General features: G+C 33.5%; 4 protein-coding genes and 2 pseudogenes across 16 annotated transcripts; 3 read left to right on the top strand and 3 right to left on the bottom strand.

Moving 5' to 3' along the window:
• LOC107433530 (pentatricopeptide repeat-containing protein At5g16420, mitochondrial-like) overlaps positions 1 to 5702 on the bottom strand; it is a 7640-nt pseudogene extending 1938 nt beyond the window's left edge.
• Positions 5703 to 40221: 34519 nt separating this feature from the next.
• LOC107433541 (disease resistance protein Roq1-like) lies at positions 40222 to 43579 on the top strand. Its single transcript, XM_060815498.1, has 2 exons — positions 40222 to 40947; positions 42781 to 43579. The coding sequence occupies exons 1-2, from the start codon at positions 40409 to 40411 to the stop codon at positions 43127 to 43129; spliced, it is 888 nt and encodes a 295-aa protein (XP_060671481.1). The 5' UTR covers positions 40222 to 40408; the 3' UTR covers positions 43130 to 43579.
• A 6044-nt stretch (positions 43580 to 49623) lies between these two features.
• LOC132799323 (disease resistance protein RPV1-like) lies at positions 49624 to 52374 on the top strand. The gene is made up of 2 exons (XM_060815500.1): positions 49624 to 50910; positions 51892 to 52374. Exons 1-2 carry the CDS (start codon positions 50509 to 50511, stop codon positions 52360 to 52362), a joined length of 873 nt encoding a protein of 290 aa, XP_060671483.1. The 5' UTR covers positions 49624 to 50508; the 3' UTR covers positions 52363 to 52374.
• Positions 52375 to 58697: 6323 nt separating this feature from the next.
• Positions 58698 to 65093, bottom strand: LOC107421911 (pentatricopeptide repeat-containing protein At5g16420, mitochondrial-like). 13 transcript variants are annotated; one of them, XM_060815765.1, is made up of 6 exons: positions 64834 to 65093; positions 64684 to 64720; positions 61031 to 62807; positions 60702 to 60766; positions 59545 to 59642; positions 58698 to 59013 (listed from the first exon to the last, which is right to left on the bottom strand). In XM_060815765.1, exon 3 carries the CDS (start codon positions 62708 to 62710, stop codon positions 61088 to 61090), a length of 1623 nt encoding a protein of 540 aa, XP_060671748.1. In that variant the 5' UTR covers positions 62711 to 62807; positions 64684 to 64720; positions 64834 to 65093; the 3' UTR covers positions 58698 to 59013; positions 59545 to 59642; positions 60702 to 60766; positions 61031 to 61087. The 13 variants fall into 13 exon arrangements, with proteins under 13 accessions (XP_060671748.1, XP_060671740.1, XP_060671745.1 ...); XM_060815757.1 differs by lacking the exon at positions 64684 to 64720 and adding an exon at positions 60463 to 60593 and having other exon boundaries at positions 64834 to 65092; XM_060815762.1 differs by lacking the exon at positions 64684 to 64720 and adding an exon at positions 60463 to 60593 and having other exon boundaries at positions 59550 to 59642; positions 64834 to 65092.
• A 9088-nt stretch (positions 65094 to 74181) lies between these two features.
• LOC107433539 (pentatricopeptide repeat-containing protein At1g20230-like) lies at positions 74182 to 79532 on the bottom strand (annotated as a pseudogene).
• Positions 79533 to 91882: 12350 nt separating this feature from the next.
• LOC107433532 (protein ACCELERATED CELL DEATH 6-like) lies at positions 91883 to 94197 on the top strand. The gene is made up of 3 exons (XM_060815861.1): positions 91883 to 92594; positions 93192 to 93616; positions 93715 to 94197. Exons 1-3 carry the CDS (start codon positions 91883 to 91885, stop codon positions 94195 to 94197), a joined length of 1620 nt encoding a protein of 539 aa, XP_060671844.1.
• Positions 94198 to 144179: the final 49982 nt, after the last annotated feature.

The raw sequence follows: 144179 nt of genomic DNA, 5'->3' as shown, positions 1-144179 counted from the left end.
ATGCGAAAATCAACAGAAGGAAAACAAATTAAATTTATGTCTTACTTCTTAACTAACAACAATTTGGCTTCAACTTTCAAATCCAGCATCACCAAAAAAAAAAAAAAAAAACAAAGTTTGTACAAACAAAACAGCTGCAAAGATGTCACTATTCAGGATCAAATTTTAAGACAACATTGCATATAATATTATTGAATATCAAATAATTTTCTCATGGTAGTGAAGCTAGTTTGGAACAAATTCACACTCAGATCCTATATAAACAATAATGATCAAAATAAATTCATAAAATAGATCCACAACCAATTTAGTTTTAAAATACTAAACATGATATCAGACACTGTGGTACGGTTTCTTCTGCCCTTCAATTGATAGATTTCATGAGTACAGCACTGTCACCAAATCTATCTGGTAACTCTGGTTTCCAATCCTGTATAAAAAATTGCAGCAAAAAGAAAGAAAAGGTGAAGTATATATTAATAGACTTGTGCAATCAAGCTTAAGACATAGGTACATATCCATATAAGAGAGCAAATATATCAACCATACACAACCCCAAAACCAAAAATCAAATCAAAAGCACAAGAAACGACTTGATGCTTTATATATTTAGTATATTCTTTTGCGAACTTGGTGCTAACTGCTTATAAATCAATAACAACACAACAAAATCACAATTCCTATGGTGCAGGAAGACCCATTAATACAAGGAGAACAAAGAGGAATGGAATGGTTGCCTCTTACTAGGAAGATATAGTGTTAGGCTAAGGTCAAAAATAATTCAGCTACTTGATCCCAAAGAATTAGGATAACAATTATATTTCAATTAATTGTTGTCTAGGCTTGTGCAATACTAAGTCACTAACCAACTCTCAACACCTTCCATCTGAATTCTCAGAATTATGAAACAAATCCTCTGCTCAAATTTCCTAAGAAAAAACTAGATATGTATTTTGTACGGAAAAAATAGCAACAAAGGCTGATGGGCAAGCAATGAATAGATGTCCGCACAAATCAAGAAGTTTCTGTATTGAAGCATGTTACCATTAACGTGTGGCATTGGGAGATGTAGTTATATTTCTAAGATTAAACCATACTGGGAGCTTAATGCATTCACTTCACCTAAGCCACAAGGCCTTGTGATACAGCAAACCGCCAAAACTCACCCAAGATTGCCATTTTACCACATAACCACTGAGGATAAGAAAAGTGGGAGAAGTCAAGCCTGTAGCAGGAATGTCAACAAGCTGACTAACCAGAACAGGGTCTGACTGGCTCAGATAAAAGTATCACCAAAAACATGGCCTCATCTTTATAAAGTGTTGAACAATGAACTGTAGCAGCTTTAGAAAAGAGAAACAAGTATCAACTTGGAGGGCTGTTGACCATCTACAGACAGCATTAAGCATCTTAAAACACTTTTGGCTCAGCATTACAAAAATACGATACAATAAATTCTTGCATTAAGATCTCTAACTCTTACATATGTCACAGAGAAGTTCCAACTTCCAACATTGACTGTAAAGATTCTTTTTAATAGTCCTGGTTGCAATCAAATCTTTTGAACAATATATTCATTTCCAGCTATAAAGGATACATAGATGCCAAAAGTGGGTAAAAGAACATAAAAGGAAAAGGAAAAGGCTAATGTCATCTAAACATATTAATCATAACAAAGCAATTGGCAAAAAGATTTTCCAACTGATAAATGATACCGAACAAAGAGTAAACACAAAAATGGATGAATGAAATAATTTGACATGAACCATTTAAAAAGAAAAAATTGTAAACAGATAAGGTCACCTTATTCCTAGGCCACCAAGGTATTGGCTCCATAGATATGTCATATATTCAAGAATTCTAGTCTGACAGTATTTGGTCAAGAACACTTGTCCCCATACCCAATTCACCAATTATTTTATTAAAGAAGAGAACCCAGGATCATTGTCAAAGACTCCACTCGACATTGCCATTGGAAGAACTTGTGAAGCTTCTCCTCCCTTTCCCAAGTCATATAGGCCCTCAATCAACATATTGTAAGCAGTCTCGTTAGGAAAACATCCTTTATCCAACATCTCCTCTAAAATTCTAAAACCCTCCTCTGCTTTACCAAAATTACAGAAGCCCTTTATTAGCATATTATAGGTGAACACATTAGGAGCACACCCTTTTTCCACCATGTCATCCCATAACCTACCCACCTCACACAACTCCCCTTTGTCACACATTCCTGAACAGGTATGTTGTAAGTAAGACCAGCCGGAATTGAACCCTTCTCAAACTGATCAAATAATTTCCTTGCCTCCCATATTTTACCCTGCTTACAAAGCCAATGTATAATTGTACTTGTAATCGCACTATCAGGGGTACAATTCTTCTTCAAAAGCCTTTTCCACAACAAACAAGCATCTTCCACCTTCCCCTGATTGCATAGTACATCAATCACCTTGCAACAAAGTGCTGAGCTTGGTATATACTTCTTCTCATATCATCCAGCAAGTTAAGTGCTTTACCAGACTTGTTTTCTTTACAATAAGCTTCAATCATAACCCCATAAGTAACATCATTTGGGTCAATCCCATTTTCATCCATTTCATCCATCACCTTAATAGCATCAGCCAATTTCCCCCGCTTAATGTACCCAATCATCAAAATGGTATAGGCAAAGGCATCAGGTAGCAACCCTCTAACCAAAATTTCAGTAAAAACCCTTTTGGCACCAACCATATCACCCCGTGAAACATATCCACCCATAATGATTGTGTAAGTGACCATATTAGGGACCATTCCCATGGCAGGCATTTCATCCAACAACTTAAGAGCACCACCTATGTTATTGCTGTTGCATAATGCTTTAATCAAAATGTTACAAGTAAACAAATTGGGCACCACGCCAAATCTCTTCTTACAATTTACAAACACCAAGGGTACCAAAACATAGCACTTGTTTTGAACCAAAGCATTCAACAAAGTATTCAAAGATCTCACAGAACGCTGGACCCTGAAATATTCAATGCATAGAAAGGTTTTCAACGAAAATTTTGGTTGACCTGCAAGGTCATAACTACAAATGATGGTGATAAAAAGTTCTTTACCGCATTTTCATTGAGATTTGTGTAGGCAGGAGAGCAGGGACTCGACTTCTTCAAAAGCCCGGGCTCGTGAGAGACGTTGGATGATGGCATGGTAAGTTTCGTAATTATGGGAAAAACCTGGGTGGAAGTTTCCAGCATAATGGAAGATTTGGAGGGCAAGGTCAAGATTCTGCTGGCTAGTGATCATTGAGACAAGGCGCTTTGGGTAGAGGCGTTGGGGCCAGGGCTTGATTGGGGGAGCGACAGTATATGATTCAATGGATAAGGAACAGATGTTGATGGTGACACCAGTAACCTACTGCAAAAATGAAGTGGCCAAGATCTTGGGCAAGAGGACATGATGGCAGTGGACGTGATAACGGTGACACAACATACTGTGTCCCTAGTTCATTAACTTCTGTTTCTTGACAATCTATGAAAATCAAACTTCGAGATCTAAGAAACCCAAAAGTGATGATTTATTCAAATCTGCAACTAAGAAAGTAAAATGATTAACTGAACTTTTGATGCATTATATCCACACACGTTAAGGTAAATCTAAAGGGGTAAATCATAAAAACCAAGCATTCTTGTTAGAGAAATGGCACTTAAAAAAAATAAACTCAGAACGAGAATTTTCCAGCAAAAGCTAGACCAACTAATGGCCACAATGTATTGACAGATTATTTTTCCTTTATTAAGTCAATGCAGGAATCGAAAGAAAATTAACATGTCAGAACTCCAGGTGTTTTGAAATCTACGGATGTCAAGTCAAAACACCAATAAAATTAGCAGCAGCAATAACCAAAATGAAGCAATTACCACCTATTGCTCCATCACCACCATAGTGCACACTAATAGAAGCTAACAAGCGTTGGCCCTTTCCCTCACACAGCCAACACACAAAGAAAGCAAAAAAATAGAAACGACTAAAAAATCCATGCAGTAAATAAATTTAACTAAGAACAAGGCATAAGAACATAAATCATTTAGTTGGTGAGACATCAATTGATGAAGGATGAAAGAAAGAAGATAGATACTAATAGAAAACATATAAATTTAGGATGGGTCAAGAATTAATAGAATGTAAAGCAAGGTCTACAAACATGATTTACAAGGCACTTTTCGTACATTTTTTAATTATACTATTAAAGCAATGCACCACCATTGAATTATTTCATATTAGTTTCTTTAAAGAATTCCTCCGAAAACCATTTCTGGATATCTGTTAGAGAAAATGGACACTTCGTAGGGAAGCAGGAGGAAAAAGAGAATCCTTAAAACAAAACAAAAAAAGCCTTGGGCACAACTAAACTAAAATAGTTCACATGTCTGAATTTCTGTTTACATCCACAACAAATCCTATCAACTGTCATCCATCCCTATTAATAAAAGTTTCAAACTCTCAATCTTTTCCACATACCCATGGAGAAAATTAAGCCACAGTCCTATATATGCACTGGTAGCCTATAAAAATACTTTTTACAAAACTAATAAGGCTTACGAAGCCTATAAGTTACCATGTAAATATAAATATATTTACCAAAACCAAAAAAACATAAACATATTCACCTAATTCAAACCAAAACAATATTACAATACTATCTAATACAAACCAATATAACCACAATATCTGAAGCAACATACAATCATAAATAGCAAAAAATAAAATCTCTAAGTTGAACACGACAATGTGGATGGACTACTTTACTCTTGCAATCTATTCACTTTTTTTTTTTTTTTTTTTTTTTTTTTTTGGTTCTTCTGTTAGTTGGTTGTTCAAAATGATAAATTCCATGGAAAGTTCACGTTGTTTACCCACTTCGGCATAGAAAAATTGGAGAAAATTATAAAAAATAAAAAATAAAAAAATAAAAAAAATAAAAAAGTAAAAATTATCTTGATGTGGGAGAGGATGGAATACTCGAGGAATCTAGTGAGAGGGGAAAGTGTTTTCTGTTCCAAACGGTGATGAGGAATCTATAACTGCCTGGCCTATATTATCGAAAATCCCCATTCAATTTCAGGACTATCCTCCTCAACGAAAATTTCTTAATAAGCAAACAAACTATAAATATATATATATATATATAACAAATAATAAACGATGGTTCCTTTGATTTTCACCGTTTCTGGGGAACCCAAAAGAACAAAGATTGAAATTTGTTTTCTTCAAGAACGATACACTTCAGAAGAACAAGATAAAAGATACCCAAATGAGAAAACTGAAAGAGGTGGAAAACTCAACCGAAAAAAAAAAGCATCAAGAACCACTATTGGAGTCATTGCAATATAAACATACACCAGTTGGAAAAATGTGTATTAAAGAGTGAAACAAATCACCGATTAATAATTAAAACCCCAAACTTAATCTCATTTTAAAATATTATATATATATATATATATTAAGCGAAAAACAAGAAGAGACGACATAAGAATGAATGGTAGTTCCTTTAGCTTGTTGTCTAACAACTGCTACAGCCTAATAAAATCCTCCTGATAAATCAAACGGAGGCCTGAAGGAGACAAAGTAAGAAGCGGCTGCAGAAGAGTTTCCAGCGCTCTGTTTTTCCAGTCTTCATCAGAGGATGAATTCAATTTAGAATTTGATTTGAGGTATTGGATTTAGATTTTAAGAGAGTCCATACAAATCTAATGATATTCAATTTAAATTTTGATGGATTTTATAAAAGTTCATTAAAATTTAGATGTATTCAATTAGGATTTTATAGAATTCTTTTAAAATCTGATGGTATTTAAAAGTCATTGATTTTAAAAGATTTTAAAAAATAATGTATTTTAATGGATTTGAAAGAATTTTAATAGGGAAATTATGAAGAAAATTGTTAATATGAAATCCAGCTTTAAATTTAAAGATTTTATTGGATTCTTATAAAAACTTTATGACTCATGTAGAATTCTATAACAATCCATCAAATTCTTTAAAGTCTATAATTCATTTTAAATCCATCAAATTCTAAATTAAATACATCCCTATAAAACAATTTGAGAAAAATGCCAAACTCCTTGTATTTAATTTTTTAAGGAATAGAAAATTCTTATATACCACTTTTCTTTTTTTTCTTTTTTATATGGCGCAAATTGTAATAACATTCTGGACAATTTTGGTTTTTGTTAACTAGCTTTTTTTATTATTATTCACCAAAAAAATAAATAAATAACACACCCTCCAAACTGAAAGATGAAGGGTTATCTTTTAAGTTAAATAATAAAATTTATTTTTATTTTTATTTTTTCATTATAACAATCTTTAATCTAAAGATGACTTTTTGAATATGGATGTAAAGACTATAAATTAATTTATGCAAAAAAAAGAAAATTAGTCAGGTGAAGTTGGTAAATTGATATAATAGCATGAAAATCTAATGCTACATTGAATTAAATTAATATATTGAAAAAAATATTCAATTTGGTTTTCCATATTTAAAAAAAAAAATGTCAACATAAAAATTCATTGTAATTGTTTTTTATAGAAATTAGCAAAAAATTCCCCAATCACAATTTCTTATGCAAACGGCTATAAATTTTTAGTTTTTGGTTGAAGCAATTTTTATGTGTCAATCCTTCAACACAACATTATTATTATTATTATTATTATTATTATTATTATTCTTATTATTATTGTTGTTGTTGTTGTTGTTGTTATACTTTTCGTTATGCTATAAGGCATTTGTTGTTGTTGTTGTACTTTTCTTTATGCTATAAGACATTCATATTTCAGAATTTTTTTTTTTTTTTTTTTAAGTATTCTGTAAGAGTGTGCCCATGTATCTTAACTACAGGGGCTGTAATACTCTTAACTATGGTAGTTGTAATACTCTTTGGCCTCATCTCACATGCAAAATGGGATTAAACATAAGAAGGTAAATTGGACTGGATGGATGTATTGGATCATTTCTTCATTATTATTTAACACTCTCTACAAGATGACATCCTGGTTGATAAAGGAAAAGGAACACCGTGTATTTGGATGCAAAAACGTTGGGCCAACACATTACTAAATTCATTTATCCAGTAATACATATTATTACATATTATTGTTTGAAAGATTAAAATAACATAAAAACACAAATACAAATATTTGAATCTTTAAATGAATAATTGAGTTATAAGTAAGAATCAATATAATATTATTTTATAAATAATTTAGTACCATTATTGACTTGTATAATGGTAATATAAAAGTGTGAACATGTGCCATGACACATCCATAAACACCATCAATTGGTTTGTAATTTGTAGCTCCTTGCTATAAATTATAATTAATGGAATCAGCAACTTAATACTAAATGATGTTAAATAGACTTAGTTAACTATACTAAAAGTGCCAATAAAAGGTTAGATTGCACTTATGTAATTTTTTTTTAATTTTTATTGATTTTTTAAGCATATGATGTTATTATTTTTTTTAACATTATTAATTTTGGAATTAAAATTCTAAATTTTTAATGGAGCAGCACCAAATGAAATCAAAGTTCCAGGCTTACTACAGTGAGTGGGAGATTGTTGGATTTTTACTGTTGGAGTAAGCAAATCCATTGATAAAGCTCGATTAATAATGAAATGAAATATCTTTAGAATAACTCATTAAATAACAGAGTCTATTTAACTAGTTATTAAAAAATAAGAAAGAGCTCATTAATTGGGTCCAAGGTATTATCAAATTCCAGAAGTATTTAGTATTATATTCATATATTTCTTACTAACCTCCAATCATATAAGATTGTAGTACTATTTTCTAATAATTAATAATTTTAGTAGGAAAATCAAACACCTTAAGAGAAAAACAGAAACTGTAAAGTTTCAATATGTTTTTTAGATTAATCTTTTTATTTTTTTGTGATTGGGTGTATCCATACCCAGATATGTTACATAGAGAATAGTTTGAAAGGTTTTGTGGATTCAAAAAAATATTTTCTATACTAGTACGATTAGTAATGGATAATGAAATTATATTTATCATATACTTTATTCAACTGTATGATTATTGACTTCTGTCATATGATTCAAACACTATATCCACCTTATGTTGGCCACCATTTGCCATTTAACCCAAAAATAACAAAGTTTCTGTTTCGTTTTTAATCTCAGATTTCTTATTTTGGTTTTAGTATTGGTCTCTAATTCAAGACCCATGTTGATCATCATTTGACATGTTACATAAAAGATGACCAAGAATATATTAAAAACCAAAATAGAAAAATATCTCTCATTTACAATGCATATTAAACATTGTTTTTCATGTTGAATGAGAGATGAGCAAGAATGTAGAAAACCAATATATAAAATGGAGGGAGAATGTATAAAACCAATATAGAAAAATGGAGAAGGAAAACAAAAGAAAATTTAGGTTTTTTTGTTGGGTTAAATCACATGTGGTCTTCAACATAAACTGGGCATTAGATAAAAACTATATATATAGTTAGTCTCTCATCAAACCTTGATGGATTTTTCATCATGACCTCCTTTTCAACTTTTGAATTTCTTTAAGGGCTGAAATTTAAAGATGTATTTGAAGTTTATAAGAATTCTGACAGAGTTCACTTTATTTTTCTGAGATTTTAGTACTTCACTAGACTTATATAAAACTACAAATATATCTTTAAATCTTAGTATATAAATATATCCAAAGATTGAAAATTGAAGACATGATAGAAAATCCATCAAGATGTCTTAATGAGAGATTGAATTATTTTACTAGTCTCCAATCACATAAGATTTTACAAATTATCTTTTAGTAATTAAGAATCTCAATAGAAAAATCAAATACTTTGAGAAAAAAACAAAAATTGTGAGGTTTAGCGTGTTTTTCAAATTCACTTTCTTTTTCTTTTTTCTTTTTTTTTTTTTTTTTTTTTTTTTTTTTTTTTTTTGTGATTGGGTGCACCCATATGTAAATATGTCATGTAAAGAATAGTTTAAAAGGTCTTGTTGATTAAGAAGATATTTTCTACATTGCTATAGGTTAGTAATGAATAATGAAAATATATTTATTACATATTTCATTCGACTGTGCAATTTCTAACCTCTACTACCATTTAACCCAAAAATAACAAAATTTCTCTTTCGTTTTTCATGTTGACTTCTTATTTTAGTTTTAGTATCATCTCTCATTCAAGATGCATGTTAATCATTGTTTGACATGTTGAATGAGAGATGACCAAGGATATATTAAAAACAAACATAGAAAAATATCTTTCATTCACCATGCATATTAAATATTGTTTTTCATGTTGAATGAGAGATGAGCAAGAATATATAAAACCAATAGAGAAATATGGAGAAGGAAAACAAAAGAAAAATCATGTTTTTCTGTTGGGTCAAATCACAAGTGGTCTCCAACATAAAGTGGCATTAGATAAAAACTATATACACAATCACCCTTTCATCAGATCCTGATAGATTTTCCATCAAGACTATCTTTTCAACTTTTAAATTTCTTCAACGATTGAAATTTAAAAATATATTTGAGGTCTATAAAAATTCTGATGTGGTTTACTTTGCCCTCCTACAGTTTTAGTATTTCACTAGACTTATATAAACCACAAATATATTTTTAAATCCCAGCCTATAAAGATATCCAATGATTGATAAATAAAGTTCTAATAAAAAATTTATCAAGATGTCCCAATGAGAGGTTAACAATACATATATTTATATATATATATATAAATAATTTTGCTAAGTGGCTTGTACCTTTATGGTAGATGTAACACCTCGCTTCTACTGGAAAATTTGTCAATTTCTGTGAATATTATCCCCAATTTAATCATCGAATTTAGACAATATAGGATTTTTGTTTATGCTTCTTCAAAGGAAGGGTTTTAATATTCTCACTAGACTTACATGAAACTATAAAAACATTTTTGAATTTCAACCCATAAAGATATCTAAAAACTGATAGATGAGATTCTGATGAAAAATCCATCAGGATAGGATATCCTAATAAGAGACTAACAGTATTTATGTAAATATAATTTTATTATAGTAGATTTGCACCTTTATTGTAGATGTAACATCCTGCCTCCAGTAGCGAACTTATTTTTTCAAATGATGATGTGTGTACTCTTAAGAGTTCATATGAAACAAATAAAAAATTTATTGGGAACAAGATCGGCTCTGGGATTTTGGGGGCCTTTGGCCAATTTAAAGGTTAGTTTTTTGTATAAATATTTAAACTAAATAATGAATACAATAAATAAAAACAATATTTTTTATTAAATTAAAAGATTCAAAATTATAATAGTAATAATTCTAAAAATTCACTTTAAAAAAATAAATTAAAAAAAAAAAAACTGACATGTTCAAATGGAGGCTGCCTAAATGAAGATCTTTTATGCGTGAACAATTGGCTTGGAATGGGGGGGCACACGTTGAAAAACAACACCATTTTTATAATTAATACTAAATATTATATTTGGTAAAAAGCAGAATATGATGGAAAGATTTAAAAGATAAAGAAACTAAAAAGGTTAAAATTTTGATAGAGATTGATATATTGTGTATATCTAACAAACAAACTTTAATCACACCAAAATTATATTTTTATTGGAAAAATAATTATAATTATAATTTATTTTTGTAAATTATAATATCATTTATAACTATTAATTACTATTAATAAGAAAACATAAAAACATAAAATAATGAAAGGGACCATCGTTTATTATTATTTTTATCAAATATTTAGTATTTCTATTTTCAAAACTATTTTAAATATTTAAAAAAAATTAAAATATATAATCTGAATAATGGGCTGACCAAAAAAGCAACCTGTATCATTGCACACCAAACTCATCAGGGCCGGCACTGATTGGGAACACTTTTACGGGATGGACAACTCGGTGGCGTGAATGTCCACAATTCTCACGCGTACGAAAAATAATAAAAAATCAAAATCAAAAGAAAAGTTGAATGATAGGATTTGATATAATTAGATCACAAAACCGCGTGAAGGGGGAAGAAATTACTGCTGAAATGCAAAAACAATTAATGAATATTAATCCATTATATTTTTACTTATTTATTAAGCTCTTTCATTTCATGTATCTCGGTCACCAAGTGCGATCCATAGATCTCTAGTAATTTGACCACTCAGGATCTTTGCCAAAAAAATAGCAAAAGAAAATGGAAAGACCTTAATCGTCTCCCTCTTTAATTTAATTTATGCCCAATAAACCAATTAGGCATTTTTTTTTTATTTAAAACCCACCTATTTAATGGGTTTATTTTAAATAACCAAAAATTTGTTTATTTGCTCATGCTTTATCCGGATGCAAGCATAGTTTTAACTTTTACTGTACATTTATCTTAAATGGGACCCACTTTAGACCAAATATAAATGGGACCCACTTTAAACACTGTTGTTTTGACTTAATCTTGAAGTTAAAGAATAATATTAAAATAGTCACCTTCTTGATTATATTGGTTTTATTTCGTTTTTTGTGAGTAAAATTTAAATAGAGACATCTGGATAAATTTACTTTACCTCATGTTTTGTATGCAGCTGGCTTTCACTTGAAATAATGAAAAAAAATATATTATTATGTGATCTGGTTGTAAAATGGTGATAAATTTGTATATGTCTCTTTAGTATTTTTCAAATGGCTCATAGTCTTTAAAAAAAAAAATAAATAAATAACTCATCGTTGCCATGTGACTATACATATTAATTAAAACCAAAACCTATTAAGTGCTGAAATGAAAACCTATAGGACTTGCTATATTATTTAGGATCTGGGAGTTCTAAATTTGGGATCTTTAGGGTGCCTATTGTAACATTTTCTTTTTTCTTAACTACTTCTCAGTATACAAATTAAGAATGGCTAAAATAATGTCAGATCCAATATTTGAGATACAAATTTTGAAAGAAAAAAAAAATCAGATAAAACCTTAAAAATATAGATAACTCTTGAAATTGTTTCAATCATTTTATGCATATAAAAATCAGTTGTTAATTATTTAAAGGGCAAAGATTAAAAATGCAATAGCAGCCTATATGAGTGTAGTGAACTAACATGTATATTCTCTAATCCAGGATCATATGCTAAAATTCTATTGTTCGTCTTTTTAGCGCATGTATGCGCTTAGTAGTGCCTATAGGTTGTTACTAGACTTTTAACTTAAGATTGAACGCTCCCCTTCTTGTTTAGAAATCTAGCATTCATCAAGATAAAGACTGAACTTAGGCACTTATTGAAGGAGAACAGGAGGAAGAGTGGGCAGCACGGTAAAAAACCTTTGAGTATGGAATTTATTTACTTTATTGATTGAGTGAAGTTATGGTAGTTCAATCTATAAAGGAAGGACAATCGATCGCACTTGGAGCAGAACCACCTAACGGTGACTCTTTACTCCTTCAAGACTTGCTTCTTATTTTTCTTTCACCCTTCACCCCCTTTTATGTCGATAGGGAGCTACAAGCTCGGTCGAAAAAAGAATTGAATTGGGTTGAGAGAAGTTTATGAATCGAGTAAACAAAAAAAAGAAAAAAAAGAAAATCATAAATATAAATGAGCAAGGCAAATTACTATATTATTAGTCAAGGATCATGCAAGTCTTACTATATATATATACATATATAAAGAGTGTCTAGGATAAGGACCGACCACATGACTTTCATCAGGACCAAAAATGTGATGAAAATGGGACCCATTGGATTTTCACATCTGGCAGGAATGGTCCAGATTAAAGCTTCCTCACATGTGAGAATTTTGGCCAAATCTGGCATTCCCGCTCCCAACAGCTCACATTCCCGCTCTAACCAGCTCGAAACACCTTTGCCAAAATTCCCAATCACACCAGCTTGCACCACCCTTGCGAACCCACCAGCTCGCTCCTCTTATACTCTGCTTCCTCTTCTCCTCTTCTAGTTCCAATCCAACCGTTCCAACCACCATTCGAGGCTAGAGAAACGAATGAAAATTTGAGATAAGCTTCAAATTTGCATTCAGAGAAATGAATGAAAATTTAGTTATCAAAATTCCATAAGCTTCATGCTGTAATCCTTACCCACCAAATAAGGATGGAACTTCAGAAGATTATAAAAATAAAAAATGGCAATGCTAAAACAAATAATCGAATTTGGCCAAGTTCCCACAAAGGGTTTTCCATTTAAACCCAACACCTACAAATCGAGACCACAAAGATTCAAAATTTCAAATCCCAATTTCCACGTTAACCCATTAACCAAACAGAGCAAAAAATGAAAACCCATCAAAATTCTAATAAAAGTATATAAAATTTTCCATAAAAACAAAGAAACATAAAAGAAAAAAGATTTGGGAGGTGGGTGTTAGTAAGAGTTTGTTTGTTACCTGGGTGGCCGAATGATAAAGTTAACGAGCTGCTCCATATAGATTCAGGATGATGAAAATGGTTTCTTTCTCTTTCTCTCTCTCTCTCTCTCTCTCTCTTTGAGCTGTTATAAATTAATAATAGTTCCAGCCAGTGCAGAATGGCTGGAACGGGGGGGCTGAACGGCTTTCCCACGAACTGGAGATCGGTGCCTTGCAATGTCATTGGAATGGTGGAAGTGTGGAAGCAGAGGAGAAGAGAAGAGGAAACTGCGAATGGGAAACGGGAGATTTTGCCAAAGTTCTCACGTGAGAGTTGCAATTCCATCTGGACCATTGATGCCAGGTATGACAATCCAATGGTCCTTATTCTATCACGTTTTTGGTCCTGATGAAAGTCATGCGGTCGGTCCTTATCCTAGACACTCTCTATATATATAACATGCGGTCGTTCAATTAATTAGTATTGATTTTAGGTAATTATCCTTTATATTTGTGGCTCTCAATTGATGCAATATGGTTTTTAGGTCTTTTTACTATTTTTATCGGCTTTTCAATTAATTTGTGTTAATTTTATAAATTTACTTTCTATATGTGTAGTTCTAAATGGATATGATATGATTTTTAGGTAATTTTATTTTGCTTACTCTCTAGTTAATTAATATTGGTTTTACATATTTATCTTTTATATTTATGACCCTCAAATGGATGCAATATGGTTTTTAAAAAGTCATCTTTCTAATATTTCTCCTTTTTTTTGGGCTTTATTTTCATTTTCCAGTTAGAATACTTTTTAGATTGTATTTAATTTCATATGTTTAAGTAGTGTATAGATTTTGTATTTCTCTACTCCATTTTCATAATTTAGTTTGAAATATTTTTTATATTGTATTTCATTTTATATGTTTAAGTAGTGTATAGATTAAGAGGTAGGATTAGACAGATTTATTAATAAAATCTAAAGAATGTTTAGGATATGCATGCCTTTTGTATGAATTCTTCTTGAAAATATGAATATTAAAATCTTTTACATCATTTAATTAATATTTTTAATAATAATTTAACATGATTATTGATTTAAAGCACATTGCACACACCTAGTGTGAGAGTCACTTTTGCTTATTCCGAAGTAGATCTGTGACCCCTAGCATATGTTAATGTCTTACCCTTTTGCAAAAGAGATATTAAATCACCAAAATTTTTGTGAATATCTATTTTGCATGTCAACATCGATCTTTGGCTACCAAGTCTCGGGGTGCAACTTACATATAAAAAAAAATTAAAAAAAAAAAAAAAAGAAAAGAAGAAAAACTCAATTTTTTCAACATTTATCATATTTTTTAAGGAAACGTTCCCAAAAATAGATAACCGTTGTCGTATATATTGCTTTGGACCCTCCAGCTTTAACAATAATCTTATACAATTCAGGAACAGTTGTTTAATATTTAATTTACAAAAAATATAAATAAATAAAAAGAAAAAAAAGAGAGACACCAACAAGAATACGTTCATTGCAAAAACAAACATAGAAATTCCACCCTAAACCAAAAGAGATCACGAAATATTAGAATAAAATCTCATGAAACCCAAATCCCAAATACACTTAAAAAACAAAGAAGAAAACCAAAAACATAAATAAATTCATATATATATATATATTATAAATTCTAAATGAAGCAAAGAAACCAACCATATCTACAATGCAAAATGAGAAGCTTTTATACAAATCCATTGTCGAGCACATTTGGACCTTCCACATATGTAAAATTTTAAGTCGCATCATCAACTTACACACTTCATTGTCATAATTCACACTCCTCTATTTATAAAATAAAGCAGAAAAAAGAAATTTAGAATCCTAATTGACTATAATGATATTTAAAAGATTTATCCAGCAAAAACTATGAAAATTAAAAGAAAATACCAAACCTATAAGACACGGGCACTTTGTAATCTCATAGAATACATCACCTAGTTATCCACCGACCTACAAAAGCAAGTTGATAGTGAAAATGTCGCTAGACATTCAAGCAACAGAGAAATGGCAATGGCTAAGAATTATTAAACTTACTAGAACAAGAATCTCTTGCAAAAATTAGACCCACTAATGGCCAAAATGTAAAACTTCCATTCCACTATCAAGTTGGTGCAGGAATAAGAAAGAAAATCAACAGGATAGTGCTCCAAGTGTTTGGAAATATATGTATATGTCATGTCAAACACCAACATAATAAGCAACAACAACAATAACGAAGCAATGACCGCCTGCTACACCATGACTGTAAAGAATTAAGAGAAATAAAAGGCTTTGTTCTACCCTATTCTTTCATTGATGTACAGAGAATTTAAATACAATTGGTACAAATAGACAAATCATGCATGAGAATATATTATGATGCTGAGATTGTAACAACCCGTATTAAAATACCCCTGTTATACAAGTTTGACCAGATTTGACTAAGTGGACAGTATGTGGGTCCAAGGTTGATTTTTTTTTATAGTTAAGATTTTTGGTTTGACTGATGTATCATTGTGTAGAGCTCATCGATACGAGTTCGTAAACTAGTGGCACGACAAATTCTTAGTTACGGATAAAAAGTTGTGGTTCTATAAAATTTCAAATATCAGTTTTATATCAATGTACAAACCAATCCCAGATTTTTTATCTATTAGTAAACCAAGGCTCTATATAAATGTTGGGAAGCATGCCCCATAAGAAACAAGTCCTAAAATACCCATTTTGTCCGTCAAACACCAGAAATTTTTCTCTAGATCCATGGATTAGGACCGGGTCATTTCGAACCCATTTTACGCCCAACCGGATCATTGCCTTTTTGTCCAAATCCGACCACCATCATGATGCACCCGCGAGCCACCCTTGTTACTCACCTCCAGACAACCACGCGGTCCAAATTTCAGGCCAAACTGCCTACGGATGTGCTGAGATCAACCGTTTGAATTAGGCTGTAGCCGTTTGGCATTTTCCAACTGTTTGGCCATTTTTCGACCATTCGAGGCCAACCCATACACCTCTCCCCCATTTTTTGGACCCTCTAAACTCATTTCCATGCTCCGTTTGCCAAGATTCCTCACCATTTGAGAGACACATCAACGTGGAGTTTGGCCAAGTTTTGCGATAAGTTTTTCGACCACCGATAACACTTTTGGACTGAGGTGAGTACACCATTGCATTCCTTATCTCTTGGGCTTTCCATGGATATAAAGTTTGTGAATTTTAGAGGTCATATGATAATTGTTTCCATTTTTGGATCAATTAGTTAAATACGGGATAAATTCGGACTATATTTGGACAACATTGGTCAAATTGGACAAAACTGAAGTTAGATTAGTGAAATTAGATATTATTAGAACCTATTAGAACGTTCAATTTTAAAATATTAGCCTTTGGGTGAAAAGCCCCAATTTTGGATACTGGGTCCTAAGGGTACGTAATATAATTGGACCAGTTAGTGTCCAATTTGCGTAATTTTATTGTTGAACAAATTATTTTAAGATATTTGGTGTTCATAAATGTCTTTGGTTTAGTTATTTGAGCTTGAGAGATATTTTATTATATTACAAGCATTCAAGTTGAACTTGGAGGGGATCCTGCAAGAAAGCAAGAGTAAGCATCTGCAATACAGTGAGTGGTTATATCATTTTAAAATGTTTAGGGTATATAATAGAATATATATATATATATATATATATCTGGTTTTACAATTTTACATATATACCATTTGCTTGAAATTATGCATATATAAATATATGTGTTATCATTTTATGTGACTTTTGACAATATTTTAAATGGTTTCCAATTCTAATGAGTTCATAAATGGGCTTGTGATATTTAAATATCTTGGTATTTGAATTGAGGTTTTGAATCATTTTGGAAAATAATTGATTTGAGAAAACATAATGAAAATAATATGATTTTAAGCATGTTTCAGTATTTTACAATTTTATGTGCTTAAAATTGATTTATGGTGATATATATTTCACTGTAATGTTTCTAATTTTAGCATGAAATGATGATTTGAAAATTTTAAAATATTTAAATAAGCGGTTGAGTTTGATTATTAAATTATAATTTATGATATAGTATTGTTTGGAAAAGTATGATCTCATAAGATTATTTTACGGACACTGTATTGTTTATTTTTAATTGATCTACCATATAGTTCAGTGTTTCGGATCAGTATTATATTATAACATGTAGGTTTGCCACGGTAACGCAAGGTTGGGTTCATCCCGATGGTTTATTATTAGCACGGGCCATGAGGTTGGGTTCATCTCAATGGTTTATTATTGCCACGGGCCATGAAGTTAGGCATATCCCCACGGTTTATTATTTCCACAATACCTTTCGTACATTAAGGGTCATGAGGTGGATGTATCCCACAGTTTACGGTTTGATATATCATATGGTACATTGTATATGTTCTAAGTATATTATTGTCTTTCCAATATTGTGGTTATTATCGCACTTTTGATAATTATTTTGTGAAATTGTGTTTATAATATTTTATGCTAAATATTTATATCATGATTAAAACAATTTATAATATTGTAATGATCATTCAGTTTATACTATTTGAGCATCAGTTTTATGATATTTACTCAGGGTATAAGTTTGGGTTTTATGAAATGATTTTTAAGCGGAGAACTTTTCAAAAGAGTGGAACAAGAGGTCTTGAGACCAAGTTTTACAGAAATAAAGTATTATTTTCCTATTACACCATGTTACTCACTGAGAAATTTTATCTCACGTTTTATTTGTTTTAAATTTGTTCCCCTAGGTTCAGACAGCTGGCAATCTATCTCGTGCACCGCTTGTTATTTCGTGCTTTCCACCACAGCAGCAGTACTTATCTTTCTCTATTTATCTTTATCTTTTAAGACATATTTGTATCAGTTGTTCTTCTAAATTTTATAAATATTTTTAGAATGCTCTGATCTAAATATTGGACACAGTAGAGACCATATTATATATATGTATAGATATGGCATGTAGTACAATAGGCTAGTTATGGACCATAGTTGTGGACTTTTATATTATTGTGGTTTTCTCAATATATTGAAGTATTATTTGATATTGTTTATGTTCGCTTTTCCACTTTTAAGTGGGATTCCATTGGATATCCTTTAGAGATTATCTAATGGGATTTCACTAGGTGGGACCACCTAGGAGATCTTGGAATCCCAGGGTGGGTCCTGTTAGAGATTGTTTCCTTAGTATGCCCCCGCAAGATGGTGGATCCAGAGGAAACACCACTCTTAGATCATAAATGGAGGAAGGAAGATTTTGATAGAGGTTTGATCAACATATCAGCAAGCTAACTCCAAGAGGAAACATGGGAGACCTGTAATGACCCATTTTGGACGTGAGCATGAACAAAATGAAAGTTAATGGACATACATTTCATCCAAGAATGAAAAACTAGATTGGCACATAAATATGTATCTCCAACATTATCACAGTAAATTACATGTGCACGGGGAAGTGTAATAGATAGCTCATGAAAGAAAGATTTGATCCAGCAAATTTCAGCCATTGTGGAAGCCACAGTCCTATATTAAGCTTCCATAGGGAAGTGGGCCACCGAATGTTGCTTCTTAGAGCTCCAAGAAATAGGATTGCAACCAAGAAACAAAATGAAGGCACTTGTTGATATTCGATCATCTTTGTTGCCTACCCAATCGGCATCCAAAAAGACATGTTGAGTGAGTGGGGAGTTGCTATGAATCCTGATGCCATGAGATATGGTGCGATTCAAATAATGTAGAACTCGTTTTAGAGCATCCCAATGTGTGACCATCGGCTTGTGCATGAATTGTGAAAGTTTATTCACAGCATATGCAATGTCCGATCTCGTTAAAGAGAGATATTGAAGGCTTTCAACTATTTTTCGCTATGAGGTAGGATTATCAAGGTTGGTGTCATCTGTTAAAGATAAGTTGCTACCTGGAGATATAGGTGTATGGGTGGCCTTGGCACCATGCATATTAGCCAAGCATAATAAATCCCTTGTATATTTTTATTGAGACAGAAATATACCAGATGGTGTAGAAGTAACCTCCAGTCCTAAGAAATATGTGAAAGGACCCAAATCTGATGCGAATCCACCCGAACCCGCACAACCGACAACCCACCGGGGTGCCGACACGATACGGATGAAGATCGGGTCAATCACTAGAGCTCAAGCTAAGAGGTTTAGGGACAACCTTACTGCCTCTATCCAGAGAGTAATTCATTCTCAAGAGGGCTTGTCCATACCCAAAAAAGCTAAGACCAGTTTTGAGCATACAAGTGGTGGAAGCCGGTACGGGACCGGGTAGCGATTTTGGTATTTTTAAGGAGTCTAAGCAGCAAGAAATGGTTCCAACTCTTTATGGATTCAATAAATATCACTAAGAGATCATGGAAACAAGTCAAAACAAAAGTAAAAACAACCAGGTTGGTTAGGGGTCAAGGTAACTATTAGAACTTGAACATAATTAGATCCGGACTAATATAATACGGGTTTAGGAGCAGGTCGTCCTAGGTTCGTATCAAAATCCTTAAGTGAAAAATGATCTCCAAGACATGCGATGAATTCATCAATTTGAACACAAGAATTGACAGTGAGGATAATATCATCAACAGAAATGAGCATGAAAATAACAAATGAACCATTGTTGTAGATGAAGAGAGAACTGTCAGAATACAGAGTTATGGAAACCATAGGAGAGTAAAAATTGACAAAGTTCTTGATACCATGCTCGCGGAGCTTGTTTCAAACCATAAATAGCTTTGTGAAGATTGCAAACATAGTGAGGATGAGTTTTGTCAACAAAACTAGGTGGTTGCTGCATATACACATCCTCATGAATATGCCCCTGAAGAAAAGCAATATTGACATCCAATTGATGCAACAGCCAATTAGAAGTGACACCAATCAGGTTTGGTCATGGCTTTTGAAACCGAAGTGGGTTCATGTTTGGTGAGATCAATGGTTGTGTGGGCCGAGAAAAAGTTGGGATTTGGTTTGTGTATATTGTTCCTGGAATGGGTAATGATAGTGGACTAAGGGAATGTAGAAAGGAAAGAAGCATGAGCTGCTGGACGTGGTGGGGCAGGATCATTTGTAGGAAGAGACATGTAGGAACACCAGATCAAATGGTGCAGTTTCAATTCAGGTGACCGATGGAATCAAAGTCTGTCCATTGAAGGGGAAGAAAATGATGAAGTAGAGGATGCAGGAGATTGAACGGGTAATCAAAAGAGAGGGACATGACGAAGGGAGATTGGTGGAGGGTTAACTACGAGAAGAGGTCAAAGGAATGTGGGAGTTGAACAAAGTACGTGAAGAATAAAGATTGGGTGTTGAAGAGACAGTAGTAGGGTGTGAAAAGGAGATGGGAGAATGAGATAAGGAAGTAGTGGGTAGGATGTTGGGCCATGGAATTTGAGCAGAAGATGGGCCCCATGCAATGCGAGATGGTAGAGAATGATATGGGAACTGGTGTTCAATAAAATTAACATGTCGTGAAGTATAAAGTTTGTGAGTGACAGGATTGTAGCATAAATAAGCACTTTAGGAGTTTAAGTAGCGAAGAAAAATACAAAGGGAAGAATGGGATTCAAGTTTATTTGAGTTATAAGGTTTCAACCAAGCAAAGGCAACCAAAAGCTCTTAATTTTTCATAATTTGGAGGAGTTTGGACAAGTAAAGAGAAGGGTGAGGCGATGTTAAGAGTTGGAGTTGATAATCTATCAACTAGATATACAGCCGCAAAGAATGCAAAGGACCAAAAAGAGAGGGGTAAGGAGGCTTGATGGAAAAGAGTGAGATCGGTTTCAACTATATGACGGTGACGACGTTCAGAAATACCATTATGTTGAGGGGCATGAGGTGGGGTCCGATAGTGAGAGATGCCATGTTGAGAGAGATATTCTTTTAATTTCATATATTCACCACCATTATCAGTATAAAAAGATAATTGATTTTTTAAAATAATTTTCCACCAAATTTTTAAATTTAGGAAAGATTAAGGAGATATAAAGGAAAGAACCAAATATATTTGGATAATTATTAATAACGATCACATAATATTTAAACCTGTCAATAGAAAGAATCGATGCAGGACCCCACATATCAAAATAAATAAGCTCAAGTGGAGAATTGCTTTTCATTTTAGAAATAGAGAAAGGTAATTTATGCATCTTATTAGCTTGATAGGAATTACATGATTGGAGACTCATAGAGGACACAATTAATTGAAAAGTAAGTAAAATATGATGTAAAATGTAAAAGGAAGGATGACCAAGTCTATTATGCCATTTTTGACATGGGGATTTTATTGCACTAAAACTAAGAGAATTTGAAACAGAATGTGATCCACAAGATGGCCATTCGTAAACACCATCTTTATTCTAGCCTTCCATTAGTTTTGCCCCCATGTTGAGATCCTTCACCACAAAAGACAATGGATAAAATTCAATGGAAACATTGTTGGTGGAGCAAAGTTTAGAAATAGATAATAAGTTTTACTTCATGCTAGGAACATAAAGAACATTAAATAAATGAATATTATGAAAAGATGAAGGAAGAGATGTAGAACCAGTATGGAAAATTGGTAAATTGTTGCCATCACCAATCATGATCTTTTCAGGCCATCATATTCAGTATGTAAGGAGAGATTGTTGAGATCATTGGTGATATGGTGAGAGGTACCACAATCAACCAACTAGGCAGAAGAAGATGGCTTGGAATGGGATGCAAAATGAGCTCTAGTAGATAGAACTTGGGGTGAAGGACCCAGCAGTCGTGGTGATGAAGAGATGGATTGTTCAGTTTTCCATTTTGAAGTAGATAACCATGGAGAAGCAGCAAAAAGTTTGCGGCAATTACGAGCAGTGTGATCAGGCACAGAATTGACAAATAACCCAAGGAGTGAAAGGGGTTGTACCCTTACCAAATGTAATTAATGGTAACCGAAGAGACATAGCCAGTGGTTGATCGATTTTAATTAGTAAAAGCTTCATAGTCTACAAGTTTATCATGCAATTCAGCAAAGGTAATAGAAGAGTCTCGTGCCCAGATGGTAGCAGAGATTTCTTTATAATCTGGCCTAAGAATATGAAATGTGATTTCATCTTGACCTAGGGGTTCACGGGCCAATGTGAGAGAATCAGTAAGACTTTGACCTATTTTCATATAATTAGAGATAGATTTGTCATCCTTAGTACATTTACTTAAGATTTCTCGGATACTCATGATTCTTCCACATGAAGGTTTTGTATACATGGTGGCATTATCTACCATGCTTCATGAGAAGACCTAGTGGAGCCAACAAAAGTCAGGATTGTAGGATAAAAAGAGGCAAGATGTAACACCCCGTCCCGAATCGCACCGGAATCCGTGCACGTTGACCGAGGTTGACCGTTGACCGTTGACCGAAGGGGTCAAAGTTGACTTTTTGACTCGGTGGGAATTTCGAGTTGACCAGGGTACCGTGGCGAAGTGCATGACGCCCTGAGTTCGTAGACTAGTAGCACGTCGAAAACGGAGCTACGGTTTGAAAGTTATGGGCAAAACAAGTTGAAGTGTAAACTGTCTAAAAGGTGCCGGGAGTTGACTTTTTCTTGTGATGTAATTGTGAGTTGACTCTTGTATGGTTGTAAAGTACTCGTCGATACGAGTTCACAGACTAGCGGCACGCTCAAAACGGACATCCGGTTAAAAAGTTATGGACGTTTGAAGTTTACCAGATACCGTATTATTTTAATATTTTTTTGGGTCGGTGAACAGTGAAACGCCACGTGTCAGTTTCTGATTGGTCCACGTGGCATGAACAGTGTCATGCAGGGGTTTTATTTGTTAAAACACTCGGGGAAGAGAGAGAAAGAGAGAGAAGAGAGAGAAAGAGAGAGAGGAGAGAGAAAGAGCCACCGCCGGCCACCGTGAATCGGCACTATTCCGGCCTATAAACAGTACACGCGCCTGACAGCCTTGATCCTCTCCTCAAGTCCGGCCTACCCACCAAAAATCACGACCATCGGACCACCGACGCGCCGGGATCGGAGCGTTTTCCGGCGAGGGGTCGAAAATCTTCAAACGGTGATTTCTCCGCCGTCCGACGCGCCGGACAGAAAGCTTGCCCACCTCATTTCCGGCAAAACCTCCAAATTTCACGGCGAACGGCCGCCGGACGCGCCCGGATCGGACGTCCGAAGTTTGGCGGCGATTTTTCCCCTCCACCGCCGGCCACCGCGAATCGGCACTATTCCGGCCTATAAACAGTACACGCGCCTGACAGCCTTGATCCTCTCCTCAAGTCCGGCCTACCCACCAAAAATCACGACCATCGGACCACCGACGCGCCGGGATCGGAGCGTTTTCCGGCGAGGGGTCGAAAATCTTCAAACGGTGATTTCTCCGCCGTCCGACCTCCGTTTTGCTCACCGTCGGTCCCGTTGGATTGCTCTCCTCACGATCTACAAATCTGCAAAATTTCACAGCAAACGGCCACCGTCGGAAATTACTGTTCCGGCGACGGTTGCCGGTGACGTGGCGGCCGCCGGAAAGTACTGTTCCGGCGAGTACCCTGAAAATTCCGGCCAGCTCCAGTCCGCAGTGTTCGACCTCCTGAACCCAAATCCGACTTCCGTTTCCACCAATTCGCGACGGTTTGGGAGAATTGCGGAGCCGAAACCCGAAAAGCTTCCCGATAAAATTCCGACCCCGTCGGGTACGATCATCAGAAATTAAGACCGGATCTGTGATTAGCATCACTCGAGCTTCGATTCGGTATATCATTCGTAAATTTTAGTTATCGTTTGGTGTTCGCTCCTCGGGTACCCATTTGGGGATTATCCGAATAAAATATTAATATTTGTGGTTTTGGTACTGTGGATGTTTTAGGTGCACGTGCAAGTAGCGGAGTCGATCCTGCGGAGGATCTTGATTGAGATACGTGCACAAGGTGAGTGACCCACCTTCAAATTAATTTGGGGAATTCAATTGATGAATATATTATGTGTGAATTAAATATTTGGAATTTAATTTCTATGTGCCAAATATTTATTGGATTTATTGTAGAATTATTTATGAATTTATTGGATTTAAGAAAATGTGCATTTTATAAAAGTATGCCATGTGAAATTATTTTATGGATTTGAGGATTTTGAAATTGGTGTGGTTTTAATGGTAAATTGGGTACGATTTGATTTTCAAATATTTCAAGGAAAATATTTGGTTATGTTGGTGATTTCAATTTTTATGAAATATGCCCATAAAATATTATGGGATTTGATTATGATATTTCGAGAAATTATTTATGCTTGGAAAAAATGTGGATATTTGAATTGATGGATTTGGGAGTTGGTGGATTTGAAAATCATGGGATTTATGGTATTAATTATAAGGAAATTGTGGAGAATTTCCCGGTTCAAGCGGATGGATTATGCCCGCTATGTTTATGAAAAATGTGAAATTTGTTTTATAATTTAAATTGTGGATTTTATGATTTTTAGATGCACCGTGCACGTACTGGTGTTCTGATTATGTGATATGGTATATGTGATATGGATATTGTGCACACGGATATGATTAGCGCGCAGGTGGGTGTGAGTAGCGCGCGGTTGATATTATGAGGGTGTCCTGTGGATGCCATTGGAGAGGGCGGCCACCCCCCTTTGGCCGGGACACCAGGTTAGCAGCGGCGCAGTGGGACGCCACGCGACCGTATGCCGGTTTCTTTCTATAACCTCCTGTCTGGCGGTACCTTGGGACGCTGGGTACTGTTGGCGCCACTGGTATATAGTGGGTGCATCAAATGATTTTCAGAACTGTGTTTTAAAAATAAAATGTTTGGAAACTGTATTGGAATTAAAAATATAATATTACTGTTCTGGTATTTAATTGATGTCTTGGTTTTCGGGAAATATGAATAAAGGGTTTTGTGAAAATGTTTTAAAAGGGGAACCTTTCCAACTGAGAGAATTGTAAGGGTTTTGAGAGACATTATTATTTCCAAATAATTATTATTTATATACCTATTACCGTGGTATGATAGTGTAGAGTAGTAGGGTCGCTCACTGAGATGATTAGCATCTCACACTCTTAAATTCCGTTCCTCTAGGTACCAGGTTGTCGGTGTTCACTCGGAGCGGACTCGATCTTCCTCGCTGTATTTGTTCGTGCAGTACCTTGTTCTTCTTTTACTGCAGTTGTAATATTTCGTTCACTTTTGCTGTATTCTGTATTTTGTAGTACTTCATAAAGCTCTGTATACTGTATGGGACACTTATGTATTTGTATTGCACTGGATTACTGTATTTTTATTTTGGAGTGCTGAAATTTGTGGAACCAGTTCGTCGTACTGTGGGAGGAATAAGGGAACAATTATAGAAGTGTGTTTTCAGTGCAGGAAATTTTGTGGTAAGTCCATCCCTTAGGGGAGGTTCTGCCGGATCTTCCACAGAAGGGTCCGGTAGGGTTTCCCTGGGATCAGGGCTTGTCTAGGGTTTCGGTGGGGAACTTTGGACGGGTCCTGACACAAGAAGTGCATTGCGAAGAAGATGATCTTGTTGGATCCAAAGTATTTTGTCAGGATCAGAAGGTGGACAAACAGACGCTCCAGTCACAAACCCCATTAGGTCATAACCAATCAATAAAGAGTACCATTGTGCCTGCCAAGCAATATATTTATTGGCAGTGAGTTTGAGAAGAGACTGGGCAGAGACATTTATGGAGACAAGAGTGCCAGAATTGTTGTTATTGTTGGGTGAATGATGGGTGTATGGGGAGTTTGATTCAGACATGATGATGATAAAGAAAGACAGAAGAAAGAATGAAACAGGCAACAAGAAAGACAGAGAAAAGAAAAAAAAAATTGTTTTTATTAAAGACGTGGAGGCTCTGATACCATGTAAAGAATTGAGAGAAATAAAGAACTCCATTCTACCCTGTTCTTTCATTGATGTACAGAGGAGTTTAAATACAATTACATAAAATTCATACAAGGTAATACAGCTGCACTATATCATCAAACAATGATACATGCAGATATGGAAAATGATACAACTGGTACAACTAGACAAATCGTGCATGAGAATATATTATGATGCTGAGATTGTTTCCTTCAAAATGACCACCAAAATGCACACTAATATAAGCTAACAACCCTTAGTGTGTTCCCTTCTTTGCCCCAACATACAAAGAAAGAAAAAATAAACTAAAAAAAAGGAATAAAATATCTGCGCAATGAATATGTTTTAACTAATAATAAGGTTTGAGTATAGGAACCCTCTAGTCGGAGACATCAATTTGTGGAGGATGAAAAGAAAACACAAAGATAATAGCATAAGACCAAATATTAATTTAAACTATAGAAATAGATAGATGTAAAATAAGGTGTATAGACCCGATAACTATTGGGCACATTTTATCCATTTATTTTATAATAGTTGCTTATTAATGTATATATATATATATATATATATAAAATAAAATAAAAAGGCCCTCAAAAATCCATTTCTTTGTCTGCTACACAAATCGACACTCCATAGGCAATCAACAAGAAAAAGAATCCTCAAAACAAAACAATAAAGCCTCGTGCTCAATTAAAATAGTTCAAATGCTTGAATTTTTGTTATCTTGTAAGAGTTCATTTTATAAACAAATCCTATCACCTGTCTTCCATCCCGATTCATCGAAGTTTCAAATCTCTATCTTTTTCAATTACTCATTCAGGAAATTGAGCCAATTGTACCATTGTATCGTAAACCTATGAAAATATTTACATAAAATTATTAAGGTTTGCCAAGCCAATAAGTAACCATCTACAAACACACATATTCACACATATTTACATAATTCAAACCAAAATAACTCTACACTATTGCCCACAAGATAGAACAATATGACCACAATATCTAAAGCAACACATAAGCATAAATAACAAAAACAAAAAAACAAAACAAAAAAAATTCAGAAAAAAAAATCTAAATTCAATATTGATCATATGGATGGACTTCATTGCATTTGCAATATGCCCCTTTTTTTTTTTTGGGGGGGGGGGGGTGTTCAAAATGATAAATATGTTGGAAACTTTGTACCGTTGTAAGTTATCTTCCAATTGCATTATGAATTCTTCATGCATTTGAAGTTCTTTTCGGAGATTTTTGGCTTGTAATTGATCACCTGCTTTTGCCTAGAAAAATTGGATAAAAACAAAAATAAAAAAACTCTTATGAGGAATATTATGAGAGTTGTGTTTCCTGTTCCTACTTACCATTGAATAACAAGTAAAAAAGATTAAGATCCACCTCGTTTGCGAATTCTAAGGAGACCAACAACAAAGTCACAAAGTCTTGAAGGAGACAACTGAGTAGCAAATTCAGCAAAAGTAGCTACAAGAAACCAAAAGGAATTCCAGAGTAAAAAAATATAGGAGAACAACAATAAAGTAAAAGAAGCAAAAGAAAAGATATAAAAAGATACAAGATGAAAAAAGAAAACTTGAGTTAAAAATAAATAACAACTAGAGTAAAAAGAATAATTGCTCACATGAGTTCATAAAGCAAAAAAAAAAAAAAAAAAAAAAAACATTTGAGTTTAAATAATAATGAGTTAAAAAGAAAAAAATGAAAGTCAGAACTTGTAAATGATTTGAGTAAAAACAACAAACTAAAAAATGAATCAAAATTTTTTTTTTTAACCAATCACATCTTCTAGTTGCTACTATTTCTCTATTCTCCTCATATAGGTCAAATTAAATTAACAAAAAAAAAAAAATTGAATGTCATCCCCTAAGGTACTACTAAATGGGAGGATCTTATCAACGTCCATGAATGCTAAATCATAGCATAAATAAAACTGTCAGATCAGAAAAATTGGGTGCTATCATATAGCTTTGTACGGCTACTTCTCCATAAGATTGTATCCAACACTATCCATTTTACAGCACTTTATTGATCTTCAATCTAATTGATAGTCGAACCATATATATATAAAAAACCATAGTCAAAAACAATAATCTTTAGCTTCCACAAAAGGCTAAGAGTGCTAAGAACCATATAAACCTTAAAGAGAAGTCCTTGACAGTCTCATCAGTGCCTTGAAATGTAGTGCAATATAATGGAAACTTGTTGCATACTAAGTCCAAACTTTCCCCAATCTTTTGGAGGGAAAACCAACACTTAAACCAACCTCAAATGGTCTAGTTATATAACAAATGAGTTATGCAAATTCTAGTAACTCACCTTCTAATTTAGGAGTATTTAGTGTTTTCTCATCATCTCTTAGCAAACTATTCTTTAGTATGCATAAGACAAGATCTCTGACAATCTTGCTGTATTTCCAATATGTAACCCACTACATATAGCATTCTTCATTCTAAATCAGGAAGTAATTCCTATGGATGTAACAATGATAAGCATCCAGGATAAACGAAAATTACACTAGAACATAAACCTTTTGATGTAGGATGGAAACAAAGATGAAAAGTCAAAGATAGGTTACTAGCATCACACTAGTAGGAATCATTCCTAGGAACCATAAGTGATGTACGACAGAAACAAAGATGAAAAATTAAATATAGGATTTTAGCATAACGCTAGTAAACTCCAAGAATCACTCCTGAAAATCGTGGGCATCACACCTATATTAACCATAGGCATCATATTTATGTTTGTTTTGCATCTCTATTGGATAAAATCTGCATCTCTATTATCATCAATATTCTCCTTATGTAGAGATCTAAGTACATGAACTTGAAAACACATAATTAATGAGGTACATGCCTCAAGAGATATTAATGAACCTAGATATTACTAACTAATTAAATACGGTTCATGTACAAGAATTTAGATTAATTCATGAATCTTCATTCATATTGTGGACATTCTTAAGACTCTTGCAAACAAATTATTGCTACTGCTTATTCAATTCCTATTCTCCATCACCGTTGTTGGCAAAGTTTCTTGGCTATAGGATCTAGTGGTTGTTCAACAGCTACTTCAATGGCTTTTTATTTCTTATCAGCTACCTTTGCTGCAGCTTTACTGATGAGCTTATCAGCAATTAGTTGCATTGGAGATTCTTGATCCCATCACTTACAGGGGGAGAAAAGATCAGAAAAAGCACATTTTATGTTAGTATATATGCTTAGAAACCAGTCACACATATAATGGACATAGTATGGTGATCGGATGTCACTGCTGTAACAACATGTCTGTGAAACAGTAAACTATAATTCATTATGTAAAGAAATTAAAGAACCCAAGGTAAATTATCATAACAGGAAATCTTGCAAAAAGAAGGTCGAGCATTTATAAGATCAAACAACATTTACTTTTCAAAACAACTCCTGGAAAAGAAAAAATATTGCTCCATTGATGATGATGAAATATAATTATGGAAGCTAAAAACTAAATGAACATATGAAATAATATCCATAGGTCAACAAATCAATTTAAATTTTCTAAAGTTGAAAACTAAACACCATGACTGGTTAATCAATCAAGAAAAAAAATATAATAAATGTTTTCCACTTGAATAATGAGCAAAAAATTTATTTTTGAAAAAAATATCACATGAGCATGATAAAGCTACAAATAATACCAAAGCAGGTTCATCTTCATCCTCCCATGACTCCTTCACATGATTTTCATCCACATCGTCATCAGCCTTTATGTTTTTGGGTTGCTCCTTAAAAAGAAAAGGTCGAATTTGCCTCTAAAATAAATATATGCCTTAGTAACAGATTTAAATACAAGAACAGAAAGAAAAACTCCATGCCAGCTATATATATATATATAAAAGGCTAATTGCATCTTCTTGAAAGATATCAGAAATAGCTATGGATATAGACTATGTGTAATGAATAAAGGATCTCATATAGAGAGAATTATTGGCCCGTTTAGACACAAACTAACACTTTGGAAACTGAGTAAAACACTAAAGAAGACATCATATTAATGTAAATCATTAACCAAACTTATGGACCAAAATTGATGTTTTATCATATAAAACTATATGATAATTAAATACACAAATTATACAAGTCAAAATTCTCTGGCCTAAACAATGGGATGCAAATAGCATATATAAGAACAAGAACTATCACCCTACGTCTTCATCTGAATCTATTACTCCAACTGAACTAGCTGTTGTACAACGTAAATAACTATTCTGCCACTAAAAGAAGTTAACATTAGCAAACATCAAATTTTTAAGTATTCAAACTTGTAGTAAACCCCCTTATGCAATCTATCATCTTAGGGGTGACTTAATTATAACATAAAAAACACAGTGTTAAAAGTTATTTAAGCAAGTTCGGTTCCCACACTTTAGAATGCTGCTTTCTAGATTGCTTTGCATTCAATTCATATCACCCTTGTGCTCTTACAAAAGGACTTGGTAGCATGAACATGTTTCATTCATTTAAAGAATAATCTCCCACTGGAACAAGCTAGTAACTCACCAGAAATCCTCACAGGAACAAACTTCATCTTTAAAATGATGGAAATGATTTGTGTCTCTCACAAAAATTTCTCTTCCTTCAAACTTGGAGATGAATTTTATAACCACATGGCAACCACCACAAATTCTTAGGTTCTTATTGATGGCTTTCCTTTTATGTTCCTAACGTTTGGTTTTTAGAAAAATCGAGTTTTTGACAAAATGACATTTTGAAAGAAACATGAAAACAATCCTCTCATGAGTATTCTTTGCAAACAGAGAAAAATTGTGAGAAAAAGGTTTTACATTGTGTGTGTGGTAAGATGAAGTACTGAAAGTTTGCAAAGAAAGACTTTGGTGGTGCCATGTCCAAGGTCAAAGCATCCGTTGTATCTTGAAAGATGAGCATCACAGAATCATTTGCACCGATGGGGTGAAAATCGTCTTAAAGACACTATAGTATCACACAGGCCTTAGACAGATCAACCAATTACACACATATAGCTTCTAAAAATTGTTATTTTTATTTTTTTTCTCAATTTTGATCATCAGTCTTAAGATGATTCTTTATATATATTTATATATATGTGGTTATGTGGTTTTGTGGTTATATTTAACTTCTTCTTTTTTGTGGAAATTAAAAGAAAAAAATTCCTTACCCGTGCTTGTTAATCGGTTTGGGCATATTTCTTTCCTTTGTTTTATCAAAAAATTGGTCTGGGCATATTTCTTTCCTTTGTTTTATCAAAAAATTTACTCTTATATTTGATTACCCATGTGGTTATAAATTTTCTAGTGATTTTCTAGTGAATTTCCATTGCCAGAATGATGAAAAAGGTGGAAAAAATGTTGAATCGGATCGGTTGATCGGTTTATCAGAGAAACGGGTCAAAAAGATCCGACTGAAGGTTGAAGACGGGTTAAAAATGGGTAAACAGGCTAGATTTTATACATATGGGCTGGAACTTGGATTTTTGTTGGGTTTCGCCTAAGTGAAAGCCCAACCCACATGTTAGCAGGCTACTGTTTAGCCCAGAAGAGAGGCCCAATACCAAACCTGGCCCATGAGAAATTTGGCCCAAAAGAAAAAGGGCACCATGTGTATTTCAAAGAGAGGCTGCACGTGTCATACAGCAGCAAGGCCACATGTCACACAATGGTGAGGCCACGTGTTGTCCAACAAGAAAGGCTAGTGTCACACAGAGACATGGGTCACATGTCAACCAACGACATGGCCATGTGTCATAGTTGACAATGGACATGTGTTAGGTCACGGCAGTGCCACGTGTTGGCCAGCAACGGTAGACATATGCCAAGCTGCGGTTGGGCCATGTGGCCACTTGGTGGTGACATTAGCACGACAAGTCGCATGACACATTAGCTATATTGTCACATCATCATCACACATCAGCACCATGTCATCGTGCCACATCAGCATGACATTGATGATGATGTCATCATGATATCAGTGATGATGTCAGCCCTGCTGGATGGATAAAGTAATTTTATGAGTGTGTACAGCAATTTTATGGTATAGTGTATACAGAAATTTTATGGATATATACAGACATTTTGCGAGTGTATATAGAGTTTTGTGGGTGTATAAATAAAAATCCAGAAAAAAATCATATTGTTGTAATTTTTTATTGGAAATTGGTTTTAATTTGCTGGGGTTTAAAGCAACAACTAATTGATTTGTGTTTTTTTTATTTTACAAAAATGGCAAGTGGATAAAATAATGTGACTTCTAATATGAGGTCAACTGTGCTTGTGCCAACTCTAACTTCTGTGGTCTTAATGCCTTCTCATGCACCGGTTGCTATGCTTAAGCGACCAAAGAAGTTTAATGGAGCACATTTTAAGAGATGCTAACAAAAGATGTTGTTTTACTTGACAATCTTGAACCTTGTGAGGTTCTTGATTAAAGATGCACCTCTGAGTAATAATGAGAGTGATATAGAAATACTCATGGCAGTGGATGCAAGGAAGCATTCCGATTATTTGTGTCTGAATTTGTTCTTAAATGGCCTATCAAATACTTTGTACAGAGTGTACTATAGCACAAAAACAGCAAAAAAGCTGTGGGAAACTTTGGACCACAAATACAGAGCTGAGAATGCTGGTTCCAGAAATTTTATAGTAGGTCAATTCTTGGAATTATTGATGGTGGATTCAAAGCCTTTGATGAGTCAAGTACATGAATTACAAGTGCTCATTCAAGAACTTCTTGCTGAAGGGATGATAATTAGTGAAGCCTTTCAAGCAACATCAATGATTAAAAAGCTACCATCTAGTTGGAAACACTTCAAGTATTATCTTAAACACAAAAGGAAAGAAATTGATATGGAGACTCTTATTGGCAAACTTCGTATCAAAGATGACAATTAGAGAACTGACAAAAGATTTTTGAAGGCCGAAGTCAAGGTCAATAAGAAGAAGACTATAAGAGATTCCAAGTTAGGGCCTAAAGGAGGGATCTCCAAGAATGCCAAGTTTCAAGGCAAATGCTTTAACTGTGATTAGATGAGTTAGAGAGCGGCAGAATATAGGCTGCCGAAAACAAGAATGAAAAAAAGGCATAGATGATTGAACAAATCACTTGAGAGGTTGATGATATCAATCTCAGTGCTATTGTTTTTGAAGTGAACTTGGTGGGATCAAATCCTAAAGAGTGGTAGATTGATACTGGTGTGAGCCACCATGTATGTTTAGATAAGAACTTGTTCACTTCCTTCGAACCAAGTAAAAATTGGGTGAAGTTGTTCATACTTGAGTCTTCCAATTTATGGCATCGTAGACTAGGTCATATTAATTATAATTCTTTATGGATGTTAATTAACTTAAATCATATTCCCACATTTGAAATTGATTCCAAACATAAGTGTGAAACTTGTGTAGAGGCAAAAACTACGAGGTTATCATATCAAACGATTGAAAGGAATACTGAATCTTTGGGTTTAATCCATAGTGATATATATGACTTGAAATTCGCACCAACTAAAGGAAGTAATAAGTATTTTATCACCTTTATTGATTATAGCATGAAATATTTCTATGTATACTTACTTTAGAGCAAGGATGAGACAATAGAGAAGTTTATTCTCTATAAAAGAGTAGTTGAGAATTAACTCAACAAAAAGATTAAAGTAATAAAAACTGATCATGGTGGCGAGTATGTAACTACATTTAGTAAGTATTATGCTCAACATAATATTAGACATGAAGTTGCTCCACCATATTCACCATAGTCAAATGGAATGGCTAAATGGAAAAATCGTACTTTAAAAAATATGATGAATACTGTAACATCCCGTCCCGAATCATGTCGAAAATTTTTGCACGTTGACCGAGGTTGACCGTTGACTGTTGATCGAAGGGGTTAAAAGTTGACTTTTTGACCCGGTTGGAATTCTAGGTTGACTGAGGTACCGTTACGAAGTACACGTTGGCACGAGTTCGTAGACTAGTAGCACGTTGAAAACGGAGCTACGGTTTGAAAGTTATGAGCAAAACAAGTTGAGGTCCAAACTGTCCAAGGGGTGCCAGAGTTGACTTTTTATTCATGCAAGGTTGAGCTTTGACCCATGCATGGTTGTGAAGTGCTCGTCGATACGAGTCCGTAGACTAGCGGCACGTCCAATTTGGACACGTGGTTTGAAAGTTATAGACCTGTAGAGTTTTTCAAACACCGTATTATTTTAATATTATTTTTTTAAACGCGTAACGATGTGCCACGTGTGATTTAATGAAGGTGACCATGTGTCACCATGTTGAGAAGCCACATGTCAACCATGTGTAATATCAAATTATTTTTATTATTATTTTAAATAATAATAATATTATTAATATTATTTAATTAATTTTGTTTTATCTCTTTTTATTTTTTTCTTTTCTTTTTCTTTTCTTTTTTCTTTTTTTTCTTTTCCCCATGTGGGAAAACACCGTTTCTTTTTTTTTTTTCTCTTTTTCTTTTTCTTTTTTCCTTTTCTTCCTTCTCTTCCCCGAGCCATCAAAACGCAGAAATGTTTTCTCCCTCCCGTCGTCTCTCTCTCTCCCGTGTGTAACTTTTCCGGCCACCCATACAGTACACGCGCCGGCCACCGTCCAAGCCCACACGCCGGCGAGCTCACCAGCCAAATTTGGCTGCCGGCCGGCCGGCGACGCGCCCAGATCGGGCCGGCGAAGTCGCGGCGGCCGGTTACGTTTTTCCAGCGATTTCGCCGTATTCCGGCCAGCCCAGTCCAAATTAAGCCTCCTCTCGCCCTATTTTGGGTCCTCTGAGTTCAAATATGGCCTCCAATCTCAAAAATTCAAAGCGGTTTGCGAGATACGAGGAATTGAAAACTGACCGAAGCTTTCCGGCCACCTCCGGCGAAATTGGGGTCGATGGAGACCGGATTTGTAATCCTCGTCGCTCAAGCTTCGATTCGGTATATTATTTGCCTATTTTGGTTAACGTTTGTGTTTGACCCCCCGGGTACCGGGTATTATTTACCCGAATAAAATATTAATTTAATTGACTGTGTGTGAATTGTGATTTAGGAGCACGGGTGAGTCATGGAATTGATCCCATGGTGGATCATGGTTTAATTGCGTGCTCCAGGTGAGTGACCCACCTTCAAATAAATTTTGGGAATTTAATTGGTGAATATATTATGTGTGATTTAAATATTTGGAATTTAATTCCTATGTGCCAAATAAATATTTATTTGATTTATTGTGGAATTATTTATGAATTTATTGGATTTAAGAAAATGTGCATTTTACAAATTTATGCCATGTGAAATTATTTATGGTTTTGAGGATTTTGAAATTCGTGTGGTTTTAACATTAAATTGGGCATGATTTGATTTTCAAATATTTCAAGGAAAATATTTGCTTATGTTGGTGATTTCAATTTTTATAAAATATGCCCATGAATTATTATGAGATTTGATTATTATATTTTGAGAACTATTTATGCTATTGGGAAAATGTGGATATTTGAATTGATGGATTTGGGAGTTGGTGGATTTGAAATTCATGGAATTTATGGTATTGATTATAAAGAAATTGTGGAGAATTTCCCGGTTCAAGCGGATGGAATATACCCGCTGTGTTTATGCAAAATGTGAAATTGTTATATAATTTAAATATGTGGATTTTATGATTTTTAGATGCACCGTGCACGTACTGGTGTTCTGATTATATGTGATATGGATATTGTGCACACGGATATGATTAGCGCGCAGGTGGGTGTGAGTAGCGCGCAGGTGATATTATGAGGTTGTCCTATGGTTGCCATCGGATGTGGGTGGCCACCCCTCCATGGCCGGGACACCAGGTTAGCAGCGGCGCAGTGGGACGCCACGCGACCGTATGCCGATTTCTTTCTATAACCTCCTGTCTGGCGGTACCTCGGGACGCTGGGTACTGTTGGCGCCACTGGTATATAGTGGGTGCATCAACTGATTTTCGGAACTGTGTTTTAAAAATAAAATGTTTTAAAACTGTATTGGAATTAAAAATATAATTATTATTGTTCTGGTATTTAATTGATGTCTTGGTTTTCGGGGAATTCGAACAAGGGTTTTGTGAAAAGGTTTTAAAAGGGGAACTTTTCCAACTGAGAGAATTGTAAGGGTTTTGAGAGAAATTATTATTTTCCAATTAATTATTATCTATCTACTGTATTACCGTGGTATTATATTGTATAGTAGATAGGGTCACTCACTGAGATGATTAGCATCTCACACTCTTAAATTCTGTTCCTCTAGGTACCAGGTTGTCGGTGTTCATTCGGAGCGGACTTGATCTTCCTCGCTGTTTTAGTTCGTGCAGCACCCTGTTCTTCTTTTATTGCAGTTGTAATATTTCCTTCACTCTTACTGTATTCTATACTTAGTAGTACTTCATAAAGCTCTGTTTACTGTATGGGACACTTATGTTTTTATTTTGCACTGGATTTACTGTATTTATTTTGAAGTGCTGAAACTTGTGGAACCAACTTGTAGTACTGTGGGAGGAATAAGGGGACAATTATAGAAGTGCGTTTTCAGTGCAGGAAATTTTGTGGTAAGTCCATCCCTTAGGGGAGGTTCTGCCGGATTTCCCATAGGAGGGTCCAGTAGGGTTTCCCTGGAATCAGGGCTTGTCTAGGGTTCCGGTGGGGGAATTTTGGACGGGTCCTGACAAATGCAATGCTGATAAGTTGCGGATTATCTCAAAACTTATAGGGAAAAGTCATTTTGTTGGCAAACTATCTTTTAAATAAGGTGCCCTGAAAGAACCAAGTAAAGATGCCCTATGAGCTTTAGAAAGGAAGACAACATTCCTATAAATACTTACGAGTGTGGGGATGTCTGGACAAAGTAGCGGTATTTGTTCCTAAGAAAGTGAAAATAGGTCCGAAAACAGTTGATTGTATCTTCATAAGATATGTTCAAAATAGTAGTGCATATCGATTTCTTGTGTATAAGTCTGTAATACCAGATATACACAAGAATTCGATAATAGAATCAAGAAAAGCATCATTTTTAAGCACATTTTTCCGTATGAATTTGAAAAAGGACCAAGTTTGTCTAAACAAATATATGATGCTAGCGGTGAAAATAATCATGATAATGATCAAGAACAGGAGACTGAAGTTGAGGCTGAGGATGATCCTAGACGAAGCAAGAGAGTAAGACCAGAAAAATCCTTCAATCTAGATTTTCTTACTTACATGCTAGAAAATGAACCTCAAATATTTCAAAAAGCTGTAAACTCTCCTGAAGTGAATTTATGGAAAGAAACCATAAAAAATGAAATTGATTCCATCTTGCAGAATCACACCTGGAAGTTAGTAGATCTTCCTTCAGATTGTAAACCATTGGGTTACAAATGGATATTTAAAAGGAGAATAAAAGTAAATAGAACAATAGATAACTACAAGACAAGGCTTGTAATTAAAGGATACAAGCAACAAGAAGGCCATGATTATTTTGATACATATTCTCCAGTAACGAGAATAAATTTCATAAGGATGGTACTGACGATCGCTGCATTGTAGGATCTTGAAGTACATCAAATAGATATTAAAACAGTATTTCTTAATGGAGATCTTGATAAAGAGATCTACATGAAGCAACCTGGGGTTTCTCTATCCTGGACAAGAAAAAAAAGTCTATAGATTGGTGAAATCTTTGTATGGACTAAAACAAGCTCCAAAGCAGTGGCATCAAAAGTTTGATAGTGCCATGCTAAATAATAGATTTAAAATAAATAAGTGTAACAAATGTGTCTATATGAAAGATATAAAGAATGGATATGTCATTCTTTGTTTGTATGTAGATGACATACTCATTATAGTTAGTGATGACAATATGGTCCGAACTACAAAAACCATATTAAAATCCAAATTTGACATGAAAGATATGGGGCTTGCCGATATAATTTTAGAAATGAAAATCACTAGGACTTTGAATGCTATTTTTCTTAGTCAAACACATTATGTGGATAAAATATTGGCTAAGTTTAGTAAAGATAATACAGGTATAGCCAGAACACCCTTATATATGAGTTTACACTTTTCCAAGAATAAGAGGGAAAATGTTTCTCAAGTGGAATACGCAAGGGTGATTGGCAATCTTATGTACATGATGAATTGTACAAGACCAAACATAGCCTACGTTATAAGTAGACTGAATAGATACATAAGTAATCCAAATGATAATCATTGGAAAGGAATCATTAAAATACTAAGGTACTTACGCTATACTCGTAATTATGGACTGCACTATACAAGATATGTTGTTGTATTAGAAGGATACAGTGATGCAAATTGGATTTCAAATTTCAAGAATTCAAAGTCCACGAATGGCTATGTGTTCACATTAGCAGGTACAACCGTAACATGGAAGTCCTCAAAACAAACTGTTATAGCTTAATCTACGATGGAATCTGAGTTCATTACATTAGATAATGGTGAAGATGCTGAATTGTTACGCTAATTTTTAAAGGACATTCCAACATGGCTAAACCTGTACCAACAATAAGTATACATTGTGATAATCAATCTGCGATTGGTAGAGCACAAAATATTATGTATAATGGAAAGTATAAACACATTCGTCGGAGACACAACTCTATTAGACAGTTAAACTTAACTGGAGTTATCTCGATAAACTATGTAAAGTCGAAACATAACATTGCGAATCCGCTAACAAAAGGGTTAAATAGAAATTTAGTTAAGAAGTCATCAAGGGGAATGGGATTGAAGCTGTGAGTAAAGTCAATATGATAGAAACCCAACCTAGTTGACTGGAGATCTCAAGATCTAGGTTCACTGGGAGAACACAATTATAAAGACTGGTATGGATCACTGTGGGGTTAGTCATATGCTCATTTCTATGATGAAACAGTGATAAATAAAGATTAAGCATAAAGTATGCTTTTAATGATTCCTATATATGAGTTTGGTAATCTATGCATAAACATGCTAATTACTTTAGAAATAAAAATCACCTATGTGAGAGAAAAGAGTGGTCGTTTCAAAGGAAAATTGTTAAGGGCACAGTTCTCTAGCAAGTCTCAGAGAATTAGGAAGGTGTTCAAGGCCAAAATGAACACAATAGTTAGAACTAGAGTATACCAAAAAGGAATCATGTGTTAACTATGTTGTCATTTACACAAACAACAAAATGGTTTAAATATATCATATCTACGATTAGTCGGTAAAGTAAATATAGTCTCACAAAGGAAAGTTCAAAGAGTAACATCTATCTATCCTATGCAGGTTCCAATCGTAAGACTTTACCACCAGATTAAATGAGTATTGATGGCTTGCCTTTTATTTCCCTAACATTTGGTTTTGAGAAAAATAGAGTTTATGACAAATGGCATTTTGAAAGAAATGTGAAAACAATCTTCTCATGCACATTCTTTGAAAATAAAGAAAAATTGTGAGAAAAAGGTTTTTGCTTTATGTGTGTGATAAAGTGAAGGTATTGAAAGTTCACAGAGAAAGACTTTGGTGGTGCCATGTCCAAGGTCGAAGCATTCATTGTATTCTGAAAAATGAGTGTCACAAAACCATCTACATCGATGGAGAGAAAATCATCTTAAGGACACTGTAGTATTACACAGGCCTTGGATAGATAAACTAATTTCACACATACAAGTTCTAAAAATTGAAAGTTATTTTTTTTTTTCTCAATTTTGATTATCATTCTTAATTACTCTTAAAGGGTATCTTGGAGAAGCGTTCAGAAGCCCAAATGCTACAGCCAAGTTCTCACTATGTCCACACAGAATCTCATCCTTGTCCTGCACATCTACATCTTGTCCTATTTAATGGGTTTATCTTAAATAACCAAAAATTTGTTTATTGGCTAATGCCTTATCCGAATGCAAGCATAGTTTTGCTGTGTATTTATGTTAAATGGGAACCACTTTAGACCAATTATAAATATTGTTCAAAACAATTGGTTAATATTTTTACTTATTAATAAAGCTCTTTCATTTCATGAATCTCGGCCATCAAGTGCGATCCATATATCTCTAGCAATTTGGCCACTCAGAACCTGAGCGAAACAAAGAGCAAAAGAGAATGAAAAGACCCTATTCTTCTCCCTCTGCTTCGTCCTCATCTAATTCAAAACGTCCAAAAAAGTATGATGTGTTCTTGAGTTTCCGTGGAGAAGACACTCGCAACAAATTCACATCGTTCCTCTTTCGTGCGTTGAAGGAAAAAGGAATTCATCATATCTTCATAGACGATGAACTCAAAAGAGGAAAAGATATTTCCGAACTGTTTGGAAAAATAGAAGAGTCAAGTTGTTCAATTATCGTTCTCTCAACAAACTATGCTAATTCAACATCGTGCTTGAAAGAACTTGTCAAGATTCTTGATTGCAGGAACACCATGGAGCAGATTGTTTTACCAATTTTTTTCCTTGTGGAACCAGCTCATGTGCGAAACAAGACTGGAGCGTTCGGAGAAGCATTTAATGAACTCAAAGAAAAGAAGGAAAAGGAGAAAGCAATATTGACAGAAAATAAAAGAGAAGACATCGAGAAAGAGCTGAAAAGATGGGAAGATGCGTTAACACAGCTAGGCGGAATTTCGGGATTCCCTTTGACTGAAAGGTAAAGAATCTCTTTTTCTTCTTCTTTCTTAAATTTTTCATCAAAATAACTCCTTTTTTTTTTTTTTTTATTTCTTGAGTCAATCTTATAGATCTTGATTTACTTTAATTTTTGCACGGATATTTGTGAATCTCTTAACTAAATTTTGTTTCTGGCTAGCTTTAACATAAACTAAAAATGCATAAATGTTAGATCTGGTTGTATTTTTTTTTTTTTTTTTCCGGATCTGGATGGCATTTGAGTAAAAGTCAAAAGAATAATATTAAAATAGTCACCTTCTTTATTATAGCCTATTATTTTCATTTCGTTTTTTGTGAGTAAAATTTAAATAGATACATCTGGATAAATTTACTTTACTTCATGTTTTGTATGCAGCTGGCTTTCACTTGAAATAATGAAAAAAATATATTATGTCTCTTTATTATTTTTCAAATGTCTCATAGTCTTTAAAAAAATAAATAAATAAATAACTCAACGATGCCATGTCAATATACATATTAATTAAAACCAAAATCTAGTAAGTGTTGAAATGAGAATCTTCAGGACTAGTCATATTATTTAGGATTTGGGAATTCTAAATTTGGAATCTTTAGGTTACCTATTGTAACATTTTTTCTTAACTACTTGTTAGTATACAAATTACAAATTAAAAATGGCTAAAAACACGTCAGATCCAATACTTGACATATAAATTTCTTTAAAAAAAAAAATCAGATAAAACTTTAAAAATATAGATAACTCTTGAAATTGTTTCAATCATTTTATGCATGTAAAAATCCGTTGTTAATTGTTTAAATGGCTAAGATTAAAAATGCAATAGCAGTCTGTATGAGTGTAGTGAACTAACATGTATATCCTCTAATCCAGGATCATATACTAAAATTCTCTTATTTGTTTTTTTAGTGCATGTATGCGCTTATTAGTGCTTATAGGTTGTTACTCGACTTTTAACTTTAGTCAAGGATCGTGCAAGTCTTACTGTATATATATATATATATATATTTACATATATTTTAGTCTTACTGTATGTATATACATATAAATTTTTATGAATCAAATTATGTTAGCCTTATAAATTTAACATCATGAGCTTCTTAATAAACTTTTGGAAGATCATTTCCAATGTTAAGATTTTAAAAAAATACATTAATTACCTATTTAAATCATGTGAACTAATAAAATCCAATCTAGACAAAGTGAAACCATATATAGCTCTGTATAAGCTAGTACTACATTTTGAAACCTCAATCCTAAAGCTATCCAAGAATTGATAAAAGAATAATAAAGTTTTAATATTAAGGTGACCTAGTGTGAGTGTGATTGATATATTGTACTACATAGTAGTCCATGATCGATATGGTACACACGAAAATACAAAATTAATGTTATCTTTTAAAATTTTTTATATAAGAAATATTAAATACTTCTATCAAGAGAATTTGTTATTTCACCAACCATTTCTGATGGCCTATTTGGAATGCTTTTACGCACTGAGAAAATGATTTCATATGTTTATAAGCCAATATTACATTTTAAAATCTCAACCATTCAAACGATTTAAAAGTTGATTAAAGAAAAGTTAAAGCAGTTTTAACATTGAGGTGACCTGATGTGTACCTAATCGATGATTGTCTTTCGAAGTTATGGCAGTTTTAACATTAATTCATAGTTTAGATTGTGGACAAAACATTCTACATAATTATATATAACTGATATGGTACACAATAAAAATACAATATCAATGTCATTGTAAAATATTTTGTATTAAAAATATTTAATGTTTTTATTGTTACGTAGTACATGCTAACTTGCCACAGTTGTATATTTATCAAGGGATAATCAAGCAGAATTTATCGATGACTTTGTTTTAAAGGTATCAGAAGAATATGTTGGTTCTCCAAACATAATTTCTAAGGGCCTATTTGGAATGCATTCACGCATGGAGAAGCTGAAATCATATGTTTATAAATCAAAGAGTGGTGCTGAGTTTATTGGAATATGCGGGATGGGTGGTATAGGCAAAACAACAATTGCCAGAACTTTTTATGAATTGGAGTCTTCTCAATTTGAAAGTATTAGCTTCCTTGAAAACGTTAAAGGAAATTATCTAAAGTCCCTTAAAGAGCAGCTTCTTTCAGATACTTTTGAGGGGGAGAATGCACAGCCAACTGTGGAACTATAAGAAATAGATTATGTCGTAAAAAGGTTCTTATTGTTATTGATGATGTAGATCATCTGGACCAGCTAGAAACTCTGGTTGGGGAACGCGATTGGTTTGGTTCAGGGAGTAGAATCATCATCACAACCAGGGATAGACACTTGCTAATTGTGTTAGAATTTTTTATGGATCTAAATATGCATAATAAATTCCATAAATCATAAATTACTAACCTCCAAACGCAGCTATTGGTAAATTAGATCTTTAATCCTGCAAAATAGAAAACAATGTAAAGTAGTGCCTATGGACACACTACTCTCAAACCACTCTCAAATATCTGAAAACCCTAATATCAAAAATACCGTATGGCATCAATTGTTTGCTTGCCCTAGACCTTTAAATAGTCTCTGCAAGTCAGACTTATCCATTAATTTTGACACACATAAAATAATAATAATTTGATAATATAATTATACTAGGAAAAATATGGATAAGTCATTGGGCTTATTAAGAGAGTTGGTCCTCCAGTCCAATGGGCCAACTAGAGTCTTATAGAGAGTGTGTGACCAAGGGCCCTACTACAAAATAATAAAATAAGCCAGTCCCATTAATGGCATAAATAGGCCCTGTAAGTGAGTAATTGATTATGTCAAGTCCACAAATATTAATTTAATTCAACATTCTCCCACTTGGACTGCATAATCATCATCATATAATCCAAACTCACTTACTATAGAATCTCCCGAACCATAATGCCATTTCATCCAAATATATAGTATACCGACAGGGCACAACAATATACTAGACTAGGCAGTAGAGATTCTCTCAGTAAATCTCCCAAAATATGTTACCATTTCAACTGAGCACTTTGCATGCCATAAACTCAGTCTAGGTAGTAGAGATTTACCTAACCATGTGTTATCCCCCAACACACAAAACCATTTCATTCAAGCACATTGCGTATCGACAGGATACAACAATATACCCAAACTAGGTAGTAGAGATTCACCATGGCACCTGTGAATCAACATACACATATACATAGACTAATAGTCTCAACAGGCCTGTAAATATAAGGAGCAATAATATGTGTAATAAATCATCTCATAAATTAATAATGATCCACATATATCAATGTATTAAAATATTCAAAGAAATAAATAATTCTCAACATGGATATTACTACAGAAAACATAACAAACTCCCACTCACCCACAGCAGTCTCAACTGCCTAACAATCCCATACGGGACACATGCTCCTCAAATATGCCTACCGGTAAAGCCTTGGTCAGTGGATCTGCCACCATGCTATAAGTCGGCGTGTGAACAATAGTAATGAGGCCCTCTTCAACTTTCTCCTTTACCACAAAATATTTCACATCAATGTACTTCGCACCAGGAGTACCTTTTAAATTATTGGAGAAAGACACCGCTGCGGTATTATCACAATACATCATAATAGGCCTCTCAATGGAGTCAACCACTCCTAAATCACGGATAAAATTCCGTAGCCAGACTGCATGACGGGTAGCCTCATAACACGCCACATATTCTGCCTCCATAGTCGAGGATGCTGTCACTGACTGCTTGGCACTCCGCCAAGACACAGCACCTCCTGCCATGATAAATATATAACCAGTGGTAGATTTCTTATCATCCACACAACCTTTATAGTCTGCATCACTATAACCCACTACTTCAAGAGAGTTGGTGCGACGATATGTCAACATATGATCTTTAGTACCCTGAAGATACCTAAAGACCTTCTTAACTGCTTGGTAATGAATAGGACCAGGATTGCTCATAAATCTACCAAGCACACCCACAACAAAGGCTATATCAGGCCGTGTACAAACTTGAGCATACATCAAACTACCTACTGCTGAAGAATAGCGAACATTCTTCATTGCCATCCTTTCTCTATCATTCTTGGGACACTGATCCTTAGAAAACTTTTCACCTTTCGTAACCGGTACACTTCCAGGAGAACAATTATGAATATCAAATCTCTTAAGAATTCTATCAATATAAGCTCTCTGAGACAATTGCACTACATAATTAGTCCTATCTCGAACAATCTTGATGCCCAAAACAAAAGAAGCCTCACCAAGATCTTTCATATCAAAATGGTTGCACAACATCTGCTTTGTCTCAGCTAATAGGTCAGTGTCATTAGTAGCCAAAAGTATGTCATCAACATACAACACCAGAAATATAAAACTGCTCCCACTGACCTTCATATATATGCATCTATCAACAACATTCTCCTTAAAGCCATTTTGGATGACAACCTCATCAAACTTAAGATACCATTGTCTTGAAGCTTGCTTAAGACCATAAATAGATTTCTTAAGCTTACAAACCAAATTACCATTCCCCGTTTGTTGGAAACCAACTAGTTGAACCATATATACATCCTCATATAAATCACCATTCAGAAAAGCAGTTCTGACATCCATCTGATGCAACTCCAGGTCATAATGCGCCACAATCGCCATAATAATTCTAAAAGAATCCTTTGTGGATACAGGAGAGAAAGTCTCTGTATAATCAATTCCTTCCTTCTGGCTAAACCCTTTAGCTACAAGTCTAGCCTTATACCTCTCCACTTGACCATTGGAGTCCTTTTTAGTCTTAAAGACCCATTTGCACCCAATAGGCTTGCTATCCTCTGGTAACTCAACCAAATCCCATACTCCATTTGATGCCATGGATTTCATTTCATCTTCCATTGCATCCAACCAAAAATTTGAATTTGAACTGCTTATGGCTTCCTCATAAGTGACTGGATCTGAATCATCACTTATGTCAAACTCATGCTCCTGCAAGTAAACCTCATAGTCATCAGGAATAACTGATCTCCTAGTCCTTTGTGACCTCCTCAAGGGTACATTAGCATCTGCAATAGCTGAAATATCCTGCTCTTCAACAACAAGTTCATTCTGACCAACTACTGGTTCATCAACTACTGGATCAACAATATCTCTATCAGGAACAACTATACTGGGAATGAAAACACTTTCTTCTCTAAATTGAGATTCCTTTGGACCATTACTATCACCAAACCCAAAATCATCTTCAAAATAAATGGCCCTGTCTGATTCCACGATCCTAGTGGTGTGAGAAGGACAAAAGAATCTTGAACCCCTAGATCCTATACAATAGCCAACAAAATATCCACTAATGGTTTTAGGATCCAACTTCTTAATTTGGGGATTATAAATCCTTACTTCAGCTTTGCAACCCCATATTCGAAAATGATGCAAATTAGGCTTTCTTCCTGACCACAACTCAAAAGGTGTCTTAGGAACGGACTTACTTGGAACTTGATTCAAAATATAAGCTGCCGTCCTTAAAGCCTCTCCCCACAAATAATCTGGCAACCTAGAATTTGCCAACATAGACCGCATCATATCCAACAAAGTTCTATTCCTTCTCTCAGCTATGCCATTTTGCTGAGGTGTATCAGGCATCGTATATTGCGCATCTATGCCACACTCACGCAAATAAATAGCGAAAGGCCCTGGGTTCCTTCCAGTTTCATCATACCTACCATAAAACTCACCACCTTTATCAGACCTTACAGCTTTTATTTTCTTATTCTTTTGAAGCTCCATCTTTACCTTAAACTCTTTAAAGGCAACTAAAGAATCTGACTTCTCACGAATAAGCTCAACATGTCCATAACGAGAGTAATCGTCAATGAAGGTAATAAAATATCTATAACCACCAAAGCAATTGGTGTAAAAGGTCCACATATGTCAGTGTGGATTAACTCCAAAACATCTCCACACCTAGCTAACTTATCCTTTCTTACCTTGGCAGTTAACTTCCCTTTCACACATTCAACACAAGTCAACAGATCAGAGAAATCAAGATTAGAAAGTATCCCATCCTTCACTAACCTTTCCATCCTGTGCCTAGAAATATGTCCCAAACGTTTATGCCATAACATTGAGGAATTGTCATTAACTCTTGGGCGTTTAGAAGCAACAATAGAATTAACAGAGAAATTGAGACCATTATTAAATAAATCAAGCTTATATAAATTGCCACATAAAGTTCCAAAACCGACAACTTTACCATCCTTAAATAATTCAACTTTGTTATTTCCAAACAAAAAACTATAACCTTGACTATCCAAAACAGAAATAGATAACAAGTTTCTTCTTATTGAAGGTACATAAGAAACTTCTTGCAACTCCAAAACATATCCAGTGGCAAGTTTCAACTTGATTGTTCCCACAATGTCCACCTTCACTCTTGAGCTATCTCCCATATAAACATGCTGCTCAAGATTGGTTGGGCCCCTTCGACTTATCATCCCCTTTCTTCTCTTGCTTTCCCTTTAAGGTCCAACAGTCTATCTTCTTGTGTCCAATTTTATTGCAGTATCCACATCTTCTATTGAAGTACTCTTTCCTTTCTCTAATCTGAAAACCACCATCCCTAGGTCCTTTAGGCTTCATACCAGAAAACTTCTTCCTATTGGGGTTAAAACCCTGCCCAGGCTTGAAACCTTGTCCTGGCTTGAATCCTTGTCCCTTCTTTTGGAAAAACTTCTTGGACTTATCTACCTGATGTGAAACCATAGCAACAGACCTAGACTTACTTAATTTAATATCATCCTCTTCCTTGACAAGGATAGTAGTCAATTCCTCCAAACTACAACCTTCTTTCTTAGTATTCAAACTCGACCTTATATTATCAAACTGTGATGGAAGACTCCTCATTATAGAATAGGTCAAGAACTCCTCTCCAATGTCCATCTTAAGATCCTTCAGCTTATTATAATAAGAAGAAAGTAGCATAATATGGTCCCTTACTCCTTTAATACCATCATACTTGGTATTGTTCAATAGGTCCAAATAATGATGCTTCTCATTCATATCAAACTTGATAAACTTCTTTCCTATCTCCTCAAGAAGTCCCTTTGCAGTATCCACTTTAGGAATACTAGCATATATGGCCTCATCCATGTAATTCTCCATCATCATCATACAGCACTTATTAGAGTGTTTCCAATCCTCATAAAGTTTCTTAGCTGCTGCAGTACTCTCATCAGTCGGTATCTCTGGTGGATCTATCTCCAAAGCCAAATCCAATTTCATGAAGGTCAAATTCATAACTAAGGTTTTCTTCCATTTCTGATAATTTGTCCATCCAATTTCATCATGGCAGTCATAGGCATAAGATTTGGGGTGCTACTAGCTCCAAAATAGTAAACAACAAGACATTTAAAAATTTAAGACAATTCAATTACTATTTTCCAGCCCCTCAACACAAAACACAAACATAAATATCGCTTAGGGTCTTTGTAGCACTAAAGATACCCTTACGCGGGCCAGGGACAGTCAATCAAATAACCACAATCAAATGCATTGAACTGAATTACCGACAGGGCAACTCAGAACCTGCAATACATGGCATTTAATTAACTTCCACTGCCATTCCAGGCGTCATACAAAGCAACTAGAACTACCGACAGGGTAGCTTAATTACCCGCATAGACCCTGGTTAATAAGTGGGAGAAAAATAACATATTGGCAATTTCATAAAATAGGCAAATATAAAACATCCCATCCACTATGCCAATATACATTACATTGGTACACATAATGCAGATAAAATAAGTCTCACGACAGGTGAGTACCTAAAATCCCACACTACTATACCAACTAGGCACAAAGCCTCTTTGGGTAAGCTCACACAAACCAATTTTCCAATCACAAATATTTAATTTATTTTAATAAAATTGGAATGTGATAATTAAACAAATAAACAAACAATAAATAAATAAATTAAACAATTGAATCACTAAATTAATTAATAAATAAACAAAAAAAAACAATAAAAATAAATAAGTTTTTTTTTTTTTTGGCCTGCTGACGTCATCTGCTGACGTCAGCAAACGACGTGTCGTGCTGACGTCAGCATATGACATCAGCAGTAACCCCAAATGACACGTCGTTTCTCTCATCTTCTTCAGCCAACCGGGTCACGGGTGACCTGGTTCCAATCCAAACGGGTCACGCGACCCGCTATGCTTACTCGGCCAAAACGCACCGTTCCGGCCACCGTTTCCGACGATTCCGGCGGCGTTAGTTTCGTCTCCACTCGGGCAACGTTTCCCACAAACAAATTTGATTCAAAATCAACTCAAAATAAACATCCAATCTAGGTTTATTTTCGGCCAAAACACAAACAAAAAACCCATGGAAACACAAGAAATTCGAGCAAATTTTAGGCAAAATCGGTGCTGTTTGTTTCGTGTATTCTTGGGAAACTCTTTCCCCAAATTAATTTGGTCCAAAACCCAGAAAATCAGTATGTGAAATTCATGGCCGAAAACCCAGTTTTTTTTTTTTTGTTTTTTTTTTTTTTTTTTGAACAAGCCTGATATTTACAAAAAAAAAAAAATATTTTATTTTTTTATTTATTTTTTATTTATTTATTTATTTTTTTTTTTTTTAAGAACAAACAAAAAACCAACCATGAGTATATATATATATATCTAGAACATTGATAATAGTGGCAAAAACACAGATCAATATTCACATGCTAACTGCAATAAACTCCAAAGAAATTTACTATGCATATTAACCATGTGCTCTGATACCAATTGTTAGAATTTTTTATGGATCTAAATATGCATAATAAATTCCATAAATCATAAATTACTAACCTCCAAACGCAGCCATTGGTAAATTAGATCTTTAATCCTGCAAAATAGAAAACAATATAAAGTAGTGCCTATGGACACACTACTCTCAAACCACTCTCAAATCTCTGAAAACCCTAATATCAAAAATACCGTATGGCATCAATTGTTTGCTTGCCCTAGACCTTTAAATAGTCTCTGCAAGTCAGACTTATCCATTAATTTTGACACACGTAAAATAATAATAATTTGATAATATAATTATACTAGGAAAAATATGGATAAGTCATTGGGCTTATTAAGAGAGTTGGTCCTCCAGTCCAATGGGCCAACTAGAGTCTTATAGAGAGTGTGTGACCAAGGGCCCTACTACAAAATAATAAAATAAGTCAGTCCCATTAATGGCATAAATAGGCCCTGTAAGTGAGTAATTGATTATGTCAAGTCCACAAATATTAATTTAATTCAACAAATTGCTCATGGAGTGGAAGAAATATACGATGTGGAGCCATTATATGGTGATGAAGGTTTTCAACTCTTTACCTGGAAGGCCGGCGTCGAAGATGTTCATCGTCTTTCAGATGAATATGAAGAATATAAAAGGTTGTCTCAACGTGTGGTAGCATATGCCAATGGCCTTCCATTAGCTTTAAAAGTCTTGGGTTCCTCTTTACGCGGAAAATATGTAGAAGAATGGAATGATCGGTTGGAAAGACTCAAAAATAACCCGAACGAGAAGATTATGGAAGTACTTCAAATAAGCTTTGATGGACTGGAGGACAAAGACAAGAATATATTCCTACTCATTGCTTGCTTTTTCAAGGGAAGTGGTCACAAAGACTTTTTGCCAAGTATACTGGAGAAGATCGATCTTCCAAGAATAAGTGTAGGAAATCTTAGTGATAATGACAAAGACTATGTTACAAGTATACTGAAGAAGTGCAGTTTTAATCCAATAATTGGTATACGAAATCTTGGTGACAAATCTCTCTTGAGCATTAAAGATAACAAAATCTGGGTCCATGATTTATTGGAAGAGATGGGTTGGAAGATTTTGGAGAAGAAATCACTTACAGAGAAGCTTGGAAGAGAAATTAAGTTGTGGAATGTTTCAAATGTCTCATATGTTTTGAAGAATTGTACGGTACATATTAAATCTCTTAAGAACCTTTCACATTAATTAATTAGAGTTCATCAAATTAGAAATATTTTCTTATTATTTTGGTAGGAGCTTTTAGTGAAATTTTGTTAAAGTAATTATATATATGATCTATGTTGAACCTCCAAACAATTCTCCCCTGGATTAAAAAAAAAAACAAAAAAGGAGATGCCGTGATTGCGTGGCAAGTGCTGTATATGAGTGGCATCTTAATAAATAATTGGAAAAAAATCTAGATGAGAAAGTTGCAGCCCTTGTATTTGTTACTTGCATTTCTTATGACATTATGTCTCCTATTTTAATCTTGTTTTGTCTATCGGACTTTACTTACATCTCAGGCAATAGAAGAAATTGAAGCCGTTGTTTTGCTTTGATCTATCTAAAAAATGTCCAACAAAAGAAACATTTTTGAATTTTCTTGATGTGCTCTCGAAAATGAAGAAACTAAAACTGCTCAAATTAGACAGCCACAGTCCGTCTGGCTTGTCAAGTGTCTTGCCAATTCTTCAATCTCTTTCCAATGAGTTAGACAACCCATCTGACTTGCCAATTCTTCAATATCTTTCCAATGAATTACTTATTCTTCAATGGATATGGTGTCCCGTCCAATATCTTCCATCAAGTTTCCCGCCAACTCTACTCGTTGAAGTTGACATGTCCTATAGTAGGATCTGTCGACTTTGGGGTACTGTCGACGTACGTCTCAATATATAAGTATATTCATTGAGTTTGTTCTCACCAGACTTCATTTCTAAATTATATTCCATATCATCTCAACACAGAATTAAAATAACAGTTCATATATAACACTTGTCAATTCACTATGTCTCCTATCGTAATATAGGACTTGCCATGTATATGTTATACGTTTATGAGTTTCTTATATGTATGTTAATTTATTTTTTTAATTTACCTTTTTCCGTTTGTTTTTTTAATTTTTTTAATTTTGTATTTATTTTTTAATAGCATTTACCCAAACTGAGATCTGTCCGACTATTTGGCTGCATCAATCTTACCGAGATATTCAACGACTTCACACTGGTTCCAAATCTAGAGGTGTTAGATCTTGGTCACTGTCGGAAGTTGTCAAAGATCGACCCATCCATTCAATTTCTTGGAAAGCTTATTCATTTGGATCTTCGTGGTTGCATTAGTCTGGAAAATCTGCCACCCAGTTTACGTGGTATGGTATCTCTTAAAATTCTTTATCTTGGAGGTTGTCATACACTTCGGGATTTACCAAAGGACATAGTGTGTTTGAAGAGTTTGGAACTGCTAAATATCCAAGATACTGCAATAACACATGTGCCAATTGCTATTTTGAAAAATCTCAGAGAACTATTCTTTGACCGTAGTTCTCGTTTCCATGAATGGCATCATCCAGGATCTTTCGCGGCATTGGATTACAAAAGACTTTCACGACGGCGTTCTATTTAGGTCTAGCAAAATCTCATACGATACGAACCTGTAAGATTATTTACGGATCTGAATTGACGATATTATATATTAGATTTGTATCAGTTTTATCCAATAAAATTCAATAAATTAGATTTTAACTGGTGAAACACGATAATACACAATAAATCTATTAGACCTATCAAATATGAGTATTTTTGTAATTATACAAATTTTATAATATTAAAATTATTTGATTTATTGTTAAATATGTATTAATTTATTTCTTTTTTTTTTTTTTTTAAAAGTCTAGAAACAAATAAGTCTCTTTATAGGATTTTTTTTTTAAAAATATATTATTTTATTATTTAAAAACTAATTCAAATTTAAATTTTTAAATTTTTATATATTCTTAATAGGTTAACAGATTGGATAACGGATTGTATGATAATTTAACGAATAGATTCGAATTTATCTATTTCTACACAAAAGTTTAACAGATCGTGTTTGGGTTAATTAAATTTCACATAAACATGGCATAACACAGCATGAATATGACCAATCTTGACACGTATTAGATGTGGTCTCAACCCGTGTATCGGACTCCCCTTGTTTTTCTGATTTTTTATTTTGTTTTCGTCCTTTTGACTTTGACAGTTACAGAATGTTGACCCACATACATTTAAAGGATTGAATATTATACTTCCTGGAAGTAAAATTCCAGATTGCTTCATCCATCATAATATAGGATGATAATAAGTCTAAAAGTACTTGATCCAAATTGATGTGACAGTAAATGGATGGGTTTTGCTTTGTGTATATATTTCAAAAACATTACATACCCTAGGTCCAGTTATTCTTACCCACATATTGTTTGCTTTGGAAAGCAATTGTTCCTTCCAACTTGGAGCTTCTGAAGTCCCTTCTTGCTCAAGCAATATAGATTTTATAAGATGCATGGAAACTATTTTATTTTTTAATATCTTGTGAACTCCAGAGTCAAATAAATTATACAATTAAGAAAGAAAAACAATTTCTTGTCAAGCAAAATATATAAAAAATAAAAAGAAAGAAAGAAAAACAAATTAAAGTAATCACAAAGTGTAATTGTTTGGCACTTAAATTTTAAAACTATCTTCAGTTAAGGAAAATATAATTGCCGGAAAACGCAAGTAACGAGTAAGATGCTAATAAACCAGAGGTTACATGCACATTACGCATATTCTTGCAGATTTCATCACATCATGCATATTGCTTTTGGGTCAGGATTTAATCAGCAATGCAGAGCACTTCAAGCAGATGTGAACGTCAGTAAAGTTAAAATTAATCAAAGGTAGAAAAAGAAAAGTTTAAATATAACTTAATAAATAAATAGATAAACAAACAAGTCAAAATAAGTGCTTCATAACTTAAATATATAATTACTGATGGTGTGATAAGTCAATATTATAGAAACAACATTATCTTTTTTTTTCAAACTTGTTGACAGAATCATCGTCTTTAGAGACTTTAATATGCTTCTACCATAGTTTTCAAGATTTCCTCCTACACCTGAAGCATACATCCATGCTATTTTAGTTTAAATGATGTCAATGAAAAGGCCTCAACTGTTTTATAAGAGAGTCTTCAATACGAGTAAAGAAACACTACATGTTTTCATTTCACTCAAATTTTTATCTGCACTACTTATCAATGCTGGATAATAAACTATATTTTATACATATACAGCCTCTCATTAGCATTGATTAGCTTCCAAGATGACCACCAGCAAACATAATTAAGCATAAATTCCATCGGCGCTTATCCATTCTGAGAGACGCCCCTACCTCAATAGGCCTGCCAATTTTTGTTATGGAAGCCCATGTTGACTGTTTTATGGTTTCAAAAAGGCCTGCAGAAGTAGCTCACCACCACCAGCAAAAGACATCAGCAGCAACATAATGTTATAGTTACCACTTAGAAGAAGAGCTTTATCACTTTAACTAAAGAACACAACAACATATAATGTGCAGGGGAAAGAAATACAAAATACATATTCTTTGATGAGCGAATCAACATAATGTAAACAAACTCATTTTAGGTATTGCTAATAATGGTCCAAACAAATTCATGGACACCTTTTTTAGTCAATCAAGTGTTTCTTCCTCACTACTAACAACAGTTTAATTTCAAATCCCACATGACCAACAAAGCCAAAGTCTGTATAAGCAGCATGGCTGCAAAGAAATCACTACGAGGATAAAATTGCATCTAATATTTTTGAATATTAAATTAATTTTCTCATGGTAATGAAGCTAGTTTAGAACAAATGCTCACTCAGACCATGTATAAACAATAATGATCAAAATAAATTCACAACCAATTTAGTTTGAAAATACTAGACATGATATCAGACATCGTGGTTTGGTTTCTTTAACCGTTAATTAGATGATGGACTTGATGCGTACAGTTATGTCACCAAATCTATCTAGTAACTCTGGTTTTCTAATCAGCCTGTACAAATAGTTTGCCGAGATAAGAAAGAAAAGCCGAAGCATAAGTACATATCCATACATGAAAGCAAATACATCAACCATAAATAATCCCAAAACTAAAATGAAAAAGCAAATAAAAGAAACAATTTTGGAGATTAATATATTTAGTATATTTCTTTCAGAATTTGGTCGTAAAAACTTCTAAAACAGGACCAACATGTCCTATGGCGCAGGAGGACCCCTTTAGTACAAGGGAACAACGGGTTAGGCTAAGTTCAAAAATAATTTAGCCACTTGATCCCAAAGAATGCGGATGTCAATTAAATATCAATTAATTATTGTCTTAGCTTGTGCAAGACTAGGTCACTAACCAACTCTCCACACCGTCCATCTGAATTCTAAGAATTATAAAACAAGTCCTCTAATGAAATTTCCTTAAGAAATCTATGTATGTATTTTCTATGGAAACATAGTAACAAAAGCAGATAGGAAAGCAATGAATAAAAGTATCAGCATGATCCAGGAAGTTTCTTAATTGAACCATGTCACCATAAATATGAGGCACTGGGGGAATTTAATTAGGTTTTTAAGATTAAAAAGTACAGAAGCTTAATGCGTTCAATTCACCTTAGCCAGCAAACCACCAAAACTCACCCAACATTGTTCCCACGTAACAACTAAGGCTAACAAAAGCGGGAGAAGCCAAGCCTTACTATAGCAGGAATGTCAACAAGCAGATAAGCAGCAGAGGGTTTGACTGGCTTAGATGAGTTCCTTTCCTAAGAGTTGAACCAAAAACAAGCTGACTAACCATATTTATTTAAGAGATGACAATGAACTAGAGCAACTTTGAAAAAGAGAAACAAGTATCAACTTGGATGGTTGTAGATCACCTACAAACAGAACTGAGCTTCTTAAAACATTTTAAACTTTTGGCAAGTGTTACAAAAACACGGATAATACCCAAAAAAATTAAAATCTCTTTAACTCTTACTTGTTTTACATAGTAGTTCCAACATTTGGTTGTAATATTCATTTTATTGTTCCTAGGATGCAAGCAAATTCTTTAAACAATATATTCTGATTCTAGCTACAGAGACTATCAATTTTTTTAAACAATACTAAAAGTGAGTCAAAGAAGTGAAAGGAAAAGGAAAGGCTCAGTTGGTTAAAGCATATTAATAATTTCCAGGAAAAAAATAATACCAAACATAGAGTAAACAAAAAAATGGGTAAATGAAGTAAATATGACATCAAAAATTTAATTAAAAAAATTTGTAATTAGATAAGGTCACCTTATTTATGAGCCACCAATAGATATTTAATATATTGAAGAACCCCATGGAACATTATCTGACAGAATTTGGTCAAGAAGACTTGTCCCCTCTCCAATTCATTAACAATTTTATTAAAGAAGAGACTCCTTGAGTTATTGTCAATGACTCCACTTGACATTGTCATTAAAAGAAATTGTGAAGCTTCTCCTTCCTTTCCCAATTCATAGAGGCCATCAATCAACATAGTTAAGTAGTCATGTTGGGAAGACATCCTTTATCCAACATCTCCTCTAAAATTCTAATTCCCTCCTCTGTTTTACCAATATTACAGAGTGCCTTAATTAGCATATTGTAGTAAAAGCATTAGGAGCACAACCATATTCCACCATATCATTCCACAAACTACTTGCCTTGCACAATTCACCCTTCTCGCACTGTAACGACCCACCCTAAGATTATAAATTAGAATTTGAATTTTATATATTTTGACTGGGATTGATGAGTTAGACTATGAATAGGCCTTAAATTTGGCATTTCATTGATAAAGAATTTTGATTTGAGTGGTACATCATAGCATAAAACTCGTCGATACGAGTTTGTAGACTAGAATGCCTAACTCAGGATTATGGTTAGAAAGTTATAGTTTTAGAAAGTTTTTAAATATCCGTATTTATCTATGTTCAAACCAGTTTTACAATTTATCTTTTAGTGGACTCTAGGCCTGTTTATATTCATGGAGATACATACCATCATTAAACAAATCAGAAAACATCAAAAAAGTCTCAAAAACCCTCCCCAAACTTATGGATTCACATCGGATCAACCCGTACGTACGAGCATGTCAAACCAGATCGGCCAAATTTGACCCTTTTTTTTTTGGCCTCCCATCACAGACACGTGCTAGAAGTTCGGCAAGCCTACCTCTTGGCGACCTCGGCTGTGAATTTTAAAGACCAACTAGCTGATGGTGCACCAGGATAGGCATTCAAAAGCTGTTGCAGATGCTTGGCCGAGCGGTGGAAATTAGGGTCATTTTTTGACCATTTCAGATGCCCCAATATCTTTATCCCCCTTACTTTGGACACTCTGAATTCATTCTCAGCCTCCATTTTTCAAGATTCTCCACTGTTTGCAAGATCCGATGATTCCAAGTTTGGCCAAAAAATTTGGGAGCTTTTTTGGCCACAGGCTAAGCTTTTGGACCAAGGTGAGTATAACATCGCATTCGTCATCTCATGGGCTTTTCGTCAAAAATAAAGTTCATAAATTTTGGATAGCGGTTGATAATTTTTCAATTTTAGATCAATTAGTTTAATATCGAATAAAATGAGACTGTGTTTGGATACTATTGGACAAATTAGATAAAATGAAAGTTGAATTATTGTAATTAGGTGTTGATGGGATCCAATGGACAGTTTAATTTCATTAACTTGGTCTCCAAATGAAAAATCCCAATTTTGGATGCCGGATATTTAGGTTTCACAGTATAATTTGACTTTTGGTGTTCAATTTAGAAATTTTAGAGTTATTAAAGTTATTTTAGGATATTGGTATGCACCCAATATCTTTGATTTAATTTTTGAAGTCTAAAAATATTTTTTTATTATTTTAGGTACCAAGATTCATATTGGAGACAATCTAACGGTAAAGCCGGTTTTAACTGTAATCTGTGAGTGAATCTTATTTTCTGAAATGATTTTGAAAATTATATAATGATAACATATGATATATAAATTACCTTATTATTATTTCTAGAATTGTTAGAATTATATACTTTATTACATGCTATAAAATAATTATTTTATTTATCATATTATGATATATTAAAATAAATAGTTTGACATAAATAAATTTTGGTATACAACTGTACAAATATATCTATATATATATATATATATGTTGGTATTTGTAAGAATGTTTTGATAAGATAATTATGGATATTATTTAATAAATTTTATAAATATTTTAAGTTATGAGTTGAATACTGAATTGTGTATTATTATTTAACATACTATATTATGGATATGGATTTGTTAAATTATAACTTACGCATGCTTATTTGATCATCCCGCTTGATCACATGATTTTCAAGATTTGATGGAAAGTCCTAATCTACTATGCCTCTGGTCACCGAGGATCGCATTGACAGCTTTTTCCTCCTGTAGTCAACAATACACTAGTGGCTAGTTGTGATCTTGTGATATGTTATGATAATGGATATAGCACACAGAAATATTATTGTTACACTGCAGATATAATATATATTTATATGTATTTTTTTATTACTGATGTTTATAAATAATGATTCGTAAAAATATTATTTTATTTATAAGATGATTGATATTATTTGATTTTAATTTCTTTATCATATGGTTTTTTTTAAAATGGTTATTTTGAAAAAACATCATAGATTTTGTAAAAACTGTTTAAACTTTCAAAAAATAACAGAGAGATCCTAAGAGAAAGAATTTTTAAAAATAATATTTATTTTTATAATACTTTACTTATCTACTCATTAAGCGCATTTTATAGTTTTGTATTTTAAGCCGTTGCGTTTTCAAATAGCAGATTCCTTCAAGTACCATCGGATCACAAGTGAAGGTATATTATGGTGTCCAAACCGCTATGAACTGGTAAATGACAATGACTTTAATATTGAATCTGGTGTTGGCTTCAAGTTAAAAATATTTATTCTTACATAATGGAAAATATCAATACATTTGCGTTGTTCTGCCCTAAAACAATGACGGACTGTATATATATATATATATATGTACACACAGAGTAGCTATTAACATTGATTACCTTCAAAGATGACATGAAGTGAAGAACTTAGCATGGATCCGAAGAGTGCTTGTACATTCTGAGAGACAACCTGCCTCAATAGGCTGCCAGTTTAATTATACAATCCCATTTTGATTGTTCTCTGGTTTCACAAAGATCTGCAGGAGTAGCCGGGCAACACCAGGCAAAAGACATCAGCAGCAACACAGTTACCACTTAGAAAGAACTTCATGACTTTAACTAAAGAACACGACAACGTAGAATGTGCTGAAGCCAAAATGCAAACTGTATATTCTTTGATGTTAAAATCAACACAACGAAAACAAAATAAATTTAGGCAGTGCTAATAATGGTCCAAAAAAATGTTTATTAACATTTTACCTAGTCAATCAAACAATTATGTGTCACTTCTTAACTAACAACAATTTGGTTTCAACTTTCAAGTCCAGCATGATCAAAAAAACCAAAGTTTGTATAAGCAACACAGCTGCAAATATGTCACTATTAGGATCAAATTTTAAGATGAAATTTGCATATAATATATTATTGAATATTAAATAATTTTCTCGTGGTAGTGAAGCTCGTTTTGGAACAAATTCACAATCAGATCCTATACAAACAATAATGATCAAATAAATTCATAAAATAGATCCACAACCAATTTAGCATTAAAAGACTAAACATGATACCAGACATTGTGGTATGGTGTCTTCAGCCCTTCAATTGATAGATTTCATGAGTACAGCAATGGCACCAAATCTATCTGGTAACTGTGGTTTCCAATCCTCTATAAAAAATTGCAGCAAAAAGAAAGAAAAGGTGGAGTATATTAATAGACTTGTGCAAACAAGCTTAAGACATGAGTACATATCCATATAAGAGAGCAAATATATCAACCACACACAACCACAAAACCAAAAATCAAATCAAAAGCACAGGAAATGACTTGGCGCTTTATATCTTTAGTATATTCTTTGGAGGACTTGGTGCTAACGGCTTATAAATCAATAACCACACAACAAAATCACATTTCTATGGTGCAGGAAGACCCATTAGTACAACTAGAACAAAGGGGAAAGGAAGGGTTGTCTCTTACTAGGAGGATAAAGTATAGTGTTAGGCTAAGGTAAAAAAAAATTCAGCCACTTTATCCCAGAGTATTAGGATACCAATTATATTTCAATTTATAGTTGTCTAGGTTGTGCAATATTAAGTCACTAACCAACTCTGAACACCTTCCATCTGAATTCTCAGAATAATGAAACAAATTCTCTGCTCAAATTTCCAAAGAAAAAACTAGATATGTATTTTGTACAGAAAAATAGTAACAAAGGCAGATGGGCAAGCAATGAATAGATGTCTGCATGAATCAAGAAGTTTCTGTATTGAAGCATATAAACGTGTGGCACTGGGAAATGTAGTTATATTTCTAAGATTAAACCATACTGGAGCTTAACGCATTGACTTCACCTAAGCCACAAGGCCATGCAGTACTGTAGACTGCCAAAACTCACCCTAGATTGCCATTTACCACATAACACCTAAGGATAAGAGAAGTGGGAGAAGTCAAGTATTAATGTAGCAGGAATGTCAACAAGCTGACTAACCAGAAGAGTGTCTGACTGGCTCAGATAAAATTTGAACCAAAAAATGGCTCCATCTTTATAAAGCATTGAACAATGAATTGTAAAGCTTTAGAAAAGAGAAACAAGTAACAACTTGGGTGGCTGTTGATCACCTACAGACAGCATTGAGCGTCTTAAAACATTTGACACTTTTGGCTCAGTGTTACAAAAATACAATACAATCAATTCTCGAAAATACCCAAAATATTAAGATATCTTACTCTTACATATGTCACAGAGAAGTTCCAACCTCCAACATTGACTGTAAGGATCCTTTATAGTAGTCCTGGTGGCAATCAAAATTTTTGAACATTATATTCGTTTCCAGCTATAGAGGATATAAAGATACCAAAAGTGAGTAAAAGAACATAAAGGGAAAATGAAAAGGCTAATGTCATCTAAAGCATAGTAATCATATTAAAGCAACTGGCAAAGAGATTTTCCAAGTAATAAATGATATTGAACAAAGAGTAAATATAAAATATGGACGAATGAAATAAGTTTGACATCAACCATTTAAAAAGAAAAAATTGTAATCAGATAAGGTCACCTTATTCCTAGGCCACCGAGGCATAGGCTCCATAGATATGTCATATATTCAAGAATTCTATATAGCATTGTCTGAGAGTATTTGGTCAAGAACTCCTGTTCCCGTACCCAATTCACCAATTATTTTTTTAAAGAAGTGAACCCAGGAATCATTGTCAATGACTCCACACGACATTGCCATTGAAAGAACTTGTGAAGCTTCTCCTTCCTTTCCCAAGTCATATAGACCCTCAATCAACATATTGTAAGTAGTCTTGTTAGGAAAACATCCTTTACCAATCATCTCCTCTAAAATTCTAATCCCCTCTTCCGCTTTACCAAAATTACAGAAGCCCTTCATTAGCATATTATAGGTGAACACATTAGGAGTACACCCTTTTTCCACCATGTCATCCCATAACCTACCCGCCTCACACAACTCCCCTTTCTCACACATTCCTGCAATAAGTGTGTTGTAAGTAAGAACACTCGGAATTGAACCCTTCTCAAACTGATCAAATAATTTCCTTGCCTCCCATATTTTACCCTGCTTACAAAGCCAATGTATAAGTGTACTTGTAATAGCATTATCAGGAGTACAATTCTTCTTCAAAAGCCTTTTCCACAACTCACAAGCATCTTCCACCTTTCCTTGACTGCATAGTACATCAATAACCTTGCAACAAAGCGCTGAGCTTGGTATATACTTCTTCCCAAGCATATCATCCAGCAAGTTAAGTGCTTCACCAGACTTGCTTTCTTTACAATAAGCTTCAATCATAACCCCATAAGTAACATCATTTGGGTCAATCCCATTTTCATCCATTTCATCCATCACCTTAATAGCATCAGCCAATTTCCCATGCTTAATGTACCCAACCATCAAAATGGTATAGGTAGAGGCATCAGGTAGCCAACCTCTATCCAAAATTTCAGTAAAAACCCTTTTGGTGCCAACCATATCACCCCGTGAAACATATCCACCCATAACGGTTGTGTAAGAGACCACATTAGGGACCATTCCCATGGCAGGCATTTCATCCAACAACTTAAGAGCACCATCTATGTTATTGCTGTTGCATAATGCTTTAATCAAAATGTTACAAGTAAACACATTGGGCACCACGCCAAATCTCTTCTTACAATTTACAAACACCAAGTGCACCAAATCATAGCGCTTGTTTTGAACCAAAGCATTCAACAAAGTGTTCAAGGATCTCACAGAACGCTGGACGCTGAAAGATTCAATGCGTAGAAAGGTTTTCAACGACAATTTCGGTTGACCTGCAAGGCCATAATTACGAATGACAGTGATAAAAAGTTCTTCACCGCATTTTAATTGAGATTTATGTAGGCAGGAGAGCAGGGACTCGACTTCTTCAAAAGCACGGGCTCGTGAGAGACGTTGGATGATGGCATGGTAAGTTTCGTAATTATGGGAAAAACCTGGGTGGAAGTTTCCAGCATAATGGAAGATTTGGAGGGCAAGGTCAAGATTCTGCTGGCTAGTGATCATTGAGACAAGGCGCTTTGGGTAGAGGCGTTGGGGCCAGGGCTTGATTGGGGGAGTAACTGTATATGATTCAATGGATAAGGAACGGATGTTGATGGTGACACCAGTAACCAATTGCAAAAATGAAGTGGCCAAGGTCTTGGGCAAGAGGGCATGATGGCAGTGGAGGCGGTAATGGTGACACAACATACTGTGTCCCTAGTTCATTAACTTGTCTGTTTCTTGACAATCTATGAAAATCAAACTTCAAGATCTAAGAAACCCAAAAGAGATGATTTATTCAAATCTGCAACTAAGAAAGTAAAATGATTAAAGGAACTATTGATGCATTACGTCCATACAGGTTAAGGTAAATCTAAAGGGGTAAATCATAAAAAACTCACATTCTTGTTACAGAAATGGCAAATGCTTAAAAACAAACAAACTTGGAAAAAGAATTTCCAGCAAAAGCTAGACCAATTAATGGCCACAATGTATTTACAGATATTACTTTTCCTTTATTAAGTCAATGCAGGAATAGGAAAGAAAATTAACATGTCAAAACTCCAGGTGTTCTGAAATCCACGGATGTCAAGTCAAACACCCATAAAATTAGCAGCAGCGATAACCAAAATGAAGCAATTACCACCTACTGCTCCATGACTGCCATAGTGCACACTAATAGGAGCTAACTAGCATTAGCCGTTTCCCTCACAGAGCCAATTAACAAAGGGAAAAAAAAAAAAAAAGAAGCTAAAAAATCCACGTAGCAAATAAATTTAAACGAGAACAAGGCATATAAGAACATAAATCATTTAGTTGGTGAGACATCAATTGATGGAGGATGAAAGAAAGAAGATAGATACTAAGATAGATATTAATAGAAAACATATAAATTTATGATAGGTCAAGAATTAATAGAAAGTAAAACAAGGTCTGCAAAACCTGATTTACAAGGCATTTTTTGTACATGTTTCAATTATACTATTAAAACAATGCACCACCATTGAATTATTTCATATCAGTTTCTTTAAAGAATTCCTCCAAAAACCATTTCTATATATCCGTTAGAGAAAATGGACTATTCGTAGGGAACCAGAGGGAAAAAGGGCATCGTCAAAACAACGCCAAAAAAAGCCTTGGGCACAACTAAACTAAAATAGTTCCCATGTCTGAATTTCTGTTCACGTCCTCAACAAATCCTATCAAACTGTCATTCACCCCTATTCATAAAAGTTTCAAATTCTCAATCTTTTCCACATACCCATTGAGAAAATCAAGCCACAATCATTTCTATGTAATGGTAGCCTATAACAACACTTTCTACAAACTAATTTGGCTAACGAAGCCAATAGTTACCATGTAAATATAAACATATTTATTAAAACCCAAAAAATATAAACATATTCACATAGTTCAAACCAAAACAATATTACAATACTCTCCAATATAAACCAATATAACCACAATATCTGAAGCAACACACAATCATAAATAGCAAAAAATAAAATCTTGACAATGTGGCTGGACCACTTTACTTTTGCAATCTATTTCTTTTTTTTCTTTCCCTTTTTTTTTTTCGTTGTTTTCTATTAGTTGGTTGCTCAAAATGATAAATTCGATGGAAAGTTTTTTTATGTACCAAGTGGGCTTTGAAGATTTTTGGTTTTCATGTTAGTTACCCACTTCTTCACAGTAAAAATTGGAGAAAATTAAAAAATAAATAAATAAATAAAAAATTATCTTGATGTGGGAGAGGATGGAATACTCGAGGAATCTAGCGAGAAAAGTGTTCTCTGTTCCAAACGGATTTGAGGAATGTACAACTGCCTCGCCGATATTATCAAAAATCCCCATTCAATTTCAGGACTATCCTCCTCAACGAAATTTTCTTAATAAGCAAACAAACTATATATATATATATATATATAAACAAATAATAAATGATGGTTCGTTTGTTTTTCACCGTTTCTGGGGAACCCAAAAGAACAAAGATTAAAATTTGTTTTCTTCAAGTACCAAACACTTGAAAAGGAGAAGATAAAAGATACCCAAAAGAGAAAACTGAAAGAGGTGGAAAACTCAACAAAAGAAAGCATCAAGAACCAATATTGGAGCCATTGCAATAATATATATATATACACCAGTTGGAAAAATCTGTATTAAGGAGTAAAACAAATCACCGATTAATAACCCCAAACTTAATCTCGTTGGAAAAATCTGTATTAAGGAGTAAAACAAATCACCGATTAATAACCCCAAACTTAATCTCGTTATATATATATATCCAAGCGAAAAACAAGAAGAGAAGACATAAGAATGAATAGTAATACCTCTAGCTTGTTGTCTAACAACTGCTACTGCCTAATAAAATCCCCCTGATAAACCAAACGGAGGCCCGACGGAGACAAATAAGAAGCGGCTATGCTGGCTATGGTGGCCGGTACTCAGAGCAGCAGAAGAGTTTCCAGCTCTCTCTTTTTCCACTCCCCCAAACTAAAACAATATCAAAAAAATGCCAAAACTCCAAATATTTCATTTGTTAAAGAATAGAACACTGTTATATAACATTTTTCTTTTTATATTTTTTATAAGGCGCAAAATAAAACTACAAAAATAAAAATAAAAAATTATGAAAAATGCGGGTCAACCTCGACGATTTTGGTTATTATTAACTAGTTTTTTTCCCCTTTTTTTTTTTTTTTTTTTTTTTTGTTACTCGCCAAATAGAAAAAAAGATCTTACACACCCTCCAAACCGAAAGATGAAGAGTTATCTTTTAAGATCAATAATGAATTTCACTGTATTATTCCTCTTTATTTTTATTTTTATTTTTTTACCATAACAATTTCTAATCTAAAGATGATCTTTTGAATATAGATGACTTTTTGAATATCAATTTATCAACTTCACCTTACTATTTTTTTCTTTGTTTTTGCATAAATTAATTTTCAAATATTATATTATAGCATCGGAATCTGATTACATTGAATTAAATTAATATATTGAAATAAATATTGAATTTGGTTTTCCTTATTTTTTTTCTTTTAAAGAGTCAATATAAAAATTCATTGTAATTGTTTTTTAGAAGTTAGCTCTTAAAAAATGTTATTTAATTTGAAGAAATCCCCAATTACAATTTCTTATGCAAACCGGCTACAAATTTTTATTTTTTGGTTGAAACAATTTTTATGTATCAATCCTTCAACACATTATTATTATTATTATTATTATTATTATTATTATTATTATACTTTTCTTTATGCTATAAGACCTTTATATTTCAGAAATATTATTTATTTCTTATCATATTTTTACAAGATTTTTTAAAATATTTTTTTCAGTATTAAAGGTAAGAGTGTGCCCATGTATCTTAACTACAGAGGCTGTAATATACTCTTTAAGTATTAACCATGGTAGTTGTAATACTTTTAGACCTCGTCTTACATGCAAAAAGGGATTAAATATAAGAAGGTGAATTGGACCGGTATTGGATCGTTTCTTTATTATTACTTAACATTGCCCACAAGAACGACATCCTAATTGATAAGAAACACCCTGTATTTGGATACAAAAATGTGGGGCCAACGCATTACCAATTCATTTATCAAATAATAAATATTATTGTTAGAATAATTAATATAACATAAAAATATAAATATGAACATTTGAATTCTTAAATAAATAAGTAAATTATAAGTACAAATACGTATAATATTATTTTATAAACAATTTGGTACCAATTAACTTGTATAATGATAATATAAAAGTGAACATGTGCCATGAGACATCACATATCCATAACCACCATCAATTGGTTTGTAATTTGCAACTCCTTGATATGAATTGTAATTAATGGAAACAGCTACTTAATGCTAAATGATGTTAAATAGAATTAGTTAAAATAAATAAATAAAAACAGTTGTCAATTGGGAATAATGTTCTTTAGATTTGGGAAAAGTCATTCCTATCTCTTTTTCTTTCTTCTTTTTTTTTAATTTTTTTTTAATTTTTGGGACTTGTTTACGTGCATCATACTAAAAGTTCCAATAAAAGGTTAAATGGCACCTATATAATTTTTTCAATTTTAATTGATTTTTTTTTAAACATATGGTTTTACTATTTTTTACTTGCTCTCCAATTGATTAGTGTTAATTTTACAAATTTACTTTTTATATTTATTGTTGTAAATGGATATGATATGATTTTTATATAATTTTATTTTTCTTACTCTTCAATTAATTGGTGTTGATTTTACATAATTATCATTCATATTTGTAGCTTTCAATTGGATGCAATATGGATTTTAGGTTTTTTTACTATTTTTTGCCTGCTCTTCAATTAACTAGTGTTGATTTTAAAATTTTGCTTTCTATATTTATGGAATAGATATGATATGGCTTTTAGGTAATTTTATTTTGCTTACCATCTAATTGATTAATGTTGGTTTTACATATTTATCCTTCGTACTTGTGGCTCTCAAATGGATACAATATGATTTTTATATTATTTAATATTTTTCTGTTCCAATTTAGAAAACTTTTTATATGCTGAAGTAGTGCATATGTTAAGAGGTAAGATTAGACATATTTAATAATAAAGTCTAAAGATTGTTTAGGATAGGCATGCCTTTTGTATGAGTTCTTCTTAAAACTAAGAATACTGAAATGATTCTTTTGCATTATTTGGAGGCTTAATATTCTTTATGCTATTTTGTTTTTTTAATACTTGAGGATGGGGAGATCCAAACTTAAGTCATTGCCTAGGAAAGCAACTATTACCACTTGGTTGCCCTGCAAAGAGTATTCTTTTTGCTATTTAGTGTGAGGTTTTTTTTTTTTTATATAGTAAACAACTTTAACCTCTTAAATTACAATTTAAAATTTTCTGATTAAATCCTATTAAATGTGCAATAAGTGTGTACAATATTATAACATATCCAATGAAATCAATCAATTCAATCCATTTAAATTGGATTAGATTGAAAATTTGAAAATCCAAAGGGATTGGATTAGTTATCAATTTTGGTATTTAAAAATAACCAATCCTCTAAATATATAATATGTTAAAATTTTATTAAATTTGGATGTAATTGTTGGTTTTCTATGCTTGTTGGCTGTTTATGATTTAATCCATTTGCACTCTTTTTATATTATTTTATGTTCCCCAAAAAAAAAATTAGCTTTAAATTTTATGTTTTATGTGAATTACACCTTTAGGTGCTTCTGAAATTGTCAGGACATAGAACGCCAATTGGTTTGGACTGTCATAGGGCATCCAACTTTAACTAAATAAAACTATAATATTTTTCCTTTTAATTACTTATCCTTACTTTTTATGAGCACACTAAACATAACAAAATAAACTCATGATCTCCTAATTGTGTTATTCAAAATTTTTAGTATTAATGAGGTCGAACAACTTTATTTTTTCTTTAACAAAGTGAACATGAAATTTTGATTAATTATAAGTAGAGATAGTATCAATTTTAGATTGATTTTCTCAAATAGAAAATCTTGGTGTTTGAATAAATAAATAAAAAATTATGAATTAATATTGCAAAAGTTTTTTAAAACTATAAGATGTCTAATATCTTATACTTTTTTGCAAGTTCATTGAGCTGCAACTAAATGTGGTATAAAAAAGATATTAAGCACAAAATTTATATGCATTTACATTGAGCACAATTTATATGCGTCGGTCTATTTAATATTTGTAATAATAATTTAACATAATTATTGACTCAGATAACGGCGAAGCACTACACACACCTAGCATATGTATTTGGCTACCAAGTCGTGGGAGTCTAATTTATATAAATAAAAGCTCAATGTTTTATTCAACACTTTGTTAGATAAAGAAATATATTATGGATTTAGTATAATCAATTACTTATTTATAAAATCCGATTTATATCATTAATGGAACTGACTTGTTTTTTATACCATGTAATAGACCCTTGGTCATATACTCTCTATAATATTCCAGTTGATCATGGAGGACTAATTCTTTTAAAAGCTCATTTTTTACTTATCCATATTTTTATTATTATTAAATTATTATTATTTTGGTGTGCGTTAAAAATAATAGAGAAGTTTAACTTACACAGACTATAAAAAATCTAAGACAAGTAAATAGATATACATCGTATTTGTGATTAGGATTTTCAGAGATCAGTTTGAAAGTGATATGAAAATAGTGTATCCATAGACACTACTATTATATTGTTTTCTATTTTGCAGGATTACAGATTTAATTTATCAATGGCTACATTTGGAAATTAGTATATTTTATACTTTAATGGAATTATTATGTATATTTTTTATCCGCATATTTAATACAACTTTAACACACTTATTATATTTTTTAAAGAAATGTTCCCAAAAAAATATATTTGTTGTCGTATACATATTCTTCATTAACGAGAATAAATTCCATAAAGATGTTATAGGCAATCACTGTATTACGAGATCTTAAAGTACATCAAATGGATGTTAAAATAGTATTTTTTTATGAAAATCTTGATGAAGAAATCTATATAGAGCAACCTGAGGGTTTCTCCACACCAAAATAAAAAAAGGTCTGTAAATTGATAAAATCTTTATATGGACTAAAACAAGTTCCAAAGCACTGATATCAAAAATTTAATACTGTCATTCTAAATAATGAATTTAAAATAAATGAGTGACAAATGTGTTTATGTAAAAGATACAAAGAATGGATACGCCATTCTTTGTTTATATGTAAATGATATACTAATTATAGACAATGACGATAATATGGTCCAAACTACAAAAACCATATTAAAATTCAAATTTAACATGAAAAATATAGAACTTTGAAAAGATAAATAAATAGAAAAGGAATAAAATATCTGCACAGTGAACATATTTTAACTAATAACAAGGTTTGAATATACAAATCCTCTAGTTGGAGACATCAATTGGTACAGGATGAAAAGAAAGCACATAGATAACAGCAAAAGACAAAATAGATAGATGTAAAACAAGGTTTATAGACCCGACAACCACTGGGCATACTTGATCCATTTTTCACTTCTAATATTAAAAATTGCACCACAACTCATTTATCTTATAATAGTACCTTTATTCCCTCCCCCCAAAAAAAAAAGAACTGAAAAATCCATTTCTTTGTCTGTTACACAAAATGGACAATCCATAGGTAGTCAAAGGTAAAAAGAATCTTCGAAACAAAACAATAAAGCCTCATGCTCAATTAAAGTAGTTCAAATGCCTGAATCTTTCCATCCCTATTCATCGAAGTTTCAAATCTCCATCTCTTTCAATTATTCATTGAGGAAATCGAGCCAATTATACCATTTTATTGTAAACCTATGAAAATAGTAACATAAAGTTATTAAAGTCTACCAAGCCAATTAGTAACCATCTAAAGACACATATTTACATAATTCAAACCAAAGTAACTTCACACTATTTCCCACAAGATAGAACAATATGACCACAATATCTAAAGCAATACACAATCACAAATAGCAAAAAAATAAATCCTAAATTGAATATTGGTCATATGGATGGACTTCATTACACTTGCAATATGCCTACTCCTTTTTGTGTGTGTGTGTGTGTGTGTGTGTGTGTATGTTCAAAACGATAAATCTGTTGGAAACTTTGTACCTTTGTAAGTTATCTTCCAATTGCATTATGAAGTCTTCATGCATTTGGTTATCTTCCAATTGCGTTACGAATTCTTCATGCATTTGCTAGTTCTTCTCAGATATTTTTGGCTTGTGATTGATCACCCGCTTCTGTCCAGAAAAATTGGATAAAACTAAAAGATTCTTTTTCTAATTGCCATTGAATAGCAAGTAAAAAAGATTGAGATCCACTTTGTTTGCGAATTCTATGGAGACCAGCGACAAAGTCACAGAGTCTTGAAAGAGACAACTGAGCAGCAAAATTCAGCAAAAGTAGCTAAACAAAACAAAACGAAAAAAAAAAAAGAAAAAAAAAAGAAAAAGAAAAAAGAAAAAAGAAAAAAAAATACCAAGGTAAGAAATAGGAGAACAATAATAAAATAAAAGAAGAAAAAGAAAAAGATATGAAATGAAAATAGAAAACTACCCACTCAATGCAACTTCTCCATAAGAATACACCCAACACTAAATCCATTTTATGGCACTTTCTTTATTTTCAATCTAATTGATGGTTGAACCATATATATATATATTGCCATATTCAGAAACAATAATCTTTAGCTTCCACAAAAGGGTAATAGTGCTAAGAACCATATAAATCTTTAAGTGAAGTCCTTGTGGTCTCATCAGTGCCTTGAAATGTAGTGCAATATAATGGAAACTTGTTGCTTACTAAGTCCAAACTTTCCCCAATCTTTTGGAGAGAAAAACTGTCAGGACCCGTCCAGAATTCCTTCCCCGGAACCCTAGACAAGCCCTGATCCCAGGGAAATACCACCGAACCTTCCAACGGAAAATCCGGCAGCACCTCCCCTAAGGATAGAACTAACCAAAAAATTACCTGCACTGAAAACACACTTCTAAAAACATCCCCTTATTCCTCCCACAATACTACAAATTGATTTCCACAAATTCCAGCACTTCAAAATATAACAGCAACTCAGTGCATAAAGAACAACTACACATCCAATACAGTATACAGAGCATTATACAGATAAAGTGGAATTTATACAATGACAGATACGGAAACAATACAAGGTCGAGAGGAAAAAGGGAAGAAAAACTTCTTGAACCTTCGGCAACGAACTGAGACGTTGGGCTCGCCCCGGACAATCAACGTCTCCAACCTGGACCTAGAGGAACGGAATTTAAGAGTGTGAGATGCTAATCATCTCAGTAAGTGACCCTATCTACTATACAATATAATATCACAGTAATAACGTAGATAAATAATAATTAATTGGAAATAATAATTTCTCTCAAAACCCTTACAATTCTCTCAGTTGGAAATGTTTCCCTTTTAAAACCTTTTCACAAAACCCTTGTTCGTAATCCCCGAAAACCAAGACATCAAATAAATACCAGAAACAGTAATAATTATAATTTTTAATTCCAATACAGTTTCAAAACATTTTATTTTTAAAACACAGTTCTGAAAATCATTTGATGCACCCACTATATACCAGTGGCGCCAACAGTACCCAAGTCCCAAGGTACCGCCAGACAGGAGGTTATAGAAAGAAACCGGCATACGGTCGCGTGGCGTCCCACTGCGCCGCTGATAACCTGGTGTCCCGGCCATGGGGGGTGGCCTACCCTCATCCGATGGCAACCACAGGACAACCTCATAATATCACCTGCGCGCTCCTCACACCCACCTGCGCGCTAATCACAACCGTGTGCACACTAACCATATCACATATAAACAGAACACTAGTACGTGCACGGTGCATCTAAAAATCATAAAATCCACATATTGAATTTATATAACAAAACTCACATCTTTGCATAAACACAGCGGGTATATTCCATCCGCTTGAACCCGGGAAATTCTCCACAATTTCTTTATAATCAATACCATAAATTCCATGATTTTCAAATCCACCAACTTCCAAATCCACCATTTCAAATATTCACATTTTCCAAGCATAAATAATTCTCGAAATATAATAATTAAACCTCAAAATATTCCATGGGCATATTTTATAAAAATTGGAGTCACCAACATAAACAAATATTTTCCTCGAAATATTTGAAAATCAAATCATGCCCGATTTAATGCTAAAACCACAAGAATTTCAAAATTCTCAAAGCCATAAAATAATTTCACATGGCATAAATTATATAATGCACATTTTCTTAAATCCAATAAATTCACCAATAATTCCACAATAAATCAAATAAATATTTGGCACATAGAAATTAAATTCCAAATATTCAAATCACACATAGTAATCACAATTTAATTCCCGAAAGTAATTTGAAGGTGGATCACTCACCTGGAGCACGCAATTAAACTACGATCCACCATGGGATCAATTCCATGATTCATCCGTGCTCCTAGAACAAAATTCACAGACAGTCAAATAAATTAATATTTTAATCGGGTAAATAATACCCGGTACCCGGGGGGTCAAACACAAACGTTATCCAAAATTGACAAATTATATGTCTATGGAAAGCTTGTGAGATGAGGATCACATTATCGACCTCCATTGAGTTCAATTCGACCGGCGGTGGCCGGAATTTAGTCGGAAAGATTTGGCCGGTTTTAATCCCTTTCTATCTTGCAAATCGACGGGAGTTGAGTTAATTGGAGCTCAGAATCGGACTCAGAAGGTCCAAATTAGTGGGAAAGGACCGGTTGCACGACCGGTGGCTGCCGGAAAATGGCCAAACCAGCGGCACACCGGCCGCAGGCTATGGAGGCCGATCCTGGTGCGTTGGCTGGCCATTCGGCTGGAAATTTGGCTACCGGTGTCGTCCAGCTGTGGGCTTTCACGTCGGCCGGCACGTGAGCGGTTCCGGTGGCCGGAAAAAGTGCAGCAGGGAGAGAGAGAGACGGTCGGTGGGAGGGAAGAAAGAAAGAAAGAAAGAAAGAAAGAAAGAAGAAGAAGAAGAAGAAGAGAAGGAATCAGGCCCTGGCCCTTTTTTCCCACGTGGGGAAAAGAAAAGAAAAAGAAAAAGAAAAAGAAAAAATAAAATAAAATAAAATAATAAAAATAATATAATAATTAAATAATATTAATAATAATATTATTATTTAAAATAATTTGATTTTACACATGGTTGACATGTGGCTTCTCAACATGGTGACACATGGTCACCTTCATTAAGTCACACGTGGCACATCGTTACGCGTTCAAAAATAATATTAAAATAATACAATATTTGAAAAACTCTACAGGTCCATAACTTTCAAACCACATGTCCAAATCGGACGTGCCGCTAGTCTTCAAACTCGTATCGACGAGCACTTCACAACCATGCATGAGTCAAAGCTCAACCTTGCATGAATACAAAGTCAACTCTAGCACCCCTTAGACAGTTTGGACCTCAACTTGTTTTGCTCGTAACTTTCAAACCGTAGCTCTGTTTTCAATGTGCTACCAGTCTACGAACTCGTGCCAACGTGTACTTTGTAACGGTACCTCAGTCAACCTAGAATTCCAACCAGGTCAAAAAGTCAACTTTTGACCCATTCGGTCAACGGTCAACACAGTCAACCTCGGTCAACGTGCAAAAATTCCGACATGGTTCGGGACGGGGTATTACAAAAACCAACACTTAAACAAACCTCAAACGGTCTAGTTATATAACAAATGAGTTATGCAAATTCTAGTAACTCACTTTCAACTTTGGAAGTATCAAGTGTTTTCTCATCATCTCTTAGCAAACTATTCTTTAGTATGCATAGGACAAGATCTTTGACAACCTTGCTGTATTTCATATATATATAACTCAATACATATGGCACTCTCCATTCAAAATCAGGGAGTAATTCCTGTGTATGTAACAATAATAAGCATCCAGGATAAACAGAAATCACACTAGAACACAAACATTCCAATGTAGGATGGAAACAAAGATGAAAAATTAAAGATAGGTTGGTAGCATCACACGAGTAGGAATCACTCCAAGGAACCATAGGTGATGTACGACAGAAACAAACATGAAGAATTAAATATAGGATGCTAGCATAACACCAGTAAACTCTAGGAAGCACTCCTATAAACCATAGGCATTACACCTAGGTTTGTTTTCCATCTCTATTGGATAATATCTGCATCTCTATTCATCGATATTCTCTTTGTATAGAGATCTAAGTACATGAACTTGAAAAGACATAATTAATGTGGTACATGCCTCAAGAGATATTAACGAACCTAGATATTACTAACTAATTAAATACGGTTCATGTACAAGAATTTAGATTAATTCATGAACCTTCATTAATATTGTGGATATTCTTAAGACTCTTACAAACAAATTATTGACTACTGCTTATTCAATTCCTATTCTCCATCACCTTTGCTGGCAAAGTTTCTTGGCTTCAGGATCTAGTGATTGTTCAACAGCTGCTTTAATGACTTTTCGTTTCTTGTCAGCTGCCTTTGCTGCAGCTTTACTGATGGGCTTATCAGCAATTAGTTGCATTGGAGATTCTCGATCCCATCACTTACAGGGGGGAAAAAAGAGTGGGAGAGAGGAGGGCGGGTGGGGGAGGGGAAAGATAAGAAAAAGCACAATTTAAACCAGTCACACATATGATGGACATAGCATGGTCATCCAATGTCACTGCTGTAACAACATGTCTGTGAAACAGTAAACTATAATTTGTTGTGAAAATAAATTAAAGCATCCAAGGTAAATTATCATAACAGGAAATCTTTCAAAAAAAGGTCAAGCATCTCTTAAGGTTATAAGTCCAAACAACATTTACTTTTAAAAACAACTCCTGGAAAAGAAAAAGTATTGCTCCATTGATGATGATGGAATACAATTATGGAGGCTGAAAATGAACATATGAAATAATATCCATAGGTCAACAAATCAATTTAAATTTTCAAAAGATGAAAACTGAACTCCAAGACTGGTTAATCAATCAAGAAAAATAATATGACAAATGTTTTCCACTTGAATAATGAGCAGAAATTTTATTTTTGAAAAAATATCACATGAGCATGATTAAGCTACAAACATCACCAGAGCAGGTTCACCTTCATCCTCCCATGACTCCTTCACATGATTTTCTTCCACATCTTCATCATCCCATCTGTTTCTGGGTTGCTCCTTAAAAATAAAAGGTGGAATTTGCCTCTGAAATAAATATATGCCTTAGTAACAGATTTAAATACAAGAACAGAAAGACAAACTTCATGCCAACTATATATAAAAGGCTAATTGCATCTTCTTGAAAGATTTCAGAAATAACTATGGATATAGGATATGTGTAACGAATAAAGGATCTCATGTAGAGAGAATTATCGGCCCGTTTAAACAAAACATAACACTTTGGAAATTGATTAAAATACAAAAGAAGCCATCATATTAATATAAATCACTGAACAAACTTAGTGGACCAAAATTAACGTTTTATCATGTAAAACTAGATGACAATTAAATACACAAATTGTAAAAGTCAAAATTCTTTGGCCTCAACAATGGGATGCAAACAGCATATATAAGGAAAAGAAGTAACCAACACGCCAGTTCTTCATCTGAATCTATTACTCCAGCTGAACTAGCTATTGTCCATGTAAATAACTATTCTGCACATTACGAGAAAATTTTTAGGTATTCAAACCTGCAGCAAACCCCTTATGCAAGCTATCATCTTAGGGGTGACTTAATTATAACTTAAAAAATACAGTATTAGAAGTTATTTCAGCAAGTTCAGTTCCCACACCTTAGAATGCTGCTCTCTGGATTGCTTTGAATTCAATTCATCTAACGCTTGCACTCTTACAGAAAGACACTGTAGCATGAACATGTTTCATTCGTTTGAGGAAAAATCTCCCACTGGAACAAGCCAGTAACTCACCAGAAATCCTCACAAGAACAAACTCCATCTTTGAAATGATGGAAACGATTTGTGTCTCTTACCGAAATTTCTCTTCCTTCAAAACTGGAGATGAATTTTATAACCACATGGCAATCACCACAGATTCTAAGGTTCTTAATTAACCTTAAAGGATATCCTGAAGGAGTGTTCAGAAGCCCAAATGCTACGGCCAACTTCTCACTATGTCCACACAAAATCTCATCCTTGTCCTGCACATCTACATCTTGCAGCACAAAATTATGATTGGGAAAGTAACCCGTTTTTTTCATCTCTACACTCAATTTATTTAACTTTTCAATAATTTGTTTCCTTTGAGAATGCAGTTTGTCTCCTGCAAGAAGCATATGAACTTTATTTTTTACACCAATCCAACTACAACCAGGATTTTTCCTAAGACCCATGCTATTCATCATATCCCTCACTCTGTCCACTTCATTCCACATGCTCTTCGAAGCATAAATATTGGACAGAAGAACGTAATTCCCCAGATTTGTTGGTCCTAATTTAAAGAGATTTTCTGCAGCAGTCTCACCTAACCCCACGTTATTGTGAACTCTACAACTGCTTAATAAAGCTCCCCATACACACGCATCTGGTTTAAATGGCATTCTCTTTATCATTGAATAAGCCTCTTCAAGTTTTCCAGCACGGCCAAGCAGTGTTGCCATACAAGCATAATGCTCCAGTCTAGCTTCTATACCATGCTCTTGGGACATGCTATTAAAATAAAATCACCCTTCATCTGTTAGGCCTTTCTGGCTGCATGCCGATAGCACACAAGTAAAACTTATTAAATCAGGCTTTTGTCCACTCCTCTGCATCTCATGGAACATCTCCATGGTTTCCTTAGCCTTCCCGTGCATTGCGTATCCTTTCATAATGGCATTCCAAGAAACCAAGTTTCTGTTGGGCATTTTATCAAAGCAAAGCTGGGACAATTCGATTCTACCACATTTTGCATACATATCAATCAATGCACTACCCACATATACATCATTTGAGATTCCTATCCTAATAGAGAAACAGTGGGCTGCCTTCCCATGCATTAATGCTGCAATATTGCCACAAGCTGGAAGCAAGCAAGGGATTGTTATAGAGTTTGGTTTCATACCCTCCATCTGCATCTCTCTAAAAAGTTCCAAAGCATCCATATCTTTCCCATTTTGAGAACAACATGCGATTATGGATGTCCAAGATACAATATTCAATTCCAATCCTTGGCCCTTAAATCTCCTAAATATGCCTCCATCGAATTGTCAACGAGACCATTTCGTGAGAGCCCTGTAACCAAAGCATTGCAAGCGCCAACATCCATTTGATCCGATTCATTAAAAACTTGTGACATCTCTAATGTGCAGGAACACTTTCCATACATATCAATAAGGGCACTGACAATACACTTATCTGGCCCAAGTCCCTGCTTGACCACATGACTATGAACCTGGATCCCCATATTAAAATCTTTCAAGTCTCCTATGGCAGAAAGAACACTAGAAATTGTAGCAGAATCAGGCTGAAACCCTTCTAAATGCATCTTCTGAAACATGGATGTTGCCTTTGAATATAAGCCACTATGATTGAAACCTGTGATCATTCCATTCCATGACACTGTATTGTGTTCTAAACCTGCATTCCTCATCTCATAGAAGAGTACCTTGGCCTCATCTACGCATCCAAGTCTAGAGTACCCAGCAATCAAAGCGCTCCAAATGACCATATCCCGCTGGGACAATCCATCAAATAGCTTGTGTGCTTCCCTGGGATGACCACATTTAAGATCACATGCAGTAAAGAGGACTGCACAAATGAATCGGAGGAAAACCCTGATACAGATATAATTCCATGAAGCTGCCGACCAGCTTTCAAGGATGGTAACCCAGCACAGGCCTTGACAACACTGGGGAAGAGATAACTGTCTGGCAGAATTCCATGAGTTAACATTTGAGAAAAGACCCTGAGTGAGTGACCAAAATTATTTAGCTTTGAAAAAGCATGTATAAGAGTGGAGAAACAGAACAAGTTGGGGTTGGGAATTGAATTAAGGATTAGATTTGCATCTAGAAAGCAGAGATCATTGGCATATAGAGAAAGGAGTTTAGTAATGAGATGGTTATCATTGGAAAGTCCAGTTTTGAGTATGTAAGCATGAGCCAGTCGTGTGTGTGTTAAAGAAACTGTGGTGGAATTTAGAAAGTGGAGGATGGTGTGGTTAAACCGGTCAAGTAGATAGAGAGCTTGCCTTGTCATGGCTATCCTCCAACACCTACCCAATAAACATTCAACCAGAGGCATTTCTTGCTAGAGCTACAACAAAACGTACATGGATTGAACACATAAGACAACTAATATGCAGCTGAAACAAACCATCCTTCACAAAACACTCAATCACGTCCATTTTGTACCTGTTCATGTCTGATAAATCATAAAACAGCAGACCACCGAAATGAAAGCTTGTCATCAAACTGAGCCATTGAAACCATGTTCTCTCCAGTATCCTTAAAAAATGTTAATGAACAATTAAGCTTTGGCCCCAAAGTCACATAAATTTGTGCTTGAATCTATAGAATATCTGATAAAGCAACCAAAAAACAACGGAAAGTTATAATCCACCTTTTTTATATTTAAATATAAATATACATACCAAAACCACAAAAACATAAACATAGTTTCATAATTCAAACCAAAACAATATTACAATACTACCAAAGATAAACCAATATAACCACAATATCTCAAGCAATACACTATCATACATAGCAAAAATAAATAAATAAATAAAATATCTAAGTTGAACACTAACAATGTGGATGGACTTCTTTACTTTTGCAATAAATATTTTTCCTTTTTTTTTTTTTTTTTTTTTGGGTTGTTTGTTCAAAATGGTAAATTTGATGGAAAGTTTGTACCTTTGTAAGTTATGTTCCAAGTGAGCATTGAATTCTTCATGGGTTTGCAAGTTTTTGTTAGAGATTTTATGGTTTTTGTGTTGTTCAGCAACTTCTGCACAGAAAATTTGGAGAAAACGAAAAACAGAGAAATTATCTTGAAGTGGGAGGGGATGGAAAGATAGTGAGAGTGAAACGTGTTTTCGGTTCCAAATCGGCAATGGAAAGCAAGAAAAAAGGAGTGAGACCCAACGGAGGCTAGAAGGAGAAGCGGCTAATGGTGGCTATGGCGACCAGCAGTACCCAGAGAGTCAAAAGTAGCAGAGTTCTCTGCTTTCTCTAAGTTGCCATATTTGTTGGAACAAAGCAAAGGGATGATACAAGGTCAGATCAACCAATTTTATTGCACAAAAACGATGAAGAGAAGGATACAGAACAAATGAAAGCTTTAGTAATTCTGGAGTTGATAAAGCTAAAGAAGCTACTCTCGTAGTGCCTGCGCTATTGCAATTATGACATTCACTGCAGGTTGCATATCCCGTTGTAAAATTCCAGAAGGCAAACACAAAGTTGTAAATTCCCTGAAAATTTGAATATAATTCCAAAAAATGTGAAACAAAATTCAAATTTTCCTTATGGTGTCTAGTTTACTCAATATAAATAGTAGAACAAACTTAAAACATAAATATGTCAAAAAGATCAAACTATTCAAATTACTTTGGATAAAACAACACCTTTTAAATTTTCCAGTAATTCAGTCAAATTCCAAAATTGTAAATAAATCTACGAAATTCAAAAATTAATGGATCTTAACTTAAAGGGAAGATTCAGGAATTTATTTTTCAAAAATATTATATTAAAAAATCAATAATTAAGAAAATAAATCTTAAATCTCAAATTTATAGAACTGGTCCAGATTTGCAGATAATGAAAAGGTGTCAAATTTGAAAGATCATAGCTAAATCTAGAAAAATTGTTTGGACGTAATTCAAATAAGAAAGTGTTCATTAATAAGTCTAGTTTTTAGGATAAATTCAATTTTCAAAATAATTTTGTCAAGGGGTCGAAATAGGTTTTAAATGGATGAGACAAAAAGCCCTTTTTTTCAATTTAAAATTTTGAAACCTTGTTCCATAAAAAATCATATCACATGAATGTCTTATTCCCAATAAAAGACTATCTTGTAACAAGTACAAATCCATTTGATAGATCTTAAAGCATAGGTTAAACACAAATTTAACGATACAAAGATGAATTAAAACAATAGATGGATATTAGATTAAAATATATAAAGAAAAAGCATCTTCACTATTCTCCAAAACAAGGAAAATTACCTTGGTTCTTCACAAATTAAAATCTTTTTTCTTGATCTTCATTTCCAACTAAGAAAAACTAAAAATAAAAACCAAAACAAAACAACCTTAGTTTCTAAACTAGATTAAAACCTCTAGAATCTTAATCACAATTCTAAGGAATAAGAATTTACCTCAATTTTTTTATAGACCTTCAAGCTCCTCTAATCTTCTCTTGGAAAATCTAAAGAAACTATTATTTTTTGGCTCCTCATGGAAATAATGAGAGTATTAATATAACCTTTAAATAATTTTAGGGTTGTCCAAAACCTATTTCAACTAATATTAAGAAAGATAATTAAAAGAAAATAATAATCTTTTATTTTTATTATCTTATAATAATTAAAATAAATAAAAACTGGAAAAAAAATTGTATATCCCAAAAATTCGTCCAATCCTAATATTCATATGCCCATCGGTTATTTGAATCCAAAACCAACTCCAAAACTTGTCCAAAATTGGATAGACGTGTGGCTCATAACTTTCTTTAGAAAACTTAAAAAATTAATTCATAAAATTTTATGGAAAGCTCACTTCTGGGAATTTCCGTACATTTATAATTTTAAATAAAAAACCCACTTGTAGCATCATCAATCCACATATCATAAATAGCCATTTGTATGCTCTAAGTCTAATTTTCTAGACTCACAATAATAAATACAAATAAAGACATAAAAGTTAAAACACTGTTATACCTCCTACTATGTATCAAATAGATATGAGGGCAACACTAAAGCCATTTCATTGTAAATCATACCATAAACATTCAAATAAGATAGTAAATTAAATAGTAAAATATTTAATCATTCTATTTTAAAACCTATAAAAATTGCTGGTTTTACATAGAATGCCGGTGTGGGGAATATAGTAATAACCATGTATATCATGTTAGGACAAAATACATTGAAATTATGTTCATTTTATACGTGATCTTGTGATCCAAAGGAAGCTTGAGGTTCGTTACATTCCCAGCTCAGAACAACTGGTTGATATCCCAACCAAGATTTTACCTGCCTCACGGTTTATCTTACTACCGTCCAAGCTCAACTTTAGTATACCCTGGTTTTGCTTGAGGGGGAATGATAGAGTATAAAACTAACTATTGTGTTTTGATAAGAGTCTATTACTTAGCCCATCTACAAGGCTGTAACCGTGAGTCAGTGGTTATATCATGTATTTAGTCATTTATCAAGAGTTTAAAAGGGTTATCTAATGCGTACTATACATGTATAAATAAGTTCACATCAATACACTGTATATAAAGTTCCATATCATTTATCGATTCTTTAATAATCAATGTGGATTAAAGGCATTTAATGAATTAATCGAATAAATGGAGTTTTAACCTATTTTACCATGTGTGTTTTAATTTAATAAATGGATTTTGTACAATTTAATGGTCATTTTGCTTTTGACAAAAGTTTATACACGTGAGTGCTTTTACTTAAAAAGTCTAAAATATTATATTTTGATTCTCTTGTTGCTTAAAGCTTCTGTTAAATTATATCATAAGTTAATATCAGAAATTATATTTATGTTGAAAGTAAGAATCCTAGGTATAATATATCTAATAAACATCATATATATGTATATATATATATATTTATAAAATTATGGCTTCAATGTATCACATACCAATTCAATTGGTGCTTTGATACTAATTGTAGCAATATTATAGTGAAAGATAGGATTACTCAATTAAATAAAATATGTGATAAATATATTTTCGTCGCTCATTACTAACTTGTAATAATATACAAAATATTTTCTTAAATTTACATGACCTTCCAAATTATTTTTTACGTAATAGATTCACATATGGTAGATCTAATCACAAAAGAAACAAAAGCCTCATTGTTTAAGTATTTCTCTCAAGATGTTTTATTTCCTACTGATTTTTTAAATCTTTAGAAAATAATTTGTAAACCCTATGTGGCTAAAAGCTATAAAGCATATTTATAAACTGCAACCCTACTCTTCTAATAGTCAACACTTTGAGCCCAATTAAGGGGCTCCTTCTTGTATCTAATTAACCATTTAAATGTGTTTTGCCACTTATAAAACTAATTTGAATCCCATGATCATTATTAATTAAGATGCTTAATCAATGGATTAACTTAATCGTAGAACATAAATTTAATAATATTTTTGCAAACAGAACCAAAAGCTCACAAATAGAGCTGTTGGATTAAAATAATAATAATAATAAAAAGCTACACCAAATAGATGCTTAATAGTCTACTGATTTTCCCCTAATTATATATTTGAGAAGCAAAGTAAAATATTAAAAGAAAGTTTTGTTACTATTATGAAATATTTTAGCGTGCTAATTGAAGTGATTTATTAGTTATAGACAAAATTGATTAGAATATAACCACACACTCTTATTGTATTTTCTTTCCCTTATTTCTATAAAATATATTTTATTTGTAATGGTTTTTTAATTCGTTATTCTCTAATAACTCGTCCTTTTTCCAACATTTTTCACAATTAAAGAACGTATTTAAAAGATAGGAGGTCATCTTATAAAAAAAGTTATTAACTGCTTGTCAAGGCAAAAAAGAAAAGGAATTCAAGTAAGATAATAGGGTCGAAAGTGATGAAGATAAGGACGGTGAGTATGGTAATGCCCCCCAAAAAAAAAAAAAAAAAAAAGAAAAAAGGGAAGAAGAAGAAGAAGAAGAAAGTGAGTATTGTCATTGTGGAGGATTCTGACCCAGTGGCCAAGCCCACAAGGACAGTCCTTTGTGATAAAAAGGGTAATATTATCTCATCAATAACGTGTAATAAGGAGGCTTGAAAAAGTTTCAGCCAAAAATAAATAAATAAATAAATAAATAAAAGGATGCTTTACAAAGTAAGAAATAGGGCGAATGTCATATCAACTTCCAATGCTTCATTCCTATTTCAAAACGTAATTTATGCCTTGAAATAATTTACAAACATCACAAACATATTTTATATATGTGATTAACTTCGATTCATTTTTTTTTTCCTTTTTTACACCGCATTATAAAATGATTTCAATACCTTTACAATTAAAAAAAATAACTTAATAATTACCTATATATTTAATATTATATAATGATTACTATTTAATAAATACCATTAAATAAAATAATTATTTATTTACTTTATTACATTACTATTCTCATATTTCATTACAAAATTTTTCTTCAATATTTTTCTTTTTTTTTATTATGTACATAGATATATTTACATAATTTACCCAAAAATAGATATATTTAAATGTATAAAATTTGGCAAATAACTAAATATATCAATTAATAATGTTATTTTACCATTAAAAAATTAATTTTATTACTCTACCATAACAAAATTTTTGAATATTTTGCATAAATATTTTTGTAGTTTCTATTATATATATATATATTTATGAATTTTAAATTGAATTTATAACACAGTTTCTTTTTTTTTAAAATTTTTAAAGTATTTTTCAACAAAAATTGATTGAATATTTTGCATAAATATTTTTTTTTTAGTTTCTGTTATATATATATATATATATGTAGATTATTAAATTTTAAATTTGATTTATAACACATCTTTTTTTTTTTTAAGAACTAATTTTTTTAATATTTAACAAAAAAACTATTTTTTTCTATTGATTTATAACAAAAATGTATTATATACAAAATATTAACAAAAATTGCATTAAAAAAAAAAAAAGAAAAGGAAACTGCAGATGAGTTTCGGTGCCGCTTCTTCTGCATCTTGATACAACCCAACAGGGATTTTATGGTTTGCAGATCTCATGGTTTGCAATTGGCAGATCAAAAAAAAAAAAAAGAAAAAAAAAAAAAAAAAAAAAAAGAGACCAGATAAATGAGCAAATAGCCTTCACAATTTGCTCACTTCTTCCTGCGCACCAAAATGACCAGTGATTGAAGAAGACTAAACTTCTCACCACCAAAAAAAAAAAAAAATCCCAGCAAATATATATAAAAAGAGAAAAAAATTATTTGTTGGCTCACAAATAATGACAAATAAATTTGAAACCAAATTATAGAATTGAAACCCACAAATAAAAATCCATTCCACATGATTTAATTGAAACCCACAAATAAAAATTCAGTCCAAATGAAATTTTTTTTTTTGTTTTTTTATTTTTTATTTTTTTGCTTTTCCTGTCTCCTAGATCTGCAAGTCAAGAAAGCATTTTTTTTTTTTTTTTTTTTTTTGGCTTCTTCAATCCAATGAATCTGTAAATCACAAAGCAAAAGAAAAGAAAACGGTGAAGAGGAAGATATGCAAATCAAGAAGAATAAGAAAGCTTTTAATTTTATTTTTCTCTTTTTTTATTGCGTCATCTGCAAATCAATGAGAATAAAAAGAAAAAAGAAGAGTGGGTGTGATAACAGTGGGTCTTCCTCAATTCGTTTGATCTCTAAACCCTTTTTTTTTTTTTTGTCTTTTTTCTAACATTTTCATAAAAAAGGGAAGAAAACTTGGGTGGTTTAACTACATATAATACTAAAATTGTAATAATAATTTAAATACATTATTTATATATATATTTTTTTACATATAATATTCAATTATCATTATACGCATTTTTAACTAAATTTAACAAAAATTGACTAATCACATAGCATGTTTTTGAATTATTTTAAACTATAAAGTATTTTTTAAAATAGGGATAAAACACATGAAATCTACATGATATTAACCTTAAAGATAAATAAAGTGAGTATGAAGTTTTAGCAAAAAAAGAAAAAAAGAAAAAGAAAGCTGGGTATTATCTTTGTGGTGGATTCTGCCTCAACAGCCAAGCCATAAGACAGTCCGTAATAAAAGCGGTAATATTATCCCATCATGAACACGTAATGAGGACGCTTGACAAAGTTTCACCGAAAAGAAAAAAAAAAAAAAAAGGAGCGCTTGGCAAAGCACAATAACTAGAACCAAAGCAATAAAGATAAAGACAGTGAAATAATAATAATAATAACGTTAGTTATTGTCGTTGTGCAGGAATCTGCCTCGATGGCCAAGCCACAAGGACAGTCCTTTCTAATAAAAAGGATAATATTACCTCATAATTAACATGCCATGAGGACACCTGATCAAGAATTTATTTATACATAATGTTATAATTTTAATGCAGTTGCCCATCTACATAATATTAAGTTGGGCAAAAGAGGAAACATAGATATTTCTATTTTTATTTTATTTTTAAATAAAGAGGCATTTACATAACAATATGTAACAATTTGATTGATTGTTGTTAAAGAATTCAAAAGGTAATTAAGAAAAGATGATTTAAATTCACATTTGCCAACGAAACCAATACCGATTGACATGTTTTTAATAATTAAAATAAAAATGAATGATATAAATTAATATTTGATTGATAATTTTCCATTTTTATCATTATATAAAATGGCAGTCATGAATGTCTATGATAAGATGAGAACTATATTATATATATCTATATATATATATATATACATATTTACTGGATGTTCTTGCTGAATTATCCATTCAAGTTAAAAAGTAAAAATATTCTTTGAGAAAGAAATCAGCTACATTTTTTTGTTTTGAATACAAATCAGCTAGATTAACGTATAAACCAATTCCGTATTAACTTAAAAAGGAATTCAACTATAGAATTGAAAGCAATTATGTCAAATTTGTTCTTTAGTTGCCTGGGTGAGTCACGTATATATTCCATTTTTAAGTTTCTTGTCCAAACTGGTACTCTCGTTTTTAATTCACAAACATTTTACATTTTAAAGTTAGCCATGGTTTAAAAAAAAAACAAAAAAAATTGTCCTAGTCGACTTATAAATATTAGATACATACTTTGTATCTAATATTTATTTTGATCCCATTCAAAAAAATATTTATTTTGATATATAAGGGTAAAGTAGATTTTTTATAATGAAGTTAGTACTAAAAAAAATTTTATGGTTAATTTTAGGGTACTTAATAAAAATTTTCCAAATCTTTAGGGTCTAAATAAAATATATTTTCATTAGGTTGATAAAATTTCGTACGATACAATATTATGATACGAATCAGAACGATAATTTGCAGGTTTGAGTTAACGATATTGTATTGGTTCCGTATCAGTGTCATCCAATAAAACTCAATTAATTAATGGATTTTAAAGGACGAAACATGATAATACACGATAAACTCATTAGACCCATAAAAGAATGATATTTTTGTAATTATAAAAGCTTATAATATTAAAATAACTTAATTTATTGTTAAACATGTATTAATTTATTTTTTAGTTTAATTTTTAAAAAATGTAAAAACAAACAAGTCTCTTTGTAAGATTTTAAAAAAAAATATTATTTTATTATTTGAAAACTAAGTCAAATATAAATTTTAAAAGTTTATATATATTCTTCATGGGTTAACGGATTGGATGACAGATTATACGATAATTTAATAAATGGATTTGAAGTTTATCTATTTCAATAAGAAAGCTTAATGGGTAGTATTTGAATTTACTAAACTAATATGAACACGATACAATACAAATCAATACGACACGTTGTCAGGTCTAATTTTCATCATCCCCTTGTATATTTATAAAGGCCAATAAGTCTTATACTGAGGAAACTTTTATGGACGATTAACTTATATTCAATAATAAACTACTTGTTACTTGTAATAAAGTGACTTATTCTATGATATAAATTAATTATGAATAAAATTTTGTCCACGATCTTGGACGACATATTTATATATATATATATATATATCTATGTACAAGAAATGTATGCTTATATGTAAATAATTTTAGTCTCATTTTGATAAACTTTTCATTATAATTCCTTTAATTATCAATCCTTGGTTCTGTTCAAATCTCGAAATTTAAAGATGTAATATAGCAAAATACTAAAACTCTAGAAAAACAAAAATCCTATCAAAACTCATATAAATGGCAAATATATTTTTAAATCTCAACAATAGAAGAAATTCAATGATTGATAAAAGAGGCATTGATAAAAAAAAAAAAAATCTATCAAAGCCAAATATGTTTAAATTTATGTAAATTCCAAATGTCTTTTAAATATTTAATATTCAATTATTATTTTATGCATTTTTAAATAAATTCAACAAAAAATTGACTAATCACATAGAATGTTTTTGAATTATTTCAAACTATAAAGTGTTTTTTTAAAATAGGGATGCAACAAATGAAATCTAAATGATATTAACCTTAAAGATGAATAAAGCGAGTATGACGTTTTAGCCAAGAAAAAAAAAAAAAAAAACGAAAAAAAGCAAAAGAGAGCTGGGTATTATCTTTTTGGAGGATTCTGCCTCAACGGCCAAGCCATAAGACAGTCCGTAATAAAAGCGGTAATATTATCTCATCATGAACACGTAATGAGGACGCTTGACAAAGTTTCAGCGAGGAAAAAAAAAAAAGGGGGCGCTGGACAAAGCACAATAACTAGAACCAAATCAATAAAGATAAAGACAGTGAATAATAATAATAATAATAATAATAATAATAAAGTTAGTTATTGTCGTTGTGCAGGATTCTGCCTCGATAGCCAAGCCACAAGGACAGTCCTTTCTAATAAAAAGAGCCATTTACATAACAATATGCAACAATTTGATTGATTGTTGTTAAAGAATTCGAAAGGTAATTAAGAAAAGATATTAAACTTCGCATTTGCCAACAAAACCAATACCACTTGACATGTTGTTAATAATTAAAATAAAAATGAGTGATATAAGTTAATATTCATTGATAATTTTCCATTTTTATCTTTGTATACAATGGCAGAGCCATGAGTGCCTATCAGAAGATGAGAGCTATATTATAGGGACATGGATCTTCTGTCCCCATTTGGTGTCCTTTTTTCTGTCCTTCCAATTAAAAGTGGGCATGTGTCATCTAAAATGTAAAAGGAAATAAGTGTTTTATTGCCGTTGGTTTCTCTTTCATTATGCCGTTTGCCCTTTGGTATCCTCTTCTCTCTGACGTGTTACTTCATCTGTTAAATTATCTATAAACAAATTTTGTTGGTTTCAACAATCTTAAATCTGCTTATAATCTTCATGTGTCAATCCCAAGAATGGCTCCCAACCAATGAGTAGCCATTTCTGAAAAACCACAAAAGAAATGGAAACAGAGAAATAAAGGGGAAGAAAAAATCCACCATACAGACCAATGATGCAATAATTGAGAGGGTCATGCCACTAAATGTCCTAAAATTATATAATTGATTTAGTTTTTAACCATGGCCCAGGAGTGTGAATTGTGTGATTAAAAAAAAAAAAACCATGGGTGTACAACACAGAAAGACCTTAACCAGTGTGCAAATATAATTAAAAAATAACTTACAGATTCAATGGTGAGAAATCAAAAGGCTGCATAGTTACTGGTTATTCTTGCTGAATTATCCATTCAAATTAAAAAGTAAAATTATTCTTTGAGAAAGAAATCAGCGACATTTTTTTTTTTTTTTGAATACAAATCAGCTAGAATAAAGTATGAACCAATTCCGTTTTAACCTAAAAAGGAATTCAACTATAGAATCGAAAGCAATTATGTCAAATTTATTCTTTAGTTGCCTGGGTGAGTCACGTATATATTCCATTTTTAAATTTCTTGTCCAAACTGATACTCCCATTTTTAATCCACAAACACTTTACATTTTAAAGTTAGCCGTGGTTAAAAAAAAAAAAAAAAAAAAAAAAACAAAACAAAAAAGAAAAGAAAAAAAGAATTGTAATCAACTTATGAAAAGTCTACTTTAGCGTAAGTATCAAAATAAGTTAAATTATTATTTACACTTTATTTTATCCAATAAGATATTAAAGAATTGTCATTCACTAGCCTTTTTATTTAAACCTTTTACACTTTTAATGCATTATTGTATAAAACAAAGTATGTATCTAATATTTATTTTGATCCCATTCATAAAAATAATTATTTTGATATGTAAGAGTAAAGTAGACTTTTTATAATGAAGTTAGTCCTAAAAATTTTTTTTATTGTTAATTTTAGGGTACTTAACGAAAATTTTCCAAATCCATAAATCTATAAAGTTTAAATAAAATGTATTTTCCTTTCAGAATGATAATTTGCGGATTTAGGTTGATAATATCTTATTGGATCCGTATCAGTGTCATCCAATAAAACTCAATAAATTAATAGGTTTTTAACAGATGAAATATGATAATGCATGGTAAATCCATTAAACCCATAAAAAAAAGTATTTTTGTAATTATACAAGCTTATAATATTAAAATTACTTAGTTTATTGTTAAACATATATTAATTTATTTTTAAAAAAATCTAAAAACAAACAAGTCTTTTTGTAAGATTTTTTTTTAAAAAAATATTATTTTATTATTTGAAAGCTAAGTCAAATTTAATTTTTTTTTAATTTATGCATATTCTTAATGGGTTAACAGATCAGATAATGGGTTATACGACAATTTAACGAATGAGTTCGGGTTTATCTATTTATATAAGAAAGCTTAACAGATAGTGCTTGAATTTACTAAATTTCATAAGAATACGATACAACACAATACGAATACGATTCAGTACAACACGTTGCCAAGTCTAATTTTCGTCATACTCCTGTATAGTTAGAATGATGAGTCTTATATTGAGGAAATTTTTATGGACTAACCTATATTCAATAATAAACTACTTGTTACTGGTCATAAGGTGACTTATTCTATGATATAAAGTAATTATGAATAAAATTTTGTCCAAGATCTTAGAGGACATAATTTTTTTTTTTAATTTATGATATATATATCTATATATATAAAAGGAATGTATGCTTATATATAAATAATGTTAGTCTCATCAGAATATTCTTATAAATGTTTTATTAGGATTCCTTTAATTATCAATCTTTGGATATGTTAAAATCTCAAAATTTAAAGATGTAATAAAGCAAAATACTAAAACTCTAGAAAAGCAAAAATTCTATCAAAACTCATATAAATCTCAAATGTGTTTTTAAATCTCAGCCATTGAATAAATCCAATGATCGATAAAAGATGTTTTGATAAAAAAAAAAAAAAAACTATCAAAATATCTTGACAAGAGACTAGTTACATATAAATATGGTGTGTATATTTATATACACACATAATCATTATGCTATCCAGATATTTTAATATTTTTACCATTATAAACTTTATAATTAGCTTTTGGATTGTTTTAAGTTCTTTTTTATCTTTTTTTTTTTTTGAAATACTTTAACAGTTAAAATTTAAAAATATTTTTGTAGGAGTGAAATATTAAAACCCTATTATAGCAAAATGGACAATATATACTCGTATAAACTCGAAACACATATTTAATTTTTAATATCTGAAGTAATCTAAGAGCATGTTTGGACGTGCTTTTAGAGCTCCAATAAATGCTCTCAAAAGCAAAAGCACATCTGTGATCATGTTTGGCAAAAAAAACATAAGAAGTGCTCTTTTGGCAGAAAATAAGCACAGAAGGTTCTTCTAATTGAAACATCAAAGTTGGTGCTTCTCCAAATAAGTACTTTAGGATTTAAGAAAATAAGCATTAAATGTGTTAATATCAAAAATAAATTTAAAAGTACTTTTCGTTGTGCATAGCAAAATATTTTACCATTTACTTTTTGAAACACTTACTAATAAAAGTGCTACGAAAAATAAACAGAAAACAAGTGCTAATTAAAATGCATTTCCAAATACGCCCAGCCATGTAAAAGAGATTCATGAAAATCTTGTTTCATAAAAAAAAATTGCCAAACACTTCTTAGTTTAAAAAAAAAAAAAAAATAAATAAAAAAACTTGTTTTCATCATTTCAGGAGCCATTTTCAAAAAACAAAAAACATGCCTAAGTCCTTGTTTTGGATGAGTCTCTTTTTCTTTTCTTTTCTTTCTTTTCTTTCTTTTCATTTTTTTTTTCATATATATTGGAAATGGGTGGATCTTTGTTTAATAGGTTCTTGTATTTCACATATTGTCAATATTAAAAAGCAACAGCATCTGGGAATTCAAGTCCGCATTTTGGGTGAGTCCTTTTTTTATTTTTTATTTTTTTTTAATATTGCAAATTGGTGAGTCTTTCCTTAATCATTTATTGTATTTCATTTTTAATTACTTTTAATAAACTTGTTATGTCCACTGGTCGATTTGGAGTTCCAAGAGAAAATTATTTTGTCTTTATATTTTTTATTTGGTATATTCTTAGTATTTTTACCACTATAACAAATTTAAAAGTACCTCAAAAACTGTAAATTAATAATAAAGAATTACTATGCATATAATGGCTAAATTTAAAATTTAAGGCCTCCATAAATAATTGATTCTTTGTCCGTTCGGGAAAAAAAAATTTAAAATTTTCGAAAAAGTAACCATCATATACTAGTTAATTTCTTTGATGCAAACCAGTAAGAGTGATCCAAGTTAGTAAAATTATTAAACAATTATGAAATTTTACATCTGACTATTTGAATAAAATTAAAAATTATCTACCATTTACTGGTTATGATGTTATGTCAAAAACTTTTGTCAAATATATTGTTCATATGAAACCGGCGGCTATATATACAAGAAACATTTTAATTTGCATACCAACATATAAACATTGTGAGGAGGAGAAGGCAGAGACATGAGCAAGACAATGGACTCCTTCAGGTTCCCTGAGGCTGAAATAACTGATGACCATGACCAGTACAACCTCGTTCAGCACCATGAAAGTCATCAGATCATCATCATCGACCGTGATCTACACGACGCAGCAAAAAGAGGCGAATTTTCTGCCTTCACGGAGCATGAAGATCATCTCGATCACTTACTGACTCCACATAAGAGTACAATCCTCCATATCCATATCAACAGCAGATCAGATCATGATATATTCAAGCCCATATCGACTTTCGTGGAAGAGATCCTTGCTATGTGTCCATCGCTGTTGAAGATGTCAGATGCTAGAGGAGACACTCCACTGCACAGAGCAGCAAGAAAGGGGGATGCTCCTGCAGTGAAAGCACTCATTAAATGTGGAAAGAATCTTGAGGAAGACACTGAGAGGGGTGTCCAAGGACTCCGAACGGAGATGTTAAGGACAAAAAACAAAAAAGGAGACACCGCGTTGCATGAGGCGGTAAGCTTCTGTCATCTCGATGTGGCGGAGATTTTAAGTGAAGAAGACAATGATATCCTATGTTATGGTAATGAAGCAGGCCAAACTCCACTTCACCTTGCCATCAAGCGACGACATCGCCCCTTTGTGCTTCAAATGTTAGACAAGTACCGTGAATTACAAATACCAGATTGTGGTGATCGCAATGGCAGAACTCTTCTGCATCAAGCGGTCATTTCCAAAGATGAAGGTACGCATTTTATTTGATTGGCACAAAGCCGGTTTCAAATTTCAATCCAACAGATTTTGTTAGTTTTCCACCATATATATTTTTATATATTGAATACTGGTAAGTAAGTTGCAACGCTATAGAAAATAAATAAAACTAAACTATAGATGCAAAACATCAAGTCAGAAATGCACAGCTGTCATTAAAAATACGCTTTCTGTTACAAAAGTTCTTTAATTATATCATATCATATTTATAAACTAACCATTAAGTTTGGCGGTTCCTAAAAAAATTTGTAACCGGCGTTCATTTAGGCCAGAGTGGCGACCCGACCTAAGCACAAATTTCATAATTAAAATTTTACTCTTATCACATTAAAAGAACTTCATCACGAGAACGTATCTATGCTAGATCGTCAATATAGCTACATCACAAAAAGATCTTCACCATATGTTAAGCATTGGCGCTATAAGAGACTGACTTTAGTGATAAATTTTCTTTTATCAACCACAAGAAGTTTCATCAGCCATGCATGCATCAATGTGCTTAAATTATATATGTTTAAGATTTTGATATTATTAGATTGTTAGATCTTTGATATTTATGATTTTATTTTAGGAATAACAAGGGCTATTCTAAGGAAAACGAAAGATTTATGCAAACAAACAGATGAGCGAGGTTGGGTTCCTTTACACTATGCTGCAAAACTGGGAAATATATCAATTGTTGAGGCGTTGTTAGAATGCGATCCGCATGCAGCTTACATCAAAGATAAAAATGGCCGGTTACCTTTTCAAGTAGCAAATCCCTCTAATTACCGACTGATCGTTAGAGAAATTATATCATGGTGTCCAAATTGCTATGAACTGGTAGTCAATGACATTCGTAGTAAAGATGGAGGATTCCCTATTGTTGTGATACTTGTGTTTCCTAGACTAAAAAGATTTATCGGTGAAATATTATTTAAGCTGCAAGGCCATGAAAACAATGACGTTGGGCAATTCAATCAAGAAGAGCTACTTGCTTTGCTCATATGGAGGAAGGTAGACTAATATACATATATCATATTTTTCTTTCTGATTAGTTTCATAGTTATATACCTTTAATTCCGACAACATGTGTTAACTTTTGTTCTCTACAGACATTTGAAGAAGCTATAGATGTTACAACATCCTTTACTCCTGAAACTGATAAAGCCATAGAGCTTACATTGGTAGCGGCAACACTCACAGCTACAGTGACATTTACAGCAGGTTTTACTTTACCTGGGGGTTATGTGAGCGACAAAGGCCCTCAACAGGGAAGTGCAGTTCTAAAGAAAAATCCAGCATTCAAGACATTTGTTATAGCAGATGCCATAGCCGTGGTCCTTTCTACTTCAGCTGTATTCATCCACGTGATCTCGGTATTAAAACAAGACAAGAAATTTTCACTCTTCCTCCTCGTCTTCAACCTCATCTTATATGCCATTATAGCAATGCTAATTGCATTTATGGGGGGAATATATGCAGTTTTGGGAGCTTCCGATGGGCTTGCCATTGCCGTTTGCGTCATTGTCATCGGTTGTTCCTTTTATTTCTTTCCGCAGTTGATACCAGATTTATCTGTAAAAGGTAGAACATAAAATAGCATCCTTAAATCCACAAATTTTATAACAGAGCAACAGTTTCAGCACCTAATGAAAAAAAGAACACCAATAAAACGAACATACATGCATATTCTTGCAGATTTCACAAGATAATATGCTTTTATGCATGGTATGATAGATGACTAATACCTGCTTTTCCCTCTTAAACAATCAAAAGACTTCATCACTTTTATGACTGTTTTAATGATCTCTGGATCTTTAGGTCGAGCTTTAATCAGCAACGTCAACACTACAAGCGGGTCTGGACTTTAGCATCCCTTAAAAGTTAAAACTAATAAAAGGTAAGTTTAATTCTATAAGAAAAAAGAAAACTTAAGTATAATTTAATAAGTAAACAAATAAACAAAAAAAAAAAAAAATCAACTAAAGTGTCAAGAACCGATGCAGAAATCCCTCCATGACTCCCATGTGGCCATGCCTAGAAAAAAAATTCATATGAAGTTCTATGGAGAATTCGTCAGCGGCCTTCCTAATTTATGGACTTTCCCAAATTTTAACATGCAAGGAAAAACACACTTCTATATACAACAGCAACCATGCAATCCCCGCAACTACAATTCCATAATTGCCAGCACTTCAAGTATCACATTACACACGCATTCCAAAACCACAATCTCGTTAGAGCATTTCTAGGAAGTATGCAAAAAGATAAATTTATATAGGTAGAATTAATGAAATAATAATAATATTAATAATAACAGTAATGCTTATGTAACAAAATGAAATTCGGCTTCCAGAAAACTCTTTAATCCATAAAATGTAACATCCCACATCGGTTGGAAAGGGGAACGAAGCACATCTAATAAGGTGGCGTGGATATCTTTCCCTTGAGACGCGTTTAAAACCCGTGAGGGGCTAGGTAGCTGGGGCTAGAAGGGCCTTGGGCCTGAACCCGGTGAACCCAAAGCGGACAATGTCAGGACCCGTCCAAGATTCCTCCCCGGAACCCTAGACAAGCCCTGATCCTAGGGAAATACCATCGAACCTTCCAACGGAAAATCCGGCAGCACCTCCCCTAAGGGTAGGACTTACCACAAATTTCCTGCACTGAAAACACACTTCTATAAACATTCCCTTATTCCTCCCACAATACTACAAATTGATTCCACAACTTTACAATACTCCAAAGAATAACAGCAACTCAGTGCATAAATAATAACTACACGTCCAATACAGTATACAGAGCATTATACAAATAAATGTGGAATTTATATGATGACAAATAAAGAAGCATTTATATGATGACAAATAAAGAAGCAATACAAGATGGAGAGGAAAAAGGGAAGAAATACTTCTTGCACTTTCGGCAACGAACTGAGATGTCGGGCTCGTCTCGGAAGATCAACGTCTCCCAATCTGGACCTAGCGGAACGGAATTTAAAAACATGAGATGCTAATCATCTCAGTGAGTGACCCTATCTACTGTACACCTTCAATATTTATAATATAACAATAAAGGAATTTAATTAATACCAACAAATAAATAAATAAATAAATAAACATTTGAAGGTAATACCTTCTCTCGAAACCCTCACTATTCACTCCGTTGGAAATGTTCCCCTTTTAAAACATTTTCACAAAACCCGCTATTCGTACTTCCCGAAAACCAAGGGATCAAACAACTTAATAAACAATAAATAAATAAATACCCCAATGTAATTAAAATGTAAATAAATATAATAAATAACTTTTGAACACTTTGGGGTTTGAAATTTTATTTGAAAATTTACACTTGACGCACCACACCATATACCAGTGATGCCCTCCGATACCCAGCGTCCCGAGCACCGACTGGCGGGGAGATTAAAGAGAGAAACTTGCAAACGGCACTTCGGCGTCCCGACAGTACCACTGCTGAAACCGTCATCCAGGCCAAGGAGGGGGGCGGCTGATGTGCAATATATAAGACTTGCCTGCCCTCGGTCCAATGGCAACTCACGGGAGACATAATACTTGCGCGCTAAACCACATATATACCAGAACACCAATACTGTATGAGTGTGTCTAAAATAATTACTAAATTAATTATAACCATACCGTTTTCCAAATTCACCGTGGGAAATATACCAATTTTCACATTTACCATCCCACATATTTTCCTTTAACAAACCCGGTACGAAAACATCAATAACCGTAAAACAATAATTTTTCTCGTAACACGAGGTTCAACAAATAATATACCATGGGCATAATTATAAAATTCAAAACCACCAATTTAAACAAATAATTTTCTTAAAATATTTAAACCAATTATGCCCAAAATAATATAAAATCCAAACACAACGAATTACTGAAAATACTTGCTCATGTGTAATAAATACAATTAAATCACGATAAAATAATAATCGGAAAATTCTTAGTAATCCAAAATTCCGTTTAGTATCAATGGGTAAATATATATATATATATATAAAATAATATTTTGTTCCCGATTATATTTAAATTCCACCACATGAGCACAAATTCCAGATATAAATTTAACACCACATAAAAATAATTAATTATCCCAAAATATTTTTTTTAAAGGTGGGTAACTCACCTGGAGCACGCAATTAACCTAAGATCCTCCATGGGATCAATTCCACGACTCACCCGTGCTCCTAGAACACAATTCACACACAGTCAAATAAATTAATATTTTATTCGAGTAAATAATACCCGGTACCCGAGGGGTTAAACACAAACGTTAACCAAAATTGTCGAATAATATACCGAATCGAAGCTTGTGGAACGCGGATCGCATTACCGATCTCCATTGACCCCAATTATGCCGGCGGTGGTCGGAATTTGGCCGGAAAGCTTCGGCCGGTTTTGATCCTTTCGTATCTTGCAAATCGATGGGAGTTGAGTTAATTGGAGCTCAGAATCAGAATCAAAGGGTCCAAATTAGTGGGAAAGGACCAGTTGCACGACCGGTGGCTGCCGGAAAACGTGCAACCCAGCGACACATCGGTCGCCGGCGTTGGAGGCCTATCCCGGCGCGTTAGCCACCCCACCGGCCGGAGATTGAGTGACCAAGGTCGTGCCGTCGTGGGTCACCGGTGTGTCCTGCGCGTGTGGCCTGCTGCCGTCCGTACGGTGATCAATCGACCGGAGAGAGAGGGACGGCTGACGCCGCTTCCACCACCCAATCTGGGCGTGTCGTCGACCGGCCGGCAGCCAAATTTGGCTGGTGAGCTTTCCGGCGGCTGGGCTACGGCTATGGCCGGCGCGTCTGGGCAATGGATGGCCAGAAATGGTGAAGGCCGGTGGACCTGAGGGAGGGAAGAAAAGAAAAGAGAAGAAGAAGAAGAAGGAGGAAGAAGAAGGAAGAATCGGGCTGGTTCCCCTTTTTTCCCACGTGGGGAGAAGAAAAGAAAAAGAAAAAGAAAAAAGATAATAAAATAAAATTAAATAATTAAACAATATTAAAAAATAATATTATTATATAAAATAACAATAATAAAATAATAGGGTATTAAGCATGGTTGACATGTGGCATCTCCACATGGTGACACATGGTCACATTTATTAAATCACACGTGGCACATCGTTACACGTTTAAAAATAATATTAAAATAATACAGTATTTGAAAAACTCTATAGGTCCATAACTTCCAAACAACATGTCCAAATCGGACGTGCCGCTAGTCTACGGACTCATATTGACGAGCACTTTACAACCATGCATGAGTCAAAGCTCAACTTTGCATGAATAAAAAGTCAACTCCGGCACCCCTTGGACAGTTTGGACCTAAACTTATTTTGCTCATAACTTTCAAACCGTAGCTCCGTTTTCGGCGTGCCAATGTGTACTTCGTAACAGTATCACAGTCAACCTAGAATTCCAACCGGAACAAAAAGTCAACTTTTGACCCCTTCAGTCAACGGTCAAAGTCAAAGTCAAAGTCAACGGTCAACCTCGGTCAAAGTTGAAAATTTTCCGTTGTACTTCGGGACGGGGTGTTACAGACAATATCTTGATGCTGGTGGTTTGGGCTGTTACAGTGGTATCAGAGCCAGTACCTGGATCGGTGTGCCAGCGAGGACGCTGGGCCCCAAGGGGGGAGGATTGTAACATCCCACATCGGTTGGAAAGGGGAACGAAGCACGCCTTATAAGGTGGTGTGGATACCTTTCCCTTGAGACGCGTTTTAAACCCGTGAGGGGCTAGGTAGCTGGGGCTAGGAAGGCCTTGGGCCTGAACCCGGTGAACCCAAAGCGGACAATATCTTGATGCGGGTGGCCTGGGCTGTTACATAAAATCTCACACAGACGTACATTTTTGAAAAGGTTCCTCTCTGTATAAAAATTTTTCATACAACCTAAGGTACATGTTCCTAAGTAATATATATATATATAATAAAACTCATAAAAACCAGATGAACACACCTAATGCACCATACTATATATATTGTCATCATATGACTAAAGGGAAGTGGCTAAATGATATGTCAAGACCCATCCAAGATCCCTCACTGGAACCCTAGACAAGCTCTGATCCCAGGGAAACCCTAGTGGATTCTCCAATGGAAAGTCTGGCAGGGTTTCCCTGGGATCAGGACTTGCTTAGGGTTTCGGTGAGGGATCTTGGATGGGTCCTAATAGATTGGTATCAGAGCTCTAGGTTCTAGTATTCCTAAGGGTCTGTGCATTGTTGTGCATCCCATCTGCACCTATTCTCTTGTTTTAACCATCTTGAATTGTTATTTTCCCTCGTCTTGAAGAGAATTCATTGTCCGAGTTAAAATAACTCTAATATTTGGAGGTGCTAATCAGAAATCTCCTCACCTCTAGGGGAATCCCTATGGCCTAGTCAAATGGTCAAGGATTGCCTCTTCTTTACCGAAGATCAGGTGAGGGAAGGAGACTTGATTACGTTGGATCTTTTGGGCTTTAAGTAATCCTAGACATGAATTGGGTAGCTGCGAATCTTATGTTTGTGGATCGTTACCATAAGGAAGTAACGTTTAAATGATTTGGCCTACCTGAAGTGGTGCTTCGTGGAGGAGTTAGGAGGCCTTTACCGAGGTTAATTTTTACCATCCTTGCTGAGGAGCTATCGAAAAGTGGTTGTTAAGGGTATTTAGCCCATGTGGTTGATGCCCACGTAGATGGGGAGTGTTGGAAGATGTGGTTGTAGTGAGTGACCATTTCGAAGGCGTTTTCTAACAAGTTACCAGGGTTACCACTAGAAAAGAAGATCGACTTCACCATCGAACTAGATTTGGACATCGACCTATTTCCTTACCGCCATACCATGTGGCTCCATCAAAGTTAAGGGAGCTAAAGGCTCAGTTGCAAGATTTGGTAGATAAAGGTTTCGTTAGACCAAGCATATCATTGTGAAAGGCACTTGTTTTTTTATAGAGAAGAAGGATGATAGTCTAAGGCTATGTATCGACTACCGACAACTTAACAAGGTGACCACCCGTAATCGTTACCCGTTGTCAAGTATGGATGTGTGTCGATCAACCCCAAGGTGTCAAGGTATTTCCAAGATCAACTTAAGGTCTAAGTATCGTCAATTGAGAATCCAAGAGTCGGATATCATTGAGTTCAAATAGGAGATCCTAAGGAAGGCACGCGATTCAATGTATGTGATACATCCTAGAAGTGTGAAGATGCATTGAATGATTGTTAAGTACCATTGGTGGATTGATATGAAAAAGGAAAGTTACGGATTCGAATTAAGGTGCTTAAATTGCCAACAAGTGTAGGCGGAAAGACAGAGACCTTCAGGGCTACTTCAACTCTTGCCTAGAGACTCAACATGGATTTTTTATATAAGCTTTCCCCACAGCAAAAGGGTGCGGTGACATTGTGAGAGTGGTTCTCAACATCAAATTTGTAACACTTGAGTGATCATCAACCGACTCACCAAGTTAGCGCACTTTTTACCTATACGAGAGTCATTCTCACCAAAGAAGTTAGGCAAATTCTCGTGAGACGCATTGTAAGTATATGTGGAATGTTGACCATCATCACATCTGATAAGGATCCACATTTTACTTCACGATTGTGGCAGAAGTTAGAAGATGCATTGGGAGCGAGACTAAATTTCAGTACCGCCTTCCATCCACAGATTGATGGACAAGCAGAGTGTACAATTCAACCTTGGAGGACATGCTAAGATTGTGTATCATGCACTTCCGAGGGAACTGGGATGAATAAGTACCATTGGTGAAGTTGTTTATAATAATAGTACCAAGCGAGCATCGAAATGTCTTCGCATGAGGCTCTATATGGAAGGCAGTGTCTAACCTCACTATGTTGGAGCAAAGTGGGTAAGGAGAAGCACCATATGATGGCCAACATGATTGGATCTGAATACCTACTGATGATTATGGATAAGATGGAGGTCATCTAAGAAAGGTTGAAAGCTGCCCAAGATCATCAGAAAAGTTACACCGATGTGCATAGAAAAGATCTTGAATTCGAAGTCGAGGATTGAGTTTTCTTGAAATTATCTCCGTAGAAGGAAGTCGTACACTTTGGCCGATGAGAAAAGCTAAGCTCTCTTTATATTGGTCCCTATGAGAGTACTGAAAGAATTGGACCTGTGGCATATAGGTAGACTATCAGAAGAGTTAATATGGGTACGCAACGTATTTCACATATCATTGCTCCAGAAGTACATTGTAGACCCATTGCATGTGCTTGAGACTCCCGACATCGAATTGAGAGAAGACCTATCATAAGTAGACCAACTAATATAGATCTTAGATTGTGAGAATTGAGTGTTGCGCAACAAGGAAATTTTTCTGGTCAAAGTCTTGTGGCGGATTCACCTCGTCGAGAAAGCGACGTACAAGCCTGAGGTGCAGATCCGCGACCAATATTCCTATATGCTTCAAAGACATACGAAATTTCAAGGATGAAATTTTTGTAAGAGGGGAAGGTTGTAACACCCCATCCCCGAAGTACACCGGAATTTTCTCAAGTTGACCGGGTTTGATTGTCGTTGACCGAAAAGGGTCAAATTTTGACTTTTTGATTCGAATAGAATTTTAGGTTGACCGAGGCATCTTTGTGAAGTACGCATCAACTCGAGTCCATAGACAAGTTGCATGTCGCAAAGGGAGCTACGATTTGAAAGTTATGAGCAAAACAAATTGAGGTCTGAACTGTTCGAAGGTGCCCAAGTTGATTTTTTATTCATGTAAAATTGAGCTTTGACTCATGTATGGTTGTGAGGTACTCTTTGATACGAGTTCATAACTAGCGGCATGCTTAATTTGGACATGTGGTTTGAAAGTTACGGACCCGTGAAATTTTTCCGAGACAGCATTTACCAATCATTGATCTGTGTGTGTGCACAGTGCCCAGTAATGCTGTGCCATGTGTCATTTGCTAGGCCAACCCATGAGTGCACAGTGGCACCCATGGGAGCTGTTTTCATTGGCTGAGAAGGGGGAAATAGGAGATAGGAGAATGAGGAGAGAGAAAGACGGAGAGAGAATAGAGAGAGGGAGAACCGACAAACCACTGTTGACCACCTTCCAGCCACCACCCAGTCACACACTCTGTTCTACCACCACCGCCTCTTCATTTTTGGCTGACCACCCGAGTTTCATGGCAAACTCGCCGGCGACGAGCCCAGATTGGCCTGTTTTGGGCGAGTGGCCTGTTTCCTTCTCCGACCGATTTCTCTCAAACTATACCTCCATTTGCTTCATCGCTAGTCCCATTAGCTTACCCATCGTCTGATCTACCTCTCCACCAATTTTCACGGCCAGCGGCCACTGGACGCGCTGCCAGTGGTGGCGGATTCCGGTGACCAAGGTGGTTCGCTGGAAAACCCACCTCCGGCGAGTTTCGAATGACAACTCCCACCATTGCCTACTAATTTTACCTCCCTGAATCCAAATCCGAGGTCCTTTTCCCCTAATTCTTGATGAATTGAGAGATTTGAGCATATCAAAACCGGAGACCTTTCTGGAGAGATTCTAGCCACCATGGGTCCGATCTCCGGGAGGAACACGTGTGAGTTGTGGAAATGATCCCGTGGTGGATTTTGGTTAGTATGCATGCTCGAGGTGAGTGATCCACCTTCAAATTGATTTTCGGGAGTTAAATTATTAATATTTTGTGTTAATTAGACATTTGAAATTATATACTGTCTTAAATATTTAGTAAGTTTCTATTTGGAATTTCGATGCCAATATTGAATGACTTAGAAATATTTGTGCATTAAGAAATATTTTGATTTTAAGAGTTTTATGGATTTGGAATTTTGTTAATAATTGTTAAATTTTATTGTTGGAATAATTAAAAATGTTTTCATGTGAATTTTAATATATGTTTAATATTTAAAGGAATTTCCATTTAATTTTACGATGCCAATTTATGATGATTTTAATATATGTGTTGTTACCAAAAATATATTTGGGATTTTAAAAGAATTATGATTTTAAATTTTTATTAATTATTGTTATGTTTATTATTAAATTTATGGTCCATAATTGTATGAATTTAATTATATATGGATTTTATATGGTTTTAATGTTATTTTGATTTAAATGGATTTTTAAGGATTTGAGGAAAATATTGCTTTAAAGTATTATGTTTAGAAAATGAATTTATGCATTCAATATTTATGGTTTTGGTTTCATTCTGATAAAATTGATGGATTCAAATTGATGGATTTACATTGGTGGATCTAACGTGATGGATTTACGATAATGGTTTAAAGAAATGTGGATTATATGGATTTAAAAAAGGGTATTTAATCTAGTGGTATTTATGAGATTTTGAGATTTGAAAAATATATTGATTTTATTGGTTTTAGACGCATCCATACAGTACTGGTATTTTGTATTGTATATGTGGATATGATGAGCACGTAAGTTGTATACTTTCCAGTGGTTGCTATCGGACCGAGGGCAGACAAGATTGATATTGGCCATAACTGGCCCCCTCCATGGCCGGGATTGAGGATTATAGCATCGGCGCTGTTGGGACTCCATGGTGACCGGATGCATGTTCTCTTCTTAACCACCCCATCAAGCGGTGCTTACTACGCTAAGTACCGTCGGGCATCACTGGTATATAGTATAGCGTGTAAAGATATTTTCGACATGAATTTCCAAAATAAAAATGTTTTGAAAAGCATTTATGGATTGATGTTTTAAAAATTCATTTTACTATCATTTTATTATTTAAATTAATTTGATGATTTAAAGTGGATTTTATTATATTCTTACCATTTATTTCAAATAGATGTTTTAAATTGATTTAATTATTTCTTTTATTGATTAATTGATTTAATTAATAAGTTTTATAGGTTATATATTGAGTCAAATTTTGTTTGGTTAATTTGATTTGTGCTAAATTCTTCTAATATGAATTATATTATTTATTTATTTTATGGTATTCTATTATAAATTGAATTAATTGTTATTAAATTATTCTCATGGTAAATTTTAAATTCTCAATATTTGTATTCATTCATTTATGGATTTCCTTAATTGTTGGGGTATATAAATGTTGGGTTTTGTGAAAATGTTTTAAAAGGGGAACCTTTCCAACTAAGTGAATTGTGAGAATTTTGGGAACAAATGTTATTTTCAAATATTTATTATTTAAATTACTATTATTATTACTATTGTATAGTAGATTGGATCACTTACTGAGATGATTGGCATCTCATCTTTTAAATTTGTTCACCTAGAGCCAGGTTAGTAGATGTTGATCGTCCGGGATGAGGTCGGTGTTTTGGTTTGTTGCCAAATTCCAAGGAGTTCTCGTTTCTTTTCCTTCCATCTTGTATTATTTCTTTCCATCCTTTATTGTATTAATTTAATATTCAGATGTATTTTATAATGCTCTGTATACTACATTGGACATTTATTTATATAACATTGCACAGATTCCCTATTTATTATTTTGAAGTGTTGTAAATTTGAGAAAATAAATTGTAATAAGATGGGAGGAATAAGGAGAAATTATTAGAAGTGTGTTTTCTATATAAGAAATTTGTGGTAAGTCCAACCTTTAGGGGAGATGTTGCCTGACTTTCTCTTGGAAGGTCCGATAAGGTTTCCTTGGGATCAGAACTTGTCTAGGGTTCCAGTGAGCGATATTTCATGGTCCTGACATGATATCATTGCAGTATATGACCTGCCATCCCCATATTCCCTAGCTCCGAAAGAATGACTAAAAATGACCAGCACGCTACAATCACTATCTTTATCAATGACATGAGAGTGACTAAATGTCATCACTAGCAATCTATACATAACACCCTCACATGCCATAGCTCCCATAAAATAACTAAAATAACTTTCATGCTATTGTCAACATTATTAACCTGTCATCATACAACTATGGAGAGGGTAGCTAAATATCATCACTAATAAATATATAACCTATCACCCTGCCACCATAGCTCGCATAGGACAACCACATAACCTGCACACTAATACCATCACTCTTACCAAGATCGTATCATCCTATGAACACGTTAAGGGTGACTAAATATCGTCACTGATAAACATCTAATGATCACTGTTAGGACCAGTCCAAGATCTCTCACCGGAACCCTAGCCAAGCCTTTATCTCAGGGAAAGCCTACCGGACCTTCCAATGGAAAATCCGGCAATATCTCCCCTAAGGTTTGGACTTACAACAAAATTCTCTGTACAGAAAACATACTTCTAGCAATATTCCCTTAGTCCTCCCACTTTACTACAATTTACTTCACAAGTTTATAGCACTTCAAAATAAATAGGGAACCTGTGCAATAGAAGATCTAATGATGTCCAATACAATATATAGAGCATTTAGAGTTACAAACACTAATATAAAAGTTGTTACAACAAGGAATGGAAAGAAATATTACAAGATAGCCTTGAATTATCAGCAATGGGAAAGACATTGAGCTCACCCCCGAACGATCAACGTCTACTAACTAAGGCCTAGGGGAACAAATTTAAAGACGTGAGATGCTAATCATCTCAATAAGTAACCCAATCTATTATATAATAATAATAATAATAGTATAACAATAAAATAATAAATATTTGAAAATAACACTGATCTCAAAATCCTCGTAATTCACTTAATTGACAATGTTCCCCTTTTTAAAACCCTTTCACAAAATCCAACACTTATATACCTCAAAAATTAAGGAAATCCATAAATGAATAAATACAAATAGAATACAAATATTGAGAATTTAAAATTTTCCTTGAGAATAATTTAATAAAAAGTAATTAAATTTATAATAGAATACCATATGATAAATAAAGTCACAAATAAATAAATAAATAATAGAATTCATATTAGAAAAATTTAGCACAAATCAAATTAACCAAACAAAATTTAACTTAATATATAACCTATAAAACTTATTAATTAAATCAATGAAATAATCAAGAAACATTAATAAATAAAATGCAATTAATATGCAATAAATTCATTTAGTAATAAAGAGATTTAACGTAAAGCAAAATTGATTCCAATAAACAATTTATAATATTTGCCCAAGAAATTAATAAAATAATGAGAGACACTATAGAAATCTTTGATAAATCTTAAATTTATGTAAACCTTGAAAACATGATAAAATATATTTTTGGACGACAATTTAAATAAATAATAAAATCACAATTAAATACTTTTAATTTCAAATACAATTTGAAAACATTTAAGTTTAAAAATCGGATCGGGAAAATAACTTGACACATTATACCATATACCAGTGTTGTCCGACGGTACCCAGCATCCCAAACCATCACCTGATGGGGAGGTTAAAGAGGAAACCTGCATCCGACCGTCTTAGCATCCCAACGGTGCCGATGCTATAACCCTCAATAACGGCCATGGAGGGGGGTGGCTATGGCCAATATCAAAATTGCCTGCTCTCGGTTCGATGCCCTTAGTCCGATGATCCTCCCATCTTACTACAATCCAATATCATATTTTTATTTTTTATTTTTTTTTATCATAGTAATTTAATATAATTATTCCTCAAACCTTCAAATCAATTCATACCAAATTTCATTAGAACCACATACAATTTCTCATATAATTAAGTATATAAACATACATTTTATTAGATGCCATAACCTTACAGTAAAATTAACAACAATTTAGTACCAATTTAAAATTTACAGCTTCCCAACTTTTTGAAAACATTAATTCAAGACCACATTTATTCAATTCAACACAATTTGGCATCTTCAATTTAAATAACAATTATTTAAATATTGAACGGACAATTTTTCAAATTACCACATTAAAATAATAATATTTATTTAAAAATGACATCTTTCAAAATACTCCACCATAATTTGCAAATGCGATATCAATAGAAATCTAAAGAGACAAAGTAATACATTACCAACCTCCGTTGGGCTCAATTCCGCCTGCGGTGGCTGGAAAATGGATGGAGAGTTTCAACCAAACTTCAACTCGTCATATCTCCCAAACCGTAAGGAATTGAGTTGACCTCAAAATTGAATTCAGGAGGTCCAAAAATAGTGGAAAGGAGTATCAATTTGACAGGGTGGGGCCGGATCATCGGAACATCAACCTTGCCATCGTCAGCAATGGAAGCCCAATCTGGGCCAGTCCGGCGACGGTTTGCCATGCCGTTCCGGCTGCTGGCCGGACTTCCCACCAGCTCTCCACGTGTCCAGTGTGTGTGACGATAGGGTAGCCGAAGAGAGTGTTTACCAGTGTGCCGAGAAGGAAAAGGAGAGAGAGGAGAGAGAGATAGTGAGTGTCTGCTATTTTTCATGGGGAAGGAAGAAGAAAGAAGAAGAAGTAGAAAAAAAAAAAAAGAGTTTTCCCATGTGGGGGGAAAAAGGAAAAAGAAATAAAATAAAATAATATAATAATAAAATAGTATAATATAATATAATAATATTTTATTAAAGATGACGTGACACATTCTTATCATTACATGTGGTATCTTTCTAAACATGACATGTGGCACATCCCAATTGGTCACACGTGACATAAATCAAAGGCCCCATTTAATATTTTCTTACCTGTAAAATTAGCTCTCGCAAAATAAATATAATTTTACAGATTCATAAATTTTTAATCGTACATCCAAATTAAGCGTGCCACCAATCTATAGACTCGTATCAATGAGCACTTTCATATAACATATGGGTCAACACCAAAATCTACGTAAATAAAGAGTCAACATTGAACTTGTTGACCAATCCGGATCATATCTTGTTTCGCTCATAACTATTAAACCGTAGCTCTGTTTTAGACGTGCTACTAGTTTACGAACTCATGTCGAAGTGTACCCCACGATGGTGCCTTGGTCAATGCAAAATTCCATCCAAAACAAAAAGTCAACATTTTAACCCACTTGGTCAATGGTCAAACCCAATCAACCTCAGTCAACGTGAAAATTTCCGGTGATTTGGGATGAGATGTTACAATAAGATAAATAAAGTCATAAATAAATAATAAAATTCATATTAGAAGAATTTAGCACAAATCAAATTAACCAAACAAAATTTAACTCAATATATAACCTTTAAAACTTATTAATTAAATCAACGAAATAATAAAAAAATATTAATAAATAAAATGCAATTAATATGCAATAAATTCATTTAGTAATAAAGAGATTTAACGTAAAGCAAAATTGATTTCAATAAATAATTTATAATATTTGCTCAATAAATTAATAAAATAATGAGAGACACCATAGAAATCTTTGATAAATCTTAAATTTATGTAAACCTTGAAAACATGATAAAATATATTTTTGGACACCAGTTTAAATAAATAATAAAATCACAATTAAATACTTTTAATTTCAAATACAATTTGAAAAAAATTAATTTTAAAAATCGGGTCAGAAAAATAACTTGATGCACTATACCATATACTAGTAATGTCCGATGGTACCCAGCATCCTAAAGCATCGCCAGATGGAGAGGTTAAAGAGAAAAACTTGCATCCGGCCGCCTTGGCATCCCAACAGTGCCGATGCTATAACTCTCAATCCCAACCATGGAGGGGGGCGGCTATGGCCAATATCAAACTTGCCTGCCCTCAGTCCGATGGCAACCACGGGACAGTATATAACCTGCGTGTCATAATCCACCCACGCGCTAATCACATTCACAACTAGAGAACATTGGTACTCCATAATGCATCTTAAAAATCATAAAATCAATATTTTTCACAAGTATTCAAATCTCATAATTTACCACTGGATTAAATATTTCTTTTCAAGTCCATATGATCCACATTTCTTTTAAAAGCATAAACCATAAACCTAGTACCCATCAATTCCGATCCATCAATTTAAGTCCATCATCGTCCACCCAACCGTATGGAAATACAATTTTCCCAATGCCATAAAATAAATTACAAAATTCATCTTAATGCAAAATATTTAAACTAAATAGTTTTCCTTCGAATCCCTAAATCCAACCAATGTCCAAAATAATATTAACACCTCATGAATTTCATATATTCTTAAACTCATGAACATAAATTTATTATACATCATAATTTGAAAAATTGGCTCCACAATAATTTTATAAAAATTAAATTTCTTCGAAATGAAAATATAATTTATATGCACAATTATTTTATGAGCATAATAGTTTAAATCAATATTTTTTTCTCAAATCTTCAAAACCAATTTTAATCAAATATTTCATTTAAACCTCATAAAATCCGCAATAATCAAAATTCCTTTAAATACATTTTCAAACGCATAATAAATCTATCAATGAATTTAACAATAATTTAAAATATATAATCCTTCAATTCCTCAAAATTCAATATATGAAAAATTGCATTAAAATCGCATGAAATTCCACAATGCATAAATTCATATTAATATATGTTTTTATTAAGCATAAATATTCTACAATTAAATTCAACAATAATTTAATAAAATTTTAAATAATAAATCTTTTAATCCAAATTATATAAACAGGAACACATACATCGAAAACATCACAATTTGGCGACATAAACTCATATAAAAATTTTACTAAACATCCAACACGTAGAATATATTTTTCAAATATTCATTTGGCACAAAATATATATAATTTAACACCCAAAAATGAATTTGAAGGGGGATCACTCACCTCGAGCATGCGTATTAACCAAGATCCATCACGGGATCATTTCCACAACTCTCACGTACTCCTAAAACATCAAGGTTACACAAAATCGATTAAATTAATATTTTAATCGGGTAATTTATACAAGTGTACCGGGAGATTTAGCACAATGTTTATACCAAAACGAAGATTATGAAACGAGGGTCATGGATTAAGTCTTACCTCCCGGAGATCAAACCCGTGGTGTCCGGAATCTTGCCGGAAATATCTCGGGTTTAATATGCTTAATTTCTCAATCCATCAAGAATTGGGGGAAAAGGACCTCGGATTTGGATTCGGAGAGGTCAAATTAGTGGGAAAGGATGGAAGGTGTCATCGGAAACTCATCGGAGTTGGGTTTTCCGGTGAGCCGCCATGGTCACTGGAATCCACCATCATCAGCAGCGCATCCGATGGCCACTAGCCGTGAAATTTGGTGAGGATGTAGATCGGAGGATGGGTGACTAACGGGGACCGGCAGGGTCGAAAAAGGAGGTTTGGATTGGGAGAAATAGACGATGGAAGCACATGGCAAAGTCACCAAAAAACGCCTAGATCTGGGCACGTCGCCAGTGATCTGGCTCTGAAATTTGGGTGGCCAGCTGGTTTTCAGGTGGGCTACATGGTGGTCAGGTGCCTGTAGGCCATTGGTGGCCGGAAGGTCATCAATGGTGGTTGGCCGGTTCTCCCTCTCTCTCTCTCTCTCTCTCTCTCTCTCTCTCCCCCCTCTTTCCCCTTCTCTTTCCCCCCTTCTCAGCCAATCAAAATGCCTCCTGTGGGTGCCACTTTGCACTCAACGGTTGGCTAGATTTTGACGTGTGGTGACATTGTGCACACACTCACACATATCGATTGATAGTAAATGCTATCTCGGAAAAACTTCTTGGGTTGATAACTTTCAAACCACATGTCCAAATCAGACGTGCCGCTAGTCTATGAACTCGTATCGACGAGTATTTTACAACCATATAAAAGTTAAACACAAATTTTGCAAGAATAAAAGGTCAACTTCGGCATCCTTGGACAGTTCGAACTTAAACTTGTTTTGCTCATAACTTTCAAACCGTAGCTCCGTTTTTGATGTGCTATTAGTCTACAAACTCGGGTCGGCATGTACTTCTCAATGGTTCCTTGGTCAATGAAAAATTCAACTGGATCAAAAAGTCAAAATTTACCCCTACTTTGTTGATGGATCAAACCCGGCCAATCTTGGTCGACTAGAGAAAATTCTGATGTACTTTGGGATGAGGTGTTACAATCACCCTTTTCACATCATAGCTCACCTAGGATGACTACATAAACTAAATGCTAATACCATTGTGTAACCAGAACACCAATACCATATTGCACATCTAAATAAAACCAAACAAAAATAAAATTTAAAAACAACCAATGTTTTACGAAACCCATTCTCCTTTCAGAACCATTATTGACCATTTATAAACTGAGCTATTTAAATTACAACGTGAAATTTATATACTAACATTTAAATTCCAAACTTGCACTTGTAAACCACACAAATTAAAAATTATCAATATCTTCCTAAATGATAAAATTCACATAATAATTTCAAAATCGTATAATAGATATTAAAACATAATAAAAATCCATCACAATTTCACATACAATTTTAAATTAAAATATATCTTTTAAATAAGGCCAAATATGCTTTAGGAAAATAACCACTCATAGTAACGATGATGCTCATTGCTACTCCACTGCATGGTCAACCGTAGATTCTATTTGCATGCCTAAAAGAAGATATATCAAATTATTATTGTGATAGCCAAAGAATCTAATTAAGGACATTGGAATACGCCAAATGCTCTAGAATCACTTATACCTCTTTGAAATTACAAAACTTGGACACCAACCAGTTTGATTATATATATAATCAAACCAATTTTATCTGGTACCCAAAAATTGGCATTTCTTAATCCATTAACATTCTAAAAAAATTGGACCTCCTACTAGCTCCTACTAATCACTAAAAGCTTCATGGCATCAAAATTTGCACTTAAAACATCCAAACAGTGTCCAATGTCAATGGCAATCACAAGACCTAGCTTGAAATTAGGGAAATTCTAAAAACCCCAAAACAATTGATAAATATTACATGTCAAAAGAAAGCTTAAGATGTGTGGATTAAAATTCTTAGCTCAATTTAATGTGGGCTTCCAAGTAATGATCGAATTTTGGCCGAGAAGATGGTGGTTCATCTTTGATTCGTCAAATGCCACAAACAAGCTGGAATTGAGTTAAATAGAGCTTGGATTCATGCTTAGGAGGTCCAAATTAATGGAAAAGTACCTCCCACTTTAGCAAAATCTTGTTGAAGTTCGTCCATTAGAAACAATGTTGATTGCCAATTTTTGAGCTTCTCTTTGGCACGTAGAAGGGTGGTTTGCTGACAAAAATGGTGGAAGGGGGTCGAGTTTTAGATGAGCCGCAAGATGATCGATGCAAGTGGTGAAACTAAAAAATGGCCAATGGCAAGGTGTTTAGTAGTGAAAATCCTATGGAAGATCCAATTTTTCTCTACCCCAACCTATTACCTGACCACCCCTCAAATGTTCAAACTCTGGGAAACCTTGTTTGAGTAGGGGGACTGTTTGAATAAGGTTTGACTCCACCACTAGATTTCCAACACATGGCACTATCAAAAGATGTTATCTTCAACCCACCTTGTTCAAACAACATCAGACCTTGTTCAAACAAGAGAGTTCCATCAGCCAGAACTCGAGATGTGGCATGCTTAGTAAATATTTTTAAACCCTTATTCCTTGTCTTTTTAAGGAAAAAGCTACATGTGGGACCAATACTAACCAAATAAACATATTTCTTTATAGATCAATAACTTTCAACCATTACTCCAGATTAAGAATAATATCAGTCTATCAACTCATGTTAATAAGCTCTATACGACAGTATGTTGGTCAACTCTGAACTTTAACCAAAAAAAAAGTCAACCTTCGACCCCATTTGCTCAATCCAAATAAAATCTTATTCTGATCATAACTTCTCAATTCTAACTCAGAATTAGGTATGCTGCTTTTCTACAAACTTGTATCAACGAGCTCTATGCAACCATACAACGGTCAAAATCACCACTCATGCCTATAAAAAATCAATTCTAATCAAACTTAGTCAAAATTGAAAAAAAAAATGGGTATTTTCTTGAGACATGATGTTGAATAAAGTGTTTCACAACTTTAATACATAATCACTCATAACTATAGAAAAGCCATTATCTTTTTCCCCCTTGTTGATTGACTCATCATCTTCATACTTTAATATGCTTTTAATATAGTTTTTAAGATTTCCTCTTACACAAATGTATACATCCATTCTAATAAGATTAAATGATGTCAATGTAAGGAGCTACTTATTTTATAAGAGAGTCTAGCATTAGCGTAAAGAAATAGTACATTTTTTCATTTTACGCAAATTTTTTTTTTTCTGTGCTACTTATCCAAGCTGGACAAGATCTATTGTTAATTAGTTAAATGCCAAATGCAGAAGTCTAAGAACAAAACAACATTTTGCTTCAATCTTGACAAGATAGATTTCATATCTAAGCCCAGTTAAAATGGTATAATGTAAATGATTAAAGCCAGACTAACCATCACTAAAAGATTGGTCGCTTATCTGTAAGGCCTAGAATCCCGTAGTTTAAAGATCAATTTTTGAGACTAGGTCACCAAAAAAAAAAAAAAAAAAATTGATGACACTAAACTACATTTTATACATATACAACTTCTCATTAAAGTTGATTATCTTCAAAGATGATGTGCCATGGAAATAATTGAGCGTATATCCCATGGTTGCTTGTTCATTCTACGATGTGCCCTACCACAATAGGCTACCAATTTTTGTTATAAAAGCTCGTGTTGGCTGTTTTCTAGTTTCAATAAGGTTTGGAGGAGTAGCCTATGATATCATTGTTGAATTCTGCAAGCTTTTTAAACAAACCTATGTGCCTCTGGTTGAAGATCATGAAGATGACTACATAACAAATCTCATAGCACATAGTGTTCGGGCTAAAAGACTTTTTTTTTTTTTTTGTGGTTACATTATATAGAACTTTTTAAGATGCATGTCTATAATTTTCTATATAGCAAATTAATTTTCAACAATCCATGTTCTCATTGAGGATTCTCCTAATTACATCAACCATGCATATAGGTATCCATGTGCTTTATTATCTTTAATAATTCTATATAATTGATTTGTTATATCTTTACATGTGTTGGCTTTATTTTAGAAATAACCAGGGCTATTCTTAGCAATGGAAAAGATTAATGCATAGGACTAGATAATCAAGGCAGGAATCCTTTAAACCATGCTGTAAAACAAGGAAATGCAGCAATAGTTAGGGCTTTGTAAGAAATGTGATCCACATGTAGCCTACATCAAAGATAAATGGCCAATTACCTTTTCAAGTAGCGTCTCCCCAAAAGTTTTTTAAAACAACAAGTGATTTATAACATGGTGTCCAAATTGCTATGATATGGTGGTCAATGACATTAGCGAAGGTGGAAGAGGCGTATGGATTTGTTATAATATTTTCTAGTATGATGCTATATTGAATCTATTAAATATATTTATGTCTGTTCTGCTGTGAAAACAATGGCCTTGAACGATTTAATCAAGAAAAGCAGTGTGCTTTGCACATATGGAAGAAGGTATACCATATACACATATCATATTTTTCTTCTTAATTATTGATTTCATAGAGTTATATACCCTTATTTCCAATCACATGCTTCTAGTTTTGTTTACGACAAAAAATTATGGAACCTATAGCTACCTGTAGCAGTGGTGGCATTGACAGCTACGATGGCATTTGCAGCACGTTTTACTTTACCAGGGGGTAATATGAATGACAAAGGCCTGTAACAGGTAAGTGCTAATAAAATTTTTTTTTTCCAACATTCAAAACATTTGTTGTAACAGATACCATAGCAATTTTGCTTTCGACTTGTGCTATATTAATCCACCCTGCTCCTAGCGGTGAAACAAAACAAGAAAAAGGACTTAACATACTTTAGCATTGCATTGAACCTCATCATATATGCCATGATAGCAATGGCAATTGTGTTCATGATGTAGGAAGTCACAATGTGGAATCACCGAGGAGTAGATCTTGGGTCCTCAGCCTGTCTAGACTTCGCTCTAGTCCAATTCCATAACCATTCGAATAGGAATGAAACAAAGAAAATCGATTTTCTATTTTCAAAATAAAGGTCTCTATCTAGTACATTTAGTAACCTATTCCTTATATTGGTTTTCCACCACACAGGGTGAGTAAAGAAAAAGTAGAGCCAAATCAGCAAAGAAAGTCAAAGGAATCAAAACATAGTGTTTTACTTATTTAGATATAAAATAAAGATAGAAAAGAAAGAGTTATGCAAAGTGTATAGATGGTTCTCAAGAACACATTGCAACTGCATCATTCCTCCCTCTGTGAGAGAGCTGGACCACGAGCGAGGAAGATGAAGAGCAATCAACAACATCAGGGGGATGATATTGAAAAGGATCAGCAGTGTTGAAGGTGTTGGAAATCTTCAGATGTGAAGGGAGCTAAAGTTGGTAGGCATTATCTCCAAGTTTCTTTGGTATGCAACAGGGACCAATCTTTTTAGCTTGTAGTTTGTTGTAGGTACCAGCAGGGAAACTTTCTTTCCGGGGGTGGACCATGATAAGATGACCAACTTTAAAAGACTTGTGCCAACGATGGAGATCAATTGCAACCTTGTAACGAGCATTGTTGGCATCCAGATTATGTGTGACTTGGGCATAAATATCCTAAATGCTTTTTGCCAATGTTTCAGCTGCCTTATGAAGAGGAAAAGGAGTGGAAGCAAGGTCGACAATGTGGTTAGATGGCTTGGTATAGACTATAGCAAAGGGGTCGAATCTTGTTGAACGGTTGACCATAATGTTCTAAGCAAACTCAGCTTGAGGCAAGTATAAGTCCCTACTATTTTGGAGAGTCACTAGCAAGGCCACAAAGCATGAATCCAAGGGTACAATTCAGAACCTTAATTTGGCCATCTATTTGAGGGTGGTAAACGCTACTAAACTAAAGCACAGTATCAAACTTGCGCCATAAGGTTTTCAAAAAATGATTAAGGAACTTCACATCCCTATTGGAGGTGATCGATTTTGATATGCCATAAAGTCTCACAATGTCACAAAAGAACAGTTTGGCCACGTATGATGCATCGACAGCTTTCTTGCAAAGGAGAAAATGAACCATCTTGGAGAACCAATCGATAACAACCAAAATGGAATCAACTTTGTGTTATGAAAGAGGAAGACCAAGAACAAAATCAAGTAAGATATCTACCCAAATGTTATTGAGGATAGGTAGGGCAGTGTATAGGCCGGTATTTTGTTGGTGGCCCTTGGTGGCTTGACAAATAGCATAATTCTTGATAAATTTAGTGGCATCCCATTTTAAGTGAGGTAAAAAATAATGCTCTTCTAGGAGGGAAATTATCTTATCCCATCCAGTATGAGCAGCTAAGCCTTCTCCATGAAGTTCTTTGAGAAGCTGAAGTCGAAGAGTGCCCTAGGGTATGCATAGCTGAAGTCCTTTGGAGAGAAACCCATCATGGATATGAAAAACCTCAGCTACCTCCTGTAAGCGGCATTTATGCAAAATGTTCCCAAGATTAGGGTCGTCAGGGTACTAGTCCTTCAGTGCTTATCAGCCCACAACCTCAAGTTGTAACATATTGAGAAGGCACATCTTACAGCTAAGAGCATCTACCACTTAGTTTTGTTTTCCAACCTTATGTTGGAACGTGTAGGAAAATTTCTAGAGGAATTGGGACCTACGGATGTGCATTTTGTTGATGTGCTTTTGAGAGTTGAAATGTTGTAGAGCTTGGTGATCACAATGGAGAACAAATTCTTTTTAGATCAGGTAATGCTCCCAGTGTTTAAAAGCTTTCACTATTACATAAAGTTCTTGCTCATATGCAGACCACAATTGATAGGCAGGGCATAATTTCTCACTAAAAAATTCAATAGCTCTCTGCTCTTGTATAACAACAGCTCCAATGCCTGTGGAGGATGCATATGTTTCTACTTCAAAGACTTTGTCAAAATCTGGAAGTGTCAACCATATATACACGCTGCATAACTCTTTCTTTTCTGTCTTTATTTTGTATCTAAATAAGTAAAACACTGCGTTTTGTTTCCTTTTATTTTCTTTGTTGATGTGGCTCTACTTTTTCTTTACTTACCTTCCATGGTGGAAAACCAATATAAGGAATAGCTTACTAAATGTAATGGACAAAGACGTTTATTTTGAAAATGGAAAGTTGAGTTTTCTTTCTTTCATTCCTATTTGAGTGGTCACGGAATTGGACCAGAGTGAGGTCTAGACAAGCTGAGGACCTGAGATCTACTCCTTGGTGATTCCACGTTATGATTTCCTACGTCAGTTCATCATAGGCATGTAACAGTTTTAGAAGTTTCCAATGGACTTAGCATTTCCATTGGCATCATTACCAGTTCTTGTTTCACATTTTCCTTTAACCAAATGATGGAGCAATATCAGGATAGGGCCAAACCCATTGCAACTAGAAGTTAGGACGTAACATAGATGAATGAATTAATCCCCACTCTTCTTGAAGTTGGATAACAAAACCATATCCTTTGATCCTGTCAAATCCATCTAAGATTTTCAATTGCACCTAATGAAATAAAGAACAACAAAATGAACAATTCAAGTAGACTATTTTCTGAGCTCATGGTGGCTCATCTCCCTTTACAATATATACTGGTGTACATGTGTAGTTGACGATGTATAACTACACATACTTATATTTCATGGACAGAGCAGTACTAAGACTTCTTTTAGTCAATCTGCCTATCAATCCTTAGGCATTCTTATCCTCATTTTCCTTTGCAGACAAAAGATCTCAGTAATACCTACAACCATTCAGAAATTTAAACACCAAAAATAGAGAGATAAATCATTTCCAAACGAATAAAAAAAACACAATAACCATTTCTAACATTAAGGAGTCATAGCCATTGTAAGATGTTACACAGCTTTATACTCCTTCCAAATTAAAAAAAAAAAAAAGCATTAAGAGAACTTGGCTCTAAAATTGTATAACAATCATCAGGGAAGAAAAATATAAGGGAACAAAAACCAAATAATTAGGAAGATGCTAATAAACCAGAGGTTCCATGTACATTATGCATATTCTTGCAGATTTCACTAGCAAACATGCTCTTATGCATGGCGTGGGAGATGGCTAATACTTGATTTGCCCTATCAAAGAATAAAAAAACTTTCATTGATTGATGACTATTTGTTTTAATAATATCTGGATCTTTAAGTCAAAGATCTAATCAGAAACACGCAGCACTACAATTAGTTGTGCACATCAACATCTTGTAAAGTTAAAACTCATCGAAGGCAAGCTTTAATCTATGAAAAAAATAGAAACCAAAATATAATTTAATGAGTAAACAGAAACAAATAAAACAAAATAAGTATTTCACAACTTTAACATGTAAACACGACTGTATGATAATAATCACAACTTTAACAACATTATTTAGTTTCTACCTTGTTGAAAGAATCATCATAGCTAACTATTTTCACAACTTTAATAGTATGATAATAATCACAACTTTAATAATATGCTTACAACATAATTTTCAATTTTTCCTCTTACAACATCCATTCAAGTAATATTAAATGATGTCAATATACACAGCTAACTATTTTATACGAAAGCCTTCAATTAGAGTTGGAAAAAAAAAGTACATGTTTTTATTTTACTCAAACTTGTATCTAACTGCTTATCCATGCTAGACTAGACCTTCAGGTAATTAGCTAAATGCAAAATACAGAAGTGTAAAAAAATAAAAATGTTATGATTCAATATTGACATTGATAGATTTCAAAACTGAACCAAGTGAAAATGTATTAAGTAATTGACTAAAGCCAGAAAACAATCCCTATTCCTAAGAGAGTTGATGTTATTTTCGAAAGGCCTAAAATCCGACAATTTAAAGGCCAAAATTTGAGACTAGGTCACCAAAAAACATATAAATATATATATGATGATAATGAACTACATTTTATATATACAAACAGCCTCTCATTAGCATTGATTACCTTTAAAGATAGCATGTAACGAAGAATTGAGCCCATGGGTGCTTGTGCATTCTGAAAGACTCCCTACCTCAATGCGCTACCAATTTTTTTATAGAAGCCCATTTGATTGTTCTCTGGTTTCACATAGGGGTCAGCAGGAGTAGCCCACGAACACCAACAAAAGACATTAGCAGCAACACAGTTACCACTCAGAAAGAACTTCATGACTTTAACTAAAGAAAACCGCATACAATGTGCTGGAGACAACAATGAAGACTGTATATACTTTGATTAGAAATTCAACAGAATGTAAATAAATTAAATTTGGGCATTACTAATCATGCTCTAACAAAATTTTTATTAACTAATATGTTTCCTGGTTAATCAAACAATTGTGTTAATTCTTAACTAACAATAATTTGATTTCAACTTTCAAATCTAGCATGACCAACAAAACCCAATTTTGTATAAGCAGCACAGTTGCAAAGAGGTCACTATTTATGATCAAATTTGAAGACGAAAATGCATATAATATTATTGAATATTAAATATTTTCTCATGATATTGAAGCTAGTTTGCAACAAATTCACACTCAAGTCCTTATAAACAACAAAGATCAAAATGAATTCATAAAGAAGATTCAAAACCAATTTAGAGTTAAAATACTAAACATGATATCATACATTGTGGTTTGGTTTCTTTAGCCCTTCAATTGATAGACTTGATGAGTATAGTGATGTCACCAACTCTATCTCATAACTCTGGTCTCTAGAGTTATGATGATAATAATCCCAAAATTGAAACAAAAAAATTAAAGTATATTCTTTTGACGTTAATAATCCAAAACCAAAAATCAAACCAAAAATGTATTATGATGATAATAATCCCAAAACCAAAAAAATAAAATAAAAAACACTTTTTGAAAGAAACAATTTGGTGCTTTATATGTTTAGTATATTATTTTTATGACTGGGTGCTAAGTGCTTATAAATTAGTAATCAGACAACAAAACCACATTTCCTATGATGTAGAAGCACCCATTAGTACAAGAAGAACAAAGGGGAAAGGGAGGGTTGCCTCGTACAAGAAGGATAGAAGTACCGTGTGAGGCTAAGGTCAAAAAAAAAAAAAAAAAGGGCCACTTGATCCCACAAATTTAGGATAACAATTATATTTCAATTAATTGATTTCTAGGCATGTGCAACACTATATCACTAACTGTCTCTCAACACTTTCCATCTGAATTCTTAGAAACAAATCCTCTATTGAAATTCCTTAAGAAGAAACTACCAACGTATTTTGTATGGAAAAATAACTACAAAGGCAGATGGGCAATCAACGAATAGATATACGTATGATTCAAGAAGTTTTTATATTGAAGCTAGTTACCATAAACGTGTGGAATTGGGAGGTGTAATTATATTTCTAATAAGATTAAACCATACAGGAGTGTAAGGCATTCACTTCACATAAGCCACAATTCCTTGCAGTAATGCAAACCGCCTAAACTCATGCAACATTGCTATCTTACCGCATAACAACTTAGGCTAAGGAAATCATATGAGATTTGCTTAATTAGTATGCTACTCATAGATATATCTGGTTGGTTATGGGTTCAAAAATACCAAAGCAGAGGAAACTTATGTAAATAATAAAACAAAAAAGAAAATGGTTTGACTAGCTCAGATGTTTCTTTCCCAAGAGTGAACAAAAAAACATGGTTCCAATGGAATGGATTTAGAGCATTTCCAATTGCTCTGTGTATTGGAATCTATGTGACATGAAGTTTAAAAGATGTTGATGTTGATGTGGTATAATATCTATTTAATAGATACTGTTTCTTAAATATCTATTTAATTGATATTTTTTCTTGAAAATTGTTATTCAATGAATCCTGTTTATGTTTAAAGTAAAATTTACTAATGGTATATAATATTTCACTCATGATTTATAATATTTTAAGTGGTTTGTTATTTATTTTTTGCTTATTTTCTAGAATTCTCAGGGAAGGTGAGAGAAAGTGAAAAAAAAAAAAAAGCTACCTAGCCCACCGCCTCACTCCTCCAGATGCCTGGAAAAAGAATTACAGCCAATGTATTGTAGCCAATAAAAAAAATAACAAAATAAAGGTTCCCGCTGAGTGTTAAAAAAAAAAAGTTGTCATTTATCTGTGAAAATGCCTTGATGCCTCTTCCCCAACAGATCTACACAGCATCTATTTTTTTTTCTTTTTCTTTATCTGTGATGTGCATGGTTCATCTGTGATGGATTCGAAGGTGATGATGATGTTCATCTGTGATGGGTATTACCCCTAGAATGTTGGAGATAGAGGACCAAAGAGTGAACCAAAATATTGATTTTTATTAATTAGTAGAAATTTGGTACACTCATATATAAAGAGAGTAACACACTCACTCACTCATACAAATGAGCAACACACACTAATACACACACACTTAATTTTGATGGCCCACATTAGGACACAAAACACCTTTTTATACTCTTCTCACACACACACACGTGACTCACTCTTTTTCTGTTGCTATTGGACATGTCATACAACGGACCCATCCTTTCACCTATTTATACAAGTTAAAGTCGGTGGTGGATGCTTCTAGATATATATAATATATTAATATTTAATTATAGATATTTTCTCATCACTCCCAAGGCACTAATTATTCTCCATTCTTATAGAGAAAACAAGATGACTCTAGATCCTTCTAGAGAGGAGAGTTGGCATTGATATTTATCAATACTCCCCCTCAATGTCGAATCTCTTGATTGATTCTCTATTCACCATGTTAAGCATATCACTTAACTTTGTAAGTCTGGTAATATTGAGTTCTTTAGTGAATAAGTTTGCCACTTGATCTTCCATTTTAATGTGTTGCATTTTGATTTCTTTTAGCAGTACTTTTTCCTGATAAAATGATAATGTACCTCCACATGTTTTGTCCTTGAATGAAATACTGGATTCTCGGCTAGCTGTATTGCTAATTGGTTATCACAATGGAGGGGTACTGCATAGTCAACTTGCTGTTGTAAATCTTCAAGTGATTGTCTTAACCATGCACCTTCTTTGCCTGCCATAGTAGCTACTCTATATTCTGCTTCTGTAGTTGATAGAGACATAGTTAGTTGGTTGTCTTTTACTACACCAAGAAACTGCTCCTGAACCAAGGCTGAATATGTATCCAGTAGTCGATCATCTTGTATCATGATCTCCAGCATAGTCGGCATCACAGTAATCAACCAACTTGCATTCTTCGCCTCTTTTATATAGAAGCCCCAAGTTTATAGTGCCTTTAACGTACCTTAATATTCATCGTACTACATCCAAGTGAGGTTTTCGGTCAGCTTCAAGTCCAAGGAAGTTATTTAGCTCCCCAAGTTCCTTCATCTGGAAGCGAACTGATAAATTTCTCTTTGTTTGAGAGAGTTCATCTTCATGATCTCCTGTGATAATTAAATCATCCACATATACTATCACTATTGCTAGTTTTGTTCCTTCAGTCTTCATAAATAAACTAGAATCTGCAGAAGATACTATATATCCACTTTGAAGAAGGAACTTTGCAATCTTACTCTACCATGCCTGCGGAGCTTGTTTTAATATGTAAAGTGCCTTCCTTAGCTTGCACACGTATTCTAGATTAGTTTTGCTGTCAAAACCTTTTGGCTGCATCATGTAGATTTCTCTATCTAGGTCTCCATTCGAGAAGGCATTCTTTACATCCATCTGCCACAGCCTCCAATCTTTACTTGCTACAAGCGCTAGTAGAACACGTATAGTTGTAATCTTTGCTATTGGACTAAATGTCTCATCATAGTCTAGTCCATATTGCTGCAAGAATCCCCACGCAACTAAATGAGCTTTGTATCTTTTAACTAACCGATCATGATGAGTTTTTCTCTTGTAAACCCATTTACAATATATGGGCTTTACATTTTTAGGCTTAGGCACCAATTCTTAAGTTTGATTTTGATTTAGTGTAGAAATTTCTTCTTTCATAGCCTTTTTCCATTCATAATATTTAGATGCTTCTTCATATGATGTAGGTTCTTTTATATCCTCCATTTATGTTATTACTACATTAGCATACCTGGGATTTGGTCTTCGTTGTCTGCTCAATCTTCTTAGTTGTGGAGCTGTCTCTTTATCATCTTGTTGAAGACTTGGCCTGATGTTCTTCGGTATTCCTTGATGTACACCAGATCGCCAAGGACTTTGAGATGCTATCGTAGGCTTGTCTACTATAGTCGGCTCCTCTTCTCCTTCATTTGTTGGCTCCTATATCTCTTCAATTAATGGTGGCTCCTGGCATGCTTCACTTTGTTACTCCCTCATCTTTTGCTGCAACTTAACTTCAATCTCATTGAATTTGGAAACTCTATATTATGAGGTGCCCACTAAGAAGATGTTTCATCGAACAACACATTTCATGAAGTATAACATCGTCCAGTGTTTGGATCACAACATCTCCACCCTTTACTTTGGCTGTCATATTCGAAAAAAAATGCATCGTATTTCCTTCTTATCAAACTTCGTGCATAAGTGAGAAGGCACAAATACATAGCAAACAGAGCCAAAGATTCAAAAGTGACTTACTATGGGTTTTATGTTCCACGGTTTTTCCAAGGGTGAGAGTGATACGAACCTAGGACGACCTGCTCCTAAACCCGTATTATATTAGCCCGGATCTTTAATTAAGTTCAAGTTCTAATGGAATGGACCTCAACCCCTAACCAACCTGTGGTTAGAAACCTTGGTATAATGTAGACGCCACAATAGGGGATGGAAAACCTATTGATAAGTCAAGCTAAAACAACCAATTCTCTAATGGTGTTTTAGGTGTTCTCAAAGAACAAAGAGATAATTAATCTCACAAGTATTTTTTTAATCAAATCAAAGTTTCAAAGTTATATTATTAATGAAAAATAAGCCTTTAAATAGGCTTTGAAAGAAACAAAATAAACCCTAAAAACCCTAGGAAAAACCGGCCACACAATGAAGAAGTCTACCTTGGCCGAAACTTTCCTTTTCCTAATCTAATTTGGATTAATTAATTCCTTTATTTTGAATTAGGAATTAATTAATTTACAATGAAAATAATAAAATAATAACTTTCCTAATCTTATTTTTCCAGAAAATAAATAAATAGAAACTAAAAATAATGGTAGTTTCCTAAAACAAAAAGTAGAATAAAATTAGGAAACTAAAATACTAGTTTTTTTGATCAAGTTGACTTTGATCAATCTTTGACCTCTTTGAGCTTCAAATCAGCTTCTAGATGCTTTGTAGGATGCCAAATAAGCTGAATATGAAGTCCCACACGTTGCCCATGCTTGGAAAAATAAGAAAAGGCTAAAACAGTAAAATACAGTAAAGCCAGCAAGCAATACAGCAAATTCGGCCAAATTGTTGAGGCTGTCCGTACAAGCCCTTTTTGATTGCATTTGAGGCTGCTTTAACTTGATTCCATGACCTCTTAGGCATATGTATTGAACCCATAAAGCATTGGAACCATTTCATGCTTCCCGGACTCCAAAAATGTATCAAAACCGTCACCCGGGTCCGTATCGGCTTCCACCACTTGGATGCTTCGAATAGGCTTTGTATCTTCAAGTATGAACAAGCTCTGTTGAGATTGATTAACCTCTGTATAAATACTCCCAGGTTGCCCTTAAATCTCTTAATTTGAGCTCTTTTGATTGGCCTAGTCTTCATCCGTGTCTAGTCAGCACCCCAGCGGGTTATCGGTTGAGCGGCCTCGGGCGGAATCACATCATTCCCCTCCTCTTGAAAAGGATTTGTCCTCAAATCAAGATCATCACCTGCAGCAAAAGGAGTTAAATCAGCAACATTAAATGCAGCACTCATGTTATACTCACCTAGTAAATCAAGCTTGTAGGCATTCTTGTTATTGGGCTCCAAAACTTGAAAAAGTCCATCCATAGGCGGCATGAGCTTTGACTTTCTTTGTTTAGGAAACCTTTCCTTTCGTAAGTGCAACCAAACCAATTCTCCTGGGTCAAACACTATTACAACAAAATCTAAAAATACATGCTCATTATGGTAAAAATTACACTTTTTAAAGTTAGCAAACAATATTTTCCAAATTTTCAAATTGCCACTAAGTAAAGCTCTCAACAATGCAGATAAAGTTCTACGCAATAAAGACATCTTTAAATAAGTATCTTTAAAATTCATGGTCAGCAATGATTTCTTATTCATAATTACTTTATTAACATCACCAAAGCTAAGATAAAAATTTATATTCTTCCTTTCTTGTCTTCCTTTTCCTTTCTCACTCAATGCCATCTCACCATCCTCACTCTCGGCTTTTGCACCAAATTTCTCACTCTTGGTTTTATTAAAATTTTTCCACACAACCGGAGTATTAGAAGACTTACCTTGGACAGCAAGCTCACATTTTCCCTCTTGATTGGATGGTAGTCCACTTGGAATTTCATTTGGGAAGACATCTCCAAATTCCTTCAAAAGAGAAATCATTGAACCTGGCAATTCAAGTTCTTCAATGTTAGTTTGATCATTAAAATAATTTTCTTTATAAATCATGACCAGCAAAGGTTTTGTACATTCAATAGCCTTATTAATATTCCTTAAACTCAAATAAAAATTCTGGTTTTTCCTCTCTTTTCTTTCTTTTCTTTTTCTTTCCTCGGTTTGGCTCTCATTGGCGGAAATTTCCAGATTTTTTGTGCTCTCGGGTTTGCTCTCTTTTCTCACCCTTCTCTCAGCTTTTTCTTGGTTCTTCGACTCAATTTGGGTTTTAGAAAGCTTACCTTGATCAGCAACCTCAATCTCACCTTCTTGAAAGGATGGTGAAGTCGTTGGTGCCATACTTGCTTTTTCCTTGAGCTTTTCGGCTTCTCTCCTTTGTTGCATTTTTAATTGGTCTTTGTAAATCTCCTTAGGAGATAATGGCTCCAGCTTGATTTTCTTCCCTTTAAACCTGAAAACAATACTATTTTCTCGACCAAAATAAGTAGCATCTTTATCAAATTGCCATGGTCTACCTAATAGTATATGTCCAGCAATCATAGGCACAATATCACATAAAACTACATCCTCATATCTACCTATATTAAATTTTACTTTGGCTTGTTTGTTTACTTTCATTTCACCACCATCATTAAGCCATTGTAATCTATAAGGTTCTGGATGTTTAATAGTTATTAAGCCTAATTTATCAACTACAAGATTACTTATCACATTAGTACAACTCCCACTATCTATAATCATGCTACAGATTTTACCTTGTATTTCGCAGCGAGTGTGGAAGATGTTTTCCCTTTGTATCTGCTCTTCATCCTTGTAGACAGCAAGTACTCTCCTTGAAACCAAGCTTAACTCGGCATTAGATGTATCTACAGGTTCGGTTTCATCTTCATTACAAGCCTCCTCTTGCTCGGTTTCAGCCCCACTTTCTTCACTTGCGGATTCCAACTCACCATCGCCCTTTAATACCATGATTCTTCTATTTGGGCATTGGCTGGATATGTGTCCTCTTCCTTGGCACTTAAAACAAATTATTTCTCTAGATTTTTGAGGTTTAGGATCAGATTTTATCTCACCTCTAAGTGCTTGGACAGATTCGGTCTTGACCTCCCTTCTTGGCCGGGTGGTAGATTCTTCTCCTAATTTCGGCCTCAACTTGTTTTCATAAGTGGAATTGTTTTTCCAGCCACTTGAACTTGTCCTTCCACTGCTAGAAACTCCTCCAAACCGTGTACTAACACCCCTCCTCTTGAATTGGTTCTCAAGTTTAATGGCTACATGCAACATCTCCTCCAATTCCAAGTATTGTTGTAATTCAAGTTGGTTGGCAATGTCACGGTTTAACCCTCCAAGAAATCTTGCCATTGTTGCCTCTCTATCCTCCCTCATGTTTAACCTCATCATTAACATCTCCATCTCTTTGTAATAATCCTCCACGGACCTACTTCCTTGAGACAAAGATTGAAGCCTTTGATGCAGCAACCTTTGGTAATGGGATGGTACAAACCGCTTCCTCATGACTCCTTTCATTTGTCGCCATGTTGTAATTAAGTCTTCACCAACCCTCCTTCGGGTGCTTTGCTCATTTATCCACCATTGGAGTGCATAATGGCCAAACTCCATTGCTGCCATCTTCACCTTCTTACCTTCCGAATAGTTGTGGCAGTCAAAAATCATCTCCATTTTCTCTTCCCACTCCAAATAAGCTTCAGGATCACTCTTACCCATAAAAGGTGGGATATTAACCTTGATATTTCCCAAATCTTCATCTGTATCCTCCCTCCTATATCTCCCATGGCCAGCTCTATCTTGGACAGCAAAGGTTTCGTCCATACCTTCCTCAAAGTCACCGTCCAATGGCTCCTCGTCAAATTCCTCTCTCGGCCTCTCGCGACCTCCTCGTCCTCGGCCTCGTCCTCCATGGAATTCTTGCCTATTTCTTGTATTCGACCTTCCTTGTGAGGCTTCTAATCTTCCCACTCTTTGGTTTACATGCTCAAATTGAGCACTCATCCGTTGTATTGATTCCAAAATAGTTCTCAAGTCCACTTGGTCTCCACTACCGGTAGCTCGGTCATCGCCATGGAATGCTACGGACTCTTCCTCATTGATCCTCAAGGGTGGATCCCCTCTTCTTATTCTAGAATCTGCCATGTTAGTAAAATACTGCAAAAATAAAATAAAACCTCACAATATTCACTCCCTCACGTGTTTCACTCAAACAAGGTCTCGACACTCGTGTTTGTACACTAGTTTCGGCTTTTACCCTCTTTTAAGCTCTCACACTCTTGCCTTTTTCCACTCAATGAATTATCTCAAAGTTCTAATTAAAACACCCACAAACCAGCAATTAGATCACTAGTATGTTTTAATTAAACTTATCAACAAAGCAGTAGCAAAAAGTAGGCAATACCGAAAGAATCCAACAAATCCTAATTTTTCGGCTTTCTAGACAAGAAAACACAAAATAATGGGAAAACGTTGGAATTTTTGAAAACTGCACCAGATGGTAGTAGATTATGAGTTCAAGAATAAAATTCCAGAAAAATAAATTCAAATACGAACAAGAATCAAAGAGAACAAAATTATAGAATAGTTGTTGGTTGTTGTTCTTGTAATTCAAGTTTTGTATCAATTCCTTTAACTAATTTTAATCCAAAAAAATTTAAGCACCCAAAATCCAAATATCCAGCAGCAAAAATAATTCTCCAGCAACTCAAATATTGAATAAATAATAAAAAAAAACCAGCAGCTCCAACAAATTTTCAGCAAACAAATCAAACTCCAACAAACCGAAATATTTTTTTTTTCTTTTTTTTTTTTTATTCGGCTTTACCTTCTTTTTTTTTTCACTCACAGAACATAAACAACTGCAGTAGCAAGAATAATTACCAAAATTGCAATTCCAACTCCAAAACAAACACCAAACCCGTGACCTCCAAATAAACAAAATGTGCAGTTTTTTTTTTTTTTTTATATGTTGCCGCAAACTTTTTTTTTTCCTGTTTTCTTTTTTTTTTTTTTGAATATATGAATGCAAATATTTAAGACTAAAACAGAAAAGAAAAATCAACAAAAACCAAATTAACAAGAACAATGATAAAAGAGAACCAACAAACTAGGAAACAAAATTACGATAAAACTAGGAAACCTAATTCAACTAGGAATGAATTTTTTTTTTTTTTTTTTAAGATGCTGAACGTGTATAGGATGGATGCAACCTTAACCTAATGCTAAAATTGCAGAATAACATAAAAACAAATAAAGCAAATAAAGATAGATCAAACCTGAACAAAATTTAGCTCTGATACCAAATGATACGAACCTAGGACGACCTGCTCCTAAACCCGTATTATATTAGCCCGGATCTTTAATTAAGTTCAAGTTCTAATGGAATGGACCTCAACCCCTAACCAACCTGTGGTTAGAAACCTTGGTATAATGTAGACGCCACAATAGGGGATGGAAAACCTATTGATAAGTCAAGCTAAAACAACCAATTCTCTAATGGTGTTTTAGGTGTTCTCAAAGAACAAAGAGATAATTAATCTCACAAGTATTTTTTTAATCAAATCAAAGTTTCAAAGTTATATTATTAATGAAAAATAAGCCTTTAAATAGGCTTTGAAAGAAACAAAATAAACCCTAAAAACCCTAGGAAAAACCGGCCACACAATGAAGAAGTCTACCTTGGCCGAAACTTTCCTTTTCCTAATCTAATTTGGATTAATTAATTCCTTTATTTTGAATTAGGAATTAATTAATTTACAATGAAAATAATAAAATAATAACTTTCCTAATCTTATTTGTCCAGAAAATAAATAAATAGAAACTAAAAATAATGGTAGTTTCCTAAAACAAAAAGTAGAATAAAATTAGGAAACTAAAATACTAGTTTTTTTGATCAAGTTGACTTTGATCAATCTTTGACCTCTTTGAGCTTCAAATCAGCTTCTAGATGCTTTGTAGGATGCCAAATAAGCTGAATATGAAGTCCCACACGTTGCCCATGCTTGGAAAAATAAGAAAAGGCTAAAACAGTAAAATACAGTAAAGCCAGCAAGCAATACAGCAAATTCGGCCAAATTGTTGAGGCTGTCCGTACAAGCCCTTTTTGATTGCATTTGAGGCTGCTTTAACTTGATTCCATGACCTCTTAGGCATATGTATTGAACCCATAAAGCATTGGAACCATTTCATGCTTCCCGGACTCCAAAAATGTATCAAAACCGTCACCCGGGTCCGTATCGGCTTCCACCACTTGGATGCTTCGAATAGGCTTTGTATCTTCAAGTATGAACAAGCTCTGTTGAGATTGATTAACCTCTGTATAAATACTCCCAGGTTGCCTTTAAATCTCTTAATTTGAGCTCTTTTGATTGGCCTTGTCTTCATCCGTGTCGAGTCAGCACCCCAGCGGGTTATCGGTTGAGCGGCCTCGGGCGGAATCACATCAGAGAGGAATCCTAACTTTGCTTGAAGGGCCTATTAATTACATGGGCTGCTGCCTTCATACACTCGGCCCAAAATCTTCCTAGAACATTTTTTGCATGTAGGATGCTTCGACATGTTTCTACAAGATGTTGATTCTTTCTTTCCACAATACTATTTTGTTACGGAGTATTCAAACACATCAATTGATGTCTTATTTTATATTCTCTTAAATGTTGTATAAACTCTCTTGATGTATATTCTCCGCCATTATCTATGCGTAGGCATTGTATCCTTTTGCCTACTTCTCTTTCTACCTTTTCCTTAAATTGCTTAAATTTTGAAAAGGTCTCAGATTTTTCTTTCATAAAGAAAACCCAAATGTACCTTGAAAAATCGTCAATGAATGTCACCATATAATGTATGCCTCCAACTGATAACTGCTTGATAAGCCCGAAGACATCAGAGTGAATGAGTTGCAGAGGCTCTTTTGCTTGGAACTTTGATCTTCAAATGGTAGTTGATGTGCTTTACCATATTGACATCCTGTATAGATTGTGTCGATACTGACATCGAATTGGGGAAGACCCTTGAGCATTGACTTTTACATCATCACCTTCAACTTTTTATAGCTAACGTGTCCTAATCATGCGTGCCAGAGATATGATGTCTCGTTCCTTCTGGTCTTGTTTACGTAGGTAGACTCTGTTGATGTCACATAGATGGATTCCAATCATCGCCCCTTCATTGTTGGTGTACCAGAGATTTTAAGATCTTGATACACCTTAATATCTTTAGGTCCAAACAATACATAATTTCCTGAAGATGTTAGTTGAGCAACTGACAGCAAATTCTTCTTCATTCCTGGCACATGAAAGACATCTTGCAGTTGAACTTGATTGCAACTAAAACAAGGCACGATTGCTGCATTACCACCGTGAGCTATCGGCAATCTCGAATCATTTGCCATTACCACCATGCACCCTCCTTTATATTCTGTCATGCTTTACAACTTCTCTTTATCTCTAGTCATCTGATTTGAACTTCCAGAGTCTATAATCCAATCATTTTTTATAATCAATGCATCCAGGGATAACCACTGTGAATGCAGTTTCCCTTTCTTGCATTGAGCTTGAGCTATGTATAAGCTTAGTAATAGCAAAAGATACTTCAACATCCCATTCATCTTCACTTATTTTATTTTGAGGCTCTGGGATAACTATATTACTTTCTGTAAATTTCTTCCTTAATCTACAATTTTTAATATAATGTCCTTTTCTTCCACAATTGAAGCATCTTCCATCATCTCTTCTATTTTCTAATAATTATCCATTATTTCTTCTATTTTCTAAAAATTGTTGTTTATTTCTATTATTCCTTTGTTCTCCTCTAAAATCTTATCCATATTGATTTACCTTAAATTTTTGTTGTTTGGGTCGGTCTTTTCTTCTACCGCTAAAGAGTGCTTCTTCATCACTCTTTAGTGAGACCCCACCCATTTGCTTAATCATATTTTCTTCATCAATAAGTAAATTTTCTAACTAAATCAATGAAGGTTGGACTGGCCAACCTTGAATAGCTGAAATAAATCCTTTAAATTTGAGTCTCGACCCATGTAAAATTATTCTTCTCATTCTAGATTCTATAATAGGAGAACTATGATCTAACTCAGTAATTTCACGACTAAGAGTTTTTACCTTGTTGAAATATTTTTGGATTGTCATGTCATGCTATTTTGTTGACAGCAATTCACTCTTGAGAAGCTGCAACCTCGTGTCATTTCTCCTTGAGAAGAGTCTCACAAACGTGTCCTAGGCTTCTTTTGGAACTTCTATATCCCGTATATACTCTAACATCTCCTCTTCAACTGTAGATTTAAAGGCAAACATTGCCTTACCAGCTTTAATATTCCACTTCTTCAAAGCCTCAGCATCTTGCGGTTGCTCAACTTCACTGCCAGCTATGATCTCCCAGAGATCTTGGCCCTTCAAATATGACTTCATGCAAGTCGACCACATGCCATAATTATGACTGTTGAGCTTCTTAATGCCTCCACCAATTTGAAGGTCTCCCATTGTGGTTGCTGAAAATTCTCGCAGCACTATGCAAACTTAATCTTGACTACGTGACTACGAAAAAGAAGCTCCCACAAAGTTGAACTTGGACTGCCTTACTCTGATACCAAAAATGTTGGAGACAGAGGACCAAAGAGTGAACCAAAATATTGATTTTTATTAATTAGTAGAAATTTGGTACACTCACATATAAAGAGAGTAACACACTCACTCACTCATACAAATAAGCAACACACACTAACACATACACTCAATTTTGATGGCCCACTCTAGGACACAAAACACCTTTTTACACTCTTCTCTCTCTCACACACACACACACACACACACACACACATACACACACACACAGGTGACTCACTCATTTTCTATTGCTATTCGACATGACATACAAGGGACCCATCCTTTCACCTATTTATACAAGCTAAAATAGATGGTGGATCATTCTAGATATATATAATATATTAATATTTAATTATAGATATTTTCTCATCACTCCCAAGACACTCGTTGTTCTCCATTCTTATGATATTTATCATAGACCAATGGATGTTATTTAACGGAGAAAAAAAATAAAAATCAAGAAGAAAAAAGATGAAATTTGAGTAGTAGAAGAAGAAGAATAATTTGAAAGTAAAGAAGATGAAGAAAAAATTAGAAGGGGAAAAATAAAAATCAAGAGGAAAAAAGATTAAATTTGAGTAGTAGTAGAAGAAGAATAATTTGAAAGTAAAGAAGATGAAAAAAAAATTAGAAGGCAAAAAATAAAAAAGGAAAAAGGAATTGATAAACAAAGAAATCGCCAACTCAGGATGTCTATTGGACCTTCCATAAATAGAAGGTTATTATAACATCTTTCAATTTTTTTTTTCCTATGATAGAACTCTTCACGAAACCATTGAAAATAGTTTTTATTAAATATTGTCGATTTTATTTAACGTGACAATTTTTTTTAGAAATATACAAAGTAATGAACAAGGCATTTGAGATGCTTTTCGCATGGGGGTAGTCAGGCAGCTACCCTATGCTAAATATGATTTTCCTTTATAACTATGTTGTTTTAACTAGAAAAACTAAGATTTATACCATTTTGCCCCCACACTAGAAGTTTACCATGTTTATATAGAATGTTAATAATGTCAAATAAACTTTAAATTTTGAATTTTTTCTTCAATCAGTCTTGAATTCCTATTTTTTAGCAATACTAATTGATACACCGTTTGATAGTCTCTTTTTTAGCAATACTAATTGATACATCGTTTGATAATTAACACTAAATTAATATTTTAACCAAAAAAATGATATATAATTAATTCCAAATTAATAATGTTAAATCCCTTTTATTATCCCTTTTTCATACTTCACATTAAAAAAAAAATAAAAAAAATCCCTAGTTATTTGTTTTAGGGAATATTTCATTTATACCCTTTATGTTTGGGGTAAATACATAAACACCTTTGAAGAAAATTGAAATTATCCTTATACCTTTAGTAAAATTAAATTACCTACAAAAGTTTTATTATCTTGTTTTTGCCTTTTGCAATAATTAATTTTAAGGCTTCAAATTTTTTTTTTATTTTTAATTAAATTTTATTTAAACTATGTGATCATTTTTCCATTAAAAATGATAATTTTGGTTATATAACTTTTTTTAAGTAGTTTATATATTTGACAAATACATTTACTTAAACATTTTTAAAATATTATTATTTATTTAGTTAAATATATTTGACAAATTATAATACATTTTAATATATGTAGTTAAACATATTGGACAAATTATCATTTAGTTAAAAAAGCTTATATTAAAATCATCACATACTTTTAACTGAAAAACTATCACATAGTTTAAATAAAATTAATTAAAATTATAGATTAATATAATTTTAAAGTCTTCAAATTAATTTTGCAAAATCACCCAAAAAAAAAAATACTTTTACCAAAAAGAAAATAAAGAATAAAGCTTTTGAACGTAATTTAATTTTACTAAAGGTAAAAGGGTAATTTAAATTACATCTAAGGGGTGTGGATTTAAAACATAAGAGATGTTAACATCAGGGGGTGTAAATAAAATATTCCCTTTATTTTATGTAATCTTCTTGAATCTCATTTACATTTTTTTTTTTTTTGAGAATGAATTATTTACATTCATTTTGATCCAAAAACGATATTTTTATTATATTATGCCTAAAACGTTTTTTAAAAAATGAATTATTTACATCCACTTAGAGCTCAACCATATTTTTATTATGTTATGCCTAAAACATTTTTTAGAAAAACTTAAGGTTTGTATATTTCTAATTAGTTACATTCATTTTGATTTTAAACCATATTTTTCTTATCATACGCCTAAAACTTTAAATTAAAAAAAAAAAAGAAAAAAGAAAAAAGGAAAGCTCAAAATTTTTGTATTTCGATTAAGCATATGTATATTTTTTTTAAAAAAAAAAGAAAAGAAAAAGAGAATGAAAAAAAAGGAGTTATACAGTATTTTTCATTTTTGTCATAAACTAAGTTAAATGCATTGTATAAATTTTTTTTTTAGTAAGAATTATATGTAATTGTTTTTGCATGGTTTTTTTTTTTTTTTTGGGTTAAAATGCATGATTTGAAATATTAAATAGTATGACAGTACATATATATATATATATATATATTTTAATATTTATACTACTTTTTATTTGCCCCCACTATCCTAAAATCCTGATTCCGCCTCCAACTTTATTAAAAATTGAACAATCAACTGTAGCAGTTTTAGACTACAGAAACAAGTATCAACTTGGGTCGCTGTAGATCAGCTTAGGTGTAGAAAAGAGAAACAAGTATCAACTTGGGTGGCTTTAGAAAGCAATTATTCCTTCCAACCTTGGAGCTTCTGAAATCGCTTCATATTCAAGCAAAATGGATTTTATAAATGCATGGAATCTATTTTATTTTTTAATATCTCATGAACTCCACAGTCAAATAAATTGTACAAGAAAGTAAAACAATATTTTTCAAAAGGAGTGGACCAAAAGTATGAATAATTGTATATTAAAATTGTGCTATGTGAATTATACAAGAGGGGCTTATACACAGATTAAATCTAATCCATTAGGAAACTGCACAAGAAAACAAATTAATTCCTACAATCATGAACATAATCAACTCCTATATTATTGTTGAAAAGGTGGTAATCTTGCCACCTTGTGCAAGCCAAATTCCACCAAGGTTTGCACCATCTTTTTTTCTTCACAAGAAATAATTTGTTGAATGTCTTAAAGCAATAATTATATCAATGTTTTGTGTTCCTTTTAATGTCTTTTGAATGCCTAAGTTTTGTTGTATTTAGTTGAGGAATTGTCTCCTTGTTGGGTATTGATTCTGTTTTGTAAAATGGTTATGTGCTGAAATTGTGTTTTCAGCAACATAGGTCCATTATTGGGGTTGATGTATTCTGAGATTTTAGAATCAGGTTATCGTTTCTGGGTATGTTGTAATAGACATGTAAAAGAAAATATATCAAAAAGAATGACTTAAAAAGGACTTAGGAAGCCCATGATATGCAGGTTGCAATTTGGCATAATTGTTGAGATTTTCAGCAATTATGGCCCATGGATTTGAGATGAATTGGAGCCTTATCCAATTCTTTTGGACCTGGTCTTCTCTAAATTTCATCCTTAATATTTCAACATATCACATGTCAAAATTCAAGCAATTTGGATGAAGATATCTCAATCTTCCATCAGGTCAGAGTAGCATTATCCAATTTGGTGGAGATAGTCTTTTGAAGTTCAAAATCTCACAAACCTTTGCCATATTTGTGCACTCACATGTGAGCTGGTGGTTGAATGGTTATCTATCAGATTTTTAAGTGGGAAATGTGTAATTTTTAAATTTTAAAGACTTCCATTTGGTCTCACACACATTACATATGTGTGAGCCAAGTTTTGTACCAATATACTACAATAATGAATTGGAAAACAAACTATTGAGCTGTCTAGTTTGTATGGCCTACTCTTAGCATCTTCTCTTCTTATTCATCTTCTTCTTCTTCCTTTCAAACAAAAACCCCTAACAAACCTCATATAACTATACCAAAAAAAAAAAAAAAAAACACAAAACCACCTAAACACTAAACCAGAAATCGGATTAAGGGTTGTAAACAAGACTAACACTTTGTGTATAACACTCTTGATCAAGTGAATCCAAAACCATACTAAACTCCAACAATTATGAGCATAATCAGCTCCTAGGATCATGAGACATATATGGCTAACATCACAACCTCAAACTCAAGGTGGATTAGTTGAAACCAACTTGATTTGGAAACTAAATCATTGAAATCAGCAGATAATATAGGCTTGGTAAAAATGTCAATCGACTAGTCAATAGAAAAAATAGAATAGAGATGTAAGTGCCCAACTTCTAAATGATAATGAGCAAAATAATAATGAATTTCAATATGTTTGGCATGCTTATGGAGCACATCATTATGAACAATCTGAATAGAACTTTAATTGTCACAATAAAGTGGAGTTGGAGAGGCAATTGGTACATTGAGATCATGAAGTAACCAGCATAACAAAAAATTATTTAAAAATTCTTAAAAATACATAATAATTTATGATAAACAAATCGAACTAGATGAAACAATAACAAAATCTTTAAGTATTCTATACATAATATGGTTCAATTGACCATTAAATGTCAATTAAAAAAAATAGAGTACAAATAAGACTTGATTTGAATGAAAGAAAAGCATAAATCTTTAACTGCATGAATAAATTAATCAATTTAAAAGGCGAATAGTATATATAAATCTATATATTAGAAACACTGATGCTTTGAAGATTAAAAAAGCAATTGCTCAATTTATAAAGCATCGAATAATAGAATTGAATCAGTATATTGTATAAAGATACGAAATCTAAAAATCCAATTAACAAATAACCATAACAATTAGGACCCAGAAAGTTTTAGATGTGAATACTACATTAAACAGAATTGTATACTCAAATGAAACAGTATAACGATATAGAAAACTGAATACCATATAAAAATGAATTTAAAGTCAATAGAATTTCCAATCGAATTAATTTAAAGAAAAATAATCACAATAGAAACAAAGAAAATTGTCTTAAGATGGTTATAAATATAATGTTTCTACTGGAAAAAACAAATAAACACCAAAATCGCTCATAAGAAGAAGATGATAGAAAAACGTGTTAATTTTAGTTGAGGCAATAATTTGATTCTTTGGCATTAAAACAATTTTTGTCCCACACTAGTGTTCAAGGGTCTAATAGATGATAAATATCTCATAGGCTCCAATGACTACATTCTGACTCCAAATCCTTAGAAATAGCAAACAACTTTTGTGTTATTTCTTTTTTTTTGGGTTATATGAATGAATAGTAAAAATAAAACCAAAAAAAATTATTTATCATTTGTAGAAAATCATTATTATTTATAGAGAAGATTTTAACTATTATGAGGAAATTCTTTAGAATATAACAAGTGTTAAATGTTGTCTCGTTTCCAACAATAGGTATTTATCCACTTTGAAGTCGTGTTCATTTACTAAAATACTATTTGTTATTATAAAAATAAAAACTTCAAGTGTTTTAAATAACCTGGCAACCAAATATACAAAAAAAGTATTTATAATTTCTGTTCACAAAAATTCCTACATTAAACCCCAACCATAAATTTAAATCTTGGCTCTTGAAAAATCCAATAGCTAATAAGTGAAGTCCTTAGGAGAAAGTTATTAAAACATTCTGATGGGAGAATTTATATATATATATATTTCTTGATTTCTAGAGTTTTACCCTTTAACTAGTATTTATTTTGCCGATATTTATATGTTTGTGCTCTATATGCATATTCTTAGGATAGTCGTATAGAGAATCTCCAGATGCTATAGACTCCTTAAGTTATAAAGTCGATAAAGCTAAAGAATTTACTTTGGTAGAGGCAACATTGATAGCTATGGGGACATTTACAGCAAGGTTTACTTTACCATGGGTTATGTAATCGACAAAGTTCCACAGCAGGGGAGTGCAATTCTAAAGAACAATCTAGCATTTAAGACATTTTTCATGACACCATAGCCATGCTGCTGTACAAATCCACTTATTCTTAGCATTGAAAACAGACAAGAATAAAGACTCATCATACTTCAAAACTGCATTCCAACTTATCATATATTCCATGATAGCAATGTTAAATGTGTTCATTATGGGAATTTATACAGTTTTGGGAATTTCTAATGGACTTGGCATTTCTATTTGTGTCGTTATTAGTGTTTGTTTGGTAGTTTACTCGATATGATGTTCGAATAATACTTTCAAAACTAGAAAACTTAATCACTTTTCCTATTTTACCTAGGAGAATGGAAAGCATGAAGATGAAAAGAAATCTTTACCATGCATGGGTTGGAGAATGTGTTGGAATCATACAGCAGAAGCCATAAATCATACAGTTGAATGAAGTGTAGGATAGATATATTTTTATTATCCATTACTAACATGTAGTTGTGCAAAAATTATCTTCTTGAATCCATAGGACCTTCCAAACTAATCTGTAACAGCCCAATCCGAGAAAATGCTCCGAATTCGAATATTTGACCAAGTTTGACCAGTGTTGACTAGATTGACCAAGTGGGTCCCATGGTTGACTTTCTATTGTGAAAGGATTTTTGTGTTGATTGAAATACCATAGTAAAGTACTTATCGACATGCGTTCGTAAACTTGTAGTATGCCAAAATCGGAGCTAAGAATAGAAAGTTAAGGTCAAAGCAATATGAAAACCTGGACTGCTGGATGAGTTTGGAGTTGACTTTTTATTTACATAGATTTTGATATTGACCCATATAATATGAAAGAGCTCATCAATACGAATCCATAGACTGGTGGTTCGCTTAATTTAGACCTACAGTTGAAAAGTTACAGGTCTATTAAGTTATATATATTTTTCTCGGTATTGATTTTATCGAGCATTGGAATATACCAAAGAGTTTTATTTATTTATTTATTTATGCCATGTGTCATCAGTTGGGATCCGCCATGTGCTACATTTATAAAGTGCCACGTGTTATCCTTAATAAAATATTTTATTATCACTTTATTAATATTATATTATTTTATTATTTATTTCATTTCTTTTTCTTTTCCTCCATGTGGGGAAAACTGTTTTTTTCCTTATGCTTCTTTCTTCTTTCTTCTTCCTGTCCCATGAAAAAAGATAGTAGACATTCACTCTTTCTCTCCTTCTCTCACTCCTTGTCCCTCTCAGCACATCGGAAAACACTCTCTCCAGCTATCCTATTGTGGAGACGCGTCGGACAGGTGGGGAGCTGGTGGAAAGTTCGGCCGACATCTGGAATGGCATGGTGAACTATCCCTGAAAACGCCCAAATAGGGCCTCCATCGCAGGCGATGGAAAGGTTGATTTCCAACTATCCAACCACCACCCGATCGAATTGATACTCCTTTCCACTATTTTTGGACCTCCTGAACTCAATTTTGAGGTCCATTTAGCTCAATTCCTTACGGTTTGGGAGATACGACGAGTTGAACTTTGGCCAAAACTTTCCGTCCATTTTCGGCCACCGCTAGTTGAATGGAGGCCAACAGAGATTGGTAACGTATTCATTGTCTCTTTTGCTTTCTATTGGTATCTCATTTGTGAATTATGGTGGAGTATTTTGAAAGATGCCATTTTTGAATAAAATATATATTTTTTACATGGTAATCTAAAAATGTATCTGTTTAATATTTAAATAATTGTTATTTATATTGAAGATGCCAAATTGTGTTGAATTGAATAAATGTGGTCTTGAATTAATGTTTTCAAAAAGTTGGGAAGTTGTAAAATTTAAATTGCTATTAAATTATTGTTAATTTTTCCGTGAGGTTATAGCATCTGATAGAATGTATCTTTATATACTTAATTATATGTGAAATTGTATGTGGTTCGAGTGATATTTGGTATGAATTGATTTGAATTATTGCGGAAAACATTAATTTTGTGAAATTATGGTTTAATTTTTTATTAAATTTATTGTTGATTTAAATGTTGAATTTTTTTATGTATTTTTTTTTTAATATTGTTTTGGTGTAAATTGATTTCATGTTGACGAAAAATATTTACTTAAAATTTAGTATTTCCAAAAATATAGTTATGCATTAATTAATTAATTAATTAATTTATTCATAAACTTGATTTTCTGATGGTAAAGATGGATTATGTAAATTCATGGATTTGTGATGGTGGATCAAAAGAGAATATGAGATTTTATGGATTTGGTAAAAGTGTATAAACTTAATTGTATTTTATAAAAATTCAAATTTTTTAATATTATAAAATTTTATCGATTTTCGATGCACCATACACATACCAGTGTTCTATATTGTTTACGTGATTGTGATTAGTGTGCAAGTTCATAGGGTCTTCTTAAGGGAGCCATAAACCTGAGGGTAGGCAGGTATAATGCAGAGTGAGCATCAGCCACCCCTTCCATGGCCAGGATGACTGTTGATTGTTTATTATGGCTATCCTTTGGATGCCATGACCTGAGGGCTGGCAAGTGTATTGCATTGTGAGTATTAATTGCCCCCCTCCTTAGCCACAGGTGGCTGTTATGGATCAGCATGCAGGTTATATTCAGGGTCGTCCCCGTGAGGGTAGGCAGGGTATAATGCAAAGTTAGTACTAGCCGTCTCCCCCTTGGCCACAGATGGCTTTGATTATGGATTTGTGTGTATGTGGCCATGGTCATCTTGTGGGAGCTATGGGTTCGAGGTATGGCAGGTTCCGTGCACAGTGAGCATTAGCTGCCCTCTTGGCCAACTGTTTAGCCTGATAGATTATAAGCATTAGTGTTGTTGGGATGCTAAGATGACCGGATGTAGGTTCTCTCCTTAACCTCCCTGTCAGGCAGTACTCGGGACGCTGGATATCATCGGGCACCACTGGTATATAGTATGGTGCATCAAGTATCTTTTTGTATATATATATATATGTGTGTGTGTGTGTCTGTTATATTATATTATGTTTGTATGTATCACACTGTCAGGGGTGATGATCCAATGTGGTCCATGAAGAGCTAGCCTTGTAACTATGCTACCTATTAGTTTAGGGGACCAGACGGCAAATCTAGGCAATCATCCACAGACTGTATTGGTAGCAAGGTGCCGGCGACAGCTGGAATCATGGATCGTATATGTAACACCCCGTCCCGAACCATGTCGGAATTTTTGCACGTTGACCGAGGTTGATTGTTGACCGTTGACCAAGGGGTCAAAAGTTGACTTTTTGCTCCAATTGGAATTCTAGGTTGACTGAGGTACCGTTACGAAGTACACATTGGCACGAGTTCGTAGACAAGTAGCACGTTGAAAACGAAGCTATGGTTTGAAAGTTATGAGCAAAACAAGTTGAGGTCCAAACTGTCCAAGGGGTGCCAGAGTTGACTTTTTATTCATGCAAGGATGAGCTTTGAATCATGCATGGTTGTGAAGTGCTCGTCGATACGAGTCCGTAGACTAGCGGCACGTCCGATTTGGACATGTGGTTTGAAAGTTATGGACCTGTAGAGTTTTTCAAACACCGTATTATTTTAATATTATTTTTAAACGCGTAACGATGTGCCACGTGTGACTTAATGAAGGTGACCATGTGTCACCATGTTGAGAAGCCACATGTCAACCATGTGTAATATCATATTATTTTATTATTATTTTAAATAATAATATTATTATTAATATTATTTAATTAATTTTAATTTATTTCTTTTATTTTCCTTTTTCCTTTTCTTTTTCTTTTTATTTTTTTTTCTTTCCCCCACGTGGGAAAACACCTTTCTCTTTTCTTTTCCCTTCCTTCCCTTCTTCTTCCCCGAGCCCGACAGAGACAAAAAAGAAACATACAGACTTCTCTCTCTCTCTCTCTCCTTTGACTCTCTCCCTCTCTCTCTTTGACCGGCCTTTTGGCCGGATTTCAGTCGCTGGAAAGCCACACGCGCCGGCCACCAGTGAAGCCCAGCTCGCCGCGACCTCAGCCTGCAATTTTCCTGGCCAGTCGCCGCCGGACGCGCCCAGATCGGGCCGATGAAGTCGGCGGCGGCCGGTTACGTTTTTCCGGCGATTCTCGCCATTTCCGACCAACCCAGCCCGACCCATACTTCTATTCTACCATTTTCAACCTCTCTGAGTCCATTTCCGGGGTTAGATTGCCCAAAATCCCCACCGTTTGAGAGATCCCTCAAGTTTAAATCCGGCCGAAGCTTTCCGGCCACCTCCGGCGGAATTGGGGTCGATGGAAACCGGATTTGTAATCCTCGTCGCTCAAGCTTCGATTCGGTATATTATTCGACTATTTTGGATAACGTTTGTGTTTAACCCCCCGGGTACCGGGTATTATTTACCCGATTAAAATATTAATTTATTTGACTGTGTGTGAATTGTGTTCTAGGAGCACCGGTGAGTCGTGGACTTGATCCCATGGTGGATCATGGTTTAATTGTGTGCTCCAAGTGAGTGACCCACCTTTAAAAATATTTTAGGCAATTTATTATATTTATTTGGTGTTTATTTGATATCTGGAATTCATGCTCATGTGGCGTATTTTAAATATAATTGGGAAAAATATTGTTTTATATATATAATTACCCATTGGTGCTAAATGAAATTTTGGGGTCATTAAGAAATTCCCGATTCTTATTTATGGTGATTAAATGGTATTTATTATGCATGAGCAAAGTATATTTCAATAATAATCGTATGTGGTTTTAAGTATTATTTTTGAGCATAATTGGTTTGATTATTTTATAAAAATATTTGTCTAAATTGGTGGTTTAATTCTATAATTATGCCCACGGTATTTTATTGTGGAACCTCGTATTACGAGAAAATTATGGTTCATTGTTATCGATGTTTCATACCGAGTTGTTAAATAAAAATATGTGGGATGGTAAGTGTGAGAATTTAATATATTTCCCACGGTAATTTTGGAAAACGGTACGGTTGGTTAATAATAATTGTTTTAGACGCACTCATACAGTATTGGTGTTCTGGTGTATGGACACGTGGTAGCGCGCAAGTATTATGTGGTTTAGCGCGCAAGTATTATGTCTCCCGTGGTTGCCATTGGACCGTGGGCAGGCAAGTTTGATATTGGCCACAGCCATCCCTCCCTTGGCCGGGATGACAGTTTCAGTAGCGGTACTGTCGGGACGCCGAAGTGCCGTTTGTAAGTTTCTCTCTTTAACCTCCCCGCCAGTCGGTGCTCGGGACGTTGGGTATCGGAGGGCATCACTGGTATATAGTGTGGTGCGTCAAGTGTAATTTTCAGATAAAGTTTCAAACCCCAGAGGTGTTCAAGAAAAAAAAATTATTTATTATAATTTATTGCATTTTAATTATATATTGGGGTATTTACTTATTTACTGCTTCTCAAATGGTTTGATCCCTTGGTTTTCGGGAAGTACGAATATCGAGTTTTGTGAAAATGTTTTAAAAGGGGAACATTTCCAACGGAGTGAATAGTGAGGGTTTTGAGAGAAAGTATTACCTTCAAATGTTTATTTATTTAATTGTTCAGTATTGATTAATTAAATCCCTTTATTTGGTATATTATTAATATTAAAGGTGTACAGTAGATAGGGTCACTCACTGAGATGATTAGCATCTCACACTCTTAAATTCCGTTCCCCTAGGTCCAGGTTGGAGACGTTGATTGTCCGGGGCGAGCCAAACGTCTCAGTTCGTTGCCGAAGGTTCAAGAAGTATTTCTTCCCTTTTTCCTCTCCATCCTGTATTACTTCTTTATCTGTCATTGTATAAATTCCACATTTATTGTATAATGCTCTGTATACTGTATTGGACGTGTAGTTGTCAATTATGCATTGAGTTACTGCTATTTATTTTGAAGTGCTGAAATTTGTGGAATTAATTTGTAGTATTGTGGGAGGAATAAGGGGATGTGTATAGAAGTGTGTTTTCAGTGCAGGTAATTTTTGGTTAGTCCTGCCCTTAGGGGAGGTGCTGCCGGATTTTCCGTTGGAAGGTTCGGTGGTATTTCCCTGGGATCAGGGCTTGTCTAGGGTTCCGGGGAGGAATTCTGGACTGGTCTTGACAGCATAGCATATTAAAAGGTATCGTTCGTACCCTAATATGAGTGTATATTTCATAATATGTTTTTGAATTTTAAAATATTATTTTACCTTATATTATCTTATCTATTCATAATCTGATTTTTCCAACATTATACTTAATTACTTTTATTGTTATTACTATTGTTAATATTATTCTTGTTATTAATATTGTTATTCTTATTTATCATGATTTCGTTTACAATTTTTTCGATTTCGGCTACAATTATTTTCCTTACTATTTTTATCACTATTATTATTTTTACTTTCACTATTATTATTATTTATCATTGATATGGTCAATCATTATTATAGTCGGTATTATTAATTGTTGTAATTACTATTATTGTTATTAATGTTGTTATTGTGAGTATTGATGTTTTTATTATCTATTTATTCATTATTGCTATTATTATTATTATTATTATTATTATTATTATTATTTGTTTTTATTGTTATTATCATTATTCATATTAGTAATGTTATTATAATTTTTATTGTTACCATCTTTTATTATTATTATTATTATCATCATCATCATATGTTACCTTCAGACAAGTATCACAGCTTACGGGCAAAAAA

This window comes from Ziziphus jujuba, chromosome 3 (genome assembly GCF_031755915.1).
Source record: "Ziziphus jujuba cultivar Dongzao chromosome 3, ASM3175591v1".
Classification (NCBI taxonomy): Eukaryota; Viridiplantae; Streptophyta; class Magnoliopsida; order Rosales; family Rhamnaceae; genus Ziziphus; species Ziziphus jujuba.
The sequence above is the reverse complement of the archived record's forward strand: the minus strand, read 5'-3'. Positions and strand labels throughout refer to the sequence as shown.

Coding starts and splice junctions, on each gene's coding strand:
- LOC107421911 (XM_060815765.1), bottom strand. CDS start 62,710: ATGTTGTGTCACCATTACCGCCTCCACTGCCATCATGCCCTCTTGCCC.
- LOC132799323 (XM_060815500.1), top strand. CDS start 50,509: ATGGAAGTACTTCAAATAAGCTTTGATGGACTGGAGGACAAAGACAAG. Junction 50,911..51,891: donor ATGTTTTGAAGAATTGTACG/GTACATATTAAA, acceptor ATTTTTTAATAG/CATTTACCCAAACTGAGATC.
- LOC107433532 (XM_060815861.1), top strand. CDS start 91,883: ATGGACTCCTTCAGGTTCCCTGAGGCTGAAATAACTGATGACCATGAC. Junction 92,595..93,191: donor GGTCATTTCCAAAGATGAAG/GTACGCATTTTA, acceptor ATTTTATTTTAG/GAATAACAAGGGCTATTCTA. Junction 93,617..93,714: donor CTTTGCTCATATGGAGGAAG/GTAGACTAATAT, acceptor TGTTCTCTACAG/ACATTTGAAGAAGCTATAGA.
- LOC107433541 (XM_060815498.1), top strand. CDS start 40,409: ATGAAAAGACCCTATTCTTCTCCCTCTGCTTCGTCCTCATCTAATTCA. Junction 40,948..42,780: donor GGATTCCCTTTGACTGAAAG/GTAAAGAATCTC, acceptor ATATTTATCAAG/GGATAATCAAGCAGAATTTA.